The 144179-nt window shown below is 41.3% G+C and overlaps 8 protein-coding genes across 13 annotated transcripts in view; 6 read left to right on the top strand and 2 right to left on the bottom strand.

Moving 5' to 3' along the window:
- LOC311048057 (FYVE, RhoGEF and PH domain-containing protein 4-like) overlaps positions 1-4421 on the top strand; it is a 130457-nt gene extending 126036 nt beyond the window's left edge. For 4 of the 5 annotated variants that reach the window (XM_084061069.1, XM_084061068.1, XM_084061070.1 and 1 more), the window contains one exon: positions 720-4421. In XM_084061069.1, coding sequence (XP_083917195.1) covers positions 720-1004 — 285 coding nt within the window. In that variant the 3' untranslated portion in view covers positions 1005-4421. The remainder of the gene's footprint in view (positions 1-719) is intronic. The other variant, XR_014601059.1, reaches the window with a different exon arrangement.
- Positions 4422-34499: 30078 nt separating this feature from the next.
- Positions 34500-65035, bottom strand: LOC311047449 (EF-hand calcium-binding domain-containing protein 4B-like). 2 transcript variants are annotated; one of them, XM_084060178.1, is made up of 20 exons: positions 64842-65035; positions 60566-60713; positions 59890-60176; positions 55371-55482; positions 54545-54731; positions 49748-49894; positions 49235-49325; positions 48736-48831; positions 47272-47459; positions 46463-46534; positions 44902-44947; positions 44353-44438; positions 43632-43745; positions 43025-43280; positions 40456-40591; positions 38417-38498; positions 37432-37546; positions 36345-36446; positions 35756-35832; positions 34500-35087 (listed from the first exon to the last, which is right to left on the bottom strand). In XM_084060178.1, the coding sequence occupies exons 3-20, from the start codon at positions 60130-60132 to the stop codon at positions 35000-35002; spliced, it is 2238 nt and encodes a 745-aa protein (XP_083916304.1). In that variant the 5' UTR covers positions 60133-60176; positions 60566-60713; positions 64842-65035; the 3' UTR covers positions 34500-34999. The 2 variants fall into 2 exon arrangements, with proteins under 2 accessions (XP_083916304.1, XP_083916303.1); XM_084060177.1 differs by having other exon boundaries at positions 59890-60148.
- A 19304-nt stretch (positions 65036-84339) lies between these two features.
- LOC311047111 (interferon-induced protein 44-like) lies at positions 84340-86721 on the top strand (the record flags this gene model as incomplete). The annotated part of the gene is made up of 7 exons (XM_084059705.1): positions 84340-84403; positions 84488-84512; positions 84777-84978; positions 85527-85667; positions 85794-85965; positions 86118-86218; positions 86353-86721. 7 exons carry the CDS (start codon positions 84340-84342, stop codon positions 86524-86526), a joined length of 879 nt encoding a protein of 292 aa, XP_083915831.1. The 3' UTR covers positions 86527-86721.
- A 6642-nt stretch (positions 86722-93363) lies between these two features.
- LOC311047033 (uncharacterized protein) lies at positions 93364-101880 on the top strand (the record flags this gene model as incomplete). Its single annotated transcript, XM_084059616.1, has 8 exons — positions 93364-93451; positions 96608-96682; positions 97497-97673; positions 97785-97981; positions 98352-98397; positions 100550-100741; positions 100835-101022; positions 101872-101880. Exons 2-8 carry the CDS (start codon positions 96646-96648, stop codon positions 101878-101880), a joined length of 846 nt encoding a protein of 281 aa, XP_083915742.1. The 5' UTR covers positions 93364-93451; positions 96608-96645.
- Positions 101881-109042: 7162 nt separating this feature from the next.
- LOC311047351 (interferon-induced protein 44-like) lies at positions 109043-121334 on the top strand. Its single transcript, XM_084060041.1, has 6 exons — positions 109043-109177; positions 109419-109614; positions 114144-114290; positions 119464-119659; positions 119762-119847; positions 119975-121334. The coding sequence occupies exons 1-6, from the start codon at positions 109062-109064 to the stop codon at positions 120260-120262; spliced, it is 1029 nt and encodes a 342-aa protein (XP_083916167.1). The 5' UTR covers positions 109043-109061; the 3' UTR covers positions 120263-121334.
- LOC311047342 (uncharacterized protein) lies at positions 114372-118109 on the top strand. The gene is made up of 3 exons (XM_084060028.1): positions 114372-115633; positions 116147-116209; positions 117132-118109. The coding sequence occupies exons 1-3, from the start codon at positions 115249-115251 to the stop codon at positions 117173-117175; spliced, it is 492 nt and encodes a 163-aa protein (XP_083916154.1). The 5' UTR covers positions 114372-115248; the 3' UTR covers positions 117176-118109.
- Positions 121335-126046: 4712 nt separating the features above from the next.
- On the bottom strand, positions 126047-132019 carry LOC311047032 (uncharacterized protein; the record flags this gene model as incomplete). Its single annotated transcript, XM_084059615.1, has 6 exons — positions 131890-132019; positions 131541-131563; positions 130905-131090; positions 130610-130797; positions 129432-129512; positions 126047-126085 (listed from the first exon to the last, which is right to left on the bottom strand). The coding sequence occupies exons 1-6, from the start codon at positions 131931-131933 to the stop codon at positions 126047-126049; spliced, it is 561 nt and encodes a 186-aa protein (XP_083915741.1). The 5' UTR covers positions 131934-132019.
- A 4862-nt stretch (positions 132020-136881) lies between these two features.
- Positions 136882-144179, top strand: part of LOC311047031 (kelch-like protein 24) — a gene marked incomplete at both ends in the record, with an annotated part of 9277 nt that continues 1979 nt past the window's right edge. Inside the window, 8 exons of the mRNA XM_084059614.1 lie at positions 136882-137145; positions 137719-137853; positions 137938-138129; positions 139518-139661; positions 140287-140458; positions 141724-141870; positions 142054-142161; positions 142866-142992. Coding sequence (XP_083915740.1) covers positions 136882-137145; positions 137719-137853; positions 137938-138129; positions 139518-139661; positions 140287-140458; positions 141724-141870; positions 142054-142161; positions 142866-142992 — 1289 coding nt within the window. The remainder of the gene's footprint in view (positions 137146-137718; positions 137854-137937; positions 138130-139517; positions 139662-140286; positions 140459-141723; positions 141871-142053; positions 142162-142865; positions 142993-144179) is intronic.

Below are 144179 nucleotides of genomic sequence, written 5' to 3'. Positions count from 1 at the left end.
ATAGCGTGGCACCGAGTGCCGCGCTACAAGCTTGTAGATCTGCTAATTTTTTTTAATCGTGAAAATGTGTGAAAATCTTTGAATATATAAGCGAACATTTTTAACTAAAATCTTTGCTTCTGGGGGTCCCTGGAACAACATATTTTGATGGGGGTCCACGGCCAAATACTTATAATTTTGGGGGTTCTTGACATGAAAAAGATTGAGCACCACTGATATAGAAACAAACGTTTTTGAGAATACTGTTGAGATTTAGGAGACATGTAGATTCGGCTTCAGGTCTCAATGGGTTAAATATAAAACAAGTCAGTTGATTGTTAAGAATCTCTTAAAAACTAATTTGTTTCATAAGCACTTTGTTTTATGAAGCTTCACTTGCTTTTATCTAGTGTTGGTTAATGTTTTACTCTTTTGTTGTCCCGTTATGGTTTATCGTCTCTGTCGGGTGGAATATATGTCCAAACTTTTCAGGATTCAAATTCCAAAACTGCAAAAGTAGCAGATATGCAAGCTCAAACTTTCAAGCTTGTAGATCTGCTACTTTTCATACTGTACTTTTGTGACACTGTAGTATGATCAAGTAGGGCATTAATTTAGGAAAAAACACAAAAAGTCACAATATGGATATAGGAGGTTTCTACCGGACAGCAACGATATTGTGGTTTATTCTACAGCACCTTCATAAATAACGTTTACTTACTTACCCTTTGTGTCTGTAGGATGTGAAGGCCCAGTGCACCATCCCTCTCCTGGGCTACCAGGTGGACGACGGCCTGCGACCCACCGACCCCCAGGCCGCCTTCCCGTTCCGCCTGGCCCAGTCCAACTCCAGTCACAACTTTGCCGCCGAAAGCGAGGAGCTCAAGCAGCGCTGGCTGAAGGTGATCCGGGTGGCGGTGACGGGCGAAATGCCAGAATGCCCCCCGCCGCACCCCAACGGCGGCAACCCCTCCATGGACGACAGCATGGACGCGGCACAGGAGGCCCCCACGGACGGCACATAGGACGGACGGGCTCGCGTGCCGAGAGACTGCTTTGCGCAGATGATTTACTACTACTACACAAACAGCCCATCACACTCCCTATGCTGTCCTGCTGGTTATGGCGACGCGTTCTCAAACCCGTTGTGTCAAACGGGTGACGAGTTGGGGCAGGATTTGACCGATTGCGGCAACCGTCTGACGCGACGGGACTCCCCTGCTTCAAACGTTGACGCGACGGGACCCGTCACGTCGCGTCGCATGCCGATGAGGACGGACGATCTTATCGGTATGCAACTCGAACAGCGCTGAGGCGGCAGAAGCGGACTTGAGCCCCTGTGCCCAAAGCGAGCCGTTGAGCGAGCGAGTGGCCACTCACTCAGTCACATAGCGGCTCGCTCTGCGCCGCCTCGCAGGGCTCAAGTCCGCTTCTGACAGCGCGCTTGCCTTGTTTTTAGCGGACTCAAACTACTACAAGTTGGGAAGTGAGAACGGCACGCTCCGAGAGCGTTTTAAAAAAATGACCCGACGGTATCCCCGCCACGTCAAGCAGGTGACACGCGGTCAGATGTTGCCCCAACTTGTCATCATAGTAGGACTTGAGAGTGAGAACAGGTTGAACAAACATTGACTCTCCTGATGCTGTGCTGGTGGTGATGGAGCTCATCATGTTCAGGGACAGAGTGCAGAATCAGTGCTGGATAAGCTGCCTTGGCCTCCTCGTATCTTCCTGGATTTGTACTAATCACGTGCTAGTGTTAACCGTTGAGCCCACCAATAGGACTGTGCTGAAATCAATGGGTTCTGGTACAATCAACACTAGAACAAGGGGTGACCCCTCAGGGCCGGTTATGCTCCCCCCCCAAAGAGGGACTATCATACACCGCTCCCAACCCAACATGCATGGATGGAAGTTCAGCTGGGTCCTCAGTCATTATTGAGCCAGCGGACTAAGGCTGTGTGTCCAACAAAGCGTTTTTTTTCCTCCCAACTGAAAATGCAAGGCGCTCTCGGGCCAAAAGCCTAGAGTTGAAACTAATTCAACTCTGAGCGACCAGATAAAACAACATGCAGATCAGAATAGACGCTCGACGCCTCGTTTCCTGCTGGCTTTTGCAGCATTGCATAAATACGCTCCGCTCCCGTTGAAAACAACTCAAAACATACTGCACTGCGCTTGGGGAGGGAAAAAACGTATTGGTGGACACAGCCCTTAACTGCAGATTCAGCCACCTACAGTATGTGAAGGGCGTCAAAACAACTGTCTGTCTGCCTGTGCTATACCATAAAGCCTGATTCATATTTGGTGCACAACAGCGGCGCACGTCGGAAACAGCATATCTCTGCTGTCCGGCAGAAACCAGCTAACTCCAGAATGTTCATTTTTCAGGAAATGAAAAAAGTGCAGTTAGGAGGTTTTGTTCATCATTGATAAGAACAGCTGATTGGAGGTCAAAAGGGGGTGGAGCCTGGAGTCAGCTAAACCAGCTAACTCCGGTGGACTTCGCTGGTTTAGCAGAAAATTTGAGGATCCAATGGAGTTAGCTTGTTTTGTCAGAAGCGTTTTTTAATGCTTTTCATTGGTGTGTTACCAACACACAGATGTAAAGGGTTAGCTGGTTCCTGCCGGATCTACAAGCTCATGTGTGACGTGATTGTAGGTCGGCTTTTTTCAGCACGCGACGCCGTCAGAGCATACATTTGGAATATAACTCTGTGTACATGTACAGTAGAAAGTGTTAGTTTTTATTTTGTCCTTTTAAAAGAGCCTTATTTCTTTTAAATGTACAGAAAGAATCGTTTTTGCGACCTTGTTTTGATATGATGGATGAAAGGAGACAGTGTAATATATAAGGTATGTTTCTGTCACGGTGGAGTATGATTCTAGATGTGGGGGAATAATAATAATCGCAAAGACATAAACGTGTCCAGTAGTCTCAGATCATAATGCTGAACTCAGTCTAATCAAACTCATCTTTTAAGTTAAGAAAAATAACTAAGTTAGGCTAGTGGAAGTGATAGACAAACTATTTTAAACACACAAACCATGTCGTAGCATTATAATGAAATGGAATTCTGCAGAGTGGATTCAAACTTGTAATAAAATGGCACATGGCAATCCTTGTGTATTAACATACACAACAAACTAATTACACACATTTCAGCAATAAGGTTACAGGAAAAACAGTAACCGACAGAATAGACTAGAATTATTAGTGTTATTCATGTTGCAGAATTGTCTCTGTAGATTTCTAGGGAGAGATGGACAAAGACAAACTCCCCCTCCCCCCCACCAAGCAGAACAATCAGATGGAGACATAACAAGGTGGTATGAGAAATGTAAATATGTTTTTTAATGCTGTAATTAATTAATTTGTATTATTTAAAGTAATTTATAGAATATAACGAGCATGACCGTGAAAGAATAGCTAGCACAAATAAAGCTCTATGCCTCTGTGTGTTCCTTTATAGTTCATACTCTCAGTCAGTTCATGTTAAAGTCAAACAGTTATGTAGGTTTCATTACTATACAGTGGTGAAAAAAGTACTCACATTCTTTACTTAAGTAAAAGTATCAATACTGCAATGTAGAAATACTCTGTTAAAAGTAAAAGTCTGGAATTCAGAATTAAACAGAGTCAGAGTATACAGAGTAAAAGTACAAAGGTATTTGTATCAAAATGTACTTAAAGTACCAAAAGTAAAGTACTCATTATGCAGAATGTCCCGTTTCAAATGTATACAAATCTTTTGAAAATAGCAGATCTACAAGCTCACAATGTGTCGCATCGCGACGCATTGTGAGCTAGTAGATCTGCTATTTTCAAATGGCCGAAATGTAAATAGTGGTTAATGTATGTTTTGTAATAATAATCAAATCTACAAAGTAACTAGTACCTAAAGTTTTCAAATAAATGTAGTGGAGTACAAGTACCATATTTGGATCCAAGATGTAGTGGAGTAGAAGTAAAAGTATTGGAAATTGGAAATACTCAAGTAAAGTACAAATACCTCAAAATTGTACTTAAGTAAATGTACTTAGTCATTTTCCACCACTGTTACTATTATCTCAAACTCCCCCCTGTCACTTCAGGTGTGCAGTACACAGCAGTATATGACTACACAAACTGTTATGAACTTGGATGTAAACGTGCCTATTAGTATATCCCTTTGTGTGTTCATTGACATTTTGGACTCTTCTTTTGATGCAGACTGTCACTCAAGTTCTCTCCTTGTTCTGTTGTCCCCGCTCCCCCCGTTCCTCAGTATTAACTACAAAACAAAGAGCACAACCTACATCATTTGTAAGATCTGAATGTAAAAGCTAGATTTTGTACATATACGTATGCTACCCCATCCCACCCTGAAGGTTTGAAAATCCATGCACTTTAAAGTCTTCTATAAAGTGTACCTTGTAAGAAAATAAACCAAGATTAAATATGATGGTAAAAAAAAAACATTGCCTGCTGTGTTATTCACATTTGAGTCATTCACTTCCTGGTTGTTGTGGTAGACATTGTGTCTATTTGCTAGAAATAAGCTCTGCTCTCAGATTTTACAAGGGCTGCACAAATCTTAAGTATTTTGTCTTTATTATTGTCTTTAGTATTTCAGGGACCAAATGAATAGGCAGTTTGTGAGAGAATTGTGTACATCTTAAGACACCTTATTGCTCGTTCCACATGAATGCGGACATACAGTAAGCAATGTGTCGCGTGCGAGTGACCTGCTCAGTTGTCAACTGGGACTGCTTGCGTGTAAATGCTGGTGGTAGATCTGCTATTTTCAGATAGCCAAGGTAAAGTGGTAAAACTTAGTTAGCCTAGTTGCTTCTTTTGGCCTTGTTTTCATAGACCTTTTTCATAGAAAAAAAATCGATATTTGTCAACATTTTTCAAAAATAGCAGATGTACAAGCTCGAAGTGACACACTGTGAGCTTGTATATCCTATATTTTTGAAATGTCACTTTCAAACATGTTTGACGTCATATTAACGTGTTTGAAAGTGAAATATTCCTTTAAAATAATTGATGCTGTATCAACAACGTGTGTGTGTGTGTGTGTGTGTGTGTGTGTGTGTGTGTGTGTGTGTGTGTGTGTGTGTGTGTGTGTGTGTGTGTGTGTGTGTGTGTGTGTTTTATAGTGACCAGCGTTGGGGGTCTTTAATCCCCCACATTAATAGTTAAATTACAATTATTTTTGACAATCCTAACAATCTGCGTATTCAATTATGAGAAATCATGCGTGATTTCCCACCGGTTCAATCCCGGTAGGAAAGGGGCCAAAGTGGGTTCCAGGGATCCTGAGGGTTCCAAATGGACTCTTACAGGTGAGAGTGCACAAATGGGATCCGCTTTTGGTTCCATTTGTATGTTCTCAGAGTTATGGGGTTATTATTTCTGTGAATTGAACAGTATTTCTGATGTAAATGGGTAGACTTAGCTAAATTTGTTTAGGACATTGGTTCTCAAAATGGGGTCCGGGGAGGGTACCAGGGGGTAAAAAATTAGTTAATATAGCGTCACATCGATTTTAACCACTTTAACCATATTTTATACTTTGGCTATTCAAAAATAGCAGATATACAAGCTTGTAGATCTGCCTTTTTTGAAAAATCTTGAAAATGTGTACAAATCTTTCAATATATGTATTTTTAAAGTGAATGCTTTTAACTCAAATCTTTGTTTCTGGAGGTCCCTGGCACAAAATATTTTCGAGACGGGGATCTGCGGCCAAATATCAATTTGGGGGTTCTTGACTCGAAAAACTTGAACTTAGAAGCAAGGGAGCACTGACACGGTTCCTTGTGTAGCACTGCCCCTTTAAGGGCAGTGCATGAAAGGGGTGGCTAGGTTGGCGGCCTCATGTTTGGCCAGAAGCCTGCATTTGGGTGTTTGTTTGGTGAAAGACTTGGAGGCTTGAGGTTTACAGCCTAATACCGGGTAAGGAAACCTGTGAACCAATGTTAATGCTTTTATTATTCATTTTGGCAGTATGGTGACATGTCTTAATGAGTGGCATTTTATATCCCCTTTACCGAATTCGGCAAGTGTTTTAAGAGGGTTTTTTTTTGTTAGGCTTGCTGTTAGCCTAATTTATTTTCTGTATTTTTATTTGATGTTAGAAACTGGGTTTTGTCAAAGATTGTATGTTGGGTCATGTGCAATATAGGAGCGCTGAGGTAATGGGTATATACTGTACTGGGCCATTCATTAATTGCTGGTTGGTTTAGATTTTGTTTGCTGTGTTTCCTTATTTACTTCATTTGCTTTTGGTTTTGCGTATTTAGATTTTTTTGATTTTCTTATTTGCTGTGTAGGATAAGGTCAGAGGCCCCTTTAGTACAGTAGGCCCTGAAGCTTTCGCCTATTTGCCCCTTAGGCTTAAGGTTTAGTTCCATTTTAAGATCTTGACTTCCCAGTTATAATAACCCCTCTTCCTCTTACGCCTTTGGTGGCGATGTATGTATGTGAAATAAGTATGTTGATTTTGTTTTTAAAACCCAACTCAGGTAGTTACTTAGTTTAGTGTTATGCAAACATGACTGGGTAACCAGAAGAGTGGACACACGAGAAGTCTGTATTCTTTGGGAAATAGTCTGAAATAAGATAAAGTATACATGTTATACATGATTTGAACAACATTTGACATTTAAGGCCTTATTTCAACAATTGCTATAAAACCTGTAAATGTCATTATGGCATAAACAATGCATTGCAGGGTTCAAATCTTGTACACTTTACATTATGTCATACCATTTTCAAAAGCATACTTTTATTATTTAGCTTTTCACACTGGAAACGATTGCCAATTTCAAACTGCAAAACATACACAATACATCTGGTGTATGGTTGAAGCCTTGCATTTCCTTGTGACTATATAAATAGGACTTGTTAAATGCAGTAATGCAGGTGTAAGACCTGTTGTGTTTGTATTGTGTGTTATATGGTTTCAGGTATGTGAATCTGCAGCTGATTCCTGCTGTGACACCCAAATCTCCCATATGGGATTACATGATGCTTCTTAAGGGACTTCAGGGCTTGATAATACTGCTTGAGGCACATACAGTATTTCTGTAGGCTTTCACTTATTTAGTGAGAGGAGAGAACTGTGTGAGGACTGATCAGGCATGGAGGAGAGTTGTAGTTGATTGGTGAGCAGATAAAATAAATTGTCAACTTTATACTTTTTTTGTATATTATACTGTATATGTCAGATTCATGGCTATCTGCATCATAATCTGACTGGTGACATCAACAAGTTGCTGATTAGACTGAGTGATTTGTATATCAATTCATTAAAGACCTGAGGCGATTCTTAAAAATGTTTTCTAAATCCTAACAGTTTTTTGAAAAAAATCAAAAAAATGTTTTCAAGATTTTTCAAAAATAGTTGACCTGCAAGCTCATAGCGCGGCACTCGGTGCCGTAGCTTGTATATCTGCTATTTTTTAATAGCCAAAGAAATCTAAAGTGACACAGATGCGTTCCAGGTCTAAATGGTTTAAGTGTGGAAGCTGCGCGCGCCCCTGGTGCTAAGCCACTGACCTAGTTGAGGCTATTTAGTAACTGCTTCTTAAAAGCTGTAGAAAACGTTAAAATATAGTATTACCCACCTATTATGAGAGAAAAGAATTACTTATACTTAACTTGGTTTCCTTTAAAGATGATTTATCCCTTTCACACATGAATTATGATAACCTGAGAAAAAAAGTTACAAAGTGTTTTTATGTGTCTTTAGACATAAATATAACAACTGCACTTAATTTTTTATAAAACAACAATTTTTCAAGGAGTTATTGACCTGTCCACTCAGGAGGACAGCATGCGTTTGTGTTTTTAACTGAAAAGAATAAGGATACAATACAACCAATGAATACAATTATAAAAATCTAATAACATCAAATCAAATATATTTGTAATGCTGTAAAACTAAATTTTTCACATTTCTAACATATTCTAATTCTAATTCTATTTATTAACTTTCTCTTGACTCCTCGGCTCAACAAACACAAAACACATAAATAATAGTGCTTCTACTGTCAAGTGAAAACCAAAATAACTCTAAATTGAACACCAACATGAGTGCTTACTGTCTAGTGAAAACCAAACTGTGTGATGGGTGATGGCTGATTGAAGTTAGCCTGGCATGGCCAGACTAGTCCAGGCTAGATTGAAGTAGTCGCACCTGGCCTGAGTCAAACTAAATTGACTAGTAAGCACCTAGGGCACAAAGCCTGCAGATGTACTTTTTTTTTCTTTTCTGCAGATGTACTTGGATGTTCCTGTGCATGCAACATCATGGCATCTGTTTGCATTGTTTTGTGTCTGTATGCAGGGGCCAGTGGTTTCCAGGGGCAAACCTGGTCTCAGGGGTGCCTTGGACACTGCAATGTGTTTCACAATGTTCATACAAGATGGACTTGGTGAAGCGATATAGTACAGGATATAGGTCAGTAAAACTGAAGAGACTGTATTACTGAAATACATCTGAAAGAGAGTGCTGGGAGAGTTACTCACAATGTCCTCTGTTATTTTTGTATAAAATGTTCATCAAAATAATGGTGGCGGCTGGTGGTGATTTTGGGTGGGGGGCTAAGAAATATATTATACTATAAGCTACCTTTATAGTTCACCCTGCAGCAACAGCATCACATTCCAGATACCAGGTTACAGTAATGACGCTACTATAGGCCTATACTTTGTTATAGCAAGAGCTCCACTCCACAACAACACAAGTAGGCTACCCACAATAATAGCCTGATGATGCAAAAAATACACGCACGCACGCTTTTTTTCTCTGTGCTTTTTAGCAAAAAGGATTATATGCCAAAATGATTGGATAGTTAGTAGTGCATAACTAACAGTAATGACTGCTGATAACCTACTACAACAGTTTTTTATTACAACTGCAATCAATTCAAATAGCTCCATGGGGATTGTTTTTGTGTGGGATGGGGGATGGCTGACATGGCCTGAGTCAAACTAATTGGACTAATTGGACTCAGAGTTAGGCACTGTGAGTCCAATTGGTTTGACTCAGGCCAGGTGAGACTACTTCAATCAACCATCACCCATCACACAGTTAGGTTTTTGCTGAAGTCTGACCACTTGGGTCAAAACTGAATTTCCCTTGTAGGTTCAAATAGGTTGTTATTATTATTGTCTCCGCCAGGCCGAAAGGCATGGCGAGAGAGTATGTTTTACCCCCTGTCCGTCCGTCCGTCCGTCCGTCCGTGTGTGTGTGTGTCATTCTGTCTTGTCTGTGTACAGCTAATCTCTGGCACCGTTGGCTTGATCGCAGCGAAACGCAGCACAGTCCCTGGATGTCAAGGCCAAACCTCTGCTCCAAATTTTTCACATGGGCCTTTTATAGCGCCACCAGGAGGCCGATTTGTGCAAAACACATTTTTGAACAGTACTCCTACAAATGTTGGCCAAAAATCCCCCAAATCGGTACACAGTATCTCTATAGTCATTAAAAGAAACGTCTCATTTCAGATTTTTCATATTCCATCCTGATTGGCAAAAATTGTCTTTCAAAGTTTGCAGGAGTACTCTGTTTCGAACAAAATGCCTCAAATCATGAACACAGCATGCAATTTCCGTGAAATTTTGCACACACATTCCCATTAGGCCGAGGAAGAAATGCCATTTGAAAATGTTCAAATCAGCCTCATGGTGGCGCTGTAACAGGCCGATTCGTGTTTTTACCTATAACTGCACCGATCAGTGTAAAACTTTGTATGCACACTCTCTAGAGGCCAAGGACCAACCTTTGCCCTGGTTTTTTCACATTTGCCTTTTATAGCGCCACCATGTAAAACACATTTTTTGATATTAAGCCTTCATATTTGATCCAAATTTCACGCAAATCGGTACACATGATCTCTATAGTCATGTGATCAAGACGGATCTGTTTGATTTTTCATATGCCATCCTGATTGGCTAACATTGACATGTAATGTTTGCAGGAGTGGCCCGTTTTGAACAAAATGCCGCAAATCATGAATGCAGCGTCCGATTACGGTGAAACTTTGAACGCACATTCACACTATGTTGAGGAACAAATGCCACCCTTTTAACATTGGCCTGTTATAGCGCCACCAGCAGGTCAAATTTAGCAAAACACATTTTTAGAACAAAATGCCTCAAATCATGCATGCAGTGTCCGATTGCCGTGCAAGGCCTAACGAATAAATGGCATCCTTTTCACATTGGCCTATTATAGCGCCACCAGGAGGCCATAATAACCTACCTGACCTGGCGGAGACTTGTGCTCCGAGGAGCACTTTTTCTAGTAACGGGGACAGAGCTCTGCTCTGTACACGTATTGTTATTGGCAGTATTCTGTCACTTCTTCTTCTTCTTCTTCTTCTTCTGCCACTTTTCGCAGTTCTGGCTGAACCGCGCTGTCGCTTTTTACGAAACTCAGCCATATGGTAGATGGTCATGAAAAACGATCAAAAAATAATTCTCACAATCTTTCGTCCAAAGGTGGCGCTATAGCACTCAATTGAAAATGCCAACTTTGACCAGGTACAACTCATGCCCTGTTTGACCTACAGCCATGAAACTTGGATACACATATGCGTCTCCTCATGCTGAACAACTTTCACCCTCTGACTTTTGACCTCTGACCTTTAGATCTCCCACCATTTTGAATTATATGAAAAACAGTCATTGGCTCCTAACTTCTGCATTTTTTCACTTATGGAAAATCCGTTGGAAATTTTTGTAGGCAGTGGTCCAAGGTTCAAGTGCTAAACGTTTCGTGCAGATTGCTCAAAAATCCCAGGAGGAGATAGATTTTAACTATTACAGTTTAAAGAAAATTATTCATCTGTGCCTAAAACATACATGCAGACTCACATTTCTTTGAAACTTTGCAGAAATGTACAGGGTCATTCCAAATATCACTGAAACCAATCTTACTCCAATTGGCCAAAAGGGGGCGCTATAGCAATTTTTTGAAAAGGCAGACTTTAAACAGGCATAAGTCATGCCTCGTTTGGCCGAAAGTCGTGAAACTTGCTTACACATGTGCCTTGACTCATGAGGAACACACGTATCGATTTGACCATTAAGCTCCGCCCTTATATTTTCCGCAATTTTGAGCAGTTTGAAAAATACTTGTTTTTGCCAGTTCTGGCTTAACCGTGCATACGCTTTTTACGAAACTCGGCCATATGGTAGATGCTCATGAAAAACTACCAAGAAATAATTCTCACACTCATTCGTCAAAGGGTGGCGCTATAGCACTCAATTGAAAGTGCCAACTTTGAACAGGTACAACTCATGCCCTGTTTGACCTACAACCATGAAACTTCGATACACACATGCGTCTCTTCATGCCCGACAACTTTCGTGGTCTGACTTTTGACCTCTGACCTTTAGATCTCCCACCATTTTGAATTATATGAAAAACAGTCATTGGCTCCTAACTTCTGCATTTTTTCACTTATGGAAAATCCGTTGGAAATTTTTGTAGGCAGAGGTCCAAAGTTCAAGTGGTAAACGTTTCGTGCAGATTGCTCAAAAACCCCAGGAGGAGATAGATTTTAACTATTACAGTTTTATGAAAATTATTCATCTGTGCCTAAAACATACATGCAGACTCACATTTCTTTGAAACTTTGCAGAAATGTACAGGGTCATTCCAAATATCACTGAAACCAATCTTACTCCAATTGGCCAAAAGGGGGCGCTATAGCAATTTTTTGAAAATGCAGACTTTAAACAGGCATAAGTCATGCCTCGTTTGGCCGAAAGTCGTGAAACTTGCTTACACATGTGCCTTGACTCATGAGGAACACACGTATCGATTTGACCATTAAGCTCCGCCCTTAGATTGTCCGCAATTTTGAGCAGTTTGAAAAACACTTAAACCCAGGATTTTTCAGCTATTTGCGTGAAACTGTATCATCTGTGTGATCTCCTTTTTCACAGTTACTTGTCTGTTGGGCCAATGGCGTCTCCCTTAAATGAATGCCTCACAATCTCAAGGTCACCAGTTCAAGCCTCACTTGATGTAGACTTAATTTAAGTTGAATTGCAAACAACATGACTGTATCAATGAATACATGTGCAAATGGTAAAGATAACCTGAAATGCTTATTTGAGAGTACGTTTTTTACGTATGACATACTTCATTCTGAAAATAGCTGATCTACAATCTCACAACTTTTCATGGTTTGTGAGCTTGTAGATCGGCTACTTTCATTAGTTTTGGTTCTGAGGAGATGTACAATTTCTTCATTGGTAAATGGCTTGTGAACGAGTGATCTTAGTGTTAGTGAAACAGGGGCTTGGTTCATGAAAGAAGGCAAGAGTTTATGATCTTCAACAGACAATATCAGCCTGGACAAAGCTATAGCACTATAGGTAGTGTTGCAGCCTATTAGTCTGAAGGTTGAGAGTTCGAATCCTGTTAATGGCAGTAGGTTGAGATGTCCAATCAAACCATTATGTTTCCATCTCTCTCTCATATCAATCTATTGTTTCCATGTCACTCTCTCTCTCTTCAATCTATTCCGTTTCCATGTCTCTCTCTCTCTCTATTCACTGGCCCCGTATTATCGCTGCTTGCAGCTATATTTATTATTATTATTACACTTATAGCGTTTTGTGTCCACGAGCCATAGTCCCTATGCCCTGTGGACACGGCCAATTTCTGGGTTCCATTGTCCATTGTGGGGGTGTGAAAATTCACCGGGGGGACTCTAAATGTCCTCTGGGCCCCCCTCTGCGTGTGGACACTACTTGTTCGCCCATCAGTCCCACGGATGATTTTTGTTTCCTTTTTTTGTATTTAGGGTCCTTTTCTGCAGTTCAAGCATAATTCCACAGGGTGGCAGGCTATTTTCCTAAACTATTGGAAGTGGACATGTGTACACAGTCAGCATTCACTCAATGGAAAATGTACTCTGTGTACACCGTGTACAGAGGGTTTCCAAAGGGGTCCATGGCTGGTTCCCAAAGTGTGGTTCGGGGACACTATAGCCTAGACATGTTCATGTAAAACTATTGGCCGTGGACACAAACTTGTGTAAAACTATTGCCCGTGTACACAGTGGCTGATCTCAAGTTCAAAGGGGCTACAGGGCTGACAAGAGCCTAGTACAGCATAATAGCACCTATTACAGTCTAGTATGGCTTAGAACATTCTAGTGTAGCCTATTCCAGCTGGTCCCAGCCCTTTATAGCCTAGTACAGTCATCTAACTACCCCCATACCCTAGGCTATTCTCCCACTGGGCTGGACTTGGGTGTGCTGGAATGGGGTGGGCTGTAATGGGCTCTGGTGGGCTGTGCTGGGCTCTGTTAGGTATGGTGCAGTACTATACTATAGCCTAGAAATCTTCATGTAACGCTATTGCCGGTGGACACAAACCCATAAGACTATTGCCCGTGGACACAGTGGTTAATCTCAAGTGCAAAGGGGCTACAGGGCTGACAAGAGCCTAGTACAGCCTAATGGAGCCTATTAGAGTCTAGTAAGGCCTAGAACATTCTAGTCTAGCCTATTCCAGCTGGACCCAGCCCTGTATAGCCTATTACAGTCATTTAACTACCCCCATACCCATGGCTATTCTCCCAGTGGGCTGGACTTTGTGTGCTGGAATGTACTGGACTGCTGGGCTCTGGTGGGCTATAATGGGCTCTGGTGGGCTGTGCTGGGCTCTGTTAGGTTGTACGGGGCAGTACTATACTATAGCCTAGAACTTTTCATGTAAAACTATTGCCAGTGGACACAAACCCATGTAAAACTATTGCCCGTGGACACAGTGGTTAATCTCAGGTGCAAAGGGGCTACAGGGCTGACAAGAGCCTAGTACAACCTAATAGAGCCTATTAGAGTCTAGTAAGGCATAGAACATTCTAGTCTAGCCTATTCCAGCTCGACCCAGCCCTGTATAGCCTATTACTCTGGTGGGCTATAATGGGCTCTGGTGGGCTGTGCTGGGCTCTGTTAGGTTTTGTGGGGCAGTACTATACTATAGCCTAGAAATGTTCATGTAAAACTATTGCCAGTGGACACAAACCCATGTAAAACTATTGCCGGTGGACACAAACCCATGTAAAACTATTGCCCATGGACACAGTGGTTAATCTCAAGTGCAAAGGGGCTACAGGGCTGGCAAGAGCCTAGTACAGCCTAATAGAGCCTATTAGAGTCTAGTAAGGCCTCGAACATTCTAGTCTAGCCTATTACAGTCATTTAACTACCCCCATACCCTAGGATATTCTCCCAGTGGGCTGGACTTTGTGTGCTGGAATGTGCCGGACTGCTGGGCTCTGGTGGGCTATAATGGGCTCTGGTGGGCTGTGCTGAGCTCTGTTAGGTTGTATGGGGCAGTACTATACTATAAGCCTAGAAATTTTCATGTAAACTATTGCTGGTGGACACAAACCCATGTAAAACTATTGCCGGGACACAAACCCATGTAAAACTATTGCCGGTGGACACAAACCCATGTAAAACTAGAAAAGGTGCTCCTCGGAGCACAAGTCTCCGCCAGCAAATATTGGAATTTATTCCAAGATTGGAACTTTGATGATAGTGTGTACGTCAGATGGCACATTGACTGCATTACCGTGGATTGCCTTGAACTTGTTGGCAACTTGTTGGCAAGCCAACAAGTTTCATGAAGGCAATACGTTGACTTACCAACCTTTCCTCTAACGGGTGCAAATCCTGCAGTTCTCGGGGTATGGCATCCAGTAATAAGTTGTTAGCCCAAGCCTGTGGAGGGAATTTACCCATTTTAATGGAGCGATGACATGTGTGACAGATCCAAGTGTTGTTTTGCTTGATTGCAGTTGGGTCTTTGTCCAGGAGACTTACAGTATCTATTGTTGCTGTGTACTTTGCAGGTTTTAACTTTACCTCTGTAGAGCATTCGTTCACAGGAGAAACAGACATAATTGGGTCCACTTTTTGACATATTCTTTAAGAATGCGGCACCAGCTTCATCAGCTTGAACGTCTTCTTGTTCTTTAGGTGATCTGTAGCATCTCTTCTTATTGGTGTAATCTGCTCGTGGATGTTGTCTTTCATCTATTGAATACTGTGACCAGTGTCTTCTTTTCCTTTCGATGTTCTTTACAGACTCTTGTACTTTTTCTTCCAGAGAATGTAGCAATCTTTGCTGTGTCATGTTGTCAGCATTTGTGGCTCGTCTTTGTTTTTTGTCATTTAAGGATTCAAGTGGTCTTTGTCTTTGTTTCTTAGCTTTGGCTTTCTGCTGTCGGCATTGCGCCTTTGCTTCTTCATGAGGTTTCAGACGATAATTTCCTGCTTCTTCAGTTTGCGTAATGAGAGTTAGTTAATCTCAGTTTGTACTGGAAAGTGCTGTTCCTGACTGTTCCTGAGCACAAGTCTCAAGTCAGCAGCAGGAGTTTTGGTAAGGAATTTATTCCAAGATTGGAACTTTTTCTGCTAATATCTCCTGACTAAATGTTAGCTTGGCTGATGGCACTGATGTCACTTCGAAACATGCACCGCAATGTTTCGAAGTGATTCACCTATTTATAGGTATGTATTCCGTCATGCGTCTCGCTAGCCAATCAAAGCACACCCTTAGCGGTCCAAGTCTAGAGCAGTGGTTCTCAAATAGTGGTCACACACACAGACACACAGACACAAACACAGACACAGACACAGACGATGAGGAGATGAGCTAGGTTAAGCTGGGGAAACCTAACTTCACCCTGCGTGGATGATAGGCTTGGTTCACCCTCTAATGAAGGCCTACTGTGGCCCAAAGCTGTAGATCTGCTATTAATACAATCACCAACTAATGGGCCAAAGAGACAGAAAGAGAGAGAGGAGGAGGAGAGGGACAATTAACATGGAACTCGGGGCAACTTGACTTGGATTTTTATTTGTTTCCCATTAAGCAAAAGTACCTGCAGTGGTGTAAAGTAGCTAAGTACATTTACTCAAGTACTGTACTTAAGTACACTTTTGAGGAATTTTGACTTTACTGGAGTATTTCCAATTCTCAGTACTTTTACTTCTACTCCACTACATCTCGGAGGCAAATGTTGTACTTTTACTCCACTACTATTATTTACAATATCTCCACATTAATGGTTAAAACCCCCTCTATATTGTATAAAATTGTGTTTCAGATAAACTTTTGCTGCTCTTTTTTCCCACTACACCTAAATAACTCTTTGCCAAAAATAGCCGATCTACAAGCCGATCTCTCGTGCTGCGAGGCGTTGTGAGCTTGTAGATCTGCTATTTTTGGCTAAAGTTCTCCTCAGAAAAGGGATGCTAGGGTTCAAGTGGTTAATGTAAAAAAAAAAAAAATCAAATTACACAAAGATTTGGCGGACCCCCTGTAGTAACTCTGAGGACCCCCTGTCTGTCTGTCTGCTGTGTAGAGCCTGTCTCTCTGCTGTGTAGAGCCTGTCTCTCTGCTGTGTAGAGCCTGTCTGTCTGCTGTGTAGAGCCTGTCTTGCTGGGGTTGCTACGATGATAAATTTACCATATTAGGGACATCAACAGGCGTCGACTTCCTTGATTGGCTAGCCCAACCCATAAGCGGATTGGTCAAACATTGCATGACTCTTGTGCCACTGAACCAATATAAGTGGTAGAGCACACATTAGGACTCCATTCTGTTACACAACGAGACTTGAAGATTCTAATTTGATCACTGGAGGAGTTGTTGTGAGAAATGTATTACTGGACGCTGCATCTGAACAGAGGACCAGTGTTAGGCGGTCAGGCTGCTGTTGCCATGGAAGACACAGTCTACTCATTTGGAGGGTACCGTAACATCAACAATGATCAGATTGATGTTCACATCTTCAACACAGTGGCTTTACGCTGCAGGAAGTTGATCCCAGTGACAACTGGAAGAGGAGAATTTCACCTTGAGGTTCCATCCAATCGCAGCAGCCACACAGCTGTGCTGATAGAAGACATAATCTACATCTGGGGGGGTTATAAATATGACACAAGGGAATACTGCAATGTGCTGTATGCATTTGATGTCGACGCCCACAGATGGTTAAAGCCAAAGGTTTCTGGAACTGTTCCAGAGGAGAGGATGAACCACAAAGCCTGTGTCTTGGGGAAGGTCATGTATATTCATGGAGGATACAATTGGACTGGATGCCATAATGACATGTACAAGTTGGACACCACCACAATGGTCTGGTCTTTAATTAACACCAGAGACACTCCACCTCCTGCTTCATCACATCACTCTGCCACCATCATCGGGACAAAGATGTTTGTATTTGGGGGTGGAGCCTCCTCTAGCAACATCATCAGAGTGTTTGACACAGAGACCAACTGCTGGCTGAACACACCTTCTGCACAGCTTCTTCCAGAAAGACGCTTTGGTCATTCAGCCTTTACCTACAATGGAGAGCTGTACATATTTGGTGGCAAAAAAAGTAATTTTGCTACCCTCAATGATCTGTGGAAATTCAATCCAAAGACCTTCTCTTGGAAGAGGGTTGAGCCCAAAGGGAAAAGACCGTGTGGGATGTTTCTGATGTGCTGTTGCATTGTGGGAGATCGTATCATCCTCTTTGGAGGAGAAAACAGATCTGATGACCTCTACATGTTAGACTTAAGTCCTAGTCTGAAGACAGTATGCAAACTAGCAGTTATTCAGTACGATCTGGACCAATCAGAACTCCCACACAACATCAGGTGGGAACTGGAAGCCATGACTAACAACAGCAACAAATAAATATTAAAAATAAGACGGGGTCCAATAAGGGGCGCGGCCTCATGTGGATGTCAGACTTCATGTGACCAATCTGTGACGTCAGTCAACTATGACATAATGACTCCATATTTGGGCAAGGTTTCTAGCCTGATCTGACTGCCATTGACTTCCATTATAACATTGAAGTTAAATATATCAAATATAAAATGAACAAGGGAACCAGGAGACCTGGTACTGCCAGACCCCTAGTGGTTGAAATCTGAATGGCCGGACTTCGCATGACGTGTGTGCAGAGGAAAAGAGGGACAGAAAAGAGGAAAAGAGGGACAAAAGAGGGACAGACAAAGCCTCATGTAGGCCGACCCTCTGGGTCTGGCAAAAAAAGGCAAGGCTCCAGCCTCATCCAAATTCCATGTGAGAATTAAAAAAAAAAACCAGACATTGTTTATGTTTTTTTTGTTTTTGTTTTTTATATAATTTTTATCCCGCGATTTTTGTAACCCATTTTTTTCACCCGGTGCCAATTTCCTAAGTGATCCTGGGCGCTACACCAGCCCTACACCAGCGCTACACCAGTCCCCCACAGCCAGGGAGGCCAGGGCCGAGCTCATGCTTCCTTCAGTGCATGAGAGCCAACTGACCTTCTTGTCACCTGACAGGGGGGAGTTTCCATGGTTGGACGTAGCGCGTGGAAGGAACACGTTATTCCAACTAGTTCCCTTCCCCTCCATCAGGCGCCCCGGCTGTCATGGGGGAGGCGGTATAGCGACCAGGATTACTACATGTTTTTGTGAGGGTATTAACTACCCTAGGAGACACGGGGAGAACATGCAAACTCCACACAGAGTAGGCCCTTTCGCCAACCCCACCCTGGTGTTTATGTTTTTAAAAACAATTTGTCACAAACAAATGACAAAAAAGATATCTCCACATTAATAGTCAAAAACCTCCTAACTCCACTTGAGCTATATGTGGGTAAAGTGATGATAATATAATGTATTTAATATATAATGTATTTGGGTAAAGTGATGACAATATATAAAGTCACTAGCCTGGCATGGCTAGACTAATATCACTGTGTAGATATGAGTCTGGAATCTCTGTGTGGAACCTGCATTTCCAAGGAGCAGATAAAACAAATGTCTCTGGTGATAAACCTGGCCCTATTTTGGCCATGTCAATATAGGCTGTTTTTTTTTAAAGCTACAAGCTCACAACACTCTTCAACTCTTCAACGTTTTCAGGCCAAGGACCCCCTAGCTGAGAGAGAGATGAAGCAGGGACCCCCTCTATATTGTATAAAATTGTTTTTCAGATAAACTTGTGCTGCTCTTTTTTCCCGCTACACTCTATAACTCTTTGCCAAAAATAGCCAATCTACAAGCCGATCTCTCGCGCTGCGAGGCGTTGTGAGCTTGTAGATCTGCTATTTTTGGCTAAAGTTCTCCTCACAAAAAGGATACTAGGGTTCAAGTGGTTAATGTAAAAAGACAAAATCATGTCACACAAAGATTTGGCGGACCCCCTGTAGTAACTCTGAGGACCCCCTGTCTGTCTGTCTGTCTGCTGTGTAGAGCCTGTCTGTCTGCTGTGTAGAGCCTGTCTGTCTGCTGTGTAGAGCCTGTCTGTCTGCTGTGTAGAGCCTGGCTGTCTGCTGTGTAGAGCCTGTCTGTCTGCTGTGTAGAGCCTGTCTGTCTGCTGTGTAGAGCCTGTCTGTCTGCTGTGTAGAGCCTGTCTGTCTGCTGTGTAGAGCCTGTCTTACTGGGGTTGCTATGATGATCAATTGACCATATTAGGGACAGGCATCGACTTCCTTGATTGGCCAGCCCAACCCATCAGTGGATTGGTCAAACATTGCATGACTCTTGTGCCACTGAACCAATATAAGTGGTAGAGCACACATTAGGACTCCATTCTGTTACACAACGAGACTTGAAGATTCTAATTTGATCCCTGGAGGAGCTGTTGTGAGAAATGTCTTACTGGACGCTGCATCTGAACAGAGGACCAGTGTTAGGCGGTCAAGCTGCTGCTGTTGCCGTGGGAGACAAAGTCTACTCATTTGGAGGGTACGGTAACATCAACAATGATCGGATTGATGTTCACATCTTCAACACAGTGACTTTACGCTGGAGGAAGTTGACCCCAGTGACAACTGGAAGAGGAGAATGTCACCTTGAGGTTCCATCCAATCGCAGCGGCCACACAGCTGTGCTGATAGAAGACATAATCTACATCTGGGGGGGTTATAAATATGACACAAGGGAATACTGCAATGTGCTGTATGCATTTGATGTCGACGCCCACAGATGGTTAAAGCCAAAGGTTTCTGGAACTGTTCCAGAGGAGAGGATGAACCACAAAGCCTGTGTCTTGGGGAAGGTCATGTTTATTCATGGAGGATACAATTGGACTGGATGCCATAATGACATGTACAAGTTGGACAACACCACCACCTCCTGCTTCATCACATCACTCTGCCACCATCATCGGGACAAAGATGTTTGTATTTGGGGGTGGAGCCTCCTCTAGCAACATCATCAGAGTGTTTGACACAGAGACCAACTGCTGGCTGAACACACCTTCTGCACAGCTTCTTCCAGAAAGACGCTTTGGTCATTCAGCCTTTACCTACAATGGAGAGCTGTACATATTTGGTGGAGGAAATAGTAATAATACTATCCTCAATGATCTGTGGAAATTCAGTCCAAAGACCTTCTCCTGGAAGAGGGTTGAGCCCAAAGGGAAAAGACCGTGTGGGATGTATCTGATGTGCTGTTGCGTTGTGGGAGATCGTATCATCCTCTTGGGAGGAGACTACAGACCTGATGACCTGTACATGTTAGACTTAAGTCCTAGTCTGAAGACAGTATGCAAGCTAGCAGTTATTCAGTACGTTCTGGACCAATCAGAACTCCCACACAACATCAGGTGGGAACTGGAAGCCATGACTAACAACAGCAACAAGACGGGGTCCAATAAGGGGCGAAAAACAAGAAAATGTGCTCCTCGGAGCACACAGGTCTCCGCTGTTCCTGTTCCTGATTAATCCTGTCTTACCTCACTTCAAAAGATATAAATGATCTTTTGAAGTGACACACCTATTTATAGTAGGTCTCTATTTCATCATGCGTCTCGCTAGCCAATCAAAGCACACCCTTTCAACATATTGTCACGTGTCACGTGAAGCTTGACCAATGTTAGTTTGGTGGACACACGGAAGGACGAGAACGAAAACAGTCTCCTGGCGGAGACAACAATATCTCCACATTAATAGTCAAAAAAACCTAACTCCACTTGAGCTGTATGTGGGTAAAGTGATGATAATATAAATATAATAATAATATAATATAATGTATTTGGGTAAAGTGATGATAATAAACTAGCCTGGCATAGCCAGTCTAATATCACTGTGTAGATATGAGTCTGGTGTCTCTGTGTGGAACCTGCATTTCCAAGGAGCAGATAAAACAAATGTCTCTGGTGATAAACCTGGCCCTATTTTGGCCATGTCAATATAGGCTTTTTTTATTTATTTTTTAAGCTACAAAGCTCACAACGCTCTTCAACTCTTCAACGTTTTCAGGCCAAGGACCCCCTAGCTGAGAGAGAGATGAAGCAGGGACCCCCTCTATATTGTATAAAGTTGTGTTTCAGTTAAACTTGTGCTGCTCTTTTTCCCCACTACACCTATAATAACTCCTTGCCAAAAATAGCCGATATATAAGCCGATCTCTCGCACTGCGAGGCGTTGTGAGCTTGTAGATCTGCTATTTTTGGCTAAAGTTCTCAGAAAAGGGATACGAGGGTTCAAGTGGTTAATGTAAAAAAAAACATATCACATGATTTGGTGGTCCCCCTGTAGTAACTCTGAGGACCCCCTGAGAGAGAGAGAGAGAGAGAGAGAGAGAGAGAGAGAGAGAGAGAGAGAGAGAGAGAGAGAGAGAGAGAGAGAGAGAGAGAGAGAGAGAGAGAGAGAGAGAGAGAGAGAGAGAGAGAGAGAGAGAGAGAGAGAGAGAGAGAGAGAGAGAGAGAGAGAGAGAGAGAGAGAGAGAGAGAGAGAGAGAGAGAGAGAGAGAGAGAGAGAGAGAGAGAGAGAGAGAGAGAGAGAGAGAGAGAGAGAGAGAGAGAGAGAGAGAGAGAGAGAGAGAGAGAGAGAGAGAGAGAGAGAGAGAGAGAGAGAGAGAGAGAGAGAGAGGCAGGGCAAACAAACAGGGCAGTACTATACTATAGCCTAGATATTTTCATGTAAAACTATTGCCGGTGGACACAAACCCATGTAAAACTATTTCCCGTGGACACAGTGGTTAATCTCAGGTGCAAAGGCGCAACAGGGCTGACAAGAGCCTAGTACAGCCAAATAGAGTCTAGTAAGGCATAGAACATTCTAGTCTAGCCTATTCCAGCTGGACCCAGCCCTGTATAGCCTATTACAGTCATTTAATATTTATATCATCAATGCGGTTATTTCTCTAATTGTTTGTTTTCATATTCACCTTTTCTTCAATAAAGCCCTGCCATCTACATGAATACAATACAACACATGTAGTTGGTTGATATTGTATTTAGGTTGATATTAATTCAGTTTCTACATTGACACAATAGGTCATGAAAAAAGTCATACTATACTGTGCCATTAAAAAAAATTAAGTCATGAAATACTTTAGTTTAAAAATGCCATACAGTACTGTTGGAAAAAGAAAGCTATATGTAACGGGGAGACCCTCTGTCCCCATTCAGGGATCTGTGTCCACGCCCTCAATTACTCAGGTGTGAGTAGTCACAGATTAGCCCCTCCCCTATAAAGCCTCGTGCCCATTCCATTCCTATAGTGGCCTTTCTATGCATAGATATACAAACCTAGATACCTCATTGGCCTCTGCAGTTCTCTGGAGCAACTGGTATCGCGGCGGAAAGCTACCGTTCAACTTACTGGCCAATAACAGCACGTTGACTACTGGCCAATCACAGCGTGTCTAACTGACTTTTGCTGCGCGGCTGCTTCTTACGAAAAGACCCGCCCCCACCTGCCTCTGATTGGCCTACCGAATGCCCCCTTCTGTGACACACGCGGAAGGTTTCCTCCTATAAAATGGCGCCCGAAGGAGGCGTCTACAATTTATGTCTATGTTTCTACGTAGGTACTGGCTTGTCTGGGCAAGGTAGCAAACTGCTTGTTGTTTTTGCTTTAGCACTTTTTGAGTTTAGGCCATTGTATTTATTTTAGACTGTCACTAGAAGGTCCTACTGTATGTTTTTCAGGCGTCCCCTCTCTATGCATCAGTATTGATGACCAAATGCCAAGAGGCTGGTTGTAGGCCATGCAGCCATAGAGCCAAACCGAGTAACCTGAGGCATGTGCAGAAATGTTGCCTTTGTAAATCTGTACCTTTCATATTGTGGTTCCAACTGAGTTCTGCTTATAGGCTTGTCCACTCAAGCCATTGTTGAATGCATCACACTCCTCGACTATGGAGGTAATATGGTATTCTGTATTCTGATTATAATGTATTTGGACAGTATAATTATAGTACACTGTGGGGGGCAAACTGTTTTGTTTTATAGGCGTAGATCCATTTAGACCCTTGTTATTCTTTTGTGTTGCATTTAGTTTCATTGTGATAACTCAACTGCCACTACTCTTTAATTGTTGTTTGTTGTGTGAACCAGATCGGGTTGGAGGCGACTCTTGGGGGAGGACGGTCTGGAGGGCTCTTGGGCCTCTTCTATCCAGTGGCGTGTTCTACCGTGTTAGGCTATATACGTAGTACTGTATGACATGCAGATTTTTTTTTTAAAAAGCTACTAACCATTTCATCCATTGACTGCGCGTAACACGACCACACGCAGGGAATGATTCTTGTATGACCTCCGAAAAAAACCTAGAACACACCATTGCTTCTATCCACTGCATACTGTCTGTCTGTAGTGTGCATCTAACCCATCTAGTGTGTGATCTGTAGTGTGCACCTAACCCATCTAGTGTGTAAGCTTGTTTTGCAGTATCGTTTCACTAGCCCTTTTGTCTTTAGTGATTTGTTTGAAACCTCACCCTACTAACCCTTCTCTCTCTCTCTCTCTTCCCCCACTACAGTCTGACTGTGTGCTGCTTTTACCGGCCTGTGCTGACGTACGAGTGTAGTAGTTGTGGTTTTACCTTTTTTTTTTTTTTTATGTTATTCAGATTAATAAACCACTTCTAACAGTAACTTCCATTTTGTTTGTGCCTTTAGCCGAATAGTAATGTTTTAATGCAGTGTCTGGTTTAAAATAAATGCACTTTTTGTCATCTTGAGAAGCACGTCTCTGCTCCCTTTCTTTACAAATGCAAATCTGTGTTGTAATTCAGTGTGGTTGCCTTGGCACTTTTAATGGATTCCTTCCTTGGGTGAAACTCCCAAGGTGGTGTGTAGCCGCAAGCAACTCGGATGCTATCTGTCATCAAGGTTGCAATACCAACCCTTGACAACTCATTCATCCAAACAGAAAAGTCATATCTGATTGTATTAAACAACGTTAAACTCACCAGCATTGCAGCTATACGGAACGCTTCGGTTATCCTCTTTGTATCTGTCAAGTTGTCGTTTCATAAAATTCCACCATGAGTAGACATGTTGTGAGCTACTTTCTGTCAATAGATTCTATGGAGGTTACAGGACCGTTTGGGTGCTTCCAAACAAAAATATATTTTAAAAATAAATCACATGCACGGAATTCAGGTACTATAACATGTATACAAAGTACTATAACATGTCTACGGTGGAGTTTTTTGAAACTCCAGATAAAAACTTGGCAGATAGATAACCCAAGCTCTCCATACAGCTGCAATAATGTTGGTGCCTTTAACATATTTTAATACAATCAGATAGGACTTTTTCGGTTTCAATAACTGGGCTGTCAAGGGTTGGTATTGCAACTCTGATGCCAGAGAGATAACATAACATTAGAATTTCTTGTGGGTAGGTGGTGTAGTCGAATTTACTGAGCTGTTCATACTTAACCATGGTTACATACAGTATACAATGCCATAATACTTTGTTGTTAGCCAAATTGTTCACAGCACAGCTATTTGTTTTAGTATTTAATTCTTGATTGGTGTTTGTTGCAATAAATACATGAAATGGAAGGGGTTGGATTCCATTTAAATCATTTGTTGTCTCAGAGTCACTATGTAGAATAGCTCAAAACAGATTGCAGAAGTATGAGGCTCAGCCTATAATTGATCAATTGATTTGTGCTGCACGCCATGAGTGTAAAGTGATATTTTCTAAGGGAAGCTGTGGTCATAATACAGCACTGTGAGTAACTAGTTGAAAACTTTAAAGCCATATGATGTTGTAACAGTCTAAAGTTAGAACAGCAAATGTACTAGATTTAACAAAGAAAATTTTGTTTGATTAAAACTGCTATAGTTTTGATTATCTGAAACTAAGAAAGTATTCATACTTGACAACGGGTATGAATTTTAATGACATTACTTACGCTAATACGAAGCATCTCTGTTTGCTTTCAATTAAAGTGTAAATCTGGGTGCAGACTCTGAGCAATCTTTTTCTAACAGATGGTTTTAAACAATAACCTAGATCTCAGTTATGTCATAGTGAACCCTTATCCTCAGAGGGTGTATCTAGTAGATTCAGTCATTCTGTCAGGGTTAGAGGTGTTTGCTTTGGATTTTCATCTATTGACCTGTCACCTTTCATTTGAACTTTAGATATAACCTCGAAAATCTAGTAAGTGTGAAAAGCCCGGTGGCGCCAGAGAAAGGCAGAGGCTCCATGATCCGAAGGTTGGGGGTTTGAATCTTGCTCATGGCAAAGCTTCATTTTCTGTGTTTTTAAGGCGAGGAGCCTCGAGGCAGCGCACCTCCCTCCATGGAGGGAGCACACCTCCAGGGGGAGGAGCCTGAGAAATGTACATATTAAGCAAAGCGTTTTTTAAAATATTTATTTTACACTTTTATTAATGAATTAAGTTTTTTTTAAGCATCGTTTCCACATTGGTTTGATTTTATCAAGGTTTTTTGTATTGTGTTTTATTTCCCATCACCAGTTTGATTTGATCAGTTTTTTTATTGAGGCTTTATTGAGGTTTTGTACTTCAAGTCATTTGTTGTTTTTTAGTATTGAGTTGTTTTTTAGTATTGAGTGAGCTTTGTGAACCTACGATTTATCTTTTGAGCCACGCTGGCATGGATAGTACAACTTGGAACGTTATACATATCCCACACTTTAGAATTTAGATGAAAATGTTCTCATGGAGCTTTGAACCTCCAACCTTTGATTTACAAATCCAGGATTTATCTCTTGAGCTACACAGCCATGGATGAGGCAAAGGAGAACGTAATCCTTGACCCCGGCCGCTTGTTTCCCCTAAATCTGACAACACACTGATTGCCTGCATTACACCTGCAGCCTACTAGGGAGGAGGTGAACAGATATAGAATGAAGCAGCAGAAAAGGTCAATGGTGCCGCCCTGGAGAAGGACCAAGAATAAGGTGAAGACTGGCCCTGGAAGAATAGGCAGCCGCGCCTTTTATCTAAAAAATACTTTAACCATACACACTGTCCAGTGGGGTAACCGTCTTCCAGTGGTCAACTGTGGTCGGGTTTTTGTCAATGTCCTCCTCATGGGTCACATGAAAAGGTTAGATCACGGCCCTTGTGATGAATATGATCCAACTATCCACGTTAAGTCCCTCAGTAGATGTAAAGTTAATCATATTTAGATAAACATACTACACCTTCTGTTATCTATTTCAACCCTAGTCTAGCGCTGTCAAATTGTGCTCTTAATGTTGTGTTATTCTCACATTATATTCATGACATATTGCTAATGTGAATACCCTTTCTTATATAAATTAAAATGTGGTTGATGTAAAAACAGGAAAGGGGCACTGCCACTGACAAAGCCGCATCACGTCATTACTGCCTTGGTGAGGTGACAACACAGGCCAGGATAAGAGCACCATGGATACATATTACAGGCGCTATCGGGCATTAATCGCATCTGCATGTTTTATGTTTTTTCGGAGGGTTCTCGCCTTTCATATCACATTCTGACTAATCTCTCAAGACAGTTTCATATTTATGTTTTGGGGTTCCCACATCGCACTGACAAACCTTGATTGCCATAAACTAACTGGTTGACCAACATAGCTAAATCATTAATAAACAGTCCCATAATGATGTAACGTCGTGCCAACATTAATCACTGAATGAAGAGTAATGTTCAAATGTTCAAAAGTAATGTTCAAACATATCCACTAGGGGGTGCCGTGTAGCTTATTACGGGGCCAGAGCTCAGCTCTGGACCTGTTTTATTATTCCCTTTATTCTTCCGATTCTGCCACTTTTCGCAGTTCTGGCTGAACCTTGCTGTCGCTTTTTACGAAACTCGGCCATATGGTAGATGGTCATGAAAAACGATCAAGAAATAATTCTCACAATCTTTCGTCCAAAGGTGGCGCTATAGCACTCAATTGAAAATGCCAACTTTGAACAGGTACAACTCATGCCCTGTTTGACCTACAGCCATGCAACTTGGATACACATATGCGTCTCCTCATGCTGAACAACTTTCACGCTCTGACTTTTGACCTCTGACCTTTAGATCTCCCACCCTTTTGAATTATATGAAAAACAGTCATTGGCTCCTAACTTCTGCATTTTTTCACTTATGGAAATTCCGCCGCCTAGAAGTTGTCGGCAGAGGTCCAAAGTTCAAGTGTTAAATGTTTCGTGCAGATTGCTCAAAAATCCCATGTATCCATAGGTTTTAACTATTGCAGTTTTATGACAATTATTCATCTGCCCCTAACACATACATGCAGACTCACATTTCTTTGAGACTTTGCAGAAATGTAGATGGTCATTCCAAATATCACTGAAACCAATCTTACTCCAATTGGCCAAAGGGGGGCGCTATAGCAGTTTTTTTTAATGCAAACTTTGAACAGGCATAAGTCTTGCCTCGTTTGGCCGAAAGTCGTGAAACTTGCTTACACTTTTGCCTTGACTCATGAGGAACACATGTATTGCTTTGACCAGGGTTAGGGTTAAATGGTGTAGATGGTAACAAGGCAAGCGGGAAAGTAAAGTTGCAACTTTACTAAGAATAGAGGGTTTAAGTGGTGAAGTTAATGTAGAAATACACTGTGCATCTAAATACTAAAAGGATAAGTATTTCCTTCTCATCTGAATGTTTCATGTCTCTGTGGCTCAAGAGATGTGTCACTGTTTATGAACCAAAGAGTTTAAGGTTCGAAGCTCCTAAAGAACATTTTCATTGTCCTGAAAAGGTGGTTTAAGTATTATGTTCTCAGTTGCATGGTTCATGCCACTATGGCTCAAGAAAAAACTCTGGGGTTTATAAACCGAAGGTTTAAGGTTCGAAACTCCTGGAGCACATTTTCACTGTCCATCTAACTTCTAAAAGGTGGTTTAAGTATTACGTTCTCTTTTGTATTATCCATACCTGTGTGGCTCAAGAGATAAACACAGGGTCTGAAAGCAGAAGGTTTGGGGTTCAAAGCTCCTGAAGAACATTTTCACTGGCCATCTAAATTCTAAAAGGCGGGTGAAGGATGACGTTCCCAATTGTAACTTGCATGCCAGCGTGGCTCAAGAGATAAACACAGGGTCTGAAAGCAGTAGGTTTGGGGTTCAAGGCTCCTGAAGAAAATTTTCACCGGCCATCTAAATTCTAAAAGGCGGGTTAAGGATGACGTTCCCAATTGTACTTTCCATGACAGCGTGGCTCAAGAGTTAAACACAGGGTCTGAAAGTAGAAGGTTTGGGGTTCAAGGCTCCTGAAGAACATTTTCACTGTCCATCTAAATTCTAAACGGCGGGTTAAGGATGACGTTCCCAATCGTACTTTCCATGCCAGCGTGGCTCAAGAGTTAAACACAGGGTCTGAAAGTAGAAGGTTTGGGGTTCAAGGCTCCTATAGAACATTTTCACTGTCTAAATCTAAATTCTAAAAGGCGGGTTAAGGATGACGTTCCCAATTATACCTTCCATGCCAGCGTGGCTTAAAAGATAAATCAAAGGTTCACAAACTAAAGGTTCGAGGTTCAAAGCTCACTCAAAACAACTCAAAACAACTACTAAATAAAAACTAAAAGGGTAATACAACAAAAAAACAATGGAGCTGTGGTCAATACAAACTGGTGATGAAAAAAAACAATAAAAAAATGTCTCAAACAAATTCATGTGAAAAAAAACAGTGGCCATAAAATCACAAAAAATACCAAAATAAAAATCTTTAATTAATATGTAAATGTATTAAGCTCCTCCCCCTGGAGGTGGGCTCCCTCCATGCTCCTCCCTCTCCTCCCGGAGCTAAAAGAGGGCGTGAGGAGGGAGGCGGGCTACATCCATGGTTCTCGCCTTAAAAAGACCAAAAATTGAGATCTTCCCTGACCAAGATTCAAACCCACAACCATCCGCTTGCGAAGCCTATGCTTTACTCTTGCACCACTAGGCCTTTCACATTAATTAGGATTTTGAGGTTATATTTAAAGTTAAAGCAAGAGGTGACAGGTCAAAAGATGAAAATCCACAGCAAACACCTCTACCCCTGACAGAATGACTGGATCTACTAGATACACCCTCTGATGATCAGGGAAAGGGTTCATTATGACACGACTGAGATTTAGGTTGTTTAAAACCATCTGTTAGAAAACGTTTACTCTGGCTGAGTCTGGACCCAGATTTACACTTCCATTGAAAGGAAACAGAGAGATGTTTCGTAATGTCATAAAAATTCATACCCTTTTTGTCATTTATAAAATCCTTAGTTTCAGATGATCAAAACTATAGCAGTTTTGGTGTTAAATCAAGTAGGCTACATTGTTCTCACTTTGGACTGGACATTAAAAAATATGTCTTAAGTTTTCAACTATAGTTCCTCAAACAGTGCTGTAATTATGACCACAGATCCTCTATGATTAACTGAATTAAGTTTAAGAAAATACCACTTCGCACTCATGGCATGCAGCATATCAATCAAATCAATTATAGGCCGAGCTCCATACTTCGTTTTGAGGTATTCTAGTGACTCAGGGATAACAAATTACATAAATTCAACCACTTAAATGTAATGTATTTATTGCAACAACCAACCAAGAGTGTTGCAAACGGCTGAGTTTGTAACAAAATGAGGAAACTCACACAAACAAAGAACGTTTAAATTATTTTATTAAAACTAACTTAACCCCATGGGTAACCGGTGAGCCTCAGGGCTCAATACTAGTGTATTTTCTGTTTTGTGTTATTATGAGGAAAGTTTTGACTGAAAATAGCCGATCGACAAGCTCACAACGTGTCGCAGTGAGCTTGTCGATCGGCTATTTTCTGCTAAAGCTATACCCACAATACGGATACTGGGGTGGTTAACAGTGCTTAAAGGGCAAGACCACTTTGGTAGAGGTTTGGGTTGTGTAGTTACCTTGCCATGATGCATCTCCAAAGGTGGGCAAGAAATCTAAAATAATTGCTCCATTGATAATAAAATAATATGCTTCTCATTGAATTACATTGTAGGCTGAAACAGCTGTCAAAGTCACTCTTTTAGCACAAACGAACGCAAATAAAGTTGATTCAGACTATATCAGATCATCACCAAACCCAGTACCGTTTGTTTTTTAAATAAAAATGCTAACATCCTGTTGATTTTGCTATTTTTATTAAAAAGAACTCGGACTGGATCCGCGGATCTGGATCTTCGAATAATAAAATCAACAGGAAGTTGACATTTTTATTTAAAGAAAAAAACAGTACTGGGTTTGGTGATTTCTATATTGACTGAATCAGCTTTGTTTGTGTTCGTTTACGTGCTAAAAGAGTGACTTTGAGAGCCGTTTCACCGCACAATGTCAATGAGGAGCATATTTTGAATGATCAATTTCTATTCAATTATTATACAGCAATTATTTTAGATTTCTTGTTCACCTTTGGAGTTACATCATGACAAGGTAACTACACAACCCAAACCTCTACCACAGTGATCTTGTTCTTTAACAAGTAAAATCCAAAAGGCTGGAGTGCTCCCAGTGAGCTTCACGGTGAGAGAGAGAACAAGAATGAAGTCCAGCCACCTCTTTTATAGAGGACAATCCAGGTGGGCCAGATCTCCACTGATGACACACTCCGCCCTCCAATCATTCTGACACACATGACACATGGTTAGTAACCATGACAACCACACCAGTCACAAGAATTAAATATAAAAATAGATAGCTGTGCTGTGAACAATTTAGGCTGACAAGAACAAAGTATTTTTTTAACGACAGGACTGTATGGCATTTTGTTTATACTAAAGTATTGTATGACTTCATTTTTTATGACACAGTACGAGTTTAGTATGACTTTTCTCATATACTATTGTGTCAATGTAGGAACTGAATTAATAACAAGCTAAAGTCCTTTTTGCATCAACTCCTCCAAGGAACAGGCCATATGATGTAGTTGGCTTGGCTTTATTGAAGAAAAGGTGACATTAAAAACAAACAATTAGACAAATAATCATACATTGATGATGATAATGAAGTGCACATTAGCATTCACACTGATTTACATGTCAACCTTAAAGTCACATCAGACAATGAGCATGAAACTGTCACTTTTACAAACTGTAATAAGATGGAGAGATGAGTGAATTACATGGTCCAAGGAGTCTCAGATTCACTGAAGCAGTTAAACCGTGCAGGGTACAGAGGTCTGACTGTTTTTTTTTTTACCACAATAGAACTGTTGTGTGTATTTGAGCATTGCCCTGCATGCTCTTCAGTGAAAGATTACAGCCAGCTACAAACATGAAAAAACACCTATAGTGTAGGTCAGGGGTCTTCAACGTTTTCAGGCCAAGGACCCCCTAGCTGAGAGAAAGATGAAGCAGGGACTCTCTCTCTCTCTCTCCCTCTCTCATAAGAAAGCAACAGTCAATCCCAAACATGTATTATCATTCACAGACCATTAAAGGTGTTTTATTTACAGTTTATCTTTCTCTCATTGAGACATACACTTCTGCCGTGTTAAGTGGTCAGATGGGTGGGCCGCGTGCATTTTCAGAGCAGGTTTATTTTAATGATTGATCAATCAATACAAACAATGTAGTATATTTTAATGGTATCACTAAGAAAACAACATTTTCAAGGTTAAAAGTTTTCCAATATTAATATTATCTCAATACAATTTTAGTGTTTTGCCAATTATTTGGGGGCCCACTTTTCCTCACACAGCCCTGGGAACCACTGCTGTAAGCTCTTAAAGGTGTAGTGAAATGAAAAATATGTTTTTCACACTTTTAGAGCATATCCGTGGTCATCATATGGGCATACCTAACAATAGATGCCAAAAAAAATGAAAAAAAAAACATTTTTGTGTATTTCTACATCTAAAGTCCCTAAAAAGCCAATCTTAATTACTTCCTGTAAACGAAAACGTGCTGCGTGATGACATAACTCGACCTTCGTGAATATAAATGAATCTTGATTACATGCACCTGTTTGATTCCCATAGCTGCACGTTCTTCAAACACAGCTGATTTTAATTACAGAGATACTCCGTTTTGAATCTCATTGAAGATGAGTGTATTACTCATTTTAAACTTCATCTGCACACTAAAATATGTATCTGAAAACATTATAGGTTAGAAATAAGCCAGGTAGTAGCAAACGCGCTTCACTGGCCGTCTCTCTCTCACTTGTAAACAAACACTAGCCGTGTTGCCCACGGCTGAAGTGATTGAGATCCAACGTCCCATAGCCTGAAGGGATGGGACCTTCTGATTGGATTAGAGTCGTTGAGCCGACGTTTCAGGCTGAACCTTCAAAATAAAATGACCGAAAATGTCACTTCAGTGCGTCTTTAAGCTCTTAAGTGCTATAACAAGCAGAACAATCATAATGCGTTCAGTGTCATTAACTTGTTTGAATCTAGGCACATTGAGGTGATCTAAAATAAATAACATGAACATTATATACATACATACAACACAGTGGAACTTCTCTGGTCTGATAAAACAGTGGTTCTCAAACATTTTCATGTCAAGGACCCCCAAATTGATAAGTATTTGGCGGCGGAACCCCATCTGAAAAGAGTTTGTGCCAGGGACCGCCAGAACAGAAGAAATCTAAATTATTCAAATTGTTTTGAAAGATGTGTGATTTTCCTTTTTAAAAATAGCCGATCTACAAGCTCACAACACCTCACATCCGGGCACATTGTGATTGATCTTGTACATGGTCAAAATAGGGTTAAAGTGGTTAAACTGATTGTGATGCTATTTGAACTCATTTTGCTGGGGACCCCCTGGAACCCCTTCATGGACCCCTGGGGGGTCTCCGGGCCCCACTTTGAGAACCACAATAACAACAAACCTATTGAACACCCATTTAGCCACAACATTTAAATAGATCACAATACAATATATATTTAGGTTGTTTTTGTAAGAAATGTACACATAACACTGGATGAGTATATACAATAAAAAGGTGAAATCCCACAGATTTTGGAGACAACTACAAAATAACTAGTATGATCTCTATAGTACCATTAAAGGAGCACTTCACCCATTTTGTACCTTATCTTCATACAATTGCTCATTATAGAATGGTAAGATGGCACCGTTTCTGTCTACTCACTGCCTGTCTCAAAGGAGGGCTACCAGTGACATCATCGGTACGCAGGTTTGGACATTTTAAACAAGATTTCAAACATTATTTATATTTTGTATTAATGCAAGAACAATGGCATCAATTTAGTATGCTAACTTTCCAGGAAGAGAAAGGCTGTAGTTTCTATTACTTTGGAATCCTGAAGGTTTCTGAACTGTCAATATCCCAACAATGAGACTCAATATCCCAACAATGAGACACATACTGAGTAGACAGTAATGCTCATTATAAGATGGTACCATTTCTGAGCACCAATTGTATGAAGATATGGTTGAAAATGGGTGAAGTGCTCCTTTAAGCGAAGCTGCCATTTCAATGACTTCATATACTTCAGTTATTATGAGTAAAAGTTAATCGTTCATATGACAACATTAAAACATGAGATCCACTTTACATTTTAGGAACTGGTATATTTTGCATCTTGTGAAAATTGGATTTAATGCTTAATGAATAGATATGGAAATTCTTGGCTATACTGTAGATTTTGTTTAACGTGAATAATCTTTCCTAAAAAGTCAATCATTATATTATCATTATTATTATATTTCTTTGCTACAATAGCCTAGTGTAATAAGAACATCAGTGTTATCAGATCAACTGACTGAACTGGCTCAGAGAACAATGATACAAATCACATCTAATCAGTTCTTATCCGAAAACATAATCCATCCACGTCCCCGGATATTCTGTCCTATAAGAACAGGGGCCAGTTGTACCACCTCATACTAAGTTCAAACTTAGCCTAGTTATAGCTTAAATGGCTTTTAAAAAGCCTGGAAAGTATCTGTGTCATTTTAGATTTCTTTGGCTATTCAAAAATAGCAGATCTACAAGCTCATAGCACCGAGTGCCGCGCTATGAGCTTGTAGATCTGCTATTTTTCAAAAATGTGTAAAATATTTTTGTTCCAGGGACTCCCAGAAGCAAAGATTTGAGTTGCAAATGTTTGCTTTAAAAATGTATATTCAAAGATTTGCACACATTTTCACGATCAAAAAAAAAATAGCAGATCTACAAGCTCGTAGCGCGGCACTCGGTGCCGCGCTATGAGCTTTTATATCTGCTATTTTTGAATAGCCAAAGCCAATAGCCAATCTAAAATGACAGAGATACTTTCCCGGATTGAATGTGTTTAATCTATAACTAGACTAAGTTCGAACTTAGTGTGAGGTGGTGCAACCGGCCCCTGATGTATAGCAAACTCTACTGGTAGAAACTGGTATTGCGGTATGGGTATAGATATGAATATCTGTCGATATGACCATGGAAATATCCCGTTATGACAGTGGTTCTCAAACACTTTCATGTAAAGGACCCCCATATCGATATGTATTTGGCCACAGCCCCCCATCTGAAAAGATTTTGTACCAGGGACCCCGATAACAGAAGATTTTTCAACATTATTTGAAATGACTCAATCTGAAAGCTCACCACCACACGGTGTGAGCTTGTCGATTGGCTATTTTCGAAAAAGCTGAAAAATAAAGTGTTTAAACTGTTCCATATTTTGGCTGGGGACCCCATCGGAACCCACTCAAAGACCCCTGTGGGTCCCCGAACCCAACTTTGAGAACGCACTGCGTTCATGGATATCTGCCAAAAATGTCAATATGGCGTCAGCATCCCTATTGGTCTGTGTTAACAGCAAGATTTCTTCTTCTGTGAGGGCGTGTTGACCAGCTGGACTGTCTTCTCCTTCTCTCTGTCCTCCTGCTCTTTGAGAATTCTAGAAAAAAAACACCACCGCAAGAGTCCAAAATGTCACATCAGTCATCATGAAAAGAGGACTTCATTTTCAATCTCATCTTTAACAATCTGTAACATCTGTTACTTTGTGTTTTATAGAAGCAGATAGAGATGGGTATCAGCTGGGAGATGGGTGTCAGCTGGCACGGAGCAAGAAGGGTCGCCAGAGACCGGAGTAAATGGAGAGGACTCGTCGCCCAATGTTCCAATAGGAACGGGAGGAACTACGTCTAAGTAAGTAAGTAAGAAGCAGATAAGAACAAAATTTGGTCGATATTTCATTAAGGATTCATTAAAAAATATAGGCCTCCGAGAAGTATCTTCTTCTACAGGTCAACTAAAGATTACAGTTAATACCCAGAAGAAAATTGTTGATGCTGCATTCATCAGTTAGGCCCTTAATCTGTGGAACACATTACCTCAAGAAATTAGGGAGGCGAGCACAGTCAACATCTTTAAGTCAACTGAAACCCACCTTTTTAACTTATAACATTTCTATGTATGAAAATGGCTATATAAATAAAGCTCATTATCATTAGTTATCACCCAGGAGACAGTTCGAATATAATATGTAGTTGGTATTATGTGGTCGTCATTTTGCATAAACATTGTCAACGAGGGCCGTAGTGTACAGGAATTGTATCTTACCTGGCTAAATGTTCCATGGCTTCCACCACGTTATATCCAGAACAAGCACTGCACTCGTAGAAAATCAACTGGCATTCCTGGAGAAAAAAAAGTGAATCATCATCATAATGATAATAATGATAATCATAGAAAGAAGACTGAAACACAGATAAATATCTGTCAAAGAGAAAGTAAAGATGAATGATACACGGGTGTGTGACTGTTGTGTAGATCAAGGATTCCCAGGATTTCCAGGCCCCAAAAATGTAATCATATTTGAACTGGGGACCCACCACAACCACTCGCACTGCGAGGCGTTGTGAGCTTGTAGATCGACTATTTTCACAACGTTTGCCTTTTTCTTACATAATATTTGACAATTTGGCATTAAAAAGGGTCTTAAAAGTCCTTAAATTATCACTTTAGAAATGTGCAGATACCCTGTATGCACTTATGCACTACTCTCTGTTGGTTTGTTTACTGTTGAGTGAGAAAACAATGTTGCACATTAAGCTAATCATCTGGAAACCCCCCCCAAAATAATTTGCGGACCCCCCCAGACTAGACGACACACAGTAAGTACAGTAGGTAGTCACACATAGAGACTGACCTTTGCTAGTTGTTCAGCCACTCCACCCTGGATCAGCCGGTCACTCTCCATGTCCGTTTTATTCCCCAGAAGCATGATGGTTATGTCCTCACCTGCACTGTCCTATGGACACAAGACAGGAAAGAGGGAGAGAGAGAGAAAGAAAGAAAGAAAGGTTGTTTTAGAATACAAGGACATGTTTTGGGGGGAAATTGCTCCATTAACCCAAGATTTTTCAAAAATCTTGTAGATCTGCTATTTATTTTTTTTTACACAAATGCGTTCCAGGTCTTAATGGGTTAACCCCTTGAGCCCTAGCATCCTTATTCTGAGGTGAACATTCGTCAGCTATTTTCGGCGAGATTTGGTGTAGAGGTCCGTTTTACTAATATAAGTATAGAGCAGTAGTTCTAAAACTTTTTTTGTGCCAAGGACCCCCAAATTGATATGTGGCCGAGGACCCCCCATCTGAAAATGTTTTGTGCTAAGAACCCCCAGAAGAGAAGATTTGTGTTAAAGCATTCAAGAACTTTTCAAACAGCTTGTATATCTGCTATTTTTGAATAGCCAACGTTTAAAATATGGATGATGGGGTTAACCCATTAAGACCTGGGACGCATCTGTGTCACTTTTTGATTTGAGCTAAACAAGCGTTATTTTACACTTTGGCTATTCAAAAATAGCAGATATACAAGCTCATAGCGCGGCACCGAGTGCCGCGCTATGAGCTTGTAGATCTGCTATTTTTGAAACATCGAGAAAATGTGTGCAAATTAATATATTTATATTCTTTTAAAGCGAACATTTTTAACTCAAATCGTTGCTTCTGGGGGTCCCTGGAACAAAATATTTTGAGATGGGGGGTCCGCGGCCAAATTCATATCATTTTGGGGGTCCTTGACATTTTGCAGAATCGGAACCTCAGGCCTCAATGGGTTAAAATGAGTGTGATGCCCCCACGAGGACCGCTGGGGGTCCCCAAACCCCACTTTGAGAACCACGTAGAGGATCTAAGTGGTTACAATGTCAATATCTCGTGTGACAGACCGCAATACTAATGGACCCGACACACATTGAATTCAATGGAAAATGGCGGCGTCTCTCTCACCTGCACACTGGTCAACCACTGTCTGACAGAGGTGAAGCTCAGCTCACACGTGATGTCATACATCACCACCACGCCGTCAGCCTTGCGGAAGAACTGCTTGGTGATGCTACGATACCTGAACAGGAAGGTAGGCAGGGCTGTCACCATCACGACATCATAGTTACAAATCCTCAGCGTTCACTCTGAGAGTGTAGCAATGGATCCAAATAATAATGATCAGTGGTGGGAAAAGGTACTCACATTTTGTACTTGAGTAAAAGTATCAATAGTGCAATGTAGAAATACTCTGCTACAAGTCTGGAATTTCAAATTTACTTGAGTAAAAGTACAAAAGTATTGGTATCAAAATGTACTAATAGTACCAAAAGTAGAACGTAGTCAACGTACTCATTATGCAGAATGTACCATTTCACAAGTTTTCACATGTATGAAAATCTTTTGAAAATAGCAGATCTACATGCTCACAATGTGTCGCATCGCGACGCATTGTGAGCTTGTAGATCAGCTATTTTCAAATGGCCGAAATGTATATAGGGCTGAAGTGGGTAATGTATGTTTTATAATAATAATCAAAATCTACAAAGCAACTAGCAACTAAAGTTTTCAAATAATTGTAGTGAAGTACAATATTTGCCTCTGAGATGTACAGTGGTGGAGTAAAAGTAAAAGTACTGAAAATTGGAAATACTCCAGTAAAGTAAAAATGCCTCAAAATTGTACTTAAGTACAGTAAATGTAAAGAGTAAATGTACTTAGTTACTTTACACCACTGATAATAATAATGATAATAATAATAATAGTTTTTAGGGATAGGGATATTCAATTACGGATAACATGACGTCTGTTGAGAACGTGTATGGATAGATGTAATGTGTTGATCAAAACTGAGTATAAATGGACCCTTAACGGATAGTATAAATGGACCCTTAACGGCCCCTTGTGGTCCCCGGACCTGATGTTGAGAACCAGTGTGTTAGTGTCTCACCTCTCCTGTCCTGCTGTGTCCCATATCTGCAGCGCCACCTTGCTGTTGTCCACGGTTATTGTCTTCACACTGTAGTCTATGCCTGGTCAAATAGAAAACACATTCCATTTACACATTTTTTCAAGATTCTTTGAAAAAAAGTCATTCTACAAGCTCACAACGTGTTGTGCGTTGAGAGCTTGTAGAATGACTAATTTCAAATAGCCCATGCATATAGGGTTAAAGTAATTTAGTTAAACGGATTTTGAGGCTATAATAATTAATTTAGCTGACACTTTGCGAACCAGTGGACAACGCTCACACCAAGAGACTGACTGTCAGCAATACCACAATGTAGAAATACTCACTTCTGAGAATGTCCAATTTCTAGGGGTGTGCCGATATATCGTCCTGCGATATATCACGATACGTTTTCGTGACGATATGTATCGTTTTGGCGTTTACATTTTTTTATAATTTATATATTTTGCAATAATAATAATAATAATGCAAAAACAGAAGTATTTGTTTGCATTTGCCCCCCCCCCCCCCCCACATATATTTGCATAATTAAAAAGTGCCATATAAATCATATCGTATCGATATCGTGAGCCCAATATCATGTATCGTATCGTGAAATTAGTGTATCGGCACACCCCAACCAATTTCTCCACACAAATGTCCAATTTCTCCACACAAATGTCCATCTCACAGTACAACATATGCCTGTGAGATGTAGTGGAGTAGGAGTATAAAGTATTAGAAAATGGACATACCCAAATAAAGTTCAGTACAACATTGCACATCAGTACAGTATACTTGAGTAAAGGTACTTTAGTTACTTTCCACCGCTGCTGATTGCATAAGACCACAGGATGATTACAGTAAATGAGACGGACTGCTTCAGTTCAGACAGCTTTGGATTACGTCACTGTCGGGTGGAAAACTTGTATGTCCAAAACTGTTCCTTTTTTATTATCAATTTTAAAAAATTGTCAGAGTGAAAATAGAAGATATATACATTGTACAAGTAGCAATGCGATGCGACGCGTTGCAAGCTTGAGCTGATTCAGCGCTGACGCCGTTTCTCGGCCGTTGGGGTGAGATTAGCTTTCATAAAGTCCCTGTTGGGTGTAAATGTCCAAAACTGTCACTTTTCAGGATTCAAATTCAAACGCGTCGCTTCGCGCCACGTTACGAGCTTGCGGATCTGCTACTTTTGATGCTTTTGTATGACGAATACTCAAGTATTCAAAAGTTCATGCTATTACAAAATACTTAAAAAGTACAAATCACAAAATACATTTTCTTTTTAATATCATTAAATTGCTGTAATAACACCCCCTCAATTATTATAGTATTTAACCTCATAAAACATTTCTCCACTTCTGATCGTTCTCAATCCATGCCCGTTCATCTAGTGACACACATATTTATAGACACATGTTTTCTTGAGACACCAGGTGGTGCTCAACTGACCTCATTCCCCCAAAATTCAGCTCCAACGTGGGGGAAAACTAAGGCATTCTACTATGCTGCCACCATAATGTGGAATGAACTACCAAAACCCATTAAAGACCTGGACTCCCTACCCAAACTCTAAACTAAACTAAAAGAATGGCCGACCTAAAAATACAAGGGAGCATAGTTTAACCCACATCCTCAGCCCTCCCCCTTCTCTGTAAATATACCTTATGATGGTAGTGGTACTGCGTTTTCTTCTAATATGTATTGTATTATATGTGTTACTGATGAATTGAGTACAATGGACCACAATGGAAACAATTAATCTTGTCTGTCTACGTTTCACTTTACCTGCTGTCTCTATTTTGGGCATGTCGTTATAGGCAAACATTCCCCCCCCCCCAAAAAAAATAGCAGAAATTGCTTATCTACGGGCTCATAACACGTCGCAAAGTGTTTGCATTGTGCTATTTTTGAAAATGGGTTTCATAAGTGATAACTTGTTTTGCCACTCTTTTCTGAATCTACGCCCCTTGGAAGGTGGTGTGTGTGTGTGTGTGTGCGTGTGCGTGTGTGTGTGCGCGCATAGTGCTTACCCACAGTAGCAGAGGTGTCGGGGTAGAAGCAGTCGTCACAGAAGCGTTTAAGGAGGGAGGTTTTTCCCACGCTAGAGTTCCCCACCAGGACGATCTTGAAGAGCCGGTCAGGTGGTGAGACAGCGCCCTCTTCCTGCTGCAAGGTTGTTATCATTTAGTTAAAAAAGGTGCAGTAAAGCTTTGGCTCTCAAAGTGGGGTCCGGGGACCCCCAGGGTCCTTTTGAGGGGGTTCCAGGGGGTCCCCAGCAAAAGTAGTTAATATAGACGGATTTCCGCGCGACGTCATCACAGAGCAGAATGCGCAATCTGCGCATGCTTGGGGGAAACGAATTGTTGCGCCGTTCACTCTGTTGTTATGTTCGGGAGTTAGATAGCCATAATTCTGCTATTATAGGCATAATAGGCATAATGCTGCTATTATATACAAACAGATCCAACTTCCGACAAATCATTTTTATTGAGTAAACAAGGTATTACAAACTGCATAATTTAATCTACTTTCATTAAACCCGGTGAAGATCATTTCTTTTTTGAATGGACATTTGACCAGAGCTGCTGCGGGTAATGGCGCCCTCTATAGGCTTCCCCCTCCTCTGCGCGGTCATATCCTCTCATGTTTACTAACAGGAAACCTGTCTATAGCATCGCAATCATGTTAACCACTTTATCCATTTATAGGTTGGCTATTTAAAAATAGCAGATCTACAAGCTCTCAGCGCGTCACTTCGTGGCGCGCTGCAAGCTTGTACAGCTGCAATTTTAGAAAAGTTTGGGGAAATATATATTTTTGGAAACTGTTGAATAATTTCGATTTCGATTTTTTTTAACATAAATAAATCTTCTCTTCTGGGGGCCCCTGGCACAAAACACAAAAATGGTCAGAATTAGTGAAAATATTATAATTATTATCATTATTGTTATGTTGTGTCTGTTTTGGTGGTGTTATGTTATCGGTATCGTCCTGTTGTTCACTGTATTGTCTTTTGTCTCGACACAAAAGAAAGAAAAATATATATTTTATATATAAAAGAAAGAAATAGTGAGACTAGCTTGTAGACACTCTTGTCTGACGAAGTAAGGCATTAATTGATTGAAAAATAAATAAGAAGTTTAAATATGGAGATACAAGGTTTCTGCCCGACAGCGACGATATAGAGAACTACACACAGCAGCCTCACACCCTCTGTTTAAGGAAGTGTTCTGCATTCAACTAAAATGTAGAGACAACGTACTGCTCTGCATTTATGCTTCCGTTCTTTTGTCCTTTCTATCACCCATGGTGTCCCTATTTGGGGTATATCATTCATTACAAGGGAGAATTTCCAAACATATACATGTATAAATAAAAGGTAGATAGATAAATGAAATAGCATATCTACAGTTTCACTGTGCATTGCACCATTGCACACTGTCATCATAATCATAACCTTTTTATTTAACCTATTTAACCCATTAAGACCTGGAACGCATCTGTGTCACTTTTTCATTCGAGCTAAAAAGCATTATTTTACACTTTGGCTATTCAAAAATAGCAGATATACATTGAAAAATTGTGAAAATGTGTGCAAATCTTTGAAAATATATTGTTTAAAGCGAACAATTTTAACTCAAATCTTCGCTTCTGGGGGTCCCTGGAACAAAACATTTTGAGATGTGGGTTGGCGGCCAAATATATATCATTTTGGGGGCCCTTGACATGAAAAAGAGAACCACTGATATAGAAACATACGTTTTTGTTTTTTTTACAATCGGCTTCAGGTCTTAATGGGTTAAGCTCGGAGTACAGTTGAGGGGCAGGCCCTCATTTTCAATGTAGCCAAGCTACAATATAGAACACAAAAAAACAGATTTTTAACTCATTGACTGCCGATGACGAGTACAGTTGCCGAGTTGACGAGTGTGTGGTGTCTTCAATGGTTTACGCTAGAGGGCGCTGTTAACCAACCCATGAGTGATCCTATGACTTCTGGAGAACAGTAGACCCGTAAATAATGTGATCACACACAACAAACCCAGCCCCGTCCGATCTAATGTAAAAAAAAAAATTCTCTCCTTTCTGTTGCTTTTTGGTGAAAACAAGCCCCATTCAACTGCCCACAACTATGGAATGGATTATCGTGGACTTCTGGATCTCATTCCAAGCAGATGGAGCATTGATAGAGAACGCTGCCTTGCCTAGCTCTGTCTGAGCAGGAGGAACCGTGAGGGACACTGTGAGCTTGTAAATCTGCTATTTTTTAAGGTTTTTGAATAGGGCTCTATTAAGGCAGTGGTTCTCAATCTTTGTTCGGACAATATTGCCCCCCCTCCCCCAAATATATGTTATATAATTTAGAAACGTCTCACTGAATACCAAATAGCAGATTTGACATTAAACTGGATTATTAGCCTACTTCCCAGGAATGAGAAAAATATATACTGTAAGTGATATTTGACATCTGATCTCACACTGGCACTGACTCGCTCTGGATACGAGCGTCTGCTAAATGCCCAATTAGTAAATAGTCATCTGAATAGAGCGTGCATCTCACATCGTGCGGACAGAGGGGGGGGGGGGAGGGGGGCTTACATTTAGGCTGGTCTCCTTGCCAACAGGCTGGCCCCTCGGCGAGGTGGGGGGCCCTCCGTCCTCGGCGTCCCCCGTCCTCTGACGCGGCTGACTCATCACGATGTCGCTCATCACCAGGTCTATGCGCTCGTCCTCCGCGAAGGCCTCCTCGCATTCGCTCCACTCCTGCAGCGAGGAGGACTGCGACTGGTAGCCCTCCTGCAGGAGCTGTGGCAGGTGGTCCTCCTCGATGGAGATGATCCTGGGCAGGTGGCACCTGCGCGTGGGGGGGGGGGTTGTCACCATCAGGACATTTTAAGTTGACGACTAATTGTGCTACAAATGACTGTGATTAATGATTTCATTGTGTCTTTGCCATTGAACACTGGTACATAGAAATAAAAATTACATTTCTGCTTGGCTTTTAGGCTTTTCTTGCCTTTAATGTCTCGCACAAGGCCATATATACCTAATAATTTTGCACATAATAATTTTAATTATTATGCATAATTTTGCAATATATTAATAATTAATTAATTAATTAATAGAAACGATTCTAATTATTATAATAATTGTGATCATCTCAAATAATTGCGATCAGGCGATTATACGTAATAATTGTGAGTACCTGCGGGACGGGGGTCCGACGTTCATCGCCTCATCCACAGAGGAGCTGAGGGTCTGGTAGGAGGAGTGCACTAGGTTCCTCCTCTTAGAGTGGGGAGACGCCATCTCCTCTTCACTACACACACACAAAATATTTATTTATGTCCACATAAACAGGAGGTACAAGAATGCCTTGTACAAAGGACATAAACACCGCCAGTGCAGTCAGACAATAGGAAAACAGCCAGTTACAAAGTGCCTATAACTTAAGGCAGAACATTGTCACAATACACTTGGCATACTTGTCGGACATCAATCATGGATAAAGAAAACAGCGCCTCCTCCATATTGATCGGCTTCCTATAATAGCTGATACTGAGCAGTACATTGCTAACCGTTTGGCCATCCTTTTGGAGAGGCCGGCCATTTGAAGGCCCCTCAAAACCAAGTTGTGCACGTGCCCTAGGCTACCAAAGATTAAAAAAACTAAAAGTTTACATCTGTAGCCTAGCTGTGAGATGGTCTGCTCTAGCTGATGATATTTTAGCACTTTGGTTAGAAAGGCTTCTTCTAAGCTGTACTCAAAGGTACAGCAGACCTCGAGAAGGAACACCTCCCTATGGTTTTCATTCACAACAATGACAAATGTTAGAGAACATAGAATCATCATAACACAGGCTAAACATGCTTGGCTTCACAGTAGAATGCTTATAGGATGATGGAGGACGCGCACACACACACACCTTTGAAAGACGTTATTGTCAGTGTGTTTCATAGAATTTGAAAAGGTCTTCTGGTTCCATGGTGGTGTTTTCATATTCTTCGGTTTCTGTGGAAGGAAGCAATCAGTTTTCATGTGATTGAGGAATGAACTTCAGGGTTTTAGGTTTAAAGCTGCAATCGGTAACTTTTATGACCAACCTGGAATATGAACCCCCGGGTCCTGCGCCCTTCCACTATTGAACTAATGTTTATAACAAAAAGCCCGTCTGAGCAGAGGATAAACTGTGTTTTGAGCTTTATACAGTACCTTGTGTCGACCACTAGGTGTCCTACCAGACCACAGGATCTAAATGTCTCAATAGCCGAACAGGGAGACCAACTACAACCACCACGGTTGTGTTAGTTATATTGTCTTGAACACAGATTGATCGAAATAACATTTAATTCATTAAAAAACTGTTTCGGATTGCAGCTTTAATAGAGCATTCGTTGATTTCATTTTGGTGATAATTGCGTCTTTCTTTGAACCAACAAACATGCAGGGGATTTTAAAATAAATGACCACATACCTGGGAGCACACGTCTCTCTCATCTCGTAGATGTTTGTTCATTTCCCTGCAGGCAACAGACAGACATCAAAACCATTACAATGAAAACACAAAATGTTTCTTTTCACTGGGAAGTTTTATCACTGTGGTTCACTGTTTGAAGCTATGTGCTTATAACCCCAGTGTCACTATTCTGGGGGGTGAACATTCTGCATTGCGAGGAGTTGTCAGCTTGTAGATTGGCAACGCGGCCCGAACACCTATGTCACCCTTCTGTCGTTGTGGTCTGTCGGCAGGCCGGCGCCATATTCAGTCATGAATATCAACCCAAACTCTGATTTGCTGATTTGTTTGCGCCTGATGCCATGGTGACACATTGAGGTTAGACAACACACTCCATATTTGGGCATACTGTAGCTGCATTGGGAACTTCTTATATGATTATGGCTGAGTCATAGCGAAATGAGCGTGATGACGCGGTCGGTCCGCACGCCCACCCTCCGGCCGCCCACCTGCCCACCACCGGCTGGCCCTTCCTTTAGCTAATTTTATATAGGATACTCACAAATGTTGACAAATCTTCGTTTATGGGGGTCCCTGGCACAATTTCCTTTTCAGATGGGGGTCCGCGGCCAAATACATATCGATTTAGGGGTATTTACACAATATGTCCAGAACCATTGCTATGTCTAGTTTGTCAACCTGTGGATATTTAGAAAAAATCCCATATTTCTGTGTCCTGCTGCCGGCGTTATCTACCCGGAAATCAATTGTTTTGGTTGCGGTGATGTCACGATGATTATGGTCTATATAATGCTGCTCTGAGAGGTGACATTAGAGAGTGTGGCGGATGTGTCCTGGGAAAGTCCCAGGTAGGAATGAGTGTGAAGCACAGCTTTGTTGAAAAGTATCATGAGCAGGAAATCGTTCTCAACTCAGGAAAACTGATCAGACGTGCTCTTTAATGTGACCAGTCTGGAATGCAGGAACTTCCCTCTGCCAAGAACCGTTTAGTTGCCATGCGGAAAAGTAAAAAGAAAATGCAGTGGTTCTCAAACCTTTTCATGTCAAGGACCCCCAAAATGATGTGTATTTGGCCACGGACCCCCATCTCAAATATTTTGTTCCAAGGACCCTCAGAAGCAAAGATCTGAGTTACAAATGTTCGCTTAAAAAAAAAAAAATTATATATATATATATATATATATATATATATATATATATATATATATACACTCAAAGATTTGCACAAATGTTCACGACTTTTAAAAAATAGCAGATCTACAAGCTCATAGCGCGGCACTCGGTGCCACGCTATGAGCTTGTATATCTGCTATTTTTGAATAGCCAAAGTATAAAAGGTTAACATTATTGTGATGCTATATTAACACATTTTTCTGGGGACCCCCTGAAACCCCCTCCAAGGACCCCTGGGGGCCCCCGGACCCCACTTTGAGAACCAATGGCCTAATGCATATCAAAACTGGGGTCCTTGACATTTCAAAAGGCTGATAATCAATGGCTTGAACATAAATGTTGTGTCTAAAGTCAGGTCATACGGTCGTGGTGCTCCATGTTGTACCTGAGCAGGTCCAGTTGTTTCAGCAGGCTCTCCCTCTCTCTCTGCAGTCCCTCAGTGACCCTGTACATCTCCCTGTGGAATACACCACATCGTCACGGTCGAGTGGAAACCTCATACGTTACGATTCTAATCCAAAAGTAGCAAAAATAGCAGATCTACAAGCTCAGAACGCGTCGCAGTTGTGAGCTTGTAGATCTGCCATTTTTGCTGCTTTTGTGCGACACACTGTAGAGATACGAGGTTTCTGCCCGACAGCGATGACATTCTTGCATGACACCTGGGACTAATCGGGCATGTGCAATGCCAACGCTTCATTAGACAATTATGAGAAAATACAAACTTTTATCAAAGATAACTTCAAGCGTAGTGTACAGCAGTACGCAGCATTTTACGGTATGAATGTCTACGATCCTATCCAGCATTGTGCGCAAGTAAACATTTTTGAGTATCTGTACTCGATTATTTGTCACGCGTTGTGAGCTTGTAGATCTGCTATTTTCACTATTATTGATATTCTTTTCAACATTTCTTGTAGATCGGCTATTTTCAAATGGCCGAAATTAATATAGGGCTGAAGTGGTTAATGCATGTATTGTAATAATAATCAAAATCTCCAAAGTAACTAAGTTTTCAAATAATTGTAGTGGAGTAAAAGTACAACATTTGCCTCTGAGATGCAAGTGGAGTAGAAGTAATATCACAAACATTTGAAATACTCCAGTAAAGTAAAGAAAATACCTCAAAATAAATACAGTACTTGAGTAAAATGTACTTAGTTACTTTCCACCCACTGAGGAGGACTCACTCACATCTCCCTCTCCTCGCGGAGGCGTGCGGCCTGCTCCTGCAGCACGCCCAGCTGCTCCTGGGCCAGGCTCAGCTCCTGGCTGGTGAGCTCCAGGTCGTGCGACAGCTCGCTGTTGGTCTGCTTCAGCTTGACGTTCTCCACCCGGGTCTCGTGCTGCTCGCTGTGCATCTCGGTGCACTGGTGCTCCAGCTGCATAGAACAACACAATTGAGGCGTTGTTTACATCAGTGGTTCTCAAGGTGGGGGTCCAGGGACCCCCAGGGGTCCTTGAGGGTTTTTCTTTTGTTAAAAAGGTTAAAACACTATATTCTGATTGTAATCATTGCTATAGTGTGTTTGTTCAGTCACAGTGGTTTCCCCGTCTCGTCGTATCGGCTATTTGAAAATAGCCGATGTACAAGCTCACAAAGCGCTGCGATGCGATGCATTGTGAGCTTGTAGATTTGCTATTTTGAATATTTTAGAAATATTTTCATGACTTTATGACTTGCAAAATATTTTCTAATACATATTAATTTGGGGGTCCTTGACATGAAAAAGTGTGGTTTACATGAAGCAGTTTTATTGTGATTGAACTATCATTCTGATTATTAGTGGAATATTAGGATCCATGTAAACACAGTCAGAAAAGTCAGGTATGTATTTACAGTAGCCAATTCTTTTTCACCCCTTTTTCTCCCCAATGTATTTGTTATGCCAAATTAATCCTCCCACACATTTATGAGTTGTTGTCACTGCTGTTGTACCCTCCTGGCTCACCTGCCAGTGAGGAGCCCCCACCGTGAGGACATAAAGCCTCCGTCGGTGCTACTCCTCCCGTTCAACATTCCCCATTGACAGGTGCCGCCCCCAGCCTGTAGGAGTGCGAGCAGTGACAAATATCACCCTCCCCGCCTGGCTACCTCACACCCACAAAAAACATGCACAAAAAGCAAACTCATGCACTTCCTCTACGATGTTATCGTGTGTCTTGTTTGATGTGCATTGTTCATTCTTTTGAGTTGGTTACCCTGGAACATACTCAAGGCTAATCTCATATACCACTGGTATATGAGATTAGCTCCAGACACAGACACTCAAAGCCCTCTTCTAACCAGTGTTCCCCAAATAGTGGGTCGAGACCCATTTTTATGGGTCGCAAGTAAATATCCCTTCTTTTTTTTCTCTTTTTTTTCTTCAAAAGACTGATAAAAAAATCTAAAATGATTAATTATTTAAAAATAAAATAAATTTGTGTTAAGAAGAAGTGAAAATAGCAGATGTGCAAGCTCACAACATGTCGCATTGTGAGCTTGTACATCTGCTATTTTTCACTAGCTTGGGTCCCGGAGGAGACATCAAATTTCTCTTTTTGGTTCCTGTTTGGGAATCACTTTTAACATGAGGTCCCTATTTTGGGCTTGTCATTGTAAGGGAACATTTTCAACCTATTTCAGAACATTGGAGGAAAATGGGTTGTGTTTACCCGTCTCTGTTTGTTCAGTAGCTGGTCCAGAAGTCTCTCCTTACTGGTCAGCTGGACCTCCAGGTCTTGACTTCTAGACAGGAAGCGCTGGTGATCCTTCAACACAAACACCAGGGAGAACAACACAGATATCATCACTGTCGGGTGGAAACCTTGTCCAAAACAGTTACTTTTCAGGAGATATGAAAAAAAAAAGAACCTGTGTTCCAATGCATCCAATGTAGTCACACGTTTGTGTTAATAATTTTCATTGATTTAATATTTATGAAATATACAGTACAGTATAATGAAACAAATTCCAAAGCGAAAATAGCAGATCTACAGGTGTGTAGATCTTGTAGATCTACACTGTGTGTGTGTGTGTGTGTGTGTGTTTGTTGGGGGAACTGTAGATGTGCGTGTGTGTGCGGGTGTGGGGTTGGGTGGGAGAGTTAAAAGGACAGGGAATACAAAAGAAGATGTACCCAACGGAGACATAGGTTGGACCGTGGGTCAGTACCTGTAGGAGAATGCGGTCTTTTTCATTTTTTATTTGAAGCTCCATCTCCTCGTAAAGCCGGTGGATCTCATTGTCGTGCGTCGCTGCCTTCCTGCGTGGTTAGAATCACGTATCAAATACAAACAATATAACACACACACACATCCTATCACGCTCACGTACCAGACTCAGGGATTCCACTTTCTGTCGGTGGCAAGAACCAATCAAATAACGTTTTGTTTTCTAGTGCTTGGAAAAAAATAAGGCAGGCATCGTAAAAGCCTATATCATCTATTAGTTGCATACCGTACCCGTCTAGTTATTGCATTTTTATTTTGAACTGAACCCAGAGGTGTGTTCTACCGTGTTACACTATATACGTAGTTAGGTATATAGCCTATACCCTCTACTAACCATTTCATTTGGTGACCAAGCACGAGCATATATACGTGCGCATGTCGGTAGTGTGGGAGGGAATAATATCGTATGCCCTCCGAAAAAAACCTAGTTCACACACCACTGACTGAACCTGACCTTTGCAGGGCACTCTCCATCTCCCACTTCTCCTGGTTGGCCTCTTTGATCTGTGACGTCACCCTGGCCAGAAACTCCTCAAAGTTAGACAGGAGGTGTGGCTCGTCTCTGCGCAGCTGAGCCCACAGGCTGCGCACCTCCTCAGGACTGTGTGGGGAAAGGAACAATGGGAACCATGTTTAGTCTCAGTGGCAATTTTGAGATTATAACCAGTGGTGGAAAAAGTACTATTTTTTTTACTTAAGTAAAAGTATCAACACTGCAATGTAGCAATACTCTGTTAAAAGCAAAAGTCCGGAATTCACAATTTACTTGAGTAAAAGTACAAAAGTATTGGTATCAAAATGTACTAAAAGTAGAAAGTTGTGTGTGTGTGTGTGTGTGTGTGTGTGTGTGTGTGTGTGTGTGTGTGTGTGTGTGTGTGTGTGTGTGTGTGTGTGTGTGTGTGTGTGTGTGTGTGTGTGTGTGTGTGTGTCACTCTCACACACACACACACACACACACACATGTGTTAAGTTTTCAAATGTATAAAACTAGAGGGTCGGGGCGCTGCGCGCCCCTCCCCCCTAGCCGCTGCGCGGGGCTTTGTGTTTGTTGGTCTCTATAATATATAAAGCCATAATAGGAGATGTTCCCAATGGAGCTATGCCCAAATATGGAGTGTGTTGTCTGACCTCACGTGGGTCTCGTTGGGCGGTTATATAAAGCCATAATAGGAGATGTTCCCAATGGAGCTATGCCCAAATATGGAGTGTGTTGTCTGACCTCACTTGGGTCTCGTTGGGCGGTGGTCGGCGATGACGCTAAGGAACAACATGGCCGACTGTAATGTTGTGAGTTTGTGTTGGCCGCAATTAATTATGCTGCGAGGGGGCAGATGTGTGCTGAGCAGTATGAAGTGGCCTACAGACTGCGCGTAGTAATTCTGCACGTTGTGGCGTGTCTTGTTAGTGACATTGATATGTTGTTTTTGTGTTTAGTCCCACACAGTGGCAGGTTTTTTTTGGGGGTTTTGGGTTTAGAAATGTATATACAGTATAGATGTATTAAAATCTTTTGAAAATAGCAGATCTACAAGCTCACAATGCGTCGCATCGCATATTTTCAAATGGCCGAAATGTATATAGGGATGAAGTGGGTAATGCATGTTTTGTAATAATAATCAAAATCTACAAAGTAACTAGTAACAAAAGTTTTCAAATAATTGTAGTGGAGTAAAAGTATAATATTTACCTCTGAGAGTAGAAGTAAAAGTACTGAAAATTTGAAAAATAGTAAAAATACCTCCAAATTGTACTTAATTGTACTTAGTACAGTACTTAAGTACTGTAAATGTACTTAGTTACTTTACACCACTCATTATAACCATTAGCACGACGCAGACACTCGCTCCGTCATAGAAAGCACTAAGTGGTTGTGGGATTTGTGAACACTGCAGGCTGCTGCACACATGACAAAGTATGAATGCATGAAATAGCACACAAATTCCTGTTTAGTCCTTGACCTGAAATCAATAGCCTAAGAATGTCACTCGCCATGTTTAGTGTGTTGTGACCAAATACTATGACAGCATTCATGCCTTTCAGAGTCGCATGGGGAGCGCGCATGTACAGACAAAAGGATTCCAGCACGCATAAAGTCGTATTAAGCCCAATCCTTAGCCTTTGCCTGGCTACAATCACTGCTGCCAAGATGACTGGAAAGTCTGGGTGTGACACCATTTATAAATGCACTTCCGTGACCACCAACTCTCTATTTCCACTAACGTGTGTGGCTAATAGCGCTGGTGTTTGTGAATTGGACCTTTTTGCTCATGCAGTGAGGCTCAGTTGCACAGAAAGGGGTGGATTTGGTGCCAAATGTGTGCATATTAACCAGTTTAAATATATGCAAATCACATCGGAGTGGAGAGACACTATATGCTCGACAGCGCACTGAGCGCATTAGGGGTGCATTTCACCCTTTGCGAGTGGTTTACGCCTGTGGTTCTCAAAGTGGGGTCCAGGGACCCCGAGGAGTCCTTGAGGGGGTTCCCTGCTAAATAGGTTGATACAGCACAAAAATTGGTTTAGCCACTCTAACCCTATATACAATGGTTATTTGAAAATAGCTGATCTACAAGCTCACAACGCACCGCGATGCGCCGTTAGATTTGCCATTTTCAAAACATTTGGAAACATTACGAAAACTCTTGTTTTCGTAATGTATGGGGGTCCCTGACACAAACTAGTTTCAGATGGGGGTCCGCAGCCAAATACATGACAATGTTTGAGAACCACTGATCTCATCTCACCTGTCCAGCTCCACGTTATGTCAAATCTCATGTGCACACATGCTGCTTTTTATGCTATGTGTACATATAGAGATATATTAGATATTTATTTTTCAGTTTTTCTCCTTGCTCGCCCTCTCTGGTGATGGTGATGAAACACATTTCATCACCTGTGATTCTGATTCTGATTCTCCAGCCAGACCATCAGATGTCACCAGGATGTACTTATTATCCTGACATCCTCCTCCACTACTGTTTGTTGTTTACTCTGTTGAGCTGCGGCTGTTTGCTAAAGGTGAGTGTGGTAGCCACACCGTGTCTGATCCCTGTTGTCATGATAAGCGAGTAAGGAGTTTATCGTAACAGTTTATAACAGCTGCAGAGCAGAGGCCTGTTTGCATTGTCTGATGTCTGAGCAATGCAATGGCAACCACGATTATTATTTATTCAAAGGATGAGCCGGCAGACTGAAATGGGATGACCCTTTTCTAAACGTTCCTCCCGGTTTCTATGATTTCTCTCTTTGTTCTGCCAAACTACAACATATTGACAAAATAGCTCTTCCTCACAACGCCTTTTATCACGACGTGTGTGCGAGCTTGTGCATCTGCTATATTCGCCATTTGTCGTTTTAACGGGTCTGTCTAGTATTAGTTGACCAAGACATTGTTAATTGATTAGTGTTTTTTTCCAATGCTGAATTTCTTGCTAAATGATGAGCACATGTAAACTCTAGATATAAGCCTTTAATTCTATCAGCCTCTATGCCAATACAGCCAGTAGCCATTGTGAAACCAACATTAGAATGTTCAGATCTCAACCACACAAACTTGACAAGTGAAAAGACATGAATGTTATGTACCGGTATGCAGCAAACACAAGGTTATAGATGTATTTATTCATTATTTTAGTCTGTGAATTCCTACAGTATGACTATTAGTAAACTATGAATTACTATAAGTCGAGGACAGCCCTAAAAATTTTAAACTCTGAACATTTTATACATTTCGACAAAACAGGGACACCATATTTAATATGGTAAGATTTCCTCAGTCAGAACAAGTTTCTAGCCAACATAACCTTGAAATCTTAAGCAGAAAATCGAAGGATTGTTCTGTGCAAGCGGCCCCTGGTCTATCCACATTGTCTAACAGGGAGATTTGCCTTGAGTGGAAACTTTGTTGAGCTCTTTGTTTGTTTTGCACAGCTGGCTTCTGTCCCACACTAAGCCACTGAAACCATTGTGTGGACTTAACGGAGTGTGTTGACCAAAGTTTCAAAAGATAAACTGTGGACCACACTGAGCACACGCAGATAGGCCAGGGCCAGTGTATCTGATAGATTGCTTTATCATTTTACAAACACCTTAGGCTCAGATCACACATTGGAATAAGATAGACACAGACACAGTGGAGATCTCCGTCATATTTTACTTGGTCCAAGGAGCCAATGTCCAGCTTTACCTGAATCATTTTCTGAAGTACAAATACTTTTACATTGGTTTATATAGCAACATGAGAAGGAGATACAGTTAAGCAGGAGGCAGGGCTTAGGAAGTACTCAAAAGTATTAGACTACTGTGAGTACTCAGTACTTGAAGTTAGCAGGCAGAGCAGAGGAGGAGAGACACAGACAGCTTAGAGATAAGGAAACTATGTAAACATCTGTAGCGTACAGGAGCTTTGTAACAATAACAAACCTTCCAATATTGGCCTTTAACTCTCTCCTCCTCTCAGCACAAGCATAATAGAAATGAACATTTATGCATTAATTATATGAACACAACATTATATAAAACTGAGAATCGGCTCCGTCAGTATCCCAAACAGACTCGACGCCAAACATGGCACTCCCTATGGTCCTCGGTGACGCGCGCAACTTGTTTACGTGAACTACAAACGCACAGACGGACTGAGATTTCGCACATTTACAGTAGGATTAGCACCCAGGTGGTGTTTCGAGCCTGGTAGCTCTTACTTAGACTAGTCTGAGGACGTCACCTGGGTGCTAATTAGGGGTGTCGAAAAAAATCGATTCGAATCGCTATTATTCTATTGGACGATTCAGAACCGATTCTCATTTTCAAAAATTTTTTTTTTTTTTTTGTTGAAAAAAATAATGTTTTTTTTTTGGATCTTGGATTTACCTTTGTGTGTTTAGTTAATACAATCTTTACAATTATAAAAGCTATGTAAATGTACTCTGCTCTCATGCGAGCAGACTGGAGTAGATCCTGAAATCCTATGCTTTGAATCGAGAATCGTTTTGAATGGATAATCGTTTTGAATCGAAAAAAAAACATCTTTGGATCGGGAATCGTTTGTTTTGACCCCAAGAATCGTAATCGAATCGTGAGATAGCAGAAGATTCACAGCCCTAATGCTAATCTCAATGAAAATACTTTTGTAGTTTGATCCCATTTGCAGACTCTATTATATGTTGATGTTTGCTTCTGTCCAGCACCTGGCATTTAAAAGTTTGGATGTGCGTGCTTCATTCACTTGTTTACGAAAACAGAGACTCACTCTTCGAACACGGTGCTGGCGCCCAGACTCTCCATCAGCATACAGAAGTGCTTCTCCTCGTCATCCTCCACGCCCGCCAGCCTCTCCTCCCATTGGCTCTGGTACAGGGTTTCCGGGGGGTTCTCGCAGGGGCCTGTGTCCGCCGTCACCTCCTCGGACGAAATCCTACGCCCATATAAAAACTCACCTGTCCAAACAAAGAAAAAAAAGTGACATTATTAATGGAATACGAAACCAAACCTAAAAAAAAACATTTGTGTTGCATTCTTTCATCCAAACATGAAGAGGATACTTCATGAATTGAAGAAACTAACTATATTTAAAAAATCCTTTATAAACGTTATAGGTAGGTCTCACAGTATAACCCAAGTGTCCTGTATCCAGTCCTTCTCTCCATTACTTCCAAAACATGCATTTTCACTCTAACTTTACTCTATATGTTCCAATGTTCAAAAGTCAATCAAATTATTATTAATCACAATTATTTGTATGACAATTAATTATAAATTCAAATGTCATGACTGTGACAGTCCTAAATACGAGGTACATTTATGCAGTGGTTCTCAAAGTGGGGTCCTCGTGGGGGGGGGCACTTAAGCACGTTATCCATTAGAATAGTGGCTATTCAAAAATAGTAGATGTACAAGCTTAGAGCGCTGCAAGCTTGTACATCTGCTTTCAAAAAGTTGAAATAATTTGAATAATTATTGAATAATGTTGATCTTTTTTTTTTACATAAATCCTCTCTTCTGGGGGTCCTTGGCACAAACAAGTTTGAGAATCACTGCATTTATGTTTTGAAACAGCAGTTGGAATGTGATCCTACTGAAGCCAGAGGAGAACTCGTGGAGTGTGAGGTAGCCGTTGCTATCAGAGTCCAGCTTATCGAACACATCCTCCAACTGGTCAGCGCTGAGCGGAAGCTGTCCGTTTAGCCTCTGTTGAACAGGACACACAAAGCAGAATTGTTACAGAAGCCTTTTATCTCCATATTTCAACTTTTTACGTTTTTTTTCCCTCCTCCGGGAAATGAATGCCCTTGTTGTACAAGAGTGTTCTACACAAAAGTAGCGGTAATAGCTGAGCGGGAAGCTGTCCATTTAGCCTCTGTTAATTAAACAGGACACACAAAAAATCTTGTTACATAATTGCCTGAAAGCAATTATTCAAGCAAATCGCATTTCTTTTTGCATAATCATTTAGAATTGATTCCATTTATCTTTGTTAACACAGCTGGATGAAATGAACAGATAATGTTATACTGTACATTTACATAATTATTTCTATGTTGTTGTTGTCCAAATACTCTTTTAACCAGCCTCCTGTTCCCTGCCGCGTTTCGAGCTTGTAGATCTGATACTTTTGTGTGACGCTGTAGCATGATCAAGTAGGGCGTTAATTTACGAAAAACACAAAGAGTTAGTACATGAAGAGGAATCTGCCCGACAGCAACGATGTGTTACCATGCGTTACCCGCGTTACCATGCACTACGACCAACTGAGGTCACATCCACACAGTTTTACACACCGTCACACCACTGTTGTCCGACATTTACAAGGCAGTGAAGCTTTAGGCTTTATGTATGTGGGATTGACACAGTTACAGCTGCAAACTGAGCCCACACACCGTATCCAGGGACCAGACAATGGAGGGACCAGCGTCCTTATAAAGACCATCAGCTGTGTGTGTGTGTGTGTGTGTGTGTGTGTGTGTGTGTGTGTGTGTGTGTGTGTGTGTGTGTGTGTGTGTGTGTGTGTGTGTGTGTGTGTGTGTGTGTGTGTGTGTGTGTGTGTGTGTGTGTGTGTGTGTGTGTGTGTGTGTCTCACACACACATACTGTACAAGCAATACAATATAAAACAAAATATGATACAATTGATTCCAAAAATTATTGGAACATTCTGTTTGGCTAGATTCACCTTGCAGGTAGGCCTACTCCAACTAACATTAGGTCTGTGACCTACTTATCTGCAAACTGAAATGAGACACACATTAGCATTGCAATAGGACTTTAAACTCACTACACTCTCTTTAGCACAAAACAAAGCAGTTGTCCCAAATACACTTGATGATACTTATCTGGAAAGTGGCTGGATGTGATTAAAGTAAGCCGTGCCACTTGGCACTAGATTGGTATAATGCCTCGATTGTTGATTGTTTTCAAAATCCATCATGAGATGACTGAGGGTTGCACATGGATTTCTTACTTTCAACTCACTAGATCCTCTTTAGCAGGCTGTTAGCACAACAAGAGGCACAAACAAAACACGAGAAAGTAGTTGGTGCTGGCTGGCTGCACATGATTTTAAATTATTCATTGTCATTTGGCTTATTTCTTAGAACTGTAGAACTGCATTCATGAGTGTTAAGCAACAAACCTTTTAGTTGTTGTTTTCACGTGTTAAAACATATAGGCCTAGAGAGGGGTGACCAGAGGTGGCAAGTAACTAAGTACATTTACTCAAGTACTGTACTTAAGTACAATTTTGAGATATTTAATAATTTTGAGATATTTTACTTAACTTGAGTTTTTCCATTTTTCAATTATTTTTCAAATATTACATTATTTACTTTACAATTATTGCTATACAGTGCATAACCAATTACCTATTTTATACTTTAGCAAATCTACAAGCTCACAATGCATTGCATTGCCACACTCTGTGAAATGGCACATTCTGCAGGTATTTTTTATATATATAATTTGCATATAGAGCACTGCAAGTATATTTTGATGCCAACACTTTTGCACTTTCACAAGTAACATTTTGAATGCAATACTTTTACTCGTAACAGAGTATGCCTACATTGTGGTATTGCTACTTTTACTTAAAGAAAGTAAAATCTCTGAGTACTTCTTCCACCATTGTTGGTGTCGGGCAGGATCTCCAGATTGAAACTTTTTATGTTATTGTTTCATAAATGAATGCCCTACTTCAATCATACATATAATAGGCATAGGCTATTAGAATATATATATATATATATATATATATATATATATATATATATATATATATATATATATATATATATATATATATATATATACACACACACGGTATATAGAAAAGGTTTTTCATTTTTTTGAATTATATATCTATAACCCTAACCTAACCCTACCCCTAACACCAAAATAAAGTAACAAAAAAATGGAAAAAAGTACCCAAATCCGGCCAGAAACCGGAAATTCTCGCACACGGGCACGCGGGGGACACATGCACGCGCTGTGCGCACGTGCATTTGTCCGTTGCCTGGGGGGCTAAGCCCCCACCCTAGTAGAGATCTAGCACCGCGTCTGGATGAGACAAGTTGTGCGCTTGTAGATATTTTCACCATTAATAGCTGTATACTGTATTATAATAAAAAATGGTTTCCACCCGACAGCGACGATGACCCATTAGAAACCACAAAAATCCATTATCATAACCAGTGGGATCAAAGCTGTGCTTCTATTGAGATGTTGTGTAGGGACAACGTGAGCCCTACAAGTGCCTCATCAAAAGGAAAAGAGCCACAACACACCGATGAATATCTGAGAGCCGGGTGATGAATCTGCACAATAATGCACACGGCTTCATCTCTTTCATGGTGGAACTGAAAAGAGACGCAGAAGCATTCATCACATCAGTGCACGTGTCGTGTCCCGTGTCACGCAAGGACCGTGACCCGAATAGGTGGATGTGTTACCCTCACATGTGTCCAATTGTAACAAAGCGTTTTTTTGGAGCTGCCATTGCTTTTCTGTCAATGCATTTATATCGTAAAGACGCGCTGGAGCCCTGTGCGCTTCAAGTAGAAAATAGTTTTTGGGACAAGAGTGCCGCTCATCAATGTCACTTTCCTATTCTTTGAGACACACATACGGGTATTTGGGGGGGGGGGGGGTGACCAAGTCGCCATAACACAGGTATCAACAGTGGGATTACTAGACATGTATAGGCTACAGTGTTAAATAAATGTCGATTTTATTGAATTTTTCGGTCCTAGCGCAAGCTATAGTTAAAGTATTGTAGCTAGTGCAGGTACCTGCAAGATGGAAAATGAAGACGGGACGTCTTTTTAATTATAATTCCAAGGACACCCGGTTTGATATGCATTAGGCCATGGACCCCCATTTGATACCTTTTACTTCCATCTCTGGGACCCCATTTTACGCTGTATAGTCCAGTTAGTTTAACTCTGAGGGTGTACAAATGAAGGAGAAAAAAAAGGAAATTAATTTTAAGACAGGACTTGGTTCCACGTTTGCATCGAGCGGCCGCGAATGAGGCGAACGAGCCGACGCGAACAAAGTGTTCCATCGCTTCTGTATCTTCGCTACAATTGGGGGGAAAATGGCCTTATGTTTACCGACGCTGACCATGCCACCAAAAAAGAAGAGATTAATGGGCCTGGAAATATATATTATCATGCGATGGGAATGCACTGTCAGAGTTACAGACCCATAAGGGTCCATTTGGAACCCTGGTGGTCACGAATCCAACGTTGAGAACCAGTGTCTTAGAGCAAAGTTTGCTCAAAAGCTAAAAGTGTTTTTAACACCCACCCACACCCACCCAGATCCACACACACACACCAACCCCACCCTGCTCCCACACACCCACCCACCCACCCACCCACCCACAAACACAAGTTAATCGCTATGTTTAAAAATAAAACAGAGAGAAAAGGTCTGGAGTGCTCGGAAGTCCAAAAAAGTGTGATGAAGGTTTCTTCCAAAAGTACAACAAAGGAGAAAAATAAATCCAAGGCCCTCTTCCGGCAATAAAGCTTTAAAAGCCTTTATTCGGTCGCCATTTCATAATGGAAATGTTTCAAAACAATGCCATGGTCAAAAGGATTACCATGGCATGAAACTCTTCTGTAAAAAGAGTTTACAGAAGAGTACCAATTTCATCCAATCAGGGGAGAGATCTCACACAGGCTAGAGGATAAACAAGTGAACTTACAAGTGATGAAACAAACAAAAAAAAATAGCAGACAAAATTGGAACTGGTAAACTATCAAATTGTAGCCGATAAATGGATATCACTTCTGATTGGACAAAATTGACAACCCACCTGTACTTTATTTTTCTGTTTACTAAAGAGCTACAGAGACAGGGAGACCCTTGTTACTGAAGAAAGCAATTAATATCACAATATAGAACTATTTAACACTTATTTTACAACAACAACAAAAAGGACTTACAGCATCTTACAGTAGTTAAAAAGATCACCTGCATGTCCCGTCACTTTAACGAAGCAACTTTCACTTACTGAGTAATATTTCAACCAGGACTCAGTATCTATACTTTGACTCGAGTACTGGGGTTGAGTACTTTGTCCACCACTGTGACTCACCTGCATGTCCCGTCGCGTAACAAAGCCCTTGTCCTCCATGTCACACATCTGGAAAAACTCGTGGGTTTTCTCCTCGACGGTGTCATGTCTTCCTCGCTCTCTCTCGCCTGATCCGCTGGGGTCTTCGGCGCTCCCTTCTCCTCCTCCTCTCCGGTGCCGTGGGGTCCGGGTCGCTGCGGTGCTGCCAGGACTGGTGGGGGTGGTACCGACACCGCTGCCGGTACCACCGGTGAATGCCGCCATTGCTGCTGCTGTGTATCTGTAGGCAAAACGAGAGTCTCTGGGTTCTGTCCAGGGTTATGTATAGTTAAATAAAACGAAAACTAGAATTGGAAAATAAACCAAAAAAACGAATTAACTGAAACTGTTTTGTGTATTTACAACCATTTACAAATCCTTAAATGTCCTTAGTTTTAGTTTTAGGCTTCATCAAATAGCAAAAATAGCAGATCAACAAGCAAACAACATGTAGATCTTCTATTTTTGCTTTTTTTTTTTTTTACCTTGCTGAATCTTGCCCCTGACTAATCCATATTACAATAAAAAAAACTAAAACTATGCCTTTAAACTAAAAAAACAAAACTAGCAAATCCATTTTTCTTTTTAAACGTTAAAACTGGAATTGAAAACAAAAGAAAGTTCAAAATGAAATAAAACTGCTAAAGCTCTAACTAACCTTGGTTGTCACATGAGCCGGGTAGGGGACGCAGGAGAGGAGTGAAGGGGACCTGTGGAGCTTCAGGCTGCTGCACATCAGATGCGTTCAGCGATTGTCACCGCTTCTCATCTCTTAGCAACCGCCTCTTTTGATTCATCAATGAAGCCTGGTGAGAGAGACCACCGGAGACCCATAAAGAGGACCAGTGGAGTGAGGAAGTGCTCTGATCGTTTTTAATACTTAACTTAATTAAATATAATAGTGCTAATAAAAAAGGAATGGTTTGGGACATACATCCTCCTGACAGCAAAGATAAGCAATCTGTTTTGCTTTTCTTTTTACCGTATTTAACACACAGACATGTATAGCAAATATTTTTATACAATTATGAACAAAGAGATATTAAGATATTCAATGTTAAAGCAGGGATATACTTACAAAAACTACAATAGTAAAGTAGTATTGTGTGTCAAATTTGAGTAAATTAAGAAAAGCATAATACATAATACCAAAATAAAGTATTAATTTCCTTGTGGCCCAGACTGCCTGAATTGCAGAAACCGAGATGACAAGTGAATGCTGCTAACTGAATAACATTGGATTGGTTTAGTAAAATAAGGCGCTGCTTTGCATAGGCTTCACTTATCTCTGCTCAGTGGCTGGATGAAGGAAGGTGTCATTTTGGCCACAGCACTGCACTTAGGCCTGTCACAATTATTAGATATGTCTGTTATTTGTCATATCTGCCCTGTGCAACTTTTGTTTACGAGGCCTAAAAGCCAAAATGAAATGTATTTTTATTCAACGTTTCAATGACAGAAACACAAACAAAACATTAATTACAATTATTTGAGTGACAATTAATCGACAAGCAAAATGTTATAATCGTGAAAGCCCTGACTGCAGTTACTCTGTACCATTATTGAACAGCACTTAAAGAACACTGTACCCGTTACTACTTTTTGTTTTGTTTACCTCGCCTCATGGTGGCATGTTATGTACACTACACACCTGGGGCTAAGGACCCCAGGGGTCCTTGAGGGGGTTCAAGGGGGTCCCCAGCAAAATGAGTTAATATAGCATTAAAACTCAATTTCACCACCTTAAAATCGCTTTTATGCTTCAGCTTGTAGATCAAATCTTTTTAGAAAAATCATGAAAAAGTAGGATTTCTTTTTGATAATTATTTCCATATGGGGGTTTGCGGCCAAAATCAAATAGATGTCAATTTAGAGAGCCTTGAGAAGTAGTGTCCTATACAACAGTGCTGCTCAAACATTTGTATTTGGCAGCGGACCCCCATCTGAAAACGGTTTGTGCCAGGGACCTCCATAACAGAACATTTTTTAAAACAGTTTCAAAAATCGAAGTTATACAAGCTCACAGCGTGGCACGAAGTTACGCGCTCGGAGCTTGTAGATCTGCTATTTTTGAATAGCCAACATTTACCACAGGCACAACATGTACCTGCTACTACACATGCATATATCTTGTATATTTTTTGATTTGATGTTACCTCTATCCTCTCTCGGAATACTAGAAAATTATTTGACCCACTTCTTTGACCCACACTTTATACCTGTAAACATTTGATGTGACAATAAAGCTGATTCTGACACTGGTCTCAACATCAGGTCCAGGGGACTACCAGGGTTATAAAAATGGACTCTTACGGGTCTTTGACTCTGAGAGTGCAAATGGAACCAAACGGACCCGTAATGTCCATTTTTTATGTAATTTTTACACTTATTTTAGAGCAGGGGTCTTCAATGTTGTTCAGGCCAAGGACACCTTAGCTGAGAGAGAGATGAAGCAGTGAACCCCGTAGACTCGTTTGACAACTTGTTTGTTTGTTTTCACATTATCTTTTCTATTAATATGTTGGGAGTCATGTTAATGTGTATTTTCAGACATTTAACCACTTGAACCCTCAATACCTAGTAAAGGACTTGGTCTCATTTCCCTCTATACGAAATCTCAAGCTCACAACACCTCGCACTGCGAGGCGGTGTGAGCTTGTAGATCTGCTATTTTCGGCAAATGGTCCCCCCCAAAAATTGGGACGCTAGGGTTCAAGTGGTTAATAAGAATAATAAAAAAGTTCCTATTACACAAAGACTTGGCAGCCCCTCTGTAGTAATTCTGAGGACCCCCTAGGGTTTGAAGACCCCTGTTTTAGAGCAGATTGGGGTCGCAGAGATTAAGAGAATGGGGGTCTACGTCCTGATGCATATCAAACTGGGGGTCGTGGAAATTCTAAAGGTTGAGAATAAATGAGCAACAGCACTGAACATTGGTTTTAGAAGTAGTATTTCAACGACCCAGGCATAGATTTTCTTCATGAAAATGCAAAAGACCCGTTATCGTGTAAAACTATTCCTCATTCTTGGAGGGAGAGTCTTATAAAATGCGTGTTTGTGCCCGTTTGCATAACTAGGTTTGAGTGCTCCGTGACATGATGAAACACAAGTCCTTTTTCAAACAAAGCCTACAGTCATATCTCGGCCTTACCACTTCAAATAAACTTGACTTCCTGGAGCGGTTATCAAGAGGCTATTTCAACATATCGTGTCTGTCGGGCAGAAACCTTGTATCTCCATATTTAACATGTATGTTTCTTCGTACATTAACTGTTGTACGACTAAACTTTGTCGTACAACAGCGCCACACAAAAGTAGTGAAAATAGCCGATCTACAAGCTCACAATGCGTCGCATTGTGAGCATGTAGATCTGCTATTTTCAAAAGATTTTTATATTTGAAAACTGATTGGAACACAGGTTCTTTTTCCTTTTCTTGGAAAGTAACAGTTTTGGACATACAAGCTTTTCCACATGACAGCACAATATATAGTACAACCCTACTTCTATTGTTGGTCCTAAAAGTTGAACACTTCAAATGAGAGGCAGAAGGCTGTCCTAATGTCCTATACAACATCCAATAGTTTGTACTGCTGCTTGTTTGCTTATTTGATTAAGTATTTAATTGCTGACTTGATTGTTTCCAAACATAATTGTGCGTCTTGGCAAAAAGACAAATAACAGAATGTTGTACTCCACTATTTGAAAACTTTAAGAGTTAATTTAGGCTACAGATTATTAACACAAAACCAGTTTACTATTCTATACTTACTTAAGCTACTTAAAATGCTTTGTAAATAATAATGATAATAAGAGACAATTATTTAAATATAATATATTCAAAATAATTGTATACGAGTACTTTTACTTTGGGTACTTTTACTTTGGGTACTTTGGGTAATCAGATCGATGCATTGTGAGCTTGTAGATCAGCTATTTTCAAATGGACAAAATGTATAGGGCTGAAGTGGTTAATGTATGTTTTGTAATAATAATCCAAAACTACAAAGTAACTAGTAACTAAAGTTTTCAAATAATTGAAGTGGAGTAAAAGTATAATATTTGCCTCTGACACATGTAGTGGAGTAGAAAAGTATTGAAAATTGAAAATACTCCAGTAAGTAAAGTAACAATTCCTCAAATGCCTAAGTCTAGTACTTGAGTACATGTCCTTAGTTACTTTGACTTTGACATTGACACATCATCATGCTTGACTAAACAGAACAGTTAGGCAGCATGACAGTCAGACAGTCATCCTCACAGACAGCATGACAGTTGCACAAAACACACACGTGTGAAACGGACAACTTCCTTCCTTAAAACTCCTCAATGCTACTGACGTGTTTTGTTGTAAGAAACTTCCTGGCAACAACAAAGACAAAAACAAACTGACTCTCTGTGATCGTTTCACTCTTTGATCTTTTTAACACAGCCAGTCAACTAATACATAATGCTGTATTGTTGTTCACCAATGGTTAAAAGTAACTAAGTACATTTACTCAAGTACTACTAAAGTACAATTGAGTTTGTTTTTTTACTTTACTGGAGTATTTCCAATTTCCAATACTTTTACTTCTACTCCACTACATCTCAGAGGCAAATATTGTACTTTTACTCCACTACAATTATTTGAAAACTGTTACTAGTTACTTTGCAGATATAAATTATTACATTACAATACAAGATACATTAACCACTTAAGCCCCATTTTATACAAAGGCTATTTGAAAATAGCCGATGTACAAGCTCACAACGCCTCAGCTTGTAGATCTGCTATTTTCAAACATTTTAGTACTTTTACTTTTGGTACTTTAGGTATATTTTGATGCCAATACTTTTGTACTTTTACTCAAGTAACAATTTGAACTCAAATTGTGGCATTAGCTACTGCTAAAGATGATCTGAGTATTTCTTCCACCGCTGCTGTTCACTCACTTGATAGACTGGATCCAGAGATACATAGATCTGATCTGCAGAGACAAAACCCGAATTCAAGACGCGCACCTCCACGCGCACACGCACGCACACACGCACGCACTGCCACTGAAGGAACCGTCACCAGAGTTTGATGTGAAGTAGAATAGTCTCATCTGAACACAGCAGCTGTTTGCAGAGCAGCAGCAGAGTGAGTGAAGTGTGTACAGGAATGAATGTGACTCTGTCAGTGTGGTCACATTTATCTCTGTCTCCTCCTCCTCCCCCACAGCCAGGCGTGGGTGTTACGGTGTGACTGGTGACCTGCCGAAATATGTGACCATCAGTGGTGAAAAGCAACTAATTACATTTACTCAAGTGCAGTACTTATAAGTTCATTTTGTAGGTATGTTTTGCTTTTTACATTTTGAATACTAATACTTTTACTTCTACTACTTTAGTTACTAGATAGGCTACTTTGTAGATTTTGATTATTATTACAAAACATACATTAAACTCTTCAGCTCTATTTACACTTAGGCTATTTGAAAATAGCCAGCCGATACAAGCTCACAATGCATCGCGATGTGACACATGGTGCGTTCGAAAATACAGCACTGAGCGCACTGGCCAATACAAACTAATAGGCGAGTGTGCTCGGGTGAGTAATTTCCGAACGCACAATATGTGAGCTTGTAGATTTGCTATATTTCAAAAGACTTTTATACATTTGAAAACTTGTGAAATGGGACATTCTGCATAGTAAGTACTTTCTACTTTTGATAGTTTAAGTAGCCTACATTTTGATACCAATACTTTTGTATTTTTACTCAGGTAATTTTTGAATTCCGGACTTTCACTAGTTGTTGTAACAGAGTATATTTCTACATTGCAGTATTGATACTTTAACTTAATTTAAACAATGTGAGTACTTTTTCCACCACTGACATTAACGTCAATGTTCCGAACGTAAATAATCACAGCTGTTTGTTTATTAACAGAGCATGCTAGGTTTCATTCTGTTAACAAACAGGGCTGATTGACATGAAGCAAGATAATGATGGTCACATATTTCGGGAGGTCACCAATGTCACTGTAGCAACTGTATTGGAATTGCTCATTAGTAGTTGCTTTCAGGGGAGGGTCTTCAACTCCCATCGCACCAGAGTGTCTCTAATCAGAATGAATTTATCTACAAGTTGACAACGCGTCGATACGTGTTATTTAGTGCCACCTACTGGCGTTATTATTTGGACTTAGAGAGCAGGTTTCAACATTTTTCATGCTGTATATCTGCTATTTTTGAATAGCCAGAGCTAAGTGGTTAAAATGATGGTGAACTCAAATTTGCTGGGGACCCCCTGGTAACCCCCCCCCCCCCCCCCCCAAGGACCACTGGGCTTGTTTTTCTGCTTGAATATTGGTAGTTGCGGGGAATACAAGACAGGTGGGCACTAGGGACATCTGGGCACCATATTTTTGGGGCACCTGGTCGAGTGGGCACCTGGACAGGTGGGCACCAGGACAACTGGGCACCAAAACCATCTGGGCACTAGGGATATGTGGGCACTTAGGGGTGGAGATAACTGGGCACCTAGACGAGTGGGCACCTGGAGAGGTGGGCACCCAGACAACTGGGCACCAAAACCATCTGGGCACTATCATGTGGGCACCTGGACGAGTGGGCACTTAGGGGTGGAGATAACTGGGCACCTGGACGAGTGGGCACCTCGACAGCTGGGCACTAGGGACATGTGGGCACCTGGACAACTGGGCACCTAAATAATTGGACACCTGGACGAGTGGGCACCTGAATTAGGATTTTTGTTCACAAGTGTGTTTTTTTTACTTTACATAATATGCTGCTGTGTTGTTGATAAGTGATATTTAGGTTAACCCACTGTTCTTTAAACCCCCAAACAACAACGAGGTCAAATGTACAATATAAGAGTTTATTTGCCAAAATAGTACGAACTTAAAAGTACATTATGGCTGCCAACACTCCTGGATCCTGCAGGAGTCTCCTGGATGTCAACCATGTCTCTTGACAATCTCCTGGATTTGGTATCAAACTCCCAAAATTCACCAGAACACAGGAAATGACATCTACTATATTAAAAACGTTTCTGGGGGGCGTGTGGTCACTGGTCAGTGCATGCCATCATAGAGATATTAACTTTTAAGTAATGAATGGTTATTATTAAAGATGGGTCTTACATTGCTTCAGTCATCAAATCTATTTCTGTAGACCTGTATACGTTTATCGTTTTAATGGATGAAATTGTACCCATCATTTTCCAATGCTAGTAAAGCAAGCCTGATAAAAGTATCATCTCTGTTAAAATGTTTCGGGGGGAAGACCCCCAGACCCCCCGCTTGGGGAGCAGGTTTCAACATTTTTCATGCTGTATATCTGCTATTTTTGAATAGCCAGAGCTAAGTGGTTAAAATGATGGTGAACTCAAATTTGCTGGGGACCCCCTGGTAACCCCCCCCCCCCCCCCCCCCCCCAAGGACCACTGGGCTTGTTTTTCTGCTTGAATATTGGTAGTTGCGGGGAATACAAGACAGGTGGGCACTAGGGACATCTGGGCACCATATTTTTGGGGCACCTGGTCGAGTGGGCACCTGGACAGGTGGGCACCAGGACAACTGGGCACCAAAACCATCTGGGCACTAGGGATATGTGGGCACTTAGGGGTGGAGATAACTGGGCACCTAGACGAGTGGGCACCTGGAGAGGTGGGCACCCAGACAACTGGGCACCAAAACCATCTGGGCACTATCATGTGGGCACCTGGACGAGTGGGCACTTAGGGGTGGAGATAACTGGGCACCTGGACGAGTGGGCACCTCGACAGCTGGGCACTAGGGACATGTGGGCACCTGGACAACTGGGCACCTAAATAATTGGACACCTGGACGAGTGGGCACCTGAATTAGGATTTTTGTTCACAAGTGTGTTTTTTTTACTTTACATAATATGCTGCTGTGTTGTTGATAAGTGATATTTAGGTTAACCCACTGTTCTTTAAACCCCCAAACAACAACGAGGTCAAATGTACAATATAAGAGTTTATTTGCCAAAATAGTACGAACTTAAAAGTACATTATGGCTGCCAACACTCCTGGATCCTGCAGGAGTCTCCTGGATGTCAACCATGTCTCTTGACAATCTCCTGGATTTGGTATCAAACTCCCAAAATTCACCAGAACACAGGAAATGACATCTACTATATTAAAAACGTTTCTGGGGGGCGTGTGGTCACTGGTCAGTGCATGCCATCATAGAGATATTAACTTTTAAGTAATGAATGGTTATTATTAAAGATGGGTCTTACATTGCTTCAGTCATCAAATCTATTTCTGTAGACCTGTATACGTTTATCGTTTTAATGGATGAAATTGTACCCATCATTTTCCAATGCTAGTAAAGCAAGCCTGATAAAAGTATCATCTCTGTTAAAATGTTTCGGGGGGAAGACCCCCAGACCCCCCGCATGGGGAGTCCCCCCCCCCCCCCCCCCCCCCAATCCAATGTTGGCAGCCCTCAAAGTACAATAAGAGTGTATTTGCCGAAATAGAAGTACTGTTAAAATGGTAAAATACCAAAAAGAATTAAGGATACCAAAAAATGGTCAAATGATCAATGTTAAGATAGAGAAAACATAGCTAAACAGTACACTATAAATGATAGAAAAAAAATACAGTAGCCTGCCGTAAAAAAAATAAAAATAGAACAGTACACTATATAAAATGATCGAAAGAATTGAGATAAATAGTAGCCTACAGTTAGAAGAATTGATACAAAATGAGTAGCCTACTGTTAAAAAATAGAGGGAACACAATAACTGAACTAAAAAGAATGCTGAACAGAATGTTATAGGATAGAGAAACCATAGCTAAGCAGTACACCATAAAATGATGTAGGCCTACCTTTGACCTCGTTGTGTTGTGTTTGGGGGGTTTAAAGAACAGTGGGTTAAATATCACTTACCAACAACAAAGTAGTTTGCTATGTAAACTAAAAAAAACACTCGTGGACACAAATCCTAATCCACCTTCCCCCTAGTGCCCAGTTGTCCAGGTGCCCACCTCTCCAGGTGTCCAATCGTCCAGATGCCCATGCACTCACTCGCCCATGCAGGTGCCCACTTGTCCCCAATACCCAGATGGTTTTGGTGCCCACTGCCCAGTAGTCTAAGTGCCCATCTCTCCAGGTACCCACTCGTCCAGGTGCCCACAGTTATCTCCACCCCTAAGTGCCCACTCGTCCAGGTGCCCACATGTCCCTAGTGCCCAGATGGTTTTGGCGCATGCCCACCTGTCCTGTTACTGCAGCGAATTGCGTTTTTTTTTTGGGGGCTTGTTTCTAAAGTGTAGTTGCTTATTTGGCCTGGTTTCCTAATGTTGTTTAAACCAGGGGTTCTCAAATATTTTAATGTCAACGACCCCCTCCCCTATTTTCTTTGAAAATAGCAGATCTACAAGCTCACAACATGTCACATCTTGTAGATCTGCTATTTTCAAATAGCCAACGTATATGTGTCGCTTCTTTTGGGCTTGTGTATGGCGCTGATCAGAGCGCTGATTAATTAGTTGAGCTTGTAGTTCAAAATACTTCCAAACGTAAATGAAGTCCACGATCATAACACCAGAGGCAGCTCCACGGATCATGTTCAACCCAGATTTGGCTCCAGTAACCTGTAAGCTGATTGTATGACGTTCTGTATAGTAGTGTGTATATCTGTCTGTCTCTTATATGTCATCATGATTTGTGTGCATGGGGATCTTATTTTAAACAGTAGTGCTTTATGAACCTTCCAGTTTTGCTTTATGAGCCTTCCAGTTTAGTAGACCTTGTATTGTGAATTTGTACTTCCATGTACTGTTGTTCTCATGTCTTACTAAATAAAGTACATCAATCAATCAATCAGATCGGCTATTTTCAAATAGCCAAAGTTTAAATAGGGCTGAAGTGGTTAATGTATGTTTTGTAATAATAATCAATCTACAAAGTAACTTGTAACTAACTAGAAGTTCGGGCCGCTACGCGGCCCGAACGTCTAGCGTGACGCGTCGTTCACTTTGCAGTGCCACCTTACAGGCACCTCACAGTGTGAGAGAGAGTTTTGTGCTCTCCTAAATCCACGGCAGGCTTTGAAAGTACCCACTTCAGAAAGAGGTGACGTGCATCACCTCTCCAATGACCAAAACCCACTATTGAAGCCGTCGAACTGGTGCGATCTGACGGCATCCTAGAATTTATAGGTAGGATGTGATGTCATGCGTGATGTCATGCTGTCGTGAGATTACGTCACACTGGCGTTGTGTCCATATTCGGAGTGATGCAACGTACATACAACATACTGACAAACATACTGACAACCGACATGGCGCAGGATTCAAATTGTATATATAGATAGATGTTTTCAAATAATTGTAGTGGATTAAAAAGTACAGTATTTGCCTCTGAAATGTAGTGGAGTAAAAAATACTCCAGTAAAGTAAAGAATACTCAAATTTGTACTCCAAAGAAGACAGTTGGACCATAACTTGTCTCAGTTATGCCAGCTTCTGTGAACAAGAGAAGACAGTTTTAATCAGGGTTACTTGCCAACTTTAATCATTAAGGTCTCATGCTTCAATGCTTTGCTTGTAGAATACAGGTGTTCATTATAACAGAGAAGAGAAGTGGAATGATGATTTGCTAATAAGAATAATTTGTTCAGTTGGATATAAACATTTTGAGTTCTCACCCCACTGACCCAGAACCCAGTTTCAGGCTCCTGCAGGGCCTCGTGCTCCACACTGCAGGCATAGATGTCTCCTTTCTGAGGGGTGAAGCACAGGCCAGGGTGGAGATGTGACGGAAGGTCCCATCAGGGTTACCCAGGTATCGGACCATAGAGTTGTTTGCAGGGAGTTCCACGTCGTTCTTAGTCCACTTTACTTTGATGGAAGGAGGGAAAAAGTGGTTGACAAAGCAGATGAGAGCGTTCTCCGCCTCCTCCATCACTTCATCTTTGGAGTAGATGTGTCTGCAGTGGTGTAAAGTAACTAAGTACATTTACTCAAGTACTGTACTTAAGTACAATTTTGAGGTACTTTTACTTCACAGGACTACTTTCAATTTTCAGTACTTTTAGTTTTACTCCACTATATCTCGGAGGCAAATATTGTACTTTTACTGCACTACAATTATTTGAACACTTTAGTTACTAGTTACTTTGTAGATTTAGATTATTATTACAAAACATACATTAACCACTTCAGCCCTATATACATTTCGGCCATTTGAAAATAGCAGATCTACAAGCTCACAATGCATCACAATGCGACGTCACAAAAAAAATATTATATATATATATATATATATATCTATATATACAATTTGAATCCTGCGCCATGTCGGTTGTCTGTATGTATGTATGTAGCCAGTGTGACGTCATATGACATCACGGTCGTGACATCACGATGAGACACGCCAGTGTGACGTAATCTCACGACAGCATGACATCACATCCTGCCTATAAATAGGTAGGATGCACCAGTTCGACGGCTTCCATCCTCAACACAACCCACGCCGACGACCCTTTACACAAATAAACTGCTAACTTCATCTCCTGCGATTTCAACTATCTTTTCACATTGTACACCACTGCACACTCCCCACAGGTCTGCCATACCAGGTCTGAGTAATCACAAAGTGGGTTTTGGTCATTGGAGAGGTGATGCACGTCACCTCTTTCTGAAGTGGGTACTTTCAAAGCCTGCCGTGGATTTAGGAGAGCACAAAACTCTCTCTCACACTGTGAGGTGCCTGTAAGGTGGCACTGCAAAGTGAACGACGCGTCACGCTAGACGTCGTGACGTAATCTCACGACAGCATGACATCACGCATGACATCACATCCTACCTATAAATTCTAGGATGCCGTCAGATCGCACCAGTTCGACGGCTTCCATAGTGGGTTTTGGTCATTGGAGAGGTGATGCACGTCACCTCTTTCTGAAGTGGGTACTTTCAAAGCCTGCCGTGGATTTAGGAGAGCACAAAACTCTCTCTCACACTGTGAGGTGCCTGTAAGGTGGCACTGCAAAGTGAACGACGCGTCACGCTAGGCGTTCGGGCCGCGTAGCGGCCCGAACTTCTAGTATATATATATATATATATATATATATATATATATATATATATATATATATATATATGAGTTTTTAGGGCTGTTTTAAATGAGCCCAGCGAACTGCTCGCCTGGACTTTTACTTGTAACAGTCAGAGTATTTCTATATTGCAGTATTGATGCACAATATCCCATTTCACATGTTTCAAAATGTATAAAACTCCTCGGCTATTTTCAAATAGCTATGGCTGAGTGGTTAATGTAAGTTTCACAAAGTAACTAGTAACTAAAGCTTTCAAATAATTGTAGTGGAGTAAAAGTACAATATTTGCCTCTGAGATGTAGTGGAGTAGAAGTAAAAGTATTGGAAATTCGGAAATACTCAAGTAAAGTACAAATACCTCAAAATTGTACTTAAGTACAGTACTTGAGTAGGCTACATGTACTTTCCACCACTGCATGAACATTTGCAAACAGCCCTGGATAAAAGTAGCATCATTTCCGAATACATGATAGGAACAGCCATCTGCCTTTATTCACTACAGAATCAACCTCTCTCTCATACACTGGAGTGATGCTTTGTGAAAAGAAGGACGCTAGAGGCCGTTGTATTGCTGACATAAATTGTCAGACATTAATTGACATTAATGATCATTGTTGATGCCAGAGTTAGATGTTGAATTTCCTCATTCTCAGTCACACCACACCATCAAACATTCTTCCTTGTTGCCATGGGAAAGTATACATTTACTTTAAAAGGAAGGTTGTACTCAACAGCAGTGCGACATCAATACGTACTGTATGTGTTCTTCCATTTACAGTTTTCTCAAATGGACATTTTATTCAGCCTAATAGTTGTTGTCGCCTATATAAGCCTGTATAAGACCCAGACAACAACACTACAACACGGTGCAACTGAACCAGCTACACACAACTTATTGTACACAAATAGCAAAGTAAAGTGTGTGTGTGTGTGTGTGTGTGTGTGTGTGTGTGTGTGTGTGTGTGTGTGTGTGTGTGTGTGTGTGTGTGTGTGTGTGTGTGTGTGTGTGTGTGTGTGTGTGTGTGTGTGTGTGTGTGTGTGTGTGTGTGTGTGTGTGTGTGTGTGTGTGTGTGTGATTGTCATGGTGCAGTCAAAGAGATCCACAGCAGTGCTTTTGAATTAACAATATAGATCCCCACTCTCTATTTATTTACTGGAAACACTGTTTACAATGCAGTACAATTTCACTTAAAAAGGCCAAAATTATGGCAGGTAGTTATTGTATTAATTAGTGTATCATTGGTGCCTGAAGTCAGGTTGTATGACCCTGTAGTTGTTATATTTAGCCACTAGATGGCATTGTTACCTACCATTTAATGGAACTCAACAGTGAGGTGCTGTCCATATCAATTGGAAGATTACCTCATTTGAGTTTAAAGGAAATTCTAATTCATAACAGAAATAATGTGTAGCAATGTGTAGAAAGTACATTAATAAATTATGAATAAAATCTATTCGTAAACTGTATGAATGTGATGATATATGTATACATTTGAGAGAGATAGCCAGAGATCCAGATATTCTGCCAAATAAAATGTATAAGATAGCAGAAGAATGGGCAAGAAAGTGATCACAGGTGTATTCACAAATGATTACAAATAATACGATAGACTAATTTGAAACTTTAGTTATTATATTCAATATAAGTAAAAAATCATTTATTTAAGTATCTACAAATAGAAGCTACCTCATGAAACAGTAGAGAGACAAGGGACAGAGAATGCATGGGCTATTGGATTTCTTTTTTTTTTAAATAGCAAAAACAGAAATAGTGAAAAGAGCAAAATCTCAGAGAAAAGAAATTAAGGTAAAAGAGGGTAATACCTCGCAAAGAGAAATGGGAAAAGGATTTAGCAATAACAATTTTGGACGATGCAATCTACGTAAGTACTGGAAAGAATTTGCTTGGAAAATTAATATGAAGATTTTTATCAACACCCAAAATGTTATTAAAATACAGGCCACCAGGCAGTGCTGAATGTTGGAGGAAATGTGCAGAACTGGAAGCCAATCATACACATACCTTTTATATTTTATATAATATTTTTGTCCAGTATTGAAAAGGTTTTAGGAGACAGTGCAGGTAAACATAACAAATACATTTAGCTTAAAGAAACCGATACACAAATCAATATCTGATATAGGTAGGTAGGTATTATTCCATTTGAAATACACAGGGAGGAAGATAAACATCTGTATACAATATTACGTATCGCTGCATGCTTTAAAAAAGATCACACGGAAATGGTTGGATGTAAAGCCAGCATCTATTAATAGTTGGAAAATAACTGTTGAAGGGATTCAAGAGATGGAAAGAATTACATATAAAATGAGAAACCGTGAAGATGAATTTAAAATAAACTGCCGTAAATGGGCCTCAGAAATACATGAAGTGTAAAAGTAAAAGAATATATATTTTTATTTTTATTTGTATTTATTTTTTACTTCTACTACTTCTATTTACTTCCCTCTTTTTCTGTTTGTATATGTATTAAACATGTATAAAACTGATGCAGGATGAATTAAATAAGTGAATAAAACTGGATGAAATGGATCACATATTGTATTGTATGAACCTGCAATAAAGTATAAAAAAGGGCTGGACTGGGACAAACATTCGGCCCTGATGTCTTTTAATCTGATGTCTGATGTGGAAAAAAGCAGCTCACCACACTCATCACATTTGTGTGCTCATCACATTTCATTTCAGCATTAATTCATTTATTATCAGGGTTAACAGACTTCTCTCTATTGCATTATTGTGCACACTTCTCTCACATTCTGCCTCTGGGTGAGTGTTTCGACTCCTCAGGGTGTATCTGAGTTCATAGTCACTCTGTCAACCGCTGTACATTCCTCTCCTGTTGCCACAAATGACTTTGTCCCAACCTGTGTGTTTGTGTTCTTTTGGTAGCCTACGTCTATAAATGAGAAACCGGGCCATAATTACAGATATCTTCATATCTGTGATTGTTAGAGTTTCTATTAGTCTGTCAGTCAAATAGGGGCAGAGGTTCTTCCCTTGGCCTACAGTGACTGTGCGTGCAAAGCTTCACACTGATCGGTCCAACAGTGCCGAAGATTAGCTACGCACGCACACACACAGAAGCGAAAACATAGTCTACGGTCTTCGGCCGCCTGGCCTGGCGGATACAAAAGGTGGCTCATCTTACCCCACTCTCCCGTCTCCCCTATGCAATGCAATATTAGCTGAAATATCACAAAAAAACACCATCAATAACAAAGAAGGAAATAAAAACACATGTGTACTGTAGTTATAGTATCCCGCCCTAAACTTAGGCAAAAAAGCATAAGTAACCAGTATATACCAACAGTATACAAACAGTCAGTGGCGTATCAAGCCAGCAGTAGACACTAATGCGGGGTGGTCAATGTGGGTCCTCCACACAGTCAGGGACCCGGAACTAGTGGCAGGCAAACTGACACTGTGGGAGTCAACCCAGGGCCGGACACAAAGAACAGATCCAAGATGGCGGCCGCGTGTATGGCAGCGTCGCCATCCGCTGTTTTCGACAACTCTGTAACATCATCATTGTAGTCGTGATAGCGCTAAAAAGTGAATACTGGTAAATATAGTGCCGGTTAGAAAGAGGATGGTAGGTGAAACTATGGAAAACCTACCAAACCTTTACATTGCGGACGAGTCAGCGGACAACAACAAGCACCTTGGATTTGGTAAAGCCGCAACCTACACATGTTGTCGACATGGACGGGCGGCCTCTCGAAGGGAAGCGGGAAACAATAGACTCATTGTCTCCATGTGCTTGCTGCTGTCGGGGGACATCCTTCCGTGCCCCGGTCCTGGAACGGTACCGGGGATCACCGCCCGAGCAGCGGCCCATGCTAACGGGGCCAACACCTTGATATGGAAGCTAGCTCGGCTAGCCCGGCTCTCGCAGCCCCTGCACCCACAACAGACGCCAGTCGACAACCTGCTGACGTGGCTTCATCTAACTCCACCTGTGGCATGGACCGGACCCTGCTGAGGCCTGATGCTAGTGACCCGTTGTCTCCCCTGACTTCGGCTGCGCTCCAGGCACCATCCAGCGCGGCATTCCGGGCGCCTTCCAAGCTCGGCGACCAGCGGCATCCACCGGCATGCCCCATCTTCCCGCCTCGGCTTTCTGTGGCGCAGCCAGCAGTGGAGCCCCCCTGCGAGGCTGCACAACCCCGTCCACGGGAGGTTCTGCGTCGACGACAGGCAGCAGTCTATCAGCCGTGATCGGCTGTTGCCAAAGTGTGTCGAAGGCTCACCCACCCCCGAGATAAACATTTGAAATACGTTTTTTAACAAATACAGATTAGAAAATACAGTTCAAAAAGAGTCTTTCAAACTCAATTAGGCCAGAATAGTGTGGGCCTTTTGTCGTAAACCCAAAGGACTGTTTTGCGGACACTTGAACATCAGAAGCGTTAACAAACATGAACAGTTGAACATCTGCTTGTAGAGTCTAACGTCGACTGCGTGGGACTGACAGAGACCCGGTAGGAGAGCTGCCTTCATCTCCCTTTGAATGACATTGAAACTGGTTGTAATCACCATCCCAGCTTGTGATGATTGGACATTTTGATCAATAATACATTTTTGTCACGGACATACAACATAACTGGTCAATACTTTTACCAGAAACCCAAATGACTAGCGCTAAATGTAAATTAATGGACTCGTAATGTGCCATAGTGTCTGCTAGTGTGCTAAACATTTTAAAACATATATACTGTGTATATATATATATATATATATATATATATATATATATATATATATATATATATATATATATATATATATATATATTCTGAAAAAAGAAAACAATCTACAAGCTCACAACGAAACACATTTGTGATGTGTAGAACAGGTTTGTGCATTTGTGGCGCCCCCTATGGATCAAAGTGGAAATTCAAAATGGCGGAAAATCTATCCTGCCGCAAATGATCGTGGAGTTGCGTCATGACCCAAGGAATCTAGAGGAAAAGATTTTTTTATTCTACGACCTACGGTTCAAGAGTGGGCTGTTATAGCGCCACCATGTGGCTAACTGGTGTAATTATTTTTGTAAATAATTTGGCAATAAACTATGAACCTCCCCTCCAAGTGTCGTAGCTGTAGCCCTTACGGTTTCCGAGAAAAAAAATACTTGAATGGGAGTTTTTTCATTTTCCCATTAAAGTGGATGGGGAAATTTAATGCACTAATAAATCAATATCAATTAAAGTATGCAACCAATCTCTTAGCAAAGTACAAGCACAGGATTCCCGGTGAAGCAGGTCATTTTGACATATGGCACTAAATTGGGAAAAATAGACTGTGGGAGAAATAGCGGCTGAAAATAAAGTTTATCTAGAAATAAAGTAGGTAGAGTACAGTAGTCTGGTTAACCACACTAATTAAGGCGGCTATTAGCAAACGTTACTTCTAGCTGTCTTGTCTTGCATCCTCACCTGATGCAATCATGTATGGGTACCAACACAACAAATCTCCTGCAACATAATAACACATTCCTGCCAAGTATTAATTCATTATTAAGTGTGCCTGCCATGCATGCAATGGCAAAACACTTATTGTAATCCGCCATACTTAATAATATTTAATATTTATTTCCACAAACTTCGGTCAACTACTCCTTCCGCACGGTTTACACTACCCCGGCAACAAAACGTGCGGCTTGGCCGGGACAAGTGTTTTCGACTTTTTCTTTCCGTTACGCGTTACCATGGCAACGTAATTCGCAATAAACAACGCCAAAAAAAACCCATTGGCTTACTAAGGGGCCAACGACAAAAGTGCTACTCCCACACGGTTGACACAGCCCTGCCAATATATACATCAAAACGTGCAGCTTGGCCGGGACAAGTAGGCTATTACTTTTCTTGCCGTTACGCGTTACCATGGCGACGTAATTCGCAATAAGCTACGTAACGGCCCCTTTTGTCCCCCATTGAAACCCATGTTTTTTAAAAAGTGCCTAAAACGCTCCGAAACTTCAGACTTAGCGAGCGAATTTCTTCTTTCTTGTTAATTCTTTAGCTTCTGCCAGGGTTTTTTACCTTATATTGACGGTCTTTGGATGGGGTGCAATACGTTAGTCCGACAGCGCATTCCTCCGACAGCGCAGTGCTCCGACATTAAACAGTAAACCCAAACCAAACCCGCACCCTAACCCTAACCGCCATGGGAGATGTGCACGTGCATGTAAACAAAGCATTGTCTGGGGGTGGGGGAGGATCTCCTCTATCCAGCAGAGAAAAAAATGTGTAACCGCGATCGGCCATTTTGTCCCGGTCGGCTGTTGAATAATCGCTGTGTCATCTCAAAGGTGGCAGAAAAATGATAGCCAATTTGATCATTAAATATCTTGGCAAAGGTCATACCCCACTGCATCTCATGCAGTTCGGGTTCCGTGCCCTCCATTCCACAGAAGCAGCCTATTGTTTGCTCATTGAGAGGATAAAGGGTTTATTGGATAAGAATCCCTGTGTTACTGCCGTATTTGTTGACTTAAGAAAGGCTTTTGACAGAGTCAGCCATCAGTTTCTTTTGTCCAAATTAACTCACTTTAACTTTTCTTATGAGGCTATACAGTGGTTTAAATCTTATCTGTGTAAGAGAGAACAATGTGGCTATATTGACGGTGTTAAATCTCTCTACCTCACCTGCCCTGTTAGGGTCCCACACATAGACTGTAAAAAAGAATGGACAAAGCCACTCCCCTGCTTTCTACAGAACGAAAATGAAGCCGATAGTTCAGAAACGTGCATTCCTCCATCGTTAATATATACAGTTGGCCACGCCGGAACTCAAACGCTATTGGTTGAGACCAGACACGTGACCAGCGAACCGGAAAACAACCCCCAAAAATGCTATTGGTTGGGTAGCTTGTCAATCAAGAGTATGGCGGGGAATGAATGCTATTGGTTGTGTAGGTTGTCAATCAAATCATCCCGCCCCTCCTGGAGCATAGCCTACTTTATCGTCAATTTTAGAATAAATGGGACCATAATTTAGCAAAACGCATATCATGATGATTGAAAGGAGATTTTAAACTAGCGACTGGAAGCATATAGAATTTATGACAATTTTTATTACGGTAAGAAAATCTAGTCTAAAGTTTGTCAAAAACCCATTCACTTGCGTTAAAATAAATTCTTTCTGACACTGCAGGTCGGCGCAGGGTAAAACAGTGCCTCACTCTGGCCATTCATAAGCTTCCGTGTTGGCCTCATCGTAAATATCCAAGCCTTGTACTCTCTTCAAATGTAGGTGTTTGGGGGGAGGAACTTGAATTGGTAACACAGTTCAAGTACCTCGGAGTGAGGGGCACAGTGGCGCAGTCAGCGCGCTATTGCCGCCTCACAGCTAGAAGGTCCTGCGTTTGATTCACGCAGGGGATGCTGTGGGCACTGTGGGCGTGTTCTCTCTTCAGCATCATCAGCGCCTATACCTTAGGTGGGGGTGGCGAAAGGCCCTACGTCCTACCTGCGAAACTCCCCCCTGTCAGGTGATAAGAAGCAGCCTGCTCATATTGAAAAAAGCATGAGCTCAGTTCGGGGCTCTCCACAGGCTGGCAGATAGAGAGTAGCGCCCGGGATTACAGTTTAGGCAATTGGCACTGGGTGAAAAATGGGTTACAAAATCATGATAAAAAAATTATATTAATTAAAAAGTACCTCAGAGTCATCCTGGACTCAACCCTAACCTTTAAAAGTCACATCAAGAAGGTCTCCAACACTGTCAACTATAACTTCCAAAATTTCAAACAAATTAGGCCTTTTCTAACAGTTGGAGCTGCCAGGACGTACTTGCAATGTATGATCTTCTCTCACAGTCAAGTACTGTTTCACAAATTGGTCTTGCACAGGTGTGAGGACACTAAAGCTCTAGAACAGCTATACAAAAGAGCCATAAAGGTATTTGATAAAAAAAAAACACATCACTGCAGCATCCTAAAAAAATGTTTTTGTTTTTTACCTTTGATAACTGGAAGCTCTTCAAACAGGCATGTGCCGTGTATAAAGCTTTATATTGTTTATGCCCGCCTCCTATGGAGGAATTTATGAAACCGAAGCCCGACACCCTTTTAGTAAGTTGTGACCGAAATATGATGTTGCAATTGTCTAAATCCATGGAGGCCAGAGTGCAGTGAAGTTTGATAACATTAAGAGTTTCTTTAAGAAAACATGAATCACGGTTTTAACTGCGTTATTGATGTACTAGGCTACACTGCAACTCTGTGCATGTGTTGATATGTTCTTGCAGTCATTGCAGGTTGTATGACCCTGTGGTTGTATTTAGCCTCGAGATGGTCCCATCATCAGATCAGTGCCTTTTCTGATGTGGAAAAAGTGTCTCACCTAACGTTATTTTCATCTCTTGTGCCCATCACAATTAATTTCGGGTTATTGCTTTAATGTGCACACAGCTTCTCTCACACTTTGCCTCTGGGTGACTCCGCAGGGGGTATCTGAGATCATAGTCCTATTCCTCTCCTATAGACGGATTTCCGCGCGACGTCATCACAGAGCATAATGCGCAATCTGCCATGCTCGGGGGAAACGAATTGTTGCGCCGTTCACTCTGTTGTTATGTTCGGGAGTTAGATAGCCATAATTCTGCTATTATAGGCATAATAGGCATAATGCTGCTATTATATACAAACAGATCCAACTTCCGACAAATCATTTTTATTGAGTAAACAAGGTATTACAAACTGCATAATTTAATCTACTTTCATTAAACCCGGTGAAGATCATTTCTTTTATGAATGGACATTTGACCAGAGCTGCTGCGGGTAATGGCGCCCTCTATAGGCTTCCCCCTCCTCTGCGCGGTCATATCCTCTCATGTTTACTAACAGGAAACCTTAATAGACACGGCTTGTTCCAACCTGTGTGTTTGTGTTCTTTTGGTAGCCTACGCCTATACTTTAGAAACTGCCACTGGGCTGTAATTACAGATATCTTCATACCAATGGCTGTTTGTATTTTTGTGGCAGAGGTTGACTGTGCGTGCAAAGTTTCACGCTGATCGGTCCAAGAGTGCTGAAGATTAGCTGCAGATGCACGCACGCACACACAGGGCACACACAGCGCGCGCGCACAGACACACACACACACACACACACACACACACACACACACACACACACACACACACACACACACACACACACACACACGCAGGTTGAGACAAGTAATCTCAGATACCCTTCGAGATATGGCAGTAATGTTGGAACGGAGGAGGAGAAGGAAGGCATGTTTATCAAATTGAAAAACAAAGTCACAGACATAACACGTACCATAGAACACAAACACTTACGGTGCGTTTTAACAGCGGGCAACTCTGGGCGATGCCGGGCGATATCGCCCAAAAAGATAAAGAAAATCCATCTTTCATCGCCCCCCCGCCCACTTCGCCCGATCGCCGGCTCTCATAGACTTTCATTATATTTTGGGCGATGTTGCCCGGCATCGCCCGAGAGTTGCCCGCTGTTAAAACGCAGGGTATGAGAGCCGGCGATCGGGCGAAGTGGGCGGGGGGGCGATGAAAGATGGATTTTCTTTATCTTTTTGGGCGATGTTGCCCGGCATCGCCCGAGAGTTGCCCGCTGTTAAAACGCAGGGTATGAGAGCCGGCGATCGGGCGAAGTGGGCGGGGGGGGGGCGATGAAAGATGGATTTTCTTTATCTTTTTGGGCGATATCGCCCGGCATCGCCCAGAGTTGCCCGCTGTTAAAACGCACCGTCAGGTTAGGACAAGTCATTTGTGGCAATAGGAGAGGAATGTACAACTGTTGACAGAATGTGACTACGATCTCAGATACCCCTTGTGGAGTCGTGAAACATTCACCCAGAGGCACAGTGTGAGAGAAGCTACAGTGTGCACATTAATGCAATAAAGACAATTCTGTTAACCCTGTTAATTAATGAATTAATGCTGAAATGTAATGCTGAAATAAAATGTAATGAGCACAAGGGATAAAAATAACGTTAGGCGCACAAACAAGCACATAATATGCACTTGCACAATAAGTTCACACAAAGACTATCAATAGCCTATCTTAATTTATTGGGCGTCATTTTATTCAGTTCAACTTTAGATGCATGATTTATCCAGTTTTCATCAAAAAGGGGGGCACAAGCTAAAATAAATGAATAACTAAATAATTAAATAAATGGCTTTTATATCTAATAGCGGCCATAGCTGAATGGTTAGTGTGGGTGATTTAGAGGGGTCCTTGGTTCCTTAGCTTTAGAATGAACTGGTAGAATGATGCACAACTAAACCTTGAAGTAGGTTATATCAGATAAGGTTTATTACAGCAAGGCAGCCAGCATAAGCATTACAGCAAACGATGTCGACGCGATAATTCTCTGAAGTCTTCTCTCTCCCCTAACCATATATATCTTTCGTGGTTGCCCACTCCTCCTTAGCTATTTTCCCTTACTCATCCTTACGTGTGCGTTTCTGATTTCTCACGTATGTGTTTGTGGTTTCTCACGTATCTACTTATGATTCATTTGTTGTGGTCTCCTCTTGCCACAATGCTTCTGACGTCCCCAAGGACTCAGAGGAGACCACAAACTGTGTTCGCCTGCCAATTCCTTTCCGTAATCATGTCGCTGTGACCCTAACCTGTCCTTACCTATTGTTGGCTAAATACTCTTATCTCTGTCCCACGGCCCCCTTACTGGTTCGTCATAGTGTGGTTATTTAGACCAAAGTGCTCCTTTTCGGTTGCCTCTGCACCTTTAGTTATCTCTGGCTATCCTTAAGTTCCCCCCATTGTTCTCCTTGATTACTAGATTGCTATCTGTTGTATCAAGACAGTTTCAAACTGCCCTATCCCTGGCCCTACGCTGTTTGATTAACATCTGGTGTTCTAATCACTTAGTTTGAAGCTCCCCTTTTCTCTGCTACTATTTATGTATTTTATATGGCCTGGGCCTCTGTCCCACGGCCCCCTTACTGGTTCGTCATAGTGTGGTTATTTAGACCAAAGTGCTCCTTTTCGGTTGCCTCTGCACCTTTAGTTATCTCTGGCTATCCTTAAGTTCCCCCCATTGTTCTCCTTGATTACTAGATTGCTATCTGTTGTATCAAGACAGTTTCAAACTGCCCTATCCCTGGCCCTACGCTGTTTGATTAACATCTGGTGTTCTAATCACTTAGTTTCAAGCTCCCCTTTTCTCTGCTACTATTTATGTATTTTATATGGCCTGGGCAATTGTGCTTGTGTGCTCGTGTTCGCCCCAACATTAGTTAGCCTGCCTAGGACTCCGGAGATCCCGGAGATCCAATTCCAGCTTTCAGCAATGTGTCGAAGTGTACCTGAGCAAGACACTTTAACTGCTCCCCCCTCCGCACTCCTCTGTGGGCAGCACTCAGCTGGGTGAAGTTGTAATCTGAAGTTCCCCTGTGGGATCTGATAGGCATAAAAAAAATAAAATAAAATAAAAAGATCCGCCCCCTGTATAAATCGCTTGTTACAACAGAAAAATGGAAGTTGATTAAAAGCTTCAGTTGCTCTCAGTCATTTCTCTTTTTCTCATTTATAGCATCAACATACACTTCTTCTGACAGAGGAGAAAGGTAAGTTTTCTTCACCCCCCGCCCTGTTAACTGATTCATGTGCAATATAGTATGATATGCAGGGTGATATTAAGTATATTTTGATTTATTAAAAAAATATAAAAAAAATTATAAAAAAAATATTTAAAAAAATATCAAAAAAATATTTAAAAAAATATAAAAAAAATATTTTAAAACAATATCAAAAAATGATACAATTCTACATTTACTCTGACAACTATTTTTTTCCCATTGAATTTAGATTTGTTTCACTTTTACTGAAGTAATTTACTTATTATTATTATTATTATTATTATTATTATTATTATTATTATTATTACATTTATTATTATTATTGTGATTCTCAAACTTTTTCAAATCAAGGACCCCCAAATTGAAATGTATTTATGTAAACCCCCAATTAAAAGTATTTTGAGCCAGGGACCCCCACAAGAAAACATTTGTCAAGATTGGTCAATTTTCTTTTCAAAAATAGACGATCTACAAGCTCAACTATGTGTCACAAAAATATCTGATATACAAGTTGTGAGCTCATAGATCGGCTATTTTCAAATAGACACATTAAAATAGGGATTAAGTGTTTAAACTGTTCCTTGTTTTGTTGGAGACCCCCTGGAACCGCCTCAAGGACCCCTGGGGTTTCCCGGGCCACATTTTGAGAACCACTGTCTTCATGTGCATTGTGTGAAATATACTTATTAATTAGACATTTAATCAATAATAATCTTACTTTGTAGCTATGGGAGACGTACTGTCAACACCTGAAACTCCGCCTTCACCTCCACCTCAACCCTTCCTTGATTGTAAGAACGTTACAATGTTTAATTATGATTAAATAACGACAAATGCTTGATGTTTTTGTGACTTGTTGTTAATTTCTTTCTCAGCCGAATGGAGAAAGGTGGACTGGAAGTAAGAAAACATATTTCCTAAATAACAAATAATGTGGTATTATTATTAATGAATTAATTGATGTATTTATTTATGTATTTATTTATTTGTGTGACTTTTTCTGGGGGTTCTGTTATATTTGTTATACAACCCCCAGAAACATATATTTATTTATTTGTGTATTATATAACCCCCAGAAACATATATTTATTTATTTGTGTATCTTATATAACCCCCAGAAACATATATTTATTTATTTTTATATCTTATCTTTTATTTCTTCAGTAACAAAGACACACTGCTTAACCGTGTGAAGGATTACCAGCCTCAAAATACTAGCATCAAACACGTCAGGATTATGCTCCACGGACCAGTAGGAGCTGGCAAGTCCAGCTTCATCAACTCTGTCAACAGCATCTTTCAGGAGAGAATGACCCATGATGCACATGCTGATCAAAAGGGTGCTGGCACTAGTTACACCAAAAAAGTATGTGATACATTTTGATCCAATATAACATATCTACTGGTGAAAGTAATTCAGTCAGGTAATGTATTCCTGCTTTTGCTTAGCATACTTCACTGTATCATTCACCTCACCTGTCAAATCATATAGTCAATTGTCAACACATCCACTAAACAGTGGATAGATCAGTGCTTCCCAAACTTGAAAATCTTGAAGGTTTTTGCAGCCCACCCATCTGACCATAACATAGTATACATATTATTTTACAATAATATGATATGGATTATTATTATAATTTGTTTTTTACATTAATGTTATTTTTTATCAATAAGATGTTTAACCAATTATTTGGGGGCCCACTTGCAATATCCTCAAAGCCCACCCGTCCACATTGGGAATGATTATGATAGATAATTGTGGTGTATCCACCCCGATGCCTGAAACGTTAATAATAACATTATTAATTTATTATGATCGCTGTTCTGATATTATACAATTTGCAGGAGCCTGGCTGAATTGGCTACATTTGAGTTGCATGAAAATCACTGACTTACAGATTCATGATTTTGCAGAAACAAACCCATAAAATCCAAAAAGGAAACGCACAAAACTTCTACCCCTTTGTGTTCAATGACATCATCGGCCTGGAGAAAGATGGTGTTGATAAAGACATTACATTAGCTCTTGAAGGTTGTGTAATGGATGGCTACAAGGTAAAATGATCATTAATGCAAATTCATATTTCAAGCCATATTTCATGACAAATGATTAAGAAATAAAATGTTCTATCCAGATATCATAATGTTTTACCATAACAAGATTTTAAATGCTTTATTCAGTTCAATCCTCGATCAGCGATAGAGAAAAAAGATCCTCTCTACAACAAGGAACCCACTCCAGAGGACACAACTCATGTTCTGGTTTGTGTCATTCCTGCTGACATAGCAACCATTTTAAACGAAAAAGTCTTAGAGAAGATTCGGAACATCAGACTTGAAGCCAGTGAATTGGGTAAAATCTCATTTTATCTAGATGATTTGTTATCACATCGCTATTGTCAACTAATAGTGCGGTTATGAACTATATATGAATGACTATCTCCCAGTGTCATTGTCACTGACATTCACTTGTTGGACTGAGGTATGCTTTTGCTCTTTTGACAGACATTCCACAGATCTGCATTTTCACCAAAATTGATAAGGCCCATCCATTGATGGAGGAGGACGTAAAAAATGTCTACAGGATGAAGATTGTGAAGAAAAAGGTGAGACCACTGGAAGTTTATACAAGATTGCTCATCTTATTAATCTTTGTTGAACGTTAAAGGCAAAATTACTTTGCAGCGTAGTTATTTCATTTTAACAACTACCCACTGGCTTGTCAATAATCTCAACACAGATGCAGGAATTCAGTGACTCAGTGGGTATTCCAATGAACTGCATCTTTCCTGTGAAGAACTACCATGAAGAAGATGAATTGAATAATGACATTGATGTTCTGATACTTAAAGCACTGCTGCAGATGATTGACTTAGGAGAAGACTTCATCAACAAGAAGTATACATCCATTTGATGAAGTCTATAGACTGGTCCATTGTCATCAGAGTATCTCAAAGCCTTGAGGATGATTATTTTATAGTTTTTCTGATACATTTAGTTAGGACAGTGAGGCCAGAGGGTCAGAGATTGATATACACACGTGTCAGGTATGTCAAATGTCTGGTATATTTAAAACTCAAAGGAATGATTCAATGATCCGTGGTTGTATTTTTTTTGTACTAATACTGATACAGTCTTCTCTCTCCCACTTCTTAACACCTGTAAATCTGTGATGTTTCAATAAAGATGATTCTGATCCACCCAGAGTAAAATGTTCAGTCCATGTCATTGTATAAAATGTCTACTTGTTCCATGGTTTATAACTTGACATTTAATACATGTTGAGTATGACTGCTGCTGCTTTATCTGCTCTACTCTTGTCTCATGTGATAAAACATCGATTGATAAAACATTTAGAAAAAAAAAGTTGAATAAGACATTGAAATAAATCACTATAATGCACTGAAAACCTTATGGTTTATGAATATATACTGAAACATGACACAAAGTTGCATACAGTATTTCATATTTATATAATTGGTAATCTTTCGAGAGTCGAGACAGACTCACACTGTGCACTTGGTGTGGGGCAGAGTACAGAGACAGTATACCAGTCTCTCACCATTCACATGATTGAAGATGCTGATCCTATTTTCTTGAGGCACTACACTGTCTCTCTGCATTGTAAGTTTGTGTTTACCGCAGGGGAGACTCAGTTCAAGTGAAGTGACACAGCACAATAATGAAATATTCGGCAAATGCCAATGAATCACAATAATATGACACTCAAAGCATAATGCATAATCAATACAAAAAGAACCCAACAGAAGAAACTCAAATTGCACAGCTAAACATCTCAAAAAGCTCAAAAGTACTTTTGTTTGTTTTTACTTGTTGCTTCCAGACACCTGACATCTCATCTTCTGAGCAGTTGTAACTTTCATAATGTCATTTAGATGTGTGTCACCTGTGAGCACAGTTTAGATTTATTGATGTTCATTACAGAGAGCCTTGCTCACAGAGATATGTTATGCCAACAACATCTGCTGAATGTAAATACAGGACCTAACCATTGATTGTTCATCTACTGTTCAATGCAGTATGCAGATCTGTAATGTTTAGGGCCATTACAATGTGGAAGTTGCCAACTTCCAACCAGTGTTAATTTTGTCGACTAAAATTATGAAAGAATGTCCGTCGACTACCTTTTTTCACGGATGAAAACGAAATAAATACTATGAGCTATGATGACTAAAACTATGACTAAAAATAATAAAAAATTCACAGACAACATTTGTCTTGTACCTCCGGCTGTTGTGTAAACTCTTTGAGTTTACGCAAAGAGCTAACATTTGACTAAAATGTTAGTTTTACTAGTGGATATCCAGTAACTAAGTTATCTTATGCTTGGTTGCGCGTGGGTGTCATGCTTTGAAAATAGCCGATCTACAAGCTCACAACACGCTATTTTTGACACACAGTTATGTTAATATATTGCCTTTAATGATTTCATACGTTAGTAATGTCTTTGTTTGGTCTATGGACAGCAATGAAACAATAGAATTTAAAACAAACATATACCCTTATTCTAATACCAACTGCTAATAACTAAAGCTTTAAAGGATATAAATTGCCATCACTGTGTGTCCGATCGGAATGCCGATGTGTCTAACTGGCGGTGCGTAACCCTTCTACACGGAGGCTGTTAGACTGGTGAACTCTATGCCCCAATAAAGGCATTTCTGCATTGCTGTGTTGTTATACAGCATGTCATGTTGTTATCCTGAGTTGATCAATGCTGGATGCTACTGGTTTTAATATAAGCCATTGTGCTTTTATGAGAGATCCAGTTTAGAGGACCTTGTATTGTGAATTGTACTTCCATGTACTGTTTCCATGTATTTTCTAAATAAAGTATTCAATCGTATTCAATCAATCTTTCTGAATGTATAGATAGTTATATTTTGTGTTTACTGTACATTGCTAGTACTGGGTACGATCTTTGTTTTCATGTGTAGAATGTAGTATATAAATGAGAACAAAATGAAGCCATTCATGTACTAAAGTAGCCTAATCTTACTTACTTCTGACTGGTGTGTAGGATAAACCCCTATCAACACGGGTGGATTACTGAACAGGCCTATTGGGTCCCCTCAAGAACTCAGGGGCCCAAAGAGCCAGAGCCTCTGCATTTCTTGTCACACAGTCAAAGTGCTTAGTAATGCATGGCAATAACAGCCCCAAAAGTCCTACTGAAGGAATACCCTAAAAAACATTCACACAAGATTTGAAGTGGGTGTTTATCACCTTAGTTTACCTTCAGAGAGGATATGCCATGCAATAAAGGCCTTTCAACTCTGTCGGTTGACAAAGTGAACGATGACGTACGATTGAAAGTAATGTATGTGTTTCTATCACAGGGGACTCATTGAGGTGTTATAAAATTAGCCTGGAGGTATGAGTGTCTGTTTGTTTAGATGTACAATACTGTGTCTGTGCATGAAAGCAGTTGTTGAAGGTTGTTTATGCTCTCACGCAATGCCAATACGGTCAAAACAAATACCTGATGATTGATTGGAAGATTAAATACGATTTACAGCTTTACCTCCCCTGTCCTGTCTCTGCAGTCAGCCTCATGACCTGCTTTGAGGACATCAAGTGTTGCATGGCACACACCTTTATACAGCTGAATGAAGGCAAGTTTGAAGTTGTCCTGTTTGGCTCCCTCACTGTCACACCGCTGTCAATCACAGAACGATGAGCGACGACGCTGATAGGCTCGGTTTTTTGGTAATGCGCTTCCTGAAATCAAATGGAAATGAGATTTTCCGGAGGGAGGGTTTACCAGGCTAGATCCTTAGGGCCCACTAGGCCTGTTCGGGATCCACCACTACCAAGAGCCAGAGCCTCTGTGTGATGTTATTTTTATTAACTTTGCTGCATTTCTTGTCAAATAAAGGTCTTAGTAATGCATGTCAATAATAGCCCCAAAAGTCATACTGAAAGAATAGCCTAGAACATTCACACATGATGTGACAAGAAAGAAGCCATCATCATACCTTTGAAATGAGTGTTTATCCCCATAGTTTACCTTCACAGAGGACAAGTATTCCATGCAATAATCAACTCTGTGAGGAGAAAACCAAAGTTAATAATGACAGACAATTTAGTGTAATGAACCACTTGTTTATGTGTTTTTATCAAAGGTGACTCATTGAGGTGTTATAAAATGAGCCTGGAGGTATGAGTGTCTGCTCGTTTAGATGCAATGTGTCTGAGCATGAATGTGTTGTTGTTGCTGTTGCCTGTTGTGTATGCTCTCACGCAATGCCTGTAGAGAGTGAGAGAGAAAGTGCGTACGTGCAAAGTTAATCTTTGGTCGATCAGTTTTACATTTGTTTTTGGCTTTTCTGCCTTTATTGATAGATTTCAGTGAAGATGGACAGGAAAGAGGGAGAGAGAGATCACTATTATTATTAGGTCGGGTCTCCAATTGGAGAGTTTTATTCTACTGAGCTCACCGTTATTATTATTATTATTATTATTAATATATGCTATACGTCGTTACACGTACACTCAAAAATAAGTCTTTACCGTTAACACTCACACAAGCTACTATAACTCTTCTGCTAAAGAAAGACAAAGAACCCACTGAATGTGGCTCTTATCGCCCGATCTCGCTTCTAAATCAGGGGCAAAAAATCTTGGCGAAGGTATTAGCCCTACGTCTAGAATCTGTCATCGCCCAGATAGTAACATCAGACCAAACAGGCTTTATTAAAGGCCGCCACCTGTTCTTTAATATTAGGAAGCTGTTGAACATCATCTACACATCGAGCGTGCTTCTCCCTCCAGAGGTCGTTATATCTCTGGACGCGGAGAAAGCGTTCGATCGTGTAGAATGGCCTTACCTTTTCTCTGTTTTACGTAGATTTGGCTTCGGTGAAACATTTGTGTCATGGATTCAGCTGTTATATTCAAACCCGCTGGCAAGTGTAAACACAAACGCATCGCACTCTTCCTTCTTCCGCTTAGCTAGAGGCACACGTCAAGGTTGCCCCCTATCAGGGCTACTCTTTGCTGTTGCAATCCAACCACTAGCCATTGCCCTAAAAGAATCTCAGATGATCCAAGGTATTACTCGATATGGGAAAGAATACAAGACCTCCTTGTACGCAGATGATCTTTTACTTTATATTAAAAACCCAATACAATCAATCCCGGCCGCTGAAGCCATACTAAAAGAATTTGGCTCATTCTCCGGCTACAAATTAAATCTGAAGAAGAGTATATGCTTCCCTATTAACACCTCGGATCAACAAATTCAACAAAATGATATTACCTTCCAACTATCACACGCTGGTTTCAACTATCTAGGAATTAATATCACTCCAAAACTATCACTTCTTTATGAAGCCAATTTTGCACCATTGATAGCAAATATTAAATCTGACTTTCAGCGTTGGAACAACCTGCCTCTATCATTGGCGGGAAGAGTGCAATGTGTAAAGATGACTACCTTTCCTAAGTTTCTGTACCTAGTCCAGTGTCTTCCAATCTTTCTGCCTAAATATTTTTTTAAAACGATAGACCAACTTATAACTAGCTTTATCTGGAACAACAAAACTCCTAGAATTAGTAAAAGAATCTTACAAAGAAGGAAGCTCGATGGAGGTTTAGCCCATCCTAACTTTTTAAATTACTACTGGGGAGCTAATATCCATAAAATAAACTACTGGTTACATGCACCTGACACAGACTGGTGCTCCCTGGAACTGCAGTCTTGTCAGGTAGCCTCATTACCAGCCCTAGTTTACTCTTCGCTTCCCCTATCTCCCTCCCGTTACTCACTCAATCCTATAGTTTTATCAACCTTAAAAATCTGGATCCAATATCGACGTCACTTCAAATTTACCTTACCATCTATACAGGCCCCCGTTAAAATGAACCACTTATTTACCCCCTCTACCATAGATTCGTCATTTAATAGGTGGTATGATGTTGGAATTAGGTGCTTTAAGGACCTGTACAAGGACAATATATTTCATAGCTTTCCGTCTCTTTGTTCTGAATTCAATCTGTCTCGTGATAACTTCTTTAGATTGTTGCAGATCCGTCATTTTGTGAAAGATACATTTGGCTCCTTTCCACACCTTCCTAATAATCTGAAATGGGAAAAACTGCTCCTGATTCCACCAACGGAGAGTGGATTCATTTCAGAGAGCTATACATTTATTTCATCTTTAACTGAAGTTAATACACAGCGATTGAAAAATAAATGGGAGAGAGAACTGAGGATGGAGTTGACAAACAAGTGGTGGGCAGATGCTTTATACAGAGTGAACTCGACGACCTCTTGTGCACGGCTCAGCCTAATCCAACTGAAAGTAGTACATAGATCTCATCTTAGTAAAGCCAGGGTGGCTGAAATGTACCCTGATGCCGACTCAAAGTGTGACCGTTGTGCCCAGACACAAGCACACCTTACACATATGTACTGGTCCTGCCCACACCTACATCGATTTTGGTCACTTGTGTTTGACACCCTTTCGGAGGTCTTAGAAACCCCACTGCAACCCTGTCCACTGCTAGCTATATTTGGCACACCATCAAACTCTTTACAACTCCCGAATCGAAAGTTAGATATTATTGCTTTTGCAACTCTCTTGGCAAGAAGAAGAATATTACTAGCTTGGAAATCTCCAAAACCACCCTCTCACTCAATCTGGCTAAATGATGTGATGTACTTCTTAAGCCTAGAAAAAAATTAATTCTCTCTTAGAGGAAACACTGAAGGCTTCTATGAATCATGGAGACCTTTCATTGAATACTTTAATAAGCAGACCACCCCAGACTAGAACGCTCTGTGAGCAGCAATTATAGTGGACAGTGGACTTCAGTGTCGCTCCCCTGAGTGTATATGACACAATGACAATGACTGTGACCCATGATGTGACCCTGCTTGTATTTTTTTTTTTTTTTTTTTTTTGTATTTAATTTCAGTGACGTCGTTGTTTTGAGTTGTGCTGTCTATTTGACGTTTTCTGTTTGGGGGGGTTTGCATGTTCCGTTCAACACTCATCATCATCATCATCAACATCATGAACATCATCATCATCATCACAAACATAATTTATACTCTTATATAATATTCATAGTTTAGTTTTCGGGTGGCAGTAGCTCAGGAGGTAGAGTGGCCCCCTGGGAAATGAACGGTCCCCCATTCTATCCCCCCTGGGTTGGTGTCAAGCAAGGCACTGAACCCAACCCAGTGCTGCTCCCAATAGACCATATTCACATGGCTGCCAATATAATAATATTCAATATGGCTGCCGTGTGAATATGGTCGTGTGTGTGTGTGTGTGTGTGTGTGTGTGTGTGTGTGTGTGTGTGTGTGTGTGTGTGTGTGTGTGTGTGTGTGCGTGCCTGCGTGCGTGCGTGCGTGCGTGTGTGTGCATGCATGCTTGGGTGCGCAGCGCATGCTTGGGTGCGTGCGTGCGTGCGTGCGTGCGTGCGTGCGTGCGTGCGTGCGTGAGAGAGACAGACAGACAGACAGACAGACAGACAGACAGACAGACAGACAGACAGTTCATTGACAGTTAGCTCATTTTATTGCATTTGTAATGGTATTTTTTTATACCAGTAAAGAAAAGAAAAGTGATTTTGTTGAGCAGAGCACACACTCAGTCGTAACAAAAATAAGGGAGGGGAAGAGGTGGAGAAAAACAAGAAAAAAGCTCACAGCGGAGTTAAGTCTGTGTGCTCTCTCTGCTCAACGCATTCCTTCCTTTCCTTCCTCTGCTCTGATACTGTTCCATTCTCTTCTCTCAGCTGGGTAGGAAAATAAATTGCGCCAAATGTGCGGCTTTTTTTCTGCTGATCACTGCTAATCATCAACTGTAAGTGTTTTAAATCAAATAATTTCAATAATTTGGACTGCTAATGTTATTTATACACAACAACTAGGTTATATATTTTAGGACATGACCAAGAAAGGGAACATTGTGACAGGGAAACTGTAATAAAAGCAACTGGTCATAGTGGAGATTTGAACATTCAGTTAGTCTTATACCAAATGCCATATAATATGACGGATATATGTATCTGTGCAAGTGTGCTGCTAAGGCAATGTGACATCATGAGTGACATGGAGCGTGTTGGTTTGAGTGATATTGTATCTATTGCTTCAAGTGTGTCAGTCGATAGGTTAAATGAATGGTGCTGTGCTCAACTCAAATCCACTGCCAGACTGATCAACTAACAGCCCATATTATGTTTTCATCCAGTGAATTTCCTATATCCTCTGATTTTGCTGCTCTCTCTCTCTCTCTCTCTCTCTCTCTCTCTCTATGCGTGCGTGCGTGCGTGCGTGCGTGCGTGCGTGCGTGCGTGTGTGTGTGTGTGTGTGTGTGTGTGTGTGAGAGAGAGAGAGGGAGAGAGGGGGGAGAGAGAGAGAGAGAGGGGGAGAGAGAGGAGGAGGAGAGAGAGGGGGAGAGAGAGAGAGAGGGGAGAGAGAGGAGAAGGAGGAGGAGAGAGAGAGAGAGAGGGGGAGAGAGAGGAGGAGGAGAGAGAGGGGGAGAGAGCAAGGAGGAGGAGAGAGGAGGAGGAGAGAGAGGGGGAGAGAGAGGAGGAGGAGAGAGAGAGAGAGAGAGAGGGGGAGAGAGAGGAGGAGGAGAGAGAGGGGGAGATCAAAGAATTTATTTCAAAATACTACTGTTGGACTATAAAGCTTTGAATGGTTTAGGGGCGAAATACATTCCTGATCTTGTACGATATCATGAACCATGGGTTTATCTGGAATAAAGGTCTGCTTTCTGTCCCTAAAACCAAACATAAAGGTGGAGATGCAGCATAGGTTTTATGCTCCACATATCTGGAACAAACTCCCAGAAAACTGCATGTCTGCTGCCACTCTTATTGTCTTATATGTTTTTCCCCCTGTCCGTCCGTCCGTCCGTGTGTCTGTGTATGTGTGTGTGTGTGTGTGTGTGTGTGTGTGTGTGTGTGTGTGTGTGTGCGTGTGCGTGTGCGTGTGCGTGTGCGTGTGCGTGTGCGTGTGTGTGTGTGTGTGTGTGTGTGTGTGTGTGTGTGTGTCCGTCCTTCTGTCTGCGACCAGCTAATCTCCACCACTGTTGGCCCTGTTGCTGTCAAACTGCGCGCACACACTCCCTGGATACCACAGCAGAACCTCTGGCCCACATTTTTCAGATCAGCTTGTCATAGCGCCACCATGAGGCCGACTTTTGCAAAACACATTTTTTGCTATTACTCCTACAGATTTTGTCCAAAAAAACACACAAAGCGGTACACAGTATCTCTATAGCCATGTGATTAACACGGATCTGTCTGATTTTCCATATTCAATCCTGATTGGCTAAAATTGGCTTCCAAAGTTTGCAGGATTAGTTCATTTTGAACAAAATGCCTCAAATCATGAACGCAGCATGCGATTTCCGTGAAATTTTCCACAGAGATTCCCACTTGGCCCAGGAAGAAATGCCACCTGAAACGTTCACATCAGCCTCATGGTGGCGCTATAACAGGCGATTCGCGTTTTTAGCTATAACTGCACCGATCTGTGTGAAACTTTGCACGCACACTCCTACAGGCCAAGGAAAAACCTTTGCCCTGCATTTTTCACATTATGCCTTTTAGAGCGCCACCAGGAGGCTGAGTATTGTAAAACACAGTTTTTGCTCTTACTCCTTCAGATTCTGCCCAAAAATCACGCAAATCGGTCCACAGTATCTCTTTAGTCATGTGATCAAGATGGATGTGTCCAATATTTCATATTCCGTCCTACTTGGCTAACATTGCCTTCCAAAGTTTGCAGGATAGGTCCCTTTTGAACAAAATTCCTCAAATCATGAACGCAGTGTGCTATTTCCGTGAAATTTTGCACGCACATTCCCACTAGGCCAAAGAAGAAATGCCACCCTATTCACATTGGCCTGTTATAGCACCACCAGCAGGTCTAATTTAGCAAGCTACATTTTTGGAACAAAATGCCTCAAATCATGAATGCGGTGTCCGATTCTCGTGCAAGGCCTAAGAAGAAATGGCACCCTTTTCACATTGGCCTATTATACCGCCACCAGTAGGCCGCAATAATCTACCTGACCTGGCGGAGACTTGTGCTCCGAGGAGCACTTTTTCTAGTTTATTTTGAAACACAACTAAAGATCTTTCTGTTTGCCGCTGCCTTTGATGGAGTTATCATCTTTTCTCCTCTGCACTGTAACTGTAACCATACATTTTAGCTTTTTTGTTTTATTCATCCTAATTTTATAATTGTATTATTGTGTTTTCTTTGCTTGATGTACTATGTAAAGCACATTGAATTGCCATGTTGTTGAAATGTGCTATACAAATACAATTGCATTGCCTTGCCGTACAGCCTTTGTCACCATTAGCTAGATGTTTCATATGACTTAAATCTCCAACACCTCCTTCACATAACCAGAGTGGGACTGAAGTGGAGTTTAGTGGTTGTAAATGCACATGCATAGCAAATTACAACAAATTATTTTGGACCCCTGAGTCCCCTGATGAAACAAAACAGCATAGACCAGCAAAAGCTGGACCAGCAAGTTCTTGTCAGCTTGTCCATCCTGGTAAACCATCTAATCCAGCCTATTAAGAACAGCGAATACCAGCAACCATCATAGCTGTTTCCTTTTTTCCCCAGCAGGGTCAGACCTCGCAGAAGAGCAAATGTTAAAACAAAATGGTGATTGTTAGATTTATGTTCAGTTTATTTTTGCTGATTTTATCAAAGACATTACCGGGGTAAAATTCTGTGCCTCCCCTGCACACTTTGAAAGTTTAATGTGGCATATTAGAATAACTAATATCTATGCATCACAGACAATCACTGATCTATTGCCCAGTGAGTCTTCTTCCCAAATAGTGCCCAGTCTTCCCAAAAAAAGCCACAATTAATTATCTTAAGTGCCCAGTTTTCCCAAGTGTCCACTGTGTTTTCTTGTGGGAGGAGGAAACACTATCCAGCATTAGCCTGAACATATAACCCATTCTAATTACTCTTCTATTAGGAGAAACTTCAGCGTTGGGTTTCCTGCCAGCATTGGAGATGGACCAAGCTCCTAATCAGGCTGGACCTCCATTAGGTGCTAATAATATGAATTGTATTTATATGGCATTCATGTGATCATATATGGTAATACTTCATAATGTCCTCAAAGGGTTAGTCTACTCCACTCTTAAACTAAGAACAGTTTCTAGAGGTTTGATGCTCTATAGATGCATCACCTTGGATACCTACTGTGGATATGGGTATGCCCTGTCGCGAGATTTACACCTTCTGGCTTTCAAGCTGGCGAGAGCTCTCTTTCTTTTTTTTAAGAAAAAGAAAAAAGAGACCTCTTTCCGGGGCTTAAAACAGAGCATAGCGATGGCTCTCGACGGGTGTTGACATGATAGGATTTGTGCACAGTGCTCTAAATTACAAAGTGAAGACATGTAATGAAGCATTGGTAAACGACGGGAATAACTATGACTCTTAACTTAAACTAGCCAAAATGAAATGTTGTGATCAACATGTATCAGTTAGTCCACGTTGATTGGCTATAATATAACAGACTTACAAATTGTGTGGGAGGGGCCTGTTTTACAACATATAAATAAGTAACTGAAAAATAAATAAATAGCTGAAAATCATGATTACAGTCCAATCTACCCCAAATTAGAATCACACATTGGGGGGCCTCTCTATAATTTTTTCTATGTGGCCCACCCAGGCCCACCCGTGGCTACGCCCCTGACACACACACACACACACACACACACACACACACACACACACACACACACACACACACACGTGGGCCAATGTATCATTGGCCCACATGCCTATTTTATTATTTGTACAATTAACTGTTTACAGTACCTCAATTGCTTACAGTTATACTATCTTCATAACAGGACAGCGCGTCAATATTGTTGTGACTGGAGAGACTCATGGTGCCCAAGAGCAATTCCTTGAACGCATGGGAAAGATTCAGAAGCAATCTCTGGAAGAAAGTGACTACATCCTGGCTTTCTGCCCACTTCCCTCACGAACTGGAACTGATGTCATGGAGGCAATGGAAAAGATTCCGAGTGAGAGAGAGAAATCTTCTTATAAGATTGTTCGATTAATTGATGTATACATCATCCATCCAGATTCATTATTTTAATCCATTCATTCATTCATTTCCTCTGTCTTGAAAGGTGGTAAACCAGTGATTCTGGTTCTGATGCATCACAGACATGATGTTGAAGGTCCTCTAGATGACAGCAGTAGACATGTGAGCAGAGCAGACGTCATCCTCACTGTTGACACTCTGTTCTGGGAAGGCAAATTCCTGCAATGCAGCCACAATGATAAAGCCATCAAGAAAGTCCTGGAGTTTGTTGGTCATTCTTCGGTAATGGTTTAATTTACACATGATATTATTATTTTCTGCTTAGTGCCTTTCCATTTTTACTTTATACCAAGTATCTTGGTACAAAATATTGTGGTATCGAGATCCCCGACCCTCCCCCCTCTTTCAATGGGCGGCTTCTGGACTGCCAGCGGCATCCATTCTTTTTTCTTTTCTTTTTTTGTGTCCAAATACCAGTCCCACGGGGGACAAGTCACCCGTGTCCCCCGTGCCAGATACGTCCCTGCACACTAGGAACTGCAGGAACTAGAAGCTGTATAAGGATGCATTGTTTGACTGTTTGATATTGATTATGAATCTAGTGTCCAGAAACTAACTGTTGTGCTCACTGTCTGTTTTTTAATACTTTCAGAACTCTTTGATATCCAACTTGAAGTACTATTGGAGCAAGTTGTCTGGTAAGTTGTATTACAATCATAAAGACAAACCATATTGCGTGCGTGCGTGCGTGCGTGCGTGCGTGCGTGCGTGCGTGCGTGCGTGCGTGCGTGCGCGCGCGTGTGTGTGTGTGTGTGTGTGTGTGTGTGTGTGTGTGTGTTTTTGTGTGTGTGTGTGTGTGTGTCTGTCTTTGGACGTTGGCTTAACGCAGCGAAACTGTGCACACACACTCCCTGGATGCCAGAGCAGAACCTCTGCCCCAAATGTTTCACATGGGTCTGTTATAGCGCCACCAGGAGGCCGATTTTTGCAAAAGAAAACATTTTTACAGTACTCCTACAGATCTTATCCAAACATCATGCAAATCTGTACATCTCTATAGTCATTAAACGAAACAGGTATGTCAAATTTTTCATATTCCATCCTGATTGGCTAAGATTGACATTTAAAGTTTGCAGGAGTGGCCCGTTTTGAACAAAATGCCTCAAATCATGAACACAGCGTCCGATTGCAATGAAACTTTGCACTCACATTCGTACTACATTGAGGAACATATGCCAACCTTTTGACTTTGCCCTATTATACTGTAGCACCACCAGGAGGCCGATTTTTGCAAAACGCATTTTACTCTTACAGATGTTATCCAAACGACAGTGGGCAGTCTCATACATATTTCTCAGTTTAGAGGATCAATTGGTGCTTGTGTCTTAGCACAGCTGTATCGGGATAGTTTTCTTGTTGACACTCTCACTCTCAAGCCATACTATAGTGAGGCTTAATAAGGCATTGGGACAACATCTGAACAAGCGTTAACATTTCACGTGACGGGGGCCTCCGTCACATCATGTTACCACGTCCCCATAACCCCGCCCACCCTGGAATATGGAAGTGCCGTTCTCAAATACAAGACGTAGAAAGAGTGATAACTTTGCTAAAAACCTGTTAAAATGCTGAGGCCCTGATTTACATTTCACATGCTTTTGCATACGTAGACAGCCCGGTTGCAACGGAAGAGCACACAGACATAGCTCCTATACCTGACACAAATAACAAAATATGACTAACAGCGCAAGTCCAGTTGATCAAACTAAAAAGTGTCATTAGTCAGAACAATGTTAAGTCCGACAACGCATTGCACCATCACTCGACGGGTGTATTTTTGGCACACTGTGGAACATGCACTATATAGCCTATCATGTGGGAATATTTGCCATACTACATGGATCGCAGCAACATGTTATGAGATTGGAATACATTTTGAATATCCATTTCACCCAGCACAGATTATATGACCCGTGCATGCGTGCGCCTTGGAGATGTCCATACGTTGCTGTTGCTGAAAAATGAAAATCCTCTCGCAAGTGCTTATGCTGTACTGTAGGTCTGCGGCTCGTTCTCCCACACAACTATCCTTCTTCGTTACTTAAAGGGTAAGACCACTTTGGTAGAGGTTTGGGTTGTGTATTTACCTTGCCATGATGTAACTCCAAAGTCGGGCAAGAAATAAAAAATAATTGCTCCATTGATTAGAAATTGATAATTCAAAATATGCTCCTCATTGACTTACATTGTATGGTAAAACAGCTCTCAAAGTCACTCTTTTAGCACATAAATGAACCCAAACATAGCTGATTCAGACAATATAGAGCATCACCAAACCCAGTACTGTTTGTTTTTTTAATAAAAATGTCAACTTCCTGTTGATTTTACTATTTGAAGATCTGGATCCGGATCCGCCGATCCAGTCCGGGTTTTCTACTTATTAAAAATGGCAAAATCAACAGGAAGTTGACATTTTTATTAAAAAGAAAAACAGTACTGGGTTTGGTGATGTTCTATATTGTCTGAATCAACTTTGTTTGCGTTCGTTTTTGTGCTAAAAGAGTGACTTTGAGAGCAGTTTTACCGTACAATGTAAGTCAATGAGGAGCATATTTTGAATTATCAATTTCTAATCAATGGAGCAATTATTTTTTATTTCTTGCCCACCTTTGGAGTTACATCATGGCAAGGTAACTACACAACCCAAACCTCTACCAAAGTGGTCTTGCCCTTTAAGATGTCCGGCTACATAATTTTAAGTGAATATTGGCTGCTGTGTTTAAATGCCTGTCAGACTGCATGTCTCTCTCTCTAGAGCACTTTTTCTAGTTCTCTCTATCTTTATACCAGGTCAGCTCTTCAATTTCTTTGTTGTTGTGACTGGAGAGACTGGTGGTGTCCATGAAGATTTTGTTAAAACACTAAAACTGATGGGACGGATTGAGAAAGAATCTGTGGAAGAAAGTGACATCATCCTGGCTTTCTGTCCACTTCCCTCACGAGCTGGAACTGATGTCGAGGAGGCAATGGGAAAGATTCCACGTGAGAAATCCTCTTATAACAGTTGTTTTATTCATTGATGTATAAATAATCCATCCAGAATAATTAATTTATTCATTTTCTCTCTCTTGAAAGGTGGTAAACCAGTGATTCTGGTGCTGATGCATCACAGACGTGATGGTGAAGCTCCTCTAGGTGACGGCAGTAGACATGTGAGCAGAGAAGATGTCATCCTCACTGTCGACGCTCTGTTCTGGGAAGGCAAATTCCTGAACTGCAGCCACAATGAGAAAGCCTTCTATAAGATCCTTCTTCAGTATTCGGTACTAATTAAATTTACACCTAATTATTATTTTATTGTATAATAATAATAATAATTATTAGTATTATTATTATTTTCAGAGGCCTCATAGTATTAGGTCTGAGTACAATGTCAGTTTGGAGCTTGGATTGATTGATTGAGTCTTGCTTAAGGACACATCAGCAGGACAGATGGGACTTAAACCCCAAACCTTATCCATTATTATACTTGATGAGGGCATCAGCTAAATATCTAAATATAGGCCTATCAGTAAGTATATATAGTAATGATGTCACACTGGGAACTACACATGCTGTAAGGATGCATTGTTTGACTTGTTGTGACTTATTGATATTGATTATGAAACTAGTGTTCAGAAACAAACTATTGTGCTCGCTGTCTGATACATGCTTTTTAATACTTTCAGATCCCTTGGTCAGCATCCTACTGGATGTACTATTGGAAAAATGGACGGCCCTGTAAGTTGGAATGCAATCACAAAGAGAAACCATATTCTGATTGATTGTTTGGAGATAAAAAATATATTGGTTAGTTGAAAATGCCTTGAATGATTGAAGCGTAAAAGAATCATGCCAAATGTCTGTGTGTAATCTATGTTGTCTGTAGAGGGAGTGTTGCATGGAATAACTGGTTTGCATTTGTACTTTTTATGTTGTGTAAACCTACAGGATTTAGTGACCGCTGCAAAGTGTGCCTTGTTTTTAAATGTCTGGAAAGGCATTGATTGTTTTGGGAAAATGTGTGTATTTTAATACAACAATGCATTGATATTCAGTTTGTATATTTGAATACTTTTATGTGTTTAAAGCATGAATGTGTACGCATGTGTGTCTTGGCACCTTTCCAACAGGCACTATAGTGGCACAACTCTGCAAAAGTTATGCATTGTATGTTCATGAGGACCTCTCTCTCTCTCTCTCTCTCTCTCTCTCTCTCTCTCTCTCTCTCTCTCTCTCTCTCTCTCTCTCTCTCTCTCTCTATATATATATATATATATATATATATCTCTCTCGCTCAGACTCTCCGATAACTCCCTCACAGGACAAAGACAGGTAATATACTGTATTTCACTCTTGCTGCACTCGTTGGTTGGCCTCTTGAGTCTCTCTCATTAAAGGTATATATAGCTCTATATTCTGATAGTACTCATTGCTATAGAGTGTTAGAGTGTTTGACCAGTGGTCGGCCAAACCTGGCCCAACAGCAGATCCGTTCCACTGTTCTGGAGGCCCGGAACATGGACCGCACAAATCGATGCGAGGCGTGAGTCGCACAACGTCGTCAGCTCGCATGCATGCTAGCCTGTCCAACAATCGGGGGCCCAAGCCTCCCTGTTTGTTGACATAACACATGTTCGTGGTGTTGTCTGTCCTGATCAGGACGAGGCAACCACTGATACGAGCCTCAAAGTGTCTGAGTGCGAGAAACACTGCCATCAGCTCCAGGTAGTTGGTGTGGGCCGACTGTAGGCTGAGGTCCCACACCCCCCTGGCCGCGCGGCCCTCGTGGACGGCGCCCCAGACTGTGAGGCTGGCGTCCGTCGTGATGACCTTCCGTGAGATCACAGCACCTATACTGACAACCTCTGACAGAAAAAGTGCGCGTGACCACAGCCTGAGTGAATCCATGCAAAGTGGAGACACCAGACCTTGTCGAGACTCCATGGTAGGCGGGATCTTGAGAGCCCGCATCCACCTTTGAAACTGTCTCATAAATAGCCTGCCTAGGCGGATCAGGTAAGGCCGAAGCCATGAGACCCGCCACCTGCATGCACAGCCTTTAAGTGACTTTCTTCCCTACGTGGAAAGACCTCACACAGGACTGGAAGCCGTCTATCCTCTCCTGGGACAGACGTGCTACGAGCGTGGTCGAGTCCAGTGTAGGGTTGGGTACCGAAATTCGGTTCCAAGCAGGAACCGATAAAGAAATTGTCGGTACCGGGTACCCATAAACAATATGTAATTTCGGTTCTGCATATCGGTTCCTAGACGCGCTAAAAGCCGTTAAAACAAAGGCAGCACAAAATCACAAATCCGGTAAAACACTGCTGTATGGAGAAGTATACATCAGTTGCGGAGCTGCTGCTTCTCCCTGAGCCACATTCCTCCCCGCACACGCCCCCCCCCTCTCCACTCTCCACTCCCCGCTCCCCTCTCCCCCTCAGTGACACCACCATGTCCGTCTCAACTGAAGTAGTGAGGAAGGAATTAGCCTGCCCTGCAAACTTTGTAACCAAACGTTGCTGTTGTCACCTTGAAAACTAGAATCCATGTCAGAGGGTGTAACATTAACAGAATAACCAGCGCTAGTTAAGAGCCTCAGCCTGCGCAGAGCAAAACAATAACACCAGCTGTAAACGCTTCTCCTTGATTGTGTGTGTGTGTGTGTGTGTGTGTGTGTGTGTGTGTGTGTGTGTGTGTGTGTGTGTGTGTGTGTGTGTGTGTGCGCGTGTGCGTGTGTGTGCGCGCGTGTGCGTGTGTGTGTCTGTCTGTCTGTCTGTCTGTCTGTCTGTCTGAAATGAAACTTAAGTGACTTCTCCAAAAGGAAGGAATGGCCTAATATTATTAATGCATTTTGGCTGTGTGCAATAATGCAACTGCAGACATTACAGTATATTGCCTTTTGTTAGGCTATTCAATGTTTTGAGACATTGTATTTTATTTCTACACAATAGTAAATAAATAATTCTACACAATAAATAAATACGTTTTAAATAACTGATCTCAACATGGACTTATTATGGTTATGATATGAGGGTTTTGCCATAATCATGTAGCTCTACAAGAGAGGCATAGCCATGACAGCAATGGTACAACAAAATGTTTTAAAAAATGCATATATATTTTTAAAAGATAATACTTTAAGGCCATTTGGTATTCGGCCGTCGGCCAAGTGTTTCCTATATTCGTTTTTGGGCAAGTATTTTCCATTCGGTGCATCCCTATTAAATAGACATTTGACCTCTTATATTTTTTACCATTTTGGAACCGAAATATGGAACCGTTAAAAACCGTAACCGATAAGCAGAACCGGAACCGGAACCGGACTCGTAAAAATCCTAACGATACCCATCCCTAGTCCAGTGAGATCCCTATAAAGGAGGTCTGCTGAGACGGAACCAAAACGCTCCTTTGGAAATTGACGGTGAAAACCCAACAGTAAGCGTCCTTTAGGTCTATGTTGGTCCACCGGTCCCCCTGACGTACCCTGCGCAGTAGCGCCACGGTCGTCAGCATACAAAACTTGAATTTTGTAAGAGACTTGTTGAGACCCCTTAATCCAGAATGGGTCGCACATCCTCCCCCCTTCTTTTTGACCAGAAAATATTTCGATTAGAAAACCCAGTCGGATCCGATTCGTAGATAGTTTTCTGATAGCGCCCTTGCTCAGGAGAGAGAGACCCTCTCTCCCAGAGACATGGCTGCATTACCTCTCCGCATGAGAGAAACAACATTGTGTCTGACATAGGAGGTATGTAAAAGGCACGTGGAAAAACCACATCAGTACAACCGCAGTGTGTTGTTGTTGTCCAGGCGAGCTGACCAGTACAACCACAGTGTAACACTGACGTACCTGCTGCATTAAAGCAACACTGTGTTGTTGTGAGTGAGGCTAGTTAGCCGCTAAGTGAAACAACAGTAGCCTGACTGGGGGCTATGCTAGCATAGAAGCTATCCAAGCTAGTCAAGGCTGACTCACCATGAGTGAGGAGACGTTGAAATCCGTTTCCAAGGGGATCGGTGACGTCGCCACGTGATCCAGCGGGTCTGCACGCGCGTCGCCCGTTAGAGATCGTGGAAGGGTAGCGGTGGTAGGTGGCCACCGCGGTGTTGCCTCAGCGGGGCTGGCTATGTGCTGCACTAAAGAAACAACACTGCTACAGTATGTGTCGTTGTGAGTGAGGGCAGTTAGCCGCTAAGTGAAACATGGGAGAACAACACCTTGACCGACATGGGAGGTTTCACAGAGAATTGTAGTCTGTAACCCTTCTGTATGGTGCGTAACACCCAAGGAGACGGGTTGCAAGCTTTTCATTGCGTTAAGCAATGAGCAAGAGGGCTGGAGGGGGCTGCTTTTGCTTTCCACACTTTGCTTTTTCATATTTTTTCTGGCCCTAGTGTTGACCCTGAGGAAGACTATATTGTCGAAATGTTGGTTTCGAAATGTTGCTGACGTCATTCGCCCCACAAACCGTTTGGTTGTTACCATGGGAACTAGTGACGTCGTTGTCTGATCCAGTGGGCCCGTACATGTGGCGCCTGTGGTAAATTGATACACATTTATGGACTTATAGAGCCCAATCTGAACACACACAGGGACTTAAGTTTGTATACTGAGTGGTCTACAGCACATTCCAGAGAACACTAGATGTCCAGTTCAAAGGAGGCTTCCCAGAGGGCATCTGACCTTAGCTGACCTTTAGGGTCTTGGGGTGTTGTTCTTCTGCACAATGGACACACACAGAAGAGAGATGTAGCACACACACCTAGCGACGTGCACATCCAATGTATGCAAGTACCCACACACACATGTGAAGTCTGCCTATATATACTGTGAGGACAAAGAAACCGTCCCTTGTTCTTCCCCTTCTTGTCCTTGCCCTTTTTCTTCTTGCTCTGTTCTGTTCCGGCCACACCATGTAGCAGCAAGGCTGACATGTGCTCCTGTGCTCTGTACTCTGTTTTGTCCAATAAATCGACTTGAGGAACATTACTGGTCTGGACCTTTCTCCTTATTGTAATAAACTACAATTGGCGAACCAGCAATATACAATACTTTGGCGAACCAGCCAGGACGTGTAAATGGTTTGGTCTTCTTTAGACAACAGTGCTGGACACTGGAGTGTCTGTGACCGTTCCACACGAGAAGAACTTGAGAAGAGGAGTACAAGCTGTGATTTTCTTTTGGGAAGAAGATTTTTTTGAAAGTTCATCCGGACCAGATGCAGACCATCTTCCTACACAGATGCAGACCCACCAGAGGAGCAGGCTATGGAAAATTGACAAGAACTGATTTTCAACAGATCTACGATGGGACCTCACAGCACCAACCCTGTGATGACACTAGAACTCAGCCTCACAGCATCAACCCCTGTGACGACATGGAAGAAAAATAAGTAAAAAGAGGGTTACAGGAAGACTTCAGAGTAGTATGGACAGAGGACAGCAGCATGTTGGCTTGCTAGTTGCACAGACAGCTGCAGCAAGGATGCAACCAGGGAACAGCACTCAGCACTGAGGGGCACATATGGCCCCCACCCATTCTTTGCCTATGCCACAGGATCCATCTCTCCTCCGTGTGACTGGACTTTGTGTTTGTGGACTGGATGGAAGGTTTAACATGTTTCAATGTTTGTCTGTCTTTTCAACAGGTTGTTTGTTGATGTTATATGTTTGTTGATATTTAGCTGACTAAATTAATATGAGGAGTATTAGAGGAAAGTTGACATGGGACAGAAAAAGAGTCAACGAGGTATTTGCCACGAATGTGAAGATTATTTGTTTTTATGGCCTAACCTCTGGCATTTTAACATTTCAATTGAGCGGGTCCGACAGAGGTTCGGAAGCTCTTGGCCTTGGAAAACAGAGATTTAAAGTACAAACAGATGTATTATCTTACATATCCTAAATTTGAAGATTGGGGAGAGTTTTTACACACAAACCAGCAGATCTATTATTCTGTAAGTGAGTGAAGACGAAGCTGTATCAACTAGTGTTTTGTTGAATGTATGTTGGTTATATGTTTGTGATAATGGTGATTTAAACTGCGGAGTGTTTGGCTGCCGTTTTATTGCAGTGTTGTAAAGGATTATGTTTCACTCTCTGGTCTCTTGTATTAAATGTGGAGTTTTTTGTTTTTGTTGTTGAGTTGAGAGAGTACATATGGACATGGTGACTAGAAAGGGTAGAAAGTCCCTAGAGAGCACATGGTTCATTGTGATGTTGTGAATATGTTTAACATTTTTTCCTAGAGTTTAAGGAACAGAGAGACCTGCACACTGATTGGAAGGGGAATGCATTTTGATGCGACGTGAGCATCCTATGTATTTTCTGTGAATAAGATTTTCTGAGTTGTTTTATTTTTAAGCTTGTTTTATTGGGAAATAAGTTCCAGTGTTGCCGGTTATCGTCAGACGAGCGTCATGTGATCCATGGCTACGCAGTGATCGTAAGCCGACACGTTTCTAAATACTGATATTCTTGCATGATTTGTGGAACAGTTTGTCTATTTTTATTTTGAAATTGAATGTGAATCACCTTATGACAATACTGTGTAATCTTAATGCCTGTTTTTATGTCTGATTGTGTCACAGTAATTGTTCTATCAAGGGGGGCCTATGAGAAGGTGTGGTGTGATGAGTTCTGTCTTTTTGAGGTGTATGTTTTTGAATTATGGTTTTCTTATTTGAGTTTGATTTTCTTCATTGTACCCTTGTTTACGAAGGACCAATAGGGCCCTCCGTAGGGGGGAATGTGGTAAATTGATACACATTTATGGACTTATAGAGCCCAATCTGAACACACACAGGGACTTAAGTTTGTATACTGAGTGGTCTACAGCACATTCCAGAGAACACTAGATGTCCAGTTCAAAGGAGGCTTCCCAGAGGGCATCTGACCTTAGCTGACCTTTAGGGTCTTGGGGTGTTGTTCTTCTGCACAATGGACACACACAGAAGAGAGATGTAGCACACACACCTAGCGACGTGCACATCCAATGTATGCAAGTACCCACACACACATGTGAAGTCTGCCTATATATACTGTGAGGACAAAGAAACCGTCCCTTGTTCTTCCCCTTCTTGTCCTTGCCCTTTTTCTTCTTGCTCTGTTCTGTTCCGGCCACACCATGTAGCAGCAAGGCTGACATGTGCTCCTGTGCTCTGTACTCTGTTTTGTCCAATAAATCGACTTGAGGAACATTACTGGTCTGGACCTTTCTCCTTATTGTAATAAACTACAATTGGCGAACCAGCAATATACAATACGCCCGCTAGAGACAGTATAGGCGTTATATGACTGACGGGGGAAGAGTACTTTTGTCTGAGGAGCTGGTTTGCTGGCAACGTTTCAAACTCAGTTTACAAGGAGTGCAATGGACGTTGCATGATCTCGCATCAAGTAGGATTCAATATAAATTGTCATTACGAAAGTTTCTTGAATTTTGACGGAGGTTAATTTAGGCCACATTATTGAGCAAGGGAGGAGAGTGTGTCTTCTGCTGCACTGTGCCCAGAGCTGGATGCAGCCAGCACACGCACAGACGCACGAGTGCGCGCGTGCATCAGACTTAGCCTGTCTGTTCTTGTGAGTCTATCTGTCAGGTGTGAGTGGTTGCACATGTGATCATTGTTTTTTTCCTCCCTCATGTGTCTTGGCCCCTCCCTGTCTATTTACTTTGATTAGTTGTCACAGCCACTCTTCAGTTTAACCAATCAAGACTGGACTTTCACACCTGCACACATTCTGCTAATGATTATTTTCAACAATTTAAACCCTGCTTTTGATTGTGCTCTATGCTGGATTATATCACTGTGTTATTCTGATTCCATTGCATATGTGTGTTTCTCTGCTCATCTGCTTAGGTTTGTTTTGTCTGTTTATTTGTAAGTTTTCCGGGTTTAGATTTTCATTCACTGAACAGTTGACTTTATTCTGGACTGTTGTCTCTACATTTAAGTCCTGTTAAAAATATATGTATCTGAGCCGCTTTTGGGTCCAAAATCAATCCCTGACAGGCATATCGGTTGGATTGGCGGTTCTGGATAACTGGACATCTATACTATATGTCTATATATGGATATATCGGTCTGATCGGCGGTTCTGCATAACCGCATATCTGAACTACTCAACGGCGGGCGCTGCACTCCCTTGAGTCTATGTTGTTCCTTTTATCCTGCTCTGTAAAGCACTTTGTGACTACAGTATGTCTGGAAATGTGCTATGTAAATAAATTCATTATCATTACACCCCCTTGCACCACCATATCACCCACCCATCGTGATGCGTCCCATGCCACCCCCCAGCTGCCAGTAATAATATGCTCTATTATGCACTACTAACGGTAATTTCATCTGATGCAATTCTCTGTTTCTCAATCTTCAGCATATCTGAGAATACAGGACAGGACAGTGGGCCTCATTCACCAATACCTAAGTAAGTTTTCTTCTTAAATTTCTTCCGAAGTTAATTCCTAAGAAAGGTCCAGTCAGATTCATGAAACGCTCTTAAAAGGCAGAATTGTCCGTCACTAAAGCTAATAACTTCCTGGTAAATGCATATCACCACCTAAATCTATTCAATACAACACTTAGGCTACAGTACGGAATTGTTAACATTATCTGAAGATCTTATCTATACATGTCTATTATGTGTTTATTTTATTTTATTTCTTCAGAAACGCACTGCTTAACATTGTGAAGGAATACCAGCTTAAACATAAGAGCATCAATCACGTCAGGATTTTGCTCTTTGGACCTTTAGGAGCTGGAAAGTCCAGCTTCATCAACTCTGTCAGCAGCGTCTTAAAGGGAAGAATGACCAATGATGCACATGTGAATACTGTTGCTGGTGATAAAAGTTGCACCAAAAAAGTATGTAGTGTTGTTCCAGTATATCTACTAGTGCACATAATTTGTCATTTACTTTATGTATTCATGCCCTGCTTAGTATAGCCTACTGTACCATGCAACTTAAAATGTGTAACTGTTAGTGGTTACAGTAGTCTTCCCAGTTTAACACTGTACAAAGCCACCATCAGCAATTTTATATCCTGATTGTACGTTTATCTACCAATTACACCTTCCATGTATGTAGATCTCCCTCGCACAGGGTTGTCAAGCAACCAACACGACTAGCGGACACGACTCAAACAAGTGCTTTTTCAGATTTATTGATGATGTCTAAAACACACAACACTCACTCACACATCTAAACTCTACACTCTATTTGTTAGGTTGTAAACCTGCAAACAAACACAGAAAACAACACAACAACAATTACTGACATGAAATATAATATACATAAACTGTAACATATTAGGAATAAGTAATAAAACGTTGTGTAAACACGCTCATATTTATACACACCGTTGGTCGGTCGGCTGCTTGCAAACATATGTTGCACTTACAATAACACAGGAACAAACCGGAAGTCGTCACACTGACGCATGAGCAGTCCACATTATAACGGCTGTATTTTATGTTAAACTACTCATTTATCCCTCTGAAAATTAAACAGTAAACATATAAATCACTCAGTCACTTAGACAATACTTTCCTCCTGCAGACACACACACTAATCCGCCTAAATAAAGAAAGTAAATGAAATAACCTCCACCTACAACCGGAAGTGACGTCGCTTTACCCCGTAAATCACGTAATCCTGCTCTCAATACTAACACCCACTGGGTGGCGCTAGAACCCTACATAAGCAGGTAATATGCATCAACACTTATAATAATACTTGGAAATGTACTGGAAAGTTCTACACCTCCCACTTGGTTATTTTGGCCTCAAGTCCTAAGAAAACCACACCAAAACCTACATAAGCACATTCAAAGTCTTTAGTAAAAAAGAGAAAAATGTTTATGCACTGTAAACAATAGTCCGTCAAACATTGTCCGTAAAAGGCACAACTATGCTAAAACAAAAAGGTTGGAGTCTTCTCAACGTCCTCAATGCTGCATAACATCCTTCAAGCTCAGACCACACGAATGCAACTACTGCACCACTGCCAGCTAACCATAAACCGACGTACAAGCCCGCCGCAAGACTTGCTTGCACCTCGGCCATGCCCAGCCGCAGCCGCACCGAGTCGCACCGGCATGGAACTGGCTGTATCGAAACACACCCCCAGCCCCCGGGGAGTATGGCAGTGGGAAAATCTTTTCTTCCTTTATCGTTCCTCCACTGGACACCACCCCCTAACATCCCTGTGGAGGATGGTGGAGGGGCAATTTTCTACACGCTGGTCACGCTTGGACAGACCAGCAAAGACGGGAAGGCTATGACACGCCCTCACCTTCACGTCTCCGACCACCCCTTTCTCGTCGGGACACTCCTCCACGACCCGACCCAGGTCAACCTGCAAGACCAGGTCCTCCATGGCAACGTTCTTAGCAGGTTCTGCTACTGTCGACTCCTCCCACTGTGCTGCTGTACGGTCGACTTGGTCTACGAATGCAGTCACCCTGAGTCCTCTGGGGTCTTTGTATTCCTCAGAGGCCGAGACCGTCACATCTGGGGTTACGTTATCCTTTTTCCTGACTTTCTTTTTATGCAGCTCAGGACTGCCATCGGGAGGTTCCATCCTGGCTTGTGCCCTTGTGGTAATAGCTGAGAGGGCCTTTCTTTGAGGCTCGCTCACAACCTTTCTAGCAGCAGCAACTACTCCAGAGGCGGACTTCACAGGCCATTCTTCAACAGGATCGGCCTGGAGGTCAGGACTACTTTGCCACACAGGGTCTTCTTTGAGCACCTCTGGCAGAACCAGTGTCTCTGATTTGTACTCTGTCGCATCTGGCCTCCCACCTTGACCAGACCGGGCCTGAGTCTTCTCCGTTGCTCCACGCCTCCCACTGTGACCAGACAGGACCCACTGGGGCGGCTTGAGGTCGAGGCCACCTTTCTCTGGTATGGCCTCGACTTCCCTCACGATTGCCTCCAGTGTGCGTGGGCAACTGAGGACGGGGCTTAGCACATCTGGATATTTCAGCAGGATGCTGTCCACACTCACTTCCCTGCATTCCTGACTGCTGCCCACGATGCTCCGCACCGGTGTGTTGACGGAGTGTGGGCTGGTATAGGTCTCCTCCCCAGCCGTTCCCGCAGGAGTAGCCAATTTGATCGTTTCCTCTGCAGCTTCTTCTCCTGAGGTCTTCTCCATAGCCTCATCCGCAGGAGCAGCCTCCTTTACTGCTGTCTCCTCCACAGCCTCTTCTGAGGGAGTTACCGCCTCTACGACTTCCTTGTCGCAAGCAGTAGTTGATCCGACGTCCACATCACTTCTCTGCTTCAGGTCGTTTGGGAAGAGCTCTTCCACCTTGACGGTCGCCGTTCTCATGGAGCGTGCAAAGTGAGTTGACAGATGGCGTGTAGTTACCTCTACTTCCTCAAAGAGGTCTGGATGCACACCGCTCACTATCTTGCCAAGTGGACTATCCCATAGCACAAGGTCGCCGTTCCTCCGTATTCTTTGTGGTGCCAGCCGACCTTCACGAGCGCTGATGAGAAGTTCGACCTTCTCGGGACGGGCCAGTTCTCCGGTTTTGACTCCATCGAGTCCGACTCCCGGGAAGAACTGCTCCAACCGCTCCGAGTCCACCACCCGATCTACTTTGGCGATGTCTTCTAGGCCGTAGCAGATCATCTCATGAAACCTCAAGGTCCTTCGTGGTGACCACACCTTGATTGTAACGAGATACCTCTTCGTGTTGATTCTCGTCTTCATCTTCCCAACACCATACACAACCAGTGTGATCGGTTCACCAGTCAGCCCGAGTCTCTCAGCGGCTCGGTGGGTGATATAATTTGTGTCGGAGGCAAGGTCAACCAGGGCTCCAACCCAGTCTCCCCCTCTTGTTGTGACGTCAACAAGCATCATAAGGACTGGTAGCTCCTTTAAGCCGCTTTCCTCCACCAGACTCCTTCTGGTGCATACCTTAGAGGTTGACTTATTAGTGAAGGCTTTCTTCACAGCCTCCAACTGGTGTGGAGTCAGGTCTAACTTAGCAATGACAGCCTCCTGTTCCTCTGTCATACCACGAGGTCCTCTCTTCTTTTCCGCTTTGGGTTCCTCCGTAGTAGCTACCCTCTCCCCCGATGGCCAGGGGCAGAGGAAGTAATGGTGGTCTGCAGGAGCGTCCTCCCCTGCACACTCTTCCTTTCGGCAGAGAAATCTCTCTGTACATGCGCCTTCAGCTCTGTGAATACCCAGGCACTTGTGACATGCTTTTGCCCTCTTTACCTGGGCTTTCTTTTCTGACAGATTAGCCTCCCTGAAAGCCTTGCAGCGGAAAAGTCTCTTTCCATGTTCTTCATCTCCGCACATGGCGCACGGTTCCCGTTGGGACTCCCTCTCCTCAACGTCACTCGCTGTTGTCCGGGTGAATGACTGCCTTTCCAGTCTTTTCTCATTCGGTCTCTCTCTCTCACGCTGGCTAGTTTTGTCATTAGAGTAGGAGGACCCAAGCTCCAGCTCCGCTAGTCTTTCGAGGACCTCCTCCTGGCCCTTCAGGAACAGCAACAGTCTGTCAAAATAATTCCCCTGGGTAACGCCATTTACAAGGTCCCGCTCATAGTGGAGCCACTTTTCTCTGACAGCCACAGGAAGCTTATTCTCTATGGTAGCAACAGTCATCTGATTTTTTATGACGTCCTCCATGTCAAGGTCTTTTAGGTCAAACAGTGCTCTCTCAACTGCCTGAATTAAGGTAATTGTCTTTCTAGGCTGGTAGCCCTTAACAACAGGTAATTCCTCCAGTTCCTTCACGATCAGGCGAGCAGTCATCCTCTTGTTTCCAATATAAATCACTCAGTCACTTAGACAATACTTTCCTCCTGCAGACACACACACTAATCCGCCTAAATAAAGAAAGTAAATGAAATAACCTCCACGTACAACCGGAAGTGACGTCGCTTTACCCCGTAAATCACGTAATCCTGCTCTCAATACTAACACCCACTGGGTGGCGCTAGAACCCTACATAAGCAGGTAATATGCATCAACACTTATAATAATACTTGGAAATGTACTGGAAAGTTCTACACTGATTACAAACATTGTTGGACAAAAATCAGCAAGAGTCACCATTACCACTTTTGAAATCCTTGTTGACATTTATAAACTAAATATAAACTATAACATAAAGTTGCTAAAAGCCTTGGCCACAAGGGACTTTGTCTTCCGTCATATGTACTTCCCCCGGGAACAATCTTTTTCGACCAATCATAATACTTGTTTCATTCACAAAGAATGTAAACAGATTTGTAGAGCCTCAACGTCATTTACTTGGGCGTTACTTCTGCCAAATTCTGGTACTTCCGTTTAGACACTCAACTGGCTAGGTCTTGCCCAGCGTGCCTTGTAACCAAGTCTTACAGATCTGTCCATGCTTTTACAGTATCAAGCCTATAAAATCGAAAAAGGAAACGCACAAACCTTCTTCCCCTTCGTGTTCAATGACATCATGGGTCTTGGGAGTGAGACAGGAGTTCATGAAGAAGACATTAAATTGGCTCTGGAAGGCCATGTAAAGAATGGTTATGAGGTAAAATTACTGCATATGTCACACCCTGATCATGGTAGGGTTGCCAACAGTCCCGTATTAGCCGGGACGCCCTGTATTTGTGCCTTAACACATTACCTACTATCCACGGTTCTACTCGTGAATCAAAATGTACCCCTTTACCTGCCACGGGCTCATTCACGGTTTAAACCGTGAATGTGTTTTTTCATTGATTTACTGTATATTACACTGTTGCGCAGCCTGTGCGTTAATATTGGACCTGTAGATGAAGGGGTTAACCGAAAAAACACGTGATCAGTCAGCTGATCACAAACAGCTGTTTGCCCAAATGTGACAAAATGGAGACGGTAGTGCAGCATCGGCCATTGCGCCCAAACATTTGAGAGAGACAGAGAGTGACGGTGATCGGAGTGAAAAGAGTGGGGGTTGGTAACAGCAATAGAGTTAAAATTATTTTTGAGACAGGTCAGTCAGTGTGTGAGACAGTTTGTGAGTCAGTTAGTGATTGAGAGAGTGTGTGTGTGTGTGTGTGTGTGTGTGTGTGTGTGTGTGTGTGTGTGTGTGTGTGTGTGTGTGTGTGTGTGTGTGTGTGTGTGTGTGTGTGTGTGTGTGTGTGTGTGTGTGTGTGTGTGTGTGTGAGAGTGTGTTAGAAAGTGTGAGCGTTTGAGTGTCTTTAGTTTAGTTTTAGTTTTTTAGTTTTTAGTTTTATTTCAGTCGAGAGAAGAGAGGAGAAGAGAGGAGAGGAGAGGAGAAGAGAGGAGAGGAGAGGAGAGGAGATCATTTGGTGTAGTGTGGTCGGAGAGAGAGGAGAAAAGCTTGTAGTTATCGGGGAGAAGAGGAGAGATCATTTGGTGTGGTCGGAGAGCGGAGCAGAGAGGAGAGGAGAGGTCAGTTATAGTGATCGGGAGAGGAGAAGAAAAGAAAAGAGGAGATCAGATATAGCGTAGTATAAGATAATACTGTCTCTCTCTGTGATAATATGAGGGCAAAAAAAAACTCAAACAGGGGCGCCAAACAAGTGACCGGTTCGCTACGCCAGCAGACACTGTTGGAGTCGTTGATGACTCGGGCTACTGGGGCACAACCAGCGCCGCTTGTGGACGATAAGAAGCGGTTACGCCAGTTACTGGGATTGGGCCCATCTACTCCGGTGGACGGGGAGGACGAGCAACAGTTAGTGGGGGCGACCTCTACTACGCCCGCAACGGGCCCATCTACTCCGGTGGACGGGGAGGACGAGCAACAGTTAGTGGGGGCGACCTCTACTACGGCCGCAGCGGGCCCATCTACTGCCGCGGTACCGACCGATGGTGTTCGTCGGAGCGGCAGGACCCGTCCGGAGCCCGGAGCTCACTTCAGCAGTGGTAAGATTATTTTTTATTGTGTTTTATTGTGTGTGTTTGGTGGACTAGACACGAGAAGTTGTTGCCAGGTCTGCTTATAAGTTATAAGAGACACACACACACACACACACACACACACACACACACACACACACACACACACACACACACACACACAGAGTAGCATGGGGACACCGTCTCTGATTATGATGTTAGCCTATATATTTACTGTGCTGGTGAGTGATGCCTCATAAAAATAGCAGATCCACAAGCTTGTGAGCTTGTAGATGGCTGCTATTTTTATTCTTTTTTTTTGTAGGGGGATGCAGGTGCACAAAGCACTCTCCTCTGACCTTGTCTATAAAAATAGCAGATCTACAAGCTCGTTGTGAGTTTGTAGATCTGCTATTTTTATGGGGGAGTAGGCAGGTGTGCTTTATTGTAAGTCACTCTGTCTGGATAAGAGTGTTTGCTAAATACCTAAATTGATTTGATCTTCATAATATTTACCAAGTATTTGATATTTCATTTCAGACTTTGACATGGTTGAGGATGTGGAGGATGGCCGGACAACCCTGGCCAGACCATCTAGCAGAGGTAAGAACTTTTTCTGTATGACACTTGTACACAGGAATACAAAATTGCTAAAACCCCACAGAACAATGGTACATGTAGCCTATATATTTACCATGCATGTGTGTGGTGCCATAAAAAATGTCCAGTTCATGTCAACAAACCTTTTCAAAATCCTCTTTGATCTGAATTGGACTGACAGTAGATTCACACACAACATGGGGACACAGTCTGATTATGAAGGATGATAATGTAGCCTACAGTATATATTTACTATGTTCTATTGTGTGATGCCTTATACAATTGCTAAAACCCCACAAAACAATGGTACATGTAGGCTATATATTTATCATGCATGTGTGTGGTGCCATAACAAATAGCAGATCTACAAGCTCGTTGTGAGTTTGTAGATCTGCTCTTTTTATTCTTTTTTTTGGAGGGGGATGCATGTGCACACAGCCCCCCTGTGTGTTGATCTGAATTGGACTGACTATAGACGGGTTTCCGAGCGACGTCATCACAGAGCAGAATGCGCAATCTGCGCATGCCTGGGGGTAAGGCGCGTTCGAAAATACAGCCCTGAGCGGCAGTGAGCGCACTGGCCAATACAAACTAATAGGCGAGTGTGCTCCGGTGCGTGATTTCCAAACGCACCCATAGGCTTCCCCCCGCAGCTGCGCGGTCATATTCCTCTCATGTTTACTAACAGGAAACCTGTCTATTGATTCACACACAACACTGTAGCACCACCAACACACTCTGTCTGATTATGAATGATGATAATGTAGGCTATATATTTACTATGTTCTATTGTCGGATGCCTTATAAAAATAGCAGATCTACAAGCTCTTTGTGAGTTTGTAGATCTGCTATTTTTAGTCGCTCTGTCTGGATACGAGTGTTTGCTAAAAGTCTAAATTGGTATTTTGTGTATGTATATTTACAGCTATCCGACAGCCCTGCCGACTTTCTACAGCTACTCCTGCCTGATGTTCTGCTCCAGGAGATATGCAACCAAACCAACTCATATGCTAAGCAGAGACTTTCAGAGAAGCCACATGCCAGAGGAAAGCGTTGGACAGCATTGACCGTTGTAGAGCTGAAGCGTTTCCTGGGGCTGCTGTTTCTGTCTGGGCTTGTTTCCAAACCTGAGCTTTCACACTACTGGTCAACCGATGAGAACCTAGTAACACCGTTCTTCGGCAGGACCATGAGCAGGAACCGCTTCCAGTTGATTTGGAGCAATCTTCACTTCAATGACACTCCTTCTAAAGACCCGATAAGTATGGCATCAAATCTTATATGCTCTGTGACTCAACGACCGGCTATCTTCACAACATGAAGCCAGACTGTGGCATCAAGTGTTCCATCCCGGATACCGTCACCTACCTGCTAGGAGGCCTTGCAGGTGAAGGATACCGATTGTGGATGGACAACCTCTACAATAGCAATCTCTACAATATAACCCTGTAACAATTGAGCACACACACACACACGCCCCCCCACACACACACACACACACACACACACACACTCTCTCTCTTTATTACTTTGAAAAGAAAGACTTTGAGCTGTGTTGCACTTGATATGCCATGTGATAAAATGTGTTCAAAAGCAGTTTTTTTAAAATAAAGTATTGTTTACATGACTGATGTCAATGAAGGCGAAAAATAAACGTCAAAGACTTGAAATCATTTTTTATGTCTAAACGTGTTTCTTTCACTAAAACTCTGAATCCAAGAGAAAGCTGTATGCAACTACCTCTAGCTAAAAAACAGAACATGCTATAAACTTACTTTTTTCCCAGATGAAAGAAGAGATTCTAAGCTTTATTTTGAGATATTCCATGTGTTCATAGTCCTAGCACAAAACATTCTGTGTGTCCCCAAAGATTTTTATGACTCTAAACGTGTTTATTTTACTAAATCGCTTATATCTCTGAATCTAAAGCAGTTTATTTTAATTTTTTATTTTTATAAAGTATTGTTTACATGACTGATGTCAATGAAGGCGAAAAATAAACGTCAAAGACTTGAAATCATTTTTTATGTCTAAACGTGTTTCTTTCACTAAAACTCTGAATCCAAGAACAAAGGACAGTTTTTGGTGAAAACAAGCTGTATTCAACTACCTCTAGCTAAAAAACAGAACATGCTATAAACTCACTTTTTCTTTCAGATGAAAGAAGAGATTCTAAGCTTTATTTTGAGATATTCCATGTGTTCATAGTCCTAGCACAAAATGTTCTGTGTGTCCTCAAAGATTTTTATGACTCTAAACGTGTTTATTTTACTAAATCGCTTATATCTCTGAATCTAAGAAAAAAAATGTCATTTTTTGGTGAAAGCAAGCTGTATTCAACTACCTCTAGCTAAAGAACAGAACATGCTAGAAACTCACTTTTTCTTTCAGATGAAAGAAGAGATTCTAAGCTTTATTTTGAGATATTCTATGTGTTCATAGTCATAGCACAAAATGTCCTGTGTGTCCTCAAATATTAGTCAGAATGGTCAAAATCCCTGGCACTGAGGGAACCTTTTCTGAAAAACCCCTCTGGCAGGGAATGTGTTAAGAGGCGCATCCGGGACCAGACGTCACTTCCCGGACCAGACGTAAAGGGAAGATGCATATATTTTTCTGTGTGTGCGCCAGCAGTGCGTCTGTCTGCCTGTCTGATGGGTCCGAACCATCCCGTATTGCTGGGATGCAATGTTGGCAACCCTATGTAATCATTAATGCAAATTAAAGGACAACTTCACCCATTTTCAACCTATCTTCATGTAATTGATCCTCACTAATGTTCATTATAATATGGCACCATTTTTGTCTACTCACTCCGTGTCTCAGAGGAGGGATGTGGACAGTACAGAAACCCGCCTGCCAGTGGCATCATCGGTAGGGAATCCAAGCTAATAGAAACTGCATAAGTTATATTCCTGGAAAGTTAGCATGCTAATGGAAGCCATTGTTCTCGCGTTAATAAAAAATATAAGATAGCATTATAAATCTTGTTTGAAAAACTAATCTACCTAACGATGATGTCACTGGTAGGCGGGTCTCTGAAGTGTCCACAGCCCTCCTATGAGACACAGACGAGTAGATTTTTTTGGTTATCATTTTATCATGAGCATTAATGAGGACCAATTATATGAAGATAGGTTGAAAAGAAAATGGGTGAAGTTGCCCTTTAACCATTCAAACCATATTTCAATACATATTTCTATCCTAATGTCATAATGTTTACAATAACAAGATTTTTTTTTAAAAATGTATTTCAGTTCAAGCCATCAGCGATGACAGTAAAGCATCCTGACAACCAGCATGAGGATAACGATCCTCACTACAACCATGACCCCACTCCAGAGGACAAAATTCATGTTCTGGTTTTTGTTATTCCTGCAGACCAAGTATGCATTTTATCCACAGCAGTCATAGAGAAGATGAATAATATCAGGCATGCAGCCAGTGAAATGGGTAAAACCAAATTTTAGCATGATGATTGATTCTCACAAGGTTATGTTTTGAGAGAGAGAGAGCATTAACTTGGGCTGAGTGTGTTTATGCATTTTTTTACAGGCATTCCACGGATCTGCATTCTCACCAAGATTGATCAGATCTGTGAATTTGTGAAGAATGACTCAAAGGAGATTATGAAGAACAAGGTGAGTTTTATGCAAGATTGTTCAATTTATTTATCTAATGTTGTTGAATGTTAAATAAATTCAATTTTTTTTGAAGTTTATTTTCTTTTAATGACCTCTTACTGACCTGTCAATACTCTCAACACAGAAGGAGGAATTCAGTGCCAAAGTGGATATTTCAAAGGAACACATCTTTCCTGTGAAGAACTACCACGAAGAAACTGACCTGAATGATGACATCGATGTTCTGATACTGACTGCACTGCAACAAATGTTTACATCTGGAGAAGACTTCATCAATAAGACAGAGAAGCAGGAAGAGCAGGATGGAGCAGAAAGTGAGAAAGATGATACCCGATGTCTTCCTATTTCCCCCACTGCCCATTCCCCCTCACCACCTGTGGATTTCCCTCAGCCTCAAAAAGAGAATGAATAGGAAAGAGTATGAACTTTGCTTATACGCGTTGAAATGAAGAGAATCAAGTTAATTTTACTGCTTAATGCTGAATAGTGTGAATCGTGTGGTACTTAAATGCTAGGGTGTGAGGCAAGAGACATTTTCTGGCAGACAGATTACTGAAATCAAAGGTGTTGTGGGGAAGATGAAGGAGAAAAACAGAAGTGGTTAATGACTAAAGAAATTAGAAAAGTACAGAGCAGGCGTGCATCCTGTACTCTGGTTTATGAAAGTGGATTACCACACAATCTTATCACACACAAAACAAAATTTGCAAAGCTGGACATTCGGACTTAAAAAAGGAACCTCACCTGACTTTACCGAATGCAGATCTAATAATGCAATGGATGAGAAGCGATCTGTGGTCTGATATGAATGATGGAATTAATTGTTGGTTATGCTAGAGGTGTGGAATTCATGATAATAATAATGGATTGTTTTAAGTTGATAAATGATATCTGCATTGTGGTTTGGTTAAAACAATACCTTTAAAGTGATGATTTGATATTATTAGACTAAAGGTCATCTGGACATGGGGTAAGCCCAAAAGGTATGACAAACAACAAAAGCGGAAGCTAACTGGACGCTCTAAAAAGACAGTAAACAGTGACAAAACAGTGAGTAAAGGTATACATAGTCAGAGAGAGCTATTTAGACTCTCTAGGTCTCAGATATTCTAGAATCACCACGGCATGGGCGTACACCCAGCCAGGTAGCAGTAGTTCAGTAGACTAGATTGAGTTTAAAACTAGACTTTTTGAACCAATAGGAAAGTCCCCCATTTACCAATTGGTGAATCATTACAGAGGCAAAATGACGATTTGGTCTTCTAAAACATTTAAAAGGGTAATACGATTTTATTTAGTTTTCATGATTTTGATTGAACATGACTATTTTAAATTGAATCAACCTGCATTTAAATGTCAATAGGACACAATTACATTGTTTTAATCATTTATAATTTGGCTATTATATTGAATTTGTCTGCATTATTACTCATGCTTATTACTGCTATTTCTGTATCTTATATTCCTTTAATAAATGAAGCCTGGACTTAAAGAACTTTGTAAATTATTTACTTATATCACCAAGATGGAGTGAGTTCCACTATTGGGTATGTCTATACTGTATTTAGCAAAACTTTAACATCATGCCATAGAAATGCAAATGTATGCCTTTGTCTTCATGGGGCCATCTGTACTCGCCTGGCAGGTACTCAGGGGTGAAAGTGGTCCGAAACGGGCCGGTACGGCGTTCCGTTAAAAGATTCAGTGTCGGTTCGCCGTACCGGGAAGAAGAGGGGAAAGCAATGCTGTCGAAAGCCCATATTATAACCTGCCATGAACGTCCAACAATAAAACACGTACTAACGTTAAATCAACATGAGTGTTAGTTCACTTATAAAGTGCTTCTAAATCGCTCCAGTGTGTTTGTAGTGTTAATTTACTCCACGGAGAGGTTCTGTTCACTCACAATCCGCGGCGACGTCAATGTTGTCTGGTGGGCAACTGCGCATGTGGCCGTAACAATGCTATCAGGATCAGTTCACTTTACAGGTTAAAAATCCGGTTCAGACTGGATATGGAAATGGCCTTTGTGCGTGCCTATTTGTGTGTGTTCAAATTACCGAATAGCGAATACAGTAGGCGGGCTTTACACAGGATTGGATCGCTGAGCAGATCTTATCCCCCCCCTCACAACCAAACCAACTCACACACTGTTGACATGGGGAGCACAGGCAGAGACAAATTAAATGCCCAGGCTGACACACTATATTAGGATAGTTAGTTTAGTTATGACTTATAGTTATGTTTAATTTAATTTCAAACAAAAGTAATTTGTTGAATGATATTGAAGTTAAGATTAACACATCTGTGGCACATATACAATTAGATTTTGTCTATATTATAACAAGTGCTTTATGTGCTTGTCATTTCAAAACAGTTTAATTTGTAATTTCAAAGAAAAGTAACTGTTGAGATTGATGCTGATATTCATATTGAAACTTATTATAATTTTTAATTTTTAATTTCAAGGTTCAGGTTTCTTTATTATTACATTACATTACATTACAGTCATTTAGCAGACGCTTTTATCCAAAGCGACTTACAATAAGTGCATTCAACATAGGTAGGGAACGAAACTACTAATCACCAGAGGTCTTAAGTGCATTTCCTGTAAAAACAAGCAACCAAGAGTATACCTAGCGCTAAGGTAAAAGTGCAATATATCAGCTACCTACTTTCATAAACACATGAGATAAAATAGCCAAATCAAATGAGCACGAGCTAATAGATCCAATACAACAATACAACAATAGTTCCTACAACTAGTTAACAACAAGTAGGCCAGGCAAAGAGGAAGGGTAGTGTTTCCTGAAGAGGTGGGTTTTCAGCCTGCGGCGAAAGATGGGCAGTGACTCTGCTGTCCTGACATCAGTGGGAAATTCATTTTACATTAAAGCGAAACAAGTTGTAAGTTTCCAAAATTAAATTGGTGAAACTGAGGCAGCTAGCTCTGTCCTTTTGCTTCCCTTTTAAAGTTATTTGGTGAGTGCTGTCATAAATGTTTGGATATTGTGTTTTTAGAAGTATATTGGGTTTAGTACCAAATAAGTTTTACTCTGGGAAGGTGAAATCAGACCCCTCAATTCATTGCACTGACCCAAGTTAATATATTTGTAGGCCAAAGACATTTTGTAATGTTCAAGATTTCTCTATTATTACATCTTGTGTACATGAGTCAATATTTTGTTCTGGTTCCTCATACGAATACATTGTAGCACCAATAAAAATATAGCCTGCCCTATAATGTGTGTGTGTGTGTGTGTGTGTGTGTGTGTGTGTGTGTGTGTGTGTGTGTGTGTGTGTGTGTGTGTGCGTGTGCGTGCGTGCGTGCGTGCGTGCGTATGTATGTATGTATATATATATATATATATATATATATATATATATATATGTGCTCTGGGATCTTTTGGCAATGAAAGGTGTGCCCTGGCAGAAAAAAAGGTTGTAAACTTTCATTCAACTGTTTTAGCCCATACCCCGGGATGTGCGCACTCAAACTATGTGCAAATTTGAGACGTGGGACTGCAGCTGCCACTACAGTTCCCATGTGGCTAATGAATAGCTTAAAATTGGTATTTTAAATGTTAAGATACCAACCCACGAAGGAGAAAAATGCTTGAGAACAGCCACTTATGACTCAATATGCCAGCCTATTCCCAGCTACAGTATCGCATACAGATTATTGTGTGTGTGTTTACAGGACGTAATGTGTTCTTATTGACTCACAGCGAGTTCCCATGTGTTTGCAGCACCCCTGTTTAGTCAGTTGTCTTCCGGATCCCAGAGATTATGGACTTTGAGTGATTATCCTCCGCCTATGCCAGGGACCACGGATTGACAGCCACAAAGTGCCTTACAGTAGTAGTGAGTGAGTTATTAAGATAGCCTACCTATTGGCGTTCTGCCAATAAACGTCCTGACTGGATATTCCCTTGTGGTGGCATTATTCCACCCACTCGCCTCCAACACCACACAGTGTACTCATAGTAACCAAGTAAGTCCAATTGAGGGGAGTTTATTTTTATTTGTATTAATGCCTCTGCACTTTATTGACCAAACTCACCTACAAATTGGCCCACCGTATATATTATTGCTGGAACCAGACCCCCAACATTAGGATATATCCCTACCCCAGGGTAGTAACAAAACGTGACATTGTTTTTTTCATATCTAAGAAATGGATTATCACAAGGTTTACTGCAAAGGTCATGAAATGTGATCTTGTTTTTTCATAACCTCATGAAACGGATGGTCAGAAGTTTTACTTTGACTGCAAAATCCTGAAATGAAATTCTTCTGTACAATTATTCACTGAAAAGGGTAGTTTCAAGTTAATCCTGCACCATTTCCCACCTACTGGTTAGATTTACATCATATTTACACAGTTTGTCTAAAGATGGGACCCCAACAACCCAAAGCAAACAGATTTGTCAAAATCGGTCCAGGTAATTAATGTATATGGTAAAACAATATCCGAAAAGGCAGCAATCTTTAAAATTGGCGGTACGTGGCTAATGGGATTTTTTCCAAAGAATGAGGCACACTCAGTCAACTTTTCATAGATATCTCCATATATGAGCATTACAAGGACACACAGACAGACAGACAGACAGACTTTATTGCATAAACAGGTGGGGCATGCACTCCCAACTTTGTTCCTTAGTAGGCCTGTGCCCAATGGGCACCAGTCAACTGTAGTTCTGAGAAATGCACATTGCACATACTGTATGACGTGGACCACTTTTTATCAGCTGAACACACAGGAGAGGCTGACCGTGTCTGGAAATGCTTCTTGTTTTAGTATTTTCAGATAAACAAAAACAGCATAAACCTAGTATCCTACTATAATTCTAGTAACCTCTGTCCGGCCGTAGTGGTCACAACCCGGTTCTCCTCACTGGCAGGACCAATTGCTCTGATTTTGCACACAGCCATTGACCATTACCATCTGAACGCAACTGTGAAGCCAGTTTTTCGATTTCATCAAATCTCAGCTTCTTATTAGCGTTTATGTGTCAAACAATGTCGCCTCCCGGGTTGCCAGATCATGTGCGCATATCCCCCCACGGATGCGTCGACCGGGTATGGTCTAGTACTTAATAATATAAATACATCTTATCCACTATATTCATTGTGGAGTTGTATTTTTATATTTTTTAAAGGAAGACCATTAACATATCACTGTTTTAAGTGAGTTGTGGTCCGGTGTCAGCTCCAGGAACCTCAAAACAGCAGCCGAGCCCAGCAGGAGAATCAAATCAATGTTTATTGTCACATCACATTGAGATGAGATGAGAAATACTTTATTAATCCCCAAAGGGAAATTGTGGGTTTTACAACATTACAAGTAATGTGGATGGAAATCTTAATTGTACATGCTTAACACTGTGCAGTTAAAGATAGGTAAAATAATTTGAGTATAAAAGAAAGGAGAGGAGGAGACACATTAAGTGCATGATACATTGGCCTTTACTTAATGTGTCCGACTACCACAGCCCACAGGTACATATCTGAATACTGATACATTATTGATTTCAGCTGTTCCAATTCCAAACATGTAAGGTTACATGACCCGTTTTAATTACTACAGTCCATTGTATTAAATTGCACTGTATGTTTTATGTCCATTGTATTTGTATTTAAGTTCATATGAGTTAATATTTGAAATTAAATAGAAATGTTACGCTGAATAATAGTTAATATTTTTATTTGTGACTATAGAGGCTATTTGAGTGATGGGGTTTACAGTATTCTACTGGCGAGAGTGCAGATATGGAATGTGTCTCCCTGGAGTGAGGGTGGAAATTGTGTGGCCCTCTCCATCATCCCACCCCTGATATACAGTATCATTGATTAAGTAAAAGTCATAAATATACAGTCTGTATACACAGGCATAAAACACAGTGCAGTTCAGCTTAGCTCTTATTCAGCAGTCTGATTGTTGCTAGATGAAAATTGTCTGGTGTCTGGTGTTCTTGCTATGCTCCTGTATCGTATGTCTCGTCGTGGTCACAGCGGCGGTGTGAGCAGACTATGGCTGGGCTGGTTAATGTCCCTGATGATATTTTCAGCTGTAGTCACACATAGTCTCTTGTGTATTTTCGGGAAGCAGAGAAGCTCACCTCCTACGATACACTGAAATGTCTGTACCACTCTCTGTAGCGCTTCATGGTCAGCGATGGTGCAGCTCCCGAACCTAGTGGTGGTAGCGCTCGTCAGGATGCTCTTGATGGTGCTGTTATAGAAAGCTCATAGATGGAGAGTAGAAATACAGATACGTATGTCCATCTTTGACAGCTTGCCTCTAAATCATCTATACATTTTAGGTGAGAAATAGGCCATGGAGTTGCACAATCAAGAATAATTGAGTGGGGGGTTATGGCAGGGTGGGGTGGGGTCTATGGACCTCATATTAAAATACTACAAACACATGCACGCCGAGATTTCGTGCTTTTTAAAAAGCTATAATATAGATCTATAGATCAGGGGTTCTCAAACCTTTTTGGCCCTGCAGGTATCCCTTGGAGGGGAGACATTTTTTCCAAGCACTATAGTCATTTTATTCAAATTGCTTTTGTGCATTTTTCCTCTCATCCTCGCAACACCGATAAGCATATACAACCACATGTACATTTAGATGCCATTGGAACTATTTGTATTAAAAACGTTTCAATCAAAATCATTCAGACCCATTTCATAGTCATAAACAGAAACTACTACTCCCCCCCATTTTGGGGGGTCATAAACAGCTTGACTTAACATTGACTCTTACCACCTAATATGTCTGCAGCTACTATGCCACCCCCCCCCCCCCCCCCCCCCCCCCGCCCCCGTGGTGACGACACGTTTCCAAGCACTATAGTCATTTTATTCAAATTGCTTTTGTGCAAAAGCTGACAGCACACTTTTTAAGTAACTGATCTTAATGGTTCAGACTTCAGAAAATGAACACTTCTATAGTCCTAATACAAACAGACATGTAAAGTGACCAGTCTAAAGGTGACTTTTAGTAGGTGCTTCAATTTTAAAATAATAAACGTATTGCTAGGGATGTTCGATATTGACTTTTTTGCCAATATCCGATATTCCGATATTGTCCAACTCTTCATTAACGATTATGGTATCAACCGATACTGATATGTGCAGTATCTTTTCACCAAAAGGTAACAACATATCTAATCAAATAAGATATCTATGATATCAATATAATATCTAATACATCTAATATAATACAGTGATCTTGTTAGGTTTTCAATTAAATGAATCCCGGGACTCCAAAAGCCCTTGAATATGATGGAATAAGATTAAGGATTACTGTGATTATGGTAAACTCACATTTCATATCACACACACCATACGGTAAGAACTTTCACTAGCAATAACAAAATCGCGGACGCCACATTGGGAATCATGGCTATAGATAGAAGTCATTAATTTATTTCCCACATTATTTCACCCGCGCCTTATCCAATATTTATCAATTATTATATTTGATTGACCTAAATCCACCCAAACTGCGGTTATCTCTAGTGCAAAACAATACAATAAAAACAATAGCAATGACAACAAATACAACTCAAAACACAGAACACCTGAAAAGAAAACGCAAGGTTTCCAAAGTGCTGCACAGAAAATCAAAAAGCTAAATACATTATATAAGCACATAAAAACAACAGAAAAAACACACAGTACAATAAGAAACTAAAATAAACAAGAGGAGACACATCACTAAAGAATACAAGGTAGTGGTTGGTTATGATGGTATAGTGGCTTGGGGGGCGGCGTTCCCGGCTCCCGCTACTCCAGTGACAGTGCAGATACTAGTGTTGTTGCTGCTCTTACCACCATTATTATAATTATTATTGGTTGTGGTACTCATAATTTAGCCCTGCGATTCGCTTGTTTTCTTAGGTTTTCTGACCTCAATTACACCCAAAAAACCTTTGAACATTATTGGATTTTCTGTGGTCTGGGATTTTCTGAATAATTAGGCTCAGAAAAGTGCTGTGATTGGCCCGTGGACTTAGATGTCACAGTCCATTAATCCCGCTGCAGTGCTCTAAAAGTGAGGACTGGTAGGGTTATGTTATTTAATTCTTATTTTTGCCTGATTTTACCAATTTTTTAATCAAAAAATTAATTATAAAAAACATTTTAAAAAAAATATGTTTTTCTTTTTCTTTTTGCTAAATCGATTGGGTGGGCCAGCTTTCTATGTGGCCCACAGGCCCACCCATGAATGCGCCCCTGTGATGGAATATGATTAAGGATGACTGTGATTATAATAAGCTCACATTTCATATGACACACACACCATACCTGTAACTTTCACTAGAAAAAATAAAATGGACAATGCTCTGACAGTGCGCAAAACAATACAATAAAAACAATAGCCACGAAAACAAATACAAAAATAACACAATATACATATACACAATAACATCTAAAAAGAATACGCTGTAACAAAAATGAAATAAAAAGTAAAAAGGGAGAGAAAAGAAAGGAAATATAAACATTTAATTATGGTTGAAGGTCATGGTGTAACAGTCAAATATGTGCATGAAATAGGTCAAGGTCAGAGCTCACTCAAAAGGAGTCACCTGAGGTAGTTCAGGCATAATTAGGGCTATGAAATTATTATCTGGCAAGACCAAGTTAATTATGTATTTCAAGCTACTGTTATTAAACCTTTCAAAATGATTAAACCAGTGGTTCTCAAAGTGGGTTCCGGGGTCCTTGACATGGTTCCAGGTGGTCCCCGGCAAAATATTAGCACTACCAACCTTTTTTGATCATCCGTTTGCCATATCCTAGTGATGATGACTGGTGAGTCTTTATATCATCATTCATTGATGTGTCGCGTGTGTGTTTGCTCGCGCAAACCGCTTTACCTACGTTTTTTACTAACTAAAGGCTCCGATAGATACAACGTGTCACTGATGTGCATCAAGTTAGGTCACTTGTTCACACTGGAAGTGTCGTTGGCCAGCCTGCCAACGACGAGTTTGGACAAGTTTTTGTTTTCAGTGGTTTTCCACTAGATGGCGCCGTTACCTATCCTATGGATGATGGTTTCACTTACTGACGACGACAGACAAATAAAAGCTTGTTTACTTCCTGTTTATTTCCTGCAGTGAAATGGCCATATCTCTGCTATATCTCCGTTCCTCCTGCTTTACGGCAGGGACAAGCCTCATGGAAACGGCCATAGCTCTGCAATGGGGGATCAGTTTTTTTCCCTATACTACGACACCCGCGTGTGTGTCATGTGACGATCTCCGTGAGGATAGTGGTCACGGATAATATTCCATGATTTTTCAAAGGTACAGTAAAATCGCTGTTTTTGCTGGCAGCAGTGGCCAGCACTATTACACTATAATTGATCTGACAGTTCAAGAGTTAAAAATAGTAAAAAATGGCAAAGACGTTTAGGGATAATGGGTAAGGCACTGGCGAAAATAGGGCCCATGGTCTATTTATTATTAGTAGTTGCAATGGCAGTTTTGTAAACCAAAAATGGCAGATCTACAAGCTCATAACCTGTTGCAGCACAACTGATTATTGATTCCATTCTATCTTACCTTTCTCTCATCTAGGAGTAGGACCGAATCCTCTTCCAGCCTTTGGTTCTGGGGCTCCTCGACGGCCGTTGGTGTCTTGGGCTACATGAGAGGAAAGACAGATTTGGTCCAAAATGTAATCAGTCAGAATATAAAACTTTTGTTGCTCTTAATGAAAGGGCTGTGTGACGTTCACATGTTAACTTGAGGAAGCAATACTTTTATTGTGTAAGATGGTCACATGTTACCTCCAGGAAGCAGAGGTTTTATATTTTGAGATGGTCAAATGTTTACTCCAAGGAAACAAAATTTAAGGAAAAGCCAAGGTGGACGGCAGGTATGCGCCATGACGCTCACGGGTGGCAAACTTACACTGGAAATTCGGTGAAATAACATTGGAGTCAATGAGAACCGGCGGGACAGCTTGTAAACAAACACTATTTCTGAACGATTGCAACCATTGTCATATAATTGGTTCAGGAATATAAAAGAAGACATATAACAGGTAGTTTTTAGATCACTGTTTTTTTTATGTGCACAGTAGATAGTTTTAATGAGGCATCCAAACATGGAGCAGTGCTGTGGCTTTTTGCTTCATGCATGCCAGAAATGAGCTCTGTGTGCACTGTGTGCCCGACTATAGCATTTGATTGAGTGGTAATCATATTGACACATTGCTGAATACAGAGAACATTGAATTATAGTTATAGCAATCGCTTGACAATTGGGTCCAGTATGAATTCATTAAACTGAATTAAAGTGTCCAAGTGTGTTGTGAAGCCGGCTGCCTTGAGTACAACCAAACGTTTGTGTTTTGCGGTTAAGACGAGGTCCACGGGTCGGCCTATGTGGGTAAAATCGCATTGCGCCTAAATTTGGACCACACCTCCAGGTGCAAAGTCCGAGCGAGCTAAAGCGAGCGAGTTGCCGTGCCGAACGTCGCGAAGTTCGCTTGGGCCGACTCAGCGCAGTTCGAGTTATGTACCGATAGGGACAGAATAGTAAATCATGTTTTGGTAAGAGCGTTTGCCCCAACTGTCACTCAAAGTGGCTACTGACCAATCACAGCGCGTCCTTGCACAAGCGTATTGGCCAATCACAGCGCGTCCTTGCACAAGTGGTATAGGTTTTGTGATGACGCTTCAGACCTATGGTGTGAATATTAAATAAATATATTAAGCCATTACCGAACATCCTACAGTCCGTTCCACCACTTTACTGAAGGCTTTGTCATTTTGGGTGCACTTCAGGAATTTGCCTTCCCAGAACAGAGTGTCGACAGTGAGGATGACATCTTCTCTGCTCACATGTCTACTGCTGTCACCTGGAGGAGCTTCACCATCATGTGTATGATGCATCACCACCAGAATCACCGGTCTACCTTTACCTTTATAAAGACAGAAAATGAATACATTAATTAAATGAATCTGGATGGATGATTTATACATCAAAGTATCCAACAACTCCTATTCTGCAAGAGGATTTATCACTCACTTGGAATCTCTTCCATTGCCTCCTTGACATCAGTTCCTGTTCGTAAGGAAAGTGGGCAGAAAGCCAGGATGTAGTCACTTTCTTCAACAGATCCCCTCTGTCGCTTTTTTCCAAGTTTTTGTATGAATTCGTCATGGGCACCATGAGTCTTTCCAGTCAAAAAGACGAAGAAATTGAACAGCTTCCCTGGTATCAAGATAAAGATAACTGTAAGGTTGGAGATCTACTACTGTGACCTACTGCACAACATGCACAAGATATGTGGTGCTGATCTGTCCAGCGCTTCTATTGTATGACCTACAGTTCAAGAGTTATATTTTGGGTGGAGGTTCTTCTGCGGCCTACTGGAAGTGTGCGTGCAAACTTTCATGGCAATCGGACATGCTTTGTGACATTTTGTGCAAAAGGGTGCCCCTTCCACAAACTTTGAAAGCCAATCGTAGCCAATCGGAATGAACACATGAAGACATTTGACAGATTGATCATGTGATCACAGAGATAATATGTTCTGATTTGTGTGAGTTTTGGACAAAACCTGTAGGAGTAATAGCAAAAAGTGTGTTTTGAAGAAAACACAAAAAGGCAATTTATTGTAACAATAAAAGTAAAACTGTTGTGGTGGTGTAATGTTCTTACCATTATTATGTGATGAGTTTGATCTAAGGAATAACAGGCAAATAAACATCAGACAAAATTACCACCAGCAAGCCAGTCACAAAAAAAGCACAACCACGGACATCAAAGTACAATCCACATTACATGTGACATGGGTCTAAATAAAGTGTATCAATACAAGATGGTAGTTTGTTTGTTTGTTGTTATAAAGTCATCAAAGGCCTAGCAGCGTCTTTAACATGCCAGCTCAGTGAGTTGCTCCATGTTCGGCTTATTAAATAGTGGCAAGTGATGCAGTTTCTTAGATGAAAATGGCTCGGAACCTGTGCTTTTTCAAATAAGAAGTCAACTATCAACATGTTTCACTCACCTGTACGACGCTGGTGCCACTGCCGATCCACGGCAAGAAGTCATTGTCTGACAGTTTGGGGCAAAAAATTGTGAAAACTTTTAATTGACCGAAAAAATGTTGCGTCCAGGGCAGATGTAGCAGCTCAGCCTGTCGAACGTAAGAACTGATTCTTTCACATGCTTCTAGTCCAATCTGCAAGGCCACTCCCTGTTACTGCTCTGACTCACTCTGCTGTCTCAATGGAAGTTTGGAATTTGTATAAGAAATAACGTGTTACCAATAAAACCAGAGAACTTTAGTTTAAAATGATACCTTTATCCTGTAGACCAGGTGCTCTAAAAAATAATATTGAAATTGTGTCTGTACAATATTGAAAATTTGACTTTTATTTACTTTATTGAATGTCCTTGTGTAAAATGATTTTGGTTTGATACAATATGTTCTTAAGACATTGACTTTATATTTTGTTTGGAACATTTTACAAGAAAACGGAAACCACACATAAAGCAGTAAAGCAAACAAGCAAATACAAGCAATTAAAACAATAACATTTTAGGTTAGGGTTAGGGACCGGTTAATTTAGTAAAACCATAAATATTAGTTTTCAACCGTATAGTTTTGTACAAAAATGTTTGTTGGTTTGTATACTTGTGTTTTGTGTAAAGATCTTTTTCTGCACTATTTTGCAAACTGTCAATCAATCAAAAAAGGAGGTTGACAAAACAGACAGTTGGCTACACGAACAAGATTGAATGAACAATTCACTCAAACCAGGAGTTTCATTTGTTTAAAACTTTAAAATCAAACAACAGAACAACATTACTTAGTTAATATAATGTTTATTCCTTGCTCACTGCAAGGCATAAATAGCAGCACTTTTTATTCATAAATTGGTAGCTAGTGCCATCTAGTGACCACTTGTAGCAACGGCAACAACATTAATGAATGAATGAAGCACCATATCAGAAGGGTGTAACCAGAAAGACAGAACATGTGGTAGGCACTAGGTAAATATGGTCACCAAAACAGAGTGGGCACTGGGAATACTTTTTACATGAAGCCAGGTTGTGTCCACAGAAATCAAGTTTTGAGCGTACGGGTATCCTCAGAGGTGTGAGTGATGAGGCAAGTTTATTTGTATAGATAGGCAACTTTTTTACTGAAGATATTAAGACCAAGACATCAAGAGAGCAAAATAAACACAAATGGACATTTGAATATAATAAAAACAAAATATAAATAGTTGAATTGCATTGAAAAATGACGTTTTTCAATGAAGATTTTGTTAAAGATCACTATGTATAATCACTATATTCCGATGGTAATCATTGCTGTAGACTGTAGCAGTGGCGTCGTTAGGGGTGGGCTTCGGTGGCTATAGCCACCAATGTTTTGTCCAAAGCCACCAATAAAAAAAAATGAAAAATTAAAAAATGTAAAGTTTTTTTTTTTTTTTTGAATTATATATCTATCACCCTAACCTAACCCTACCCCTAACCCTAAAACCGAAATAAAGTAACAAAAAACGGGGAAAAAAGCACCCTAATCCGCGAAATCCGCGGAAAAAATCGCGCGCGCGCGCTTCGCGCGCGCGCGGGAGGAGGGGCACATGCACGCGCGCTGCGCGCGCGTGCATGTGCCCGTTGCCTGCGGGGCTAAGCCCCCGACCTAGTAGAAACCTAGCGACGCGTCTGGACTGTAGAGCATTTGCTCGTCAACGGGGGTCTCCACGTCTCTCTTGCTCTTTACTAAACGGAAGTATTTTTTCAGGTTCGGATACCAATTTGATCAGGAGATCCAATGAGTAGGCTACTATCAGAATATACTGTAGAGCTATTTAACATTTATTTTAACCAAAGTAAATCACAATTACCCTACCTTTAAGTTATGAATCAATATTTTTGAGTCACTTCAGCCAGTAAAAGAATGTTAACCATTGTAATAATAATAATAATAATAATACACTTTATTTGTATAGCACCTTTCATGACATGAAATGCAGCGCAAAGTGCTTTACAGAGCAAGAATACAGTTACAGTTACAACCAATTTAACAATAAAGCAAACATAAAATAAAATAAAAGCAAAAGCATAAAACATTAAAATAGGCAATACAGTGAGGACTTAAAAATCAACCAAAGAGTCAGCTAAAAGCAAGAGTGAAGAAATAGGTCTTGAGCTGTGCTTTAAAGCTATCGACAGAGGCTGCCTGTTTTAGGTGTAATGGGAGTTTATTCCACACTGTTGGTCCGTAAAAGCAGAATGCTGCTTCACTGTATTTTTTATATGTCATTTTAGGCACCTCGAGTAGGTCAGCACTTGAAGACCTGAGGGTCCGGTTTGGAACATGTCTCTCTATTGTAGGCCTATGCTAATGTTTGGTAACAATTGTACAGTTTGAACTTTGGCATTGAATGTACGTTGGCCGGCAATTTTTTTGTAGGCCTACTTGAAATTATGTCTATAGATGTTAAATTCAACAACTCATTTTATAGTCTCTTTTCCAGTCGTGGACAGTAATAAAGTACATTCTTTGAGTTCTGTACTTTAATTAGATCTTTTTAGTATCTGTACTTGAGTATTTGTATTTTTGGATAATTTCACTACATTTGAAGCAATCCTGAAGCATTCATGAAAAAAAATCCTGCGCTCTGCTTTGCTGAACCACTTCAAATAATTTTGAATGTGCCAGGGACATTGTTGTAAAAAGCTCTAAAATGGATTATAATTCATGCTGCGAAAATGGCGTGTGCCATTTTGGTGCTGAGACAATATTGGTGCTGAGAAATACGGTCAGTACTGTATTCAGGACCCGAGCACCGAAGGCCTTCTTTTCACCCTTGACTGAGTGTCTGTCCACAGCTAATCTCACGTATATCGTTGCTGTCGGGCACTTTGTCTCCATATTACATTTTTGTAAATTAATAGGCCTACTGTACGTCATACTAAAGTGTCACACAAAAGAATTGCAGCAATAGCCGATCTACAAGCTCACAAGTGCTGTCATTGTAGATCGGCTATTTTTGCTATTAAAAAAGGGTGGCTGTCTGTGGATATCTAGGCTACATGTATTTGTTAGCTTGTGACTAAATTACTACAATGGATCCATTGGAAAACATTTGCAGGTTATTTTTTCCCTCTTATGTAGCCATGGTTCACATGACGCTTGTAGTAAATATTTTTCAAATCAATGACAACTGTACTACAGGGGTCCATGTGTGTGTGTGTGTGTGTGTGTGTGTGTGTGTGTGTGTGTGTGTGTGTGTGCCTAGATGCGTGTGCGTGCGTGTGTGCATGTGTGCGCGTGTGCGCATACGTGCGTGTGCGTGTGTGAGATGATCCCTTCACTCCACTAGAGGGCGGTATCTTAATGTGTTAACTGACTCATGACCACAACGTTTGTAACTTTTGGGCAGCGTTGCCATGACCGCTTACTATAAGCGACGTTTGGCTTGTTGCTTGTAAATATTGGTAGTTGCGTTTTTTTGGGCTTGTTTCTAAAGTGTAGTTGCTTAATTCGGCTTGCTTCCTAAATATTGTTTAAACCAGTGGTTCTCAAACATTTCCATGTCAAGGACCCACAGATTAATATATATTTGATTTTGTAGACCGAACCCTCTGAAAATATTTTGTGCCACTGCCAGAGACACCCCGTACAAGATTTGTGTGGAAAGTATTCCACAAGATTCACTTTTTTCTCCAAGATTTTTTTAAATGAAAATATCCAATGTAAATGTGTTTTCATAGACCTGGTTGCTTATTTCTCTTGCACAATCTGGCAACACTGAACACTGTATGGTGCTGCTGATCAATTGTAATGAGAAGCAGCTGTGTTGACACTGACAGGTTGCACTGCTCCTAAAATCATCATCATTGTACCTTCGAACGCTTTGCCTGTAAGTTAACAGTTTCATTTTATGTTTGAGTATGACAGTCATGTTTCAGGGCTATGTTTGAGTAGTTTATGTTGTTGTTACTAGGCAGTAGAGCAGCTACTGTAGGTCCTCAAACTTGTTCTGAATGGACAGTGGACGCAGTGGTGGAAAAAGTACTAATTTTTTTTACAATATGTAAAAGTATCAATACTGCAATGTAGTAATACTCTGTTACAAGTAATAGTCTGGAATTAAAAAATGTACTTGAGTAAAAGTACAAAATAATTGGCATAAAACTACTTAAATGACAAAAGTAATAGTACTCATTTTGCAGAATATCTCATTTAAAATATTTGAAAATGGCAGAGCTACAAACTCACAACTTATGTATGTGGTTAATGTATGTTTTGTAATAATTATACAAATCTACAAAGTAACACAAGTTTTCAAATAATTGTAGTGGAGTAAAATGTAACATACCCCAGTAAAATAAAACTACCTAAAAACTGAAAAAGTACAGTACTTGAGTACATGTACTTAGTTACTTAACACCACTGTTCTGGACCCCATGATAGGTTGCAGACCCCCATCTGAAACTAGTGTGTGCCTCTATGGTGTGTGCTGGGGAACCCCCTACAAGAGCTGTTTTTTTATGCGATATTTTGAAAATGACAGATTCTCATGTCACATTTCAAACAAAACAATGTGGCAACATTCACCTACAGTTTGATAGCAGTTAATGTTTAGATTAGAACATCAAATGTTGTGTTCTACACTTTAACCTGGATGTCTATGTACAAGCTACTGGATCTAACCTTTCAAAATCAACTATTGGGGCTGATTAGGATGGTTAGGGCCCAGTTTGGGATGGTGTGGGGCGGATTGGAATGCGTAGCCTTGGATCACAATACTACAGTCATCTGTCAGGGCTAATTGGAAGGATAAAGTGCATTTGAAAACCTACATTTTCAAACCCTTAAATACAAGTATCACAAACATTAGTCACTGATGAATGTGTGTGTGTAGGCCTACAGTATCTATGTTTTAAGTGGTTAAAGGCAAAGTTCAAACAATCATTACTATCTGACCGTCCATCCTCTCCTCCTGTCTTATAGGCTGATCTAGCAAACACAGACATGGCAGAAAGGATTCCAGTTGATGCCATTTTACCCCCCTGCCATATGGAGGTTACACTTCAGGAGGACGGCACCAGTGTAGCGCTGTCCTCGCTGGACAGTGACATCTTTGTGTTTGAGGAGACCAAGCATCCCAATAAGCTCCTGGAGGGCCTCAACAGTCTTCGACTCAGCAATACTTTCTGTGACGTGATTCTGTGCTGTGGGCGACAGGAGTTACCCTGTCATCGTAACGTCCTAGCCTCCTTCAGCTCCTACTTTCAGGTACATTTTCATTCAACCTTTATTTCGCGGCCCGATCTTCTAGTATATCAAATTCTCTAGAGAGATCATTGAGGGAGATCTCATTCACACTGATGCAGAGATTACACATAAGTTAAGAAATGACATGAGAACAACAAAAAGACAATATGTTGACAATCAGCTAAAACTGTTGCATCCAGGTAATGAACAGTTATTGAGTAAATTCCTAAAATGTCCAATAGGTTCTAGGGTATTCAGTTTATGGTCATGTTAGAGGTTCCAAAAACCTGGTGCACCAATGTTGAAAGCATTCTTACCTATTGTTTAATGTGCATAAAACCTTTTCTCTCCAGATAGTTTTTTACCATTATTATTTATATAACATGATTGACTCATTCTTTGTTAGGTTCTATTATTGACTGAATTGATTCTATGCTTGTATTATTAATTAGCAGCCTACTGTATATTAAATTGTAAATGAAATGTTGGATTTTTCACCACCTTGCTCTGGGTGATCACTCCAGTCTTGGAAAAGGGCTAATGATCAATGCACCCTGCTCTAGTCTAAACCGATCATATTTTCAACCTGCACAGGCAATGTTTACAACAGAGTGGATGGAGTCCCAGCAGATGAGGGTAGCCATCAGTGGAGTAGAACCTCAGATCATGGACATGTTGGTCACCTATGGCTACACTTCCAAGGTGGCCATCTCCGCAGAAAATGTGCAGGTGATGTGTTATCATAAACCTTATTCATTGTGTAAATATCTTACCTGCATCTTTGCTTAAAAAAACAAATTTTATTTGCTCTAGGCCTTACTAAAAGCCTCAGACTTGCTGAATGTTGCTGCTGTTCAAGAGGCTTGCTGGCAGTACATGGAGCGTCACATGGATGAAAATAACTGTGTCGGGATTCACCTCTTTGCTGAGGCCCACTGCCGTCAAACACTGCAGAAACGCAGCATGGATTGCATCCTGCAACACTTCAGTGTGGCCCACCAGCAGGTCAGACATTGAGAGATCCATTCCATACATAAAAGCTGTATCGTGTGTTCCCAGCGAAACATCAAATATTTGTTTGAGCATCGCGATTACATACAGAGTCAAGGCAAAGATGCGACCGATGTGTTACGTTGTCTCTGCATCTTCGCTTCAGCTAGAAAAGTTTAACAGAGGCGATGTGCTTCCCCCCCAACCAGTGCGACCAAGGTGACACGATTCAAGCGACTAGAAGGATATTTTTCGGTGCAAACGCACCTTAAGATTAGTTTTGTTCTGCTTATTTCAGACAATGTCACAGCATAGGTAATAATATTAGTAAAGAGACGGAGAGTTCTGTACTAATGGGATAATAATAATATAGATCAGCTGTGTGGAGTTTGCATGTTCTCCCCGTGTCTCCCTGGGTAGTTAATACCCTCACAAAAACATGTAGTAATCCTGGTCACTATACCGCCTCCCACATGACAGCCGGGGCGCCTGATGGAGGGGAAGGGAACTGGTTGGAATAACGTGTTCCTTCCACGTGCTACGTCCTACCAGGGAAACTGCCCCCTGTCAGGTGACAAGAAGGTCAGTTGGCTCTCATGCACTGAAGGAAGCATGAGCTCGGCCCTGGCCTCCCCAGGCTGTGGGGGACTGGTGTAGGGCTGGTGTAGCGCCCAGGATCACTTAGGAAATTGGCACCGGGTAAAAAAAAAAATGGGTTACAAAAATCGCGGGATAAAAATTATAGTAAAAAAATAATAACATAGATCAGTGACGACGTACACTGATTATACCTACACTGTACGTACAATGTATATGCTTGACTAATTATGTACGCCATCCATCAGTAGCTGCCACAGTATCTTAGATATTCAACACCACAGTACCTTCTATCTACAGTATATACAACAGTTTAACGCATTTAGGGCGGGAACCCCTATTTGTAACTATACCTTTGAAGACGGGAACCCCATTTGGGGTTGTTGCTATGTATGTACAGTATATAGCAACATACATTTTTTGAATAAATATTTGAAGTTTTTCAGAAAACGTAGGTCAGGATTTAGAAGGCCTTTTTAGAATTGGCCTCGGGTCTAAATGCGTTAGGTAGGAACAGTCAAATGTTTTAACAACTGCAAAAAAAGACGACAACAAATACACTGATTTTGTGAGTATAAAGTGCAGACTCTGGTGTAACATTAGTGACATTTGTGAGCTGAAGAGGTGTCTCTGTGCTTTCTGTAATTGAATGAATATGAATCTGTTAATGTTATAAATTGTCATGTGTGTCACTTGTCCTTTTCACCTAACAAACAACCTGTCACCAGTGAAAAGGTTAACTTCAGGAATTATAGGAACGGGGTCATAATGTATAAGCTAATCTACTGTATTTGTTTTGCTCCTAGGAAGAGTTTCTCTCACTGTCTGTGGAAAAACTCAGTGAGATTCTTTCCAGTGACGATGTCAACGTGTCCGGAGAGGAGCTGGTGTTTGAAGCTGCCATGCTGTGGTTAGAGAAGTGTCCTACCCGCAAGCAGAGCATCGCAAAGGTAGTTACTTCTCAGAGTCAGCAGTGGTGTAAAGTAACTAAGTACATTTATTTGTGTGCCTGTGTTTAATTGATATCATTGTCTGGACATGAACTAGTTTGTAAATATCTAAAGCTGTCCCTTAACCCATTAAGACCTGAGGCCGATTGTACAAATGCCTTCGAAAATCAGTAGTTCTCAAACGTTTTTGTGCCAAGGACCCCCACATTTATTTGGCTGTGGACCCCCCATCTTAAAATGTTTTGTGCCAAGGACCCCCAGAAGAGAAGATTTGTGTTCCAAGATTTAAAAAAAATAGCTCGCAGTGCGGCACAAAGTGAAGCGCTGTGAGCTTATATATCTGCTATTCTTAAGGACCCCTATTCCAATGTTCTAAATCCTTTTCTAAGAGTTTTCTAAAAAAAATATGTTGCTATATATGTGTGTGTGTGTGTGTGTGTGTGTGTGTGTGTGTGTGTGTGTGTGTGTGTGTGTGTGTGTGTGTGTGTGTGTGTGTGTGTGTGTGTGTGTGTGTGTGTGTGTGTGTGTGTGTGTGTGTGTATACAATTTGTTGCTCTACTTTTAATGTTGTTCACACAATTTGCAGTCCGACTAATAATGATTATTGTTCCATTTGTTTTTGAAGGTGCTAGAGCTCATCCGTCTTCCTCTCATCAGCTCCTCCTACCTCCATGATGTGATTGAGTGTGTAGATGTGGTGAAAGAATCCCAGCGCTGTCAGAGGCTCATCTCTGAGGCCAAAACGGACCAGCATCTCCTGCCCTACAGGCTCCGAGCACGGCCACGCTGGTCCACAGGTACCCTGCCTCACACGTGCATGAATGATGCAACGAGTGCATGCTGGAAAAAGTGTAATTTATGTCAAAAAAAAGATATGTAGTTTTAATTAACTATGACATTCAAATGTGTTCCAAATTCTTCTTGGATTCATTCTGTGACTGCTTATTAGTGCAATCATCATAGCTAGGTCTGGGCGATATGGATGTCACATTATTGTTGACCAAATACATCTTATCGAAAAATTGCTGATCTAAACTCCTCAAAAAAAGTTTGGGAACACAATTCAGTAGAGTTGCTTGCTGGATTGGGTGATTGCACTCTCACAGTAATTAGGAAAAACTACACATATTACGGAGCCACAACAGCTTGGCATTAGAGCCCTGCATCGGGAGCTACCCACGGGTCCCAGCGCAAATCTTGCGGGCGCAGGCGGTAATACCCGCAGTCGGGGACAGGCAGTCAAAAATAAAACCAGCGGGCCCGGCAAAATCCTACACCGTCCCGCAATAAACCAGATATAGACCACCTGGAGCATGTGTCGTCATGCTATACTTTAGCAAGATATGAAACTTATGGCTACATTCAGAGGAGAACGTAATTTCCCCTACTGTGTCGGGGAATCTATCTCTCTCGTATTTGTTCTAACAGTGCGCAACTCGTCGCAGTGCCATATACTGAACAGTGTATGCAATATAAACACAAACTCTCTCTCTGGCTGCAGCTCCTCACAAATAAACACTCACACAGACCCGTTCACTATCTCATTCTGTTTTGTAATGTTTTTGGACCTCAATGGAATTATTGCAGGCTTATACAGGACTGGATGGTAATATTGCGGTACTAAACGGGACTAAATGGCACCTAATTATTTGTTGAGGGCGGGAGTTGCGGTCAGAAGTTAACTGCGGTCAGAAATGAAATAATTGCGGCCATGGTCAAAAATTAAGTGGCCAGGAGTGGGACTATGAAAACAGTCCTGCGTAGGACTCTACTTGGCATCTCCTCATCATGCTGGTGAGCCTGTGGGATGGCATCCCATTATCCTGGAGAGACAAACGTGGCATCTTTAAATGGGGGCAGTGTTGAATGCTTGGAGCACACAGAAATAATCGTCCGAAATAACGTTTCTGAACTTCTTTTGAGGTGTTTACATGCTCACAACTCGTCATGAAGCAACAGTCGGAAGCATAAGTGGTTATAAAATGATATCAAATTGCTTTATTGCCCAGCCATAAACATAACATTTCACATGCTCTATCATGACTATACTGTGACTCCACAGTGGGTGAAGTGATGGTGGTGATTGCGGAAACATATGGTGAGCAGGGGAGCACTTTCTCCTTTGAGAGCTTTGATCCCCGGACAACTCAGTGGAGGACCTTGGGACGTCCGCCCTTCAATCTGCGACGTTACAGTCTGGTTGTGTCAGGTGAGGAGAGGACCAGAGCCTGACTGATATACAGTATTGGGTTGGGAGATATTTTGGCCATTATTTGACTTGTTTTGACTAACATCTGCAATTATGCACCCGATGAGTAGTTTGCAAAAACAATATGCATAAATGGTAGATCTACAAGCTCATCATACCTTGTGTTTTATTCTGCCACCACAGGTTCTGATCTATATGTGGCCGTAGGAGATAGGGAGATGTGGCGCTATGACCGTTCCTCTGACTCATGGATGGAGATCGCTCCCATGCATGAGGCACACTATTCATGCCGTAAGACTGTCAAACTATGGCATTCAATTTAACTTTGTATTTTAAGTAACTTAATTCATAATCAGCCTTTATTGTCCCAGAGGGATGTTCAGTTTCACTGTCTAGTTCAACAGCATATAAGAACAATATGCAACACAACGACAATATAAATAAATACATAGAATCCCTACAAAAACAACATATCAGCGAGGCAGTTTGTTTAAAACCCATTTAGAACTGGAACACCTATACATTATTATACCTTTCAAGCCGGGAACACCTCTGTGTGTAGTTGTTGCTAAACAGTATATAGCAACATTATTGTATTTTTATTTTTAATACTAAATGTGAAGTTTTTCAGAAATCTGAAATCAGGATTTAGAGGGCGTTTTTAGAATCGGCCTCAGGTCTAAATGGGTTAATGCTGTAATGGCTTAGTGGACAAACCAAAGTGAACTTTCTCCAATCTTAAAGTTCTGTATCTCCGTCCAGATGAAGTCATTGTAAAGTGACGGTTAAGGGGACGATCAGTGTCATTTACTATTGTGAGCGGTAAGGATGTCATGGCTTTATCTTTCATATCAGAAAGTGGGTTTGGAAAGGCCAATAATCTTGGAGGTTGAAAAGTTTGTTTGACATGGTCAATATATTGAAAAAGGCTGCATATGGCCAAGGTCATTAGGTCTAATCCTGTTTTTCCCTGGACAACCCCACATGGTCCACAGACCTGGTGATGCTGGATGGCTTCGTGTATGCTGTGCCTGACCTTGCGTTTGCAGTGCCTGACCACTGTTTTGTGTTGCCCTCCATTGAGCGCTACGACCCCAACACCAACACCTGGCAGCTCATGGAGTTTGTCACAATGCCCATAGATTACAATTTACCTGAGTCTGCTGTGGTGGCACTAGATGGACGGATCCATTTTATTGGTATGGAACAGATATATGCAGCTTCAGCCTGCTTAGTTTCATGTGGTTGAGTTTTGTCATGTAATGTGTAAAGCATAACGATTAACTGAAAATATCCAAAGCATTTAATTCATCCTTCTCCCGTTGACAATGAATGCTGTTTTACTATGTGTCTTCCTGGGACCTAGGTGATGGAAGTGCGGGCAGCTTTTACTCATACAACCCTCAAACATTGGTGTGGACAGAAGGCACTCCTTTTGCGAAACAGACCAGTCGACCAGCTGTCTGTACTCTCAACGGCAAGATCTATGTTATAGATATCATATCTGTTCTTAATGGCTCTTAGTTCCATAATAGACTCACGTCAACTTCACTGCAGTTTGGGCATATAAAAGAACCCACTAACTGTAGTGGGGAAATTCATACAAGGCCAAATGTGCAAAATATTAATTGTTTGTTCAAATGCATTCAGGGCATCTATGACCACCTCCACAGCAGGTGGTCCAGTTACAACTGCTTAGTCAGTCAACAGCTAATTCTGTACATGGATTGTTTCACTACTATTCTTAATCTGTTTTAACAGGGATTAAATTGTAGTAAAAGCCCTACTGCATGTGTATACATAGAATGTGACTATTCAGGGATTTTTTTTTTTTTATAAGATTTTTTTTTTTTGTGGCTTTTATGCCTTTATTTGACAGGACAGTAGGCTGACAGGAAATGGGGAGAGAGATGGGGGGGAGACATACAGCAAAGGTCGTCGGGAACGGGAATCGAACCCGCGACACGCTGTCATGCTGGATCACCAGCTTGCCTGGACCGCTAGGCCAGCGGACGCCCCCCATTCAGGGAATTTCTGAGTGTCTCAGATGCGTGCTTTCGAATCTCACCGCACTATACAAAGGGCCTTTTAGATCGCCTTTTAAAACACCATTCTGTTTGCTGCAGGCTATATATTTATAGCGATTACAACGCAATTATTATATTTCATAATATTAGTTAGTTATTTTAGATTGCCTTTTAAAACAGCCATAGCTGAGTGGTTAGTGAGCCCGCCTAGGGAACCAGAGGCCCTGGTTGCCCCAGGTTCGATTCCAGACCAGCACAGCATATGTGTCGATGAAATGAAAT

This window comes from Gymnoscopelus microlampas, assembly GCF_963454915.1.
Source record: "Gymnoscopelus microlampas genome assembly, chromosome: 6".
NCBI classification, from domain to species: domain Eukaryota; kingdom Metazoa; phylum Chordata; class Actinopteri; order Myctophiformes; family Myctophidae; genus Gymnoscopelus; species Gymnoscopelus microlampas.
This window is presented reverse-complemented; position numbering and strand designations above follow the sequence as displayed.

What these genes read in the sequence shown, in the direction of transcription:
- LOC311047351 (XM_084060041.1), top strand. Translation starts at nt 109,062, where the DNA reads ATGCTCTATTATGCACTACTAACGGTAATTTCATCTGATGCAATTCTC. An exon ending in ATGTAAAGAATGGTTATGAG is followed by an intron (nt 114,291 to 119,463) that starts GTAAAATTACTG and finishes AATGTATTTCAG; the next exon opens with TTCAAGCCATCAGCGATGAC. An exon ending in GCATGCAGCCAGTGAAATGG is followed by an intron (nt 119,660 to 119,761) that starts GTAAAACCAAAT and finishes ATTTTTTTACAG; the next exon opens with GCATTCCACGGATCTGCATT.
- LOC311047449 (XM_084060178.1), bottom strand. Translation starts at nt 60,132, where the DNA reads ATGGCGGCATTCACCGGTGGTACCGGCAGCGGTGTCGGTACCACCCCC. An exon ending in TTACGCGACGGGACATGCAG is followed by an intron (nt 55,483 to 59,889) that starts GTGAGTCACAGT and finishes CCTGTTCAACAG; the next exon opens with AGGCTAAACGGACAGCTTCC. An exon ending in TACTGAACAAACAGAGACGG is followed by an intron (nt 47,460 to 48,735) that starts GTAAACACAACC and finishes TGTTCTATGCAG; the next exon opens with CTGGAGCACCAGTGCACCGA.
- LOC311047342 (XM_084060028.1), top strand. Translation starts at nt 115,249, where the DNA reads ATGAGGGCAAAAAAAAACTCAAACAGGGGCGCCAAACAAGTGACCGGT. An exon ending in CGGAGCTCACTTCAGCAGTG is followed by an intron (nt 115,634 to 116,146) that starts GTAAGATTATTT and finishes ATTTCATTTCAG; the next exon opens with ACTTTGACATGGTTGAGGAT. An exon ending in GGCCAGACCATCTAGCAGAG is followed by an intron (nt 116,210 to 117,131) that starts GTAAGAACTTTT and finishes GTATATTTACAG; the next exon opens with CTATCCGACAGCCCTGCCGA.